The sequence below is a fragment of the Pygocentrus nattereri genome, chromosome 22 (assembly GCF_015220715.1).
Source record: "Pygocentrus nattereri isolate fPygNat1 chromosome 22, fPygNat1.pri, whole genome shotgun sequence".
Classification (NCBI taxonomy): Eukaryota; Metazoa; Chordata; class Actinopteri; order Characiformes; family Serrasalmidae; genus Pygocentrus; species Pygocentrus nattereri.
Genome location: NC_051232.1, coordinates 10002708 through 10146886, shown reverse-complemented (window position 1 = coordinate 10146886; position 144179 = coordinate 10002708). Strand labels below are relative to the sequence as shown.

The 144179-nt window shown below is 40.8% G+C and overlaps 6 protein-coding genes and 1 long non-coding RNA gene across 8 annotated transcripts; 2 read left to right on the top strand and 5 right to left on the bottom strand.

Annotated features, from left to right (window-relative positions):
* Positions 1–13557: 13557 nt before the first annotated feature.
* LOC108415346 (hepatic lectin-like) lies at positions 13558–40760 on the top strand. 2 transcript variants are annotated; one of them, XM_037532908.1, is made up of 8 exons: positions 13558–13635; positions 14163–14344; positions 27831–29943; positions 34251–34451; positions 34561–34739; positions 38138–38293; positions 38412–38518; positions 39969–40760. In XM_037532908.1, the coding sequence occupies exons 4-8, from the start codon at positions 34304–34306 to the stop codon at positions 40114–40116; spliced, it is 738 nt and encodes a 245-aa protein (XP_037388805.1). In that variant the 5' UTR covers positions 13558–13635; positions 14163–14344; positions 27831–29943; positions 34251–34303; the 3' UTR covers positions 40117–40760. The 2 variants fall into 2 exon arrangements, with proteins under 2 accessions (XP_037388805.1, XP_017543853.1); XM_017688364.2 differs by lacking the exons at positions 13558–13635; positions 14163–14344; positions 27831–29943 and having other exon boundaries at positions 33946–34451.
* Positions 22033–27744, bottom strand: LOC119261971 (myosin heavy chain, clone 203-like; the record flags this gene model as incomplete). The annotated part of the gene is given in 4 exon segments (XM_037532564.1): positions 22033–22438; positions 22691–23372; positions 26628–27033; positions 27688–27744. Coding segments are annotated over 4 exon segments (1473 nt in total), but the record flags the coding sequence as incomplete, so codon positions are not given.
* A 24360-nt stretch (positions 40761–65120) lies between the features above and the next one.
* LOC119262045 (C-type lectin domain family 4 member M-like) lies at positions 65121–71276 on the bottom strand. The gene is made up of 5 exons (XM_037532914.1): positions 71110–71276; positions 70865–71067; positions 70054–70196; positions 68437–68552; positions 65121–66954 (listed from the first exon to the last, which is right to left on the bottom strand). Exons 2-5 carry the CDS (start codon positions 70917–70919, stop codon positions 66822–66824), a joined length of 447 nt encoding a protein of 148 aa, XP_037388811.1. The 5' UTR covers positions 70920–71067; positions 71110–71276; the 3' UTR covers positions 65121–66821.
* A 442-nt stretch (positions 71277–71718) lies between these two features.
* LOC119261970 (centrosomal protein of 135 kDa-like) lies at positions 71719–74974 on the bottom strand. Its single transcript, XM_037532563.1, has 3 exons — positions 74755–74974; positions 71976–72658; positions 71719–71757 (listed from the first exon to the last, which is right to left on the bottom strand). Exons 1-3 carry the CDS (start codon positions 74909–74911, stop codon positions 71719–71721), a joined length of 879 nt encoding a protein of 292 aa, XP_037388460.1. The 5' UTR covers positions 74912–74974.
* A 9785-nt stretch (positions 74975–84759) lies between these two features.
* Positions 84760–94737, top strand: LOC119261969 (C-type lectin domain family 4 member K-like). Its single transcript, XM_037532562.1, has 5 exons — positions 84760–85000; positions 90908–91504; positions 94059–94201; positions 94382–94488; positions 94590–94737. The coding sequence occupies exons 1-5, from the start codon at positions 84760–84762 to the stop codon at positions 94735–94737; spliced, it is 1236 nt and encodes a 411-aa protein (XP_037388459.1).
* A 1907-nt stretch (positions 94738–96644) lies between these two features.
* On the bottom strand, positions 96645–105523 carry LOC108412383 (CD209 antigen-like protein D). The gene is made up of 4 exons (XM_017684367.2): positions 105046–105523; positions 99292–99434; positions 98333–98448; positions 96645–97050 (listed from the first exon to the last, which is right to left on the bottom strand). Exons 1-4 carry the CDS (start codon positions 105521–105523, stop codon positions 96918–96920), a joined length of 870 nt encoding a protein of 289 aa, XP_017539856.2. The 3' UTR covers positions 96645–96917.
* A 12352-nt stretch (positions 105524–117875) lies between these two features.
* Positions 117876–119601, bottom strand: LOC108412384. The gene is made up of 2 exons (XR_001856653.2): positions 118962–119601; positions 117876–118662 (listed from the first exon to the last, which is right to left on the bottom strand). It is a non-coding gene; the product is annotated as an uncharacterized LOC108412384 (long non-coding RNA).
* Between the last annotated feature and the right edge of the window lie 24578 nt (positions 119602–144179).

Sequence of the window (144179 nt, the reverse complement as noted above, 5' to 3'; positions counted from 1 at the left end):
GCTTTTCATGTTTCACCTTCACCAGCAATTCCATCGTTTCAATGGCACAATGAATAAAAGTTCACACACACACAAACACACACACACACACACACACACACACGCACACATATCATCCAAGCCGCTTCTCCTTCTGGGTCAAAAGTTCAGTTTAATATTAAATATTCCCAATTTAAATGACTTAATCTAATCTGTTGAGTCTGGCTGCCAATCCGTTTAGGTTTTGGCTTGTGTCTATGTTTTGTGTGAGTTAGGGAGTTGGGTAGGCTGACTGTCTCTTGTTTATTATATTGCTTGGTTGAAGTTAGTTTGTATTTCTCTTGAACTTGGTGTGGGTTTTGTTTGTTGTTTTAGGCAAAAATTTTATCACAAAACTATTTCAACTGGTGTTTGGTATAAAATGAGAAATCAAGGTTCTTTAGAAGATCATGAGCTGATCATTCTTGTGTATTTTGTACTGTTGTTGCTCACTGACTGGTACATTAGCACTGTATAGACTGGAGCTGATATCTGATCCTCAGGCACAGTAGAATATGTACAGTAATAACATAAAATATCAATACAGTTATAAAATAAAAACATCCTAACAAACGTCACCAAAAAACACACAATCATAATTTATTGCTATTTCTCGTAGATAATCTATCAGCTCTATTAAATGTACTGGACAGTAAATATTCTTACACAGCAACAGGCTTAACATTGGAAATGAAATTGTTTAGTGAACATAATGAAAACAATAACATTTAAAAAACAGATGTATGAGACAAACACTCAAATGACAGTCAACTACATGTTATAAACAGATCCTGCACTGACTTCATTCAGCCTCCAGGGGGCAATCAAACCTTCCAATCACACGATCTGATTCTAGGAGTTTGCGGCACTGTTAACCTCTGACTCCCCCATCCTGTTTCTCTCCTACCTTAAAATATAATAAGCAACAAGGTCAAATGTAATTAAAAGAGTGAGTTATGAATTAAATACAAATATGCTGTTATGTTATATATCACTCACATCCTGGTCATCATTCAGATAAATATTCCCTTACAGATCCAAACAAACTGCTGACATTCCTGATATTCATTCTAAAACCCTCTCAGTTAAAAATACTTTTTCTCACAAATCCAAATAAACGGGAAATAACAGGGATAATCAGCCCAGTTCTTCAGAGGATCAGACCCCTCGCCAGTTATGACACAGTCCTCTTCTACTGAGTTACCATTGGGTTAACTGTGTCCCCAGAACCTGAAAGAGAGAATCAGAGAATCCACTGTTTTTATCAGAGCAGTGAGGAGTGACCGTCATTAACTACACCATCAACAGAGTTCAGCTCAGTGGTCTCTTACGTAGTGGTGAGTGCTGAGCCGTCCACCCATTTCCAGACCCCCTCTGTCTCACTGTCAGTCAGACCAATCCAAGCTCTATTTCCTCGTCTCAATACTTCAATAAAATCCTGTTAACAGTGAGATGAACATTCTCAGTAACTGAGAGGAAACTTTAACTTCTAACTGCACACATAATATATGGCCTGACGTGAATAACCATCCCATCTCTCTCTCTCTCTCTCTCTCTCTCTCTCTCTCTCTCTCTCTCTCTTACTCACCTGTTCTTCTCTGTTGTTTATGCTCACCAGGTCTGCTCCTCTCTGTCTGCAATCCTGTCTGGTCTCACTCCAGTTTTTTCCTCCAGTAGAGATGAAGTACATACTGGTCTTGAAAAATGTCCAGCCCTGCTGCATGGCCTTCTCTATGAATTGAACACACAAACAAACACAGACATTTATTCTACACTTTAATGCCACAGTTATTTTCTTCTTTCACACCAGTCAGTCAGATTATTGGATCCTTGATAATTATTCCTCACATTAAAATGGAATTATTGATGATGATGCTCTGATGTTTTTACTCTACATATCTGCTGATGCTGTGCCAACACATGCACATGTATAAACTGTAGAAATCAGGGCCAGAAAATAATTCAGCGATGAACAACAAACAGCACAAACTGCTCTCCGTTATGGATGATGATGGCCACCCGCTGCACACCATCATCACAGACAAGAGGATTCAGGAGATCCTTTGTCCCTCGAGCCATTAGACTCTTCACGTCTTCCCAGTGGGGCCAGAAGACGAGAAGAGGGAAGCGGACAGATGAGGACTGAATACGAATCTCATGCTAAATCATAAGTTTAGTCTGTCCATCTGCACATATGGCCACTTAATATACATACTGCACTTTCTGTAACCCCTACCACACCTAGACACTTTATTTCAGTGCTAATGTCTGCACATATTTATTCAGTATTGTCAAAATGTGCTGTTATTGCACTGCCTTCATAATCTCAGATAATAGATCTTATTGCAGAGCTTTGTATATTTCTATTTGTATATATGCCATATATCTATCTATCTAACAGCTACAAGAACACATGCAGTTTCAGCTTTCTGTCACTTCAGCAACTGAGGCATGTTTTTATTATCTACACTTGTTTCTTCAGAGCACCAGTTAGTTAGAATCTAATCTGGACTGTGGTTTGTGGCACTTTTTGCTAAAACTTCCACATGACCGCATCCGCTGGTGGTTAACTGCTTAGAGGAGCTGAACCCTGAGGTGGGGCAGCTGGTAAACTGGGCTAGCTATAACCATGAATCTGAAGAAGTCTAAAGTAAAGTACCATTTGAGTTTTTTTGATGGACAACCCTTCAATGTATGCAAGAATTCACTCATCAGTCCACAACAAACAGGGCAAACCACATGAAATGTGTAAGTTACAACTAGGGGGACACTCTGCAATTGTCTGTGCAGATTTACTGTACATATAATGCAGGCATTAAGTCTATTTACAAGGCAGGGAATGGACAGACGCCTCATACGCCAGCTTGATCACATCGGCTAGCCACAGATTAGAGTGACTACACATATAAAGTAAGTTTACAAGTTTTTAAGTTTCTTATTTCGAGTGCAGCAAACACTGCCTCGACTCAGCCTTTGCATGAGTCAACTCAACTCATACAGACTCCATCTGCCTCCATCTTGCCCTATCCACTGCCTCCTCTACTTTCACACCAACCATCTCCATGTCCACCTTCACTACATCCATAAACCTTCTCTGAGGTCTACCTCTTCTCCTTCTGCCCGGCAGCTCCATCTCCAACATTCTTTGCCCAATATATCCACTGTACTAATGCTTTTATACAACAGTCAAATAAATAAAGTAAGAAATCAATCAATTTGGCCATGAACATGTCATTTAATATGTTTTAATTAACAAGCAGCTTGTTGATACATCAGAGTAAAGAGCTCCGCCCACTTATTGCATAGCCGGCAGTTCGTTCTCCAGCTGCTTACACTAAATTCCCAAACAGTCATCACTGCTGAGCAGCTTGTTTGTTTTTTATTACGGCGGTTTTATGGCTCAGTCCGATTTGGTCAGACTCTGAAGATCTGATTCTTCGTTGTTTAGCTGTTTGTTTTGTGGCAAAGTAAGAAGTGAAAACTTTCAGATGACTTGAGGGTCTCCTACAGCTGTCAAACTCGTTGCTTAGCAACGGCATCTTAGCAGAGTGAAATATGAGCACGAATAGAACGCTTATCAACCAATCAGCTTGTGAATCAGAATCAGAATCCTTTATTGATCCCAGAGGCAAATTGCAGTTGTTACAGTTGCAACCATTTATGTAAAAGAATAAACATTTTAATAATTAAAAAAAAAAGAGAGAAAGAGAAATTTGCAATATGTGCACGAGATTTAAGGTCTTATGAATACAGTAAAGTGGTGTAGCCAGAACTCACTGTTGTATAAACAGCCTATGTTATTTCAGATGTAGTATTTCGGTGGTAAATGACAGCAGTTAGTATTTAGTTAGTATTTAATAGTTGTTTAGTAATCTCATCTTTGGAGCCAGTGAGGGGTTACTTTTCCACTTTTGATCAAAATAAATCTATAACAGTAATATTTCATGCATAGTTTGCACCTTCAAAAGTTTAGTCGATGGCCTTGATGGGACGCAAACTCACTATATAAGAGCTGCTGAAAGCTCGTTTTACCAGATAATCTGCAGGACAATAGAAGTACCATTAATCATTGTTCATTAACCATTAGTTGTGCTAAGGAAACATACAGAGCTTTCATTATAAGCCACTACTAACATGAAAACAACACACAGACGCAAAAATGCTTGCTATAACAACAACATTGTCTAACTGAGAGAACCGATACATGTGTTATTACCAAACGAACATAAAACTGGTCCAACTCATTACAGTTTCATTGTACGTCTGAAAACGTATAAAAATTCACTAACCCAGTTCAGAAGGCGTCTTCTGGAGTTCGTCTCCCTGTTCCTGTAACCTATCTGTCGCTTTAATTTGGTTGACCAGGTCAGTCACTGAAAGTAAGAGAGCTGTTATTGAATTCATGGGGCTGAAACCTTCATATGTACACTTGCAGTCTATAGATGCTCAGACATTTTTCAGCACACTGACACCAGTATTGTCTAAGAGACCAGATAGACAGGTTACCTTTAACATAATGTACTTCATATTTCACAGTGCGTTGGTCTGGTTCAGTTCAAACCTTCTGAATTGCTGACGTGGTCACCAGGAACTAAGGTTATTATAGAGAATAGAGCCTGAGCAGACCAGAGCAAAGCCAGAGCCAGAGCCGGCGCTGCAGCCCAGGCCGGACCCAGTGCCTGAGCCCAAGTAGAGCCCGAGCAGAACAGAGCAGAGCAGAGTAGAGTAGAGAGTGAGCCCAAGTAGAGCCACAGCAGAACAAAATCTTCATATGTGCACATGCTGTCAAAAAGAAGGTATAAACCAAATAAAGATAAAAGCCACATTTATAACTTATTAGTTACTTGTAAGTAAGTGAAACATATTATTAGTGCCCAGCAGTGACAGTGAGAATGAAAACAAGAATATATCCGTGTATTCCAGTTCATAAAGTGTTCTAAAGTATAAAAGCTGAACTTACAGTACAGTCTCAGGGCAATATTGAGAGTTGCCTGAAGGATACACATCACACCAAGACACAGTACAGCCAGCCTGAACACCCCTAAACAAGAAACACACACAAATACACCTTTAACAGACTAGTGAGGTGAATGAAAGTGCCCATTCTCTTCTGATATGGCTCTTTGTTTGTGGACGTGTGGGTCAGCATGTGAATACTTAACTCTGTGTTCTTTGTCTCCACATGAGTGAGAGGTTTTGGCCACTTTTTCAATGTTCTCGTACTGAGGAATGTCCCTTTCCTTATGCATGACTATAATACACTGGATCACTGCAGCACTTTAACCTAATAGAATCATAAACATGAAGCAGATTCACTGACACTGCAGACAGGATGCGTCTCTGCTGCATGTAGCTTCTCTGTTGGCGAGAGATTGTCTTAGATATGTTGATGTTAAAGATAAAAAAGAGAAATGAGAAAATTCCCTCACATGTAATTATGTGAGAACTTTACGTTAAACTATGTTAACTCACTGAAACACTTAGTAAAAGTAATGATGTCTAGAAATATTAGCAGTTTCCTCAAAATGGGTTTTTTTGATCCTCAACTTACCTGAATTCAAATAAAATATGTATATATTTAAGTGAATATAATAATTCTATACTAAAACTTTGTACTTCTACAATCATAGACCATAGTAGTCCATCTTTTTCTCTGTATACTTTGTAATCCCTCTTTCAGCCTCTTTCACTCTGTTTTTCAATGGCCAAGACCAAAAGCCTTTGTAAGCTGTAGCCTTAAAATGACCCTGGAAAACAGCCCTAGACCATTATCCCACCCCCACCAAATTTTACTGTTTTTACTATGTATTCTATTAGGTAGTGTTCTCCTGGCATCCGCCAAACCCAGATCAGATTGCCAGGTAATGAAGCTTGATTCATTGCTCCAGAGCACACATTTCCACAGCTTCAGAGTCCCATGGCGGCGTGCTTTACACCACTCCATCGGACGCTTGGCATTATGCATTTTGATCTTAGGCTTATGTGCAGCTGCTTGGCCATGGAAACCCATCACATGAAGCACCCAGCGTGCAGTCATCCTATGATAGTGATATATTTAAAGTCACTGAGCTCATCTGTATGACCTGTTCTACTGCTAGTGTTTGTCTATCAAGTCTGCAAGGCTATGTGTTTAATTTTATCCACCTGTGGGTGAAACACCTGAACTAAATCATTATTAAATACCAATACCTTTTGTCATATAATGTATGTTATATACCCTACTCTGCTTTTAAAATGACTTTTAAGCTTAAAATTTGTTGTATTGCTTGAAAGGTTTGACATTAGACTGTGGGATCTGACATGTGATGTCCAAGTCCCTTCGTAAATGTGTGTCACGTCTACAGAGAAAAAGAACTTAACCAGCTCGTTAATCTCGCTATTCAAATGGATCATCTGTTACATCACTGGACCCTAACGAAGAACGAGACCCGGACCCGCACTACTGTTTCTCATGTACACACACTTTCTGAAACATCTGATAAACCTGAGCCTATTCAGTGCTACTCAGTTACTCCCAGCATAGACCATGGCATTGTTCAATAGAATTGATAGAAACCCAGTTTTTCCAAAGGCCCATATGTATCCCTTAACCCAAGCAGAGGAGAAAGCCCTAGACACTTATATTAGTGAATCCCTCGAACAAGGATTTATTCGTCCTTCCACATCTAAAGTAGCCTCCAGCTTCTTTTTTTTTTATCAAAAAGAAAGACGGAGGCCTACGCCCTTGCATTGATTGTTGGGCCCTAAATCCCTAAAAAAAACAACCAAAAATCAGGCCCTAAAGTGTCTAAAAGCTGCCCTTATCCTCTCCTTCTTGTACATGTGGCATTGGAACAGTTGAAAGGGGCCAAATATTTCACGAAACTCGATCTCAGGAGTGCTTATAATTTGATTAGAATGAAAGAAGACGATGAATGGAAGACTGCTTTCGTAACTACCAGGGGGCACTATGAATATCAAGTGATGCCATTCAGGCTCTCTGTCGCCCCCTCTGTCTTTCAGGCTTTTATAAATGATGCACTTGGAGAAGTCATAGGAAAATACGTTATCGTGTATCTCAATGACATATTGGTTTATTCACCTGATAAAGAAACCCATATTAGACACGGGCGTCAAATCCTTAAACGCCTGTTAGATAACAACCTCTACATGAAAGGTGAAAAATGCGAGTTCCACTTGCAGACAGTATCAGTATCCTTCTTAGGATATGTAATAAGTTCCCAAGGAGTCATCATGGATGACAAAAAGGTAGAAGCAGTGGTCCAATGGCCTACTCCAGCCTCCGTGAAAGAACTGCAAAGGTTCTTAGGCTTCGCAAACTTCTACTGCAGGTTTATAAGAAACTTTAGCGCTATTCCGTTGACTTCCTTATTAAAAGGAGGGACCAAAAAGCTCAAATGGACAGAACAGGCAGACAAAGCTTTTAGAGAACTAAAAGAAGTATTCACTACTGCTCCCATATTAAAACACCCAGACCCAGCAGAACCGTTCATAGTAGAGGTTGATGCGCCTGAGACAGGAGTTGGGGTAGTATTGTCCCAGAGGTTAGAAAACCCTGTGAAGTGGTACCCAGTTTCCTTTTATTCGCACAAAATGACCCCAGCTGAAGGTGACAGGGAACTATTGTCAGTCAAACTAGCTCTGGAAGAATGGAGACTGGCTGGAAGGAGCCAATCATCCCTTTGTAGTGATAACAGATCACAAGAATTTAGAGTACCTGCATACAGCTAAGAGATTGAATTCCAAACAGGCTAGATGGTCTTTATTTTTCTCTCGATTTCAGTTTATCATCACCTTTCGTCCAGGTTCCAGAAACACAAAAGCCGATGTATATATTCTAACGATTATTGTACTGAACAAGACGAGACGGATAACGGATACTACCACCTGAGGTTTTTATTTGTAATATTAGATGGCAGTTAGATGAGGATATCTCTAGAGCCCTACATAATGTGGAGATACCATAACAGAGTCCTACAGGAAAATTACACGTTCCAAACCAGTTCCGCCCCTCACTTCTAACTTCAGGCCATCCCAGAGAGACAAGAACTCTCATCTAGTTGCTAACAGATATTGGTGGTAGACTATGCACAAGGACGTTCATGAATATGTGAAATCCTGTTCCACCTGTGCCCAGTGTAAAACCCCTAGAACATTGCCTGCTGGAAAGATAGTCCTGTTGGAGATTCCCAACCGACCCTGGTCCCATATAGACATTGACTTTGTCACGGAATTGCCAGAATCCCAGTCCTACACCACTATACTAATGGTTATTGACCATTTTTTGAGAGGTGTTTGATTCATTCCATTTACCTGTACTCACGTCATTTCAAACAGCTGAAGCACTTTTCCAAAATGTTTCTTTGGTATACCAGAAGACATAGTGTCAGATAGGGGCCTCCAATTCATCTCACAAGTCAGAACAGCTTTTTGTGAAGGTCTAGGGGTTTCAATGAGTCTTTCTTCTGGCTATCATTCTCAATCTAATGATCAGTGTGAAAGGGCTAACCAAGAGCTAGGCAAATTCCTGCAAATGTTTTGTCACAATAACCCCTCAGAGTGGTCCATATTCCTACCTTGCGTGGAAATCGCCCAAAATTCCCTCATTAGTTCAGATAAAATATGATGCCTTTATTGTTATTGTACAGTGTACAATGAAATTGAGCAGCAATCCAATGGCACTTTCTACATACAAAACAATTAAACATAAGGCTAAAATATATAAAGTGCAGATTTAAGGGGAAAATGGTATAAAAAATCTTGAATATAAAGAAAAAGGACTATAAAACTATATATTCTAAACAGACAAGTGAGGTGGCAGTTGGTTATTGCACATTCATTGGATAGCTTAAAGAGTCATATGATATTGCACAGCTTAAGGATTATTACACAGAAAGAATACAGATTATAGATCACACACTCGAGAAGAAATGAATAATAGAACAGAGGTGGAGTGGAACACTGGAACACTGGAAGTGTAAAGTGTCCTATGAAGTCAGTGCCAGTAAAGAGTAGTAGTGATGCTCAGTCACTTCCACTGAGCACAGTGTCCTATAGAAAGTCCTTGTCAGTGTGTGAGATACTGCTAGAACAAAAAGTCACTGCAGACACAGAGAGAAAAAGGAACAGAGTTGAACGCAGAACTCTGTGCCATTCAATGCAATACAAAATACAACACAATACAATACAATAAACTACAATACATAGTGCTATACAATAAAATATATATAAGTGCAGCTTATAATTCAATGCTCATTTAAGTGCTGTGTAAAGAGATGAGTCTTCAGTCTAGACTCTGCTGTTCGGACAGCCAGGGGGAGTTCATTCCACCACTTGGGTGCCAGTACAGAGGACAGTCTCGACGCTTGTCTGCCATGCGCCTTGCAGGATGGCGGGTCAAGCCGAGCTGTATTCGAAGCTACAAGGGCTCATAGTACAGTTTGATATTTCACCATTGCCATCACGTAGGTAGGGGCTGGTCCATTTTTGGCTTTGTAGGCAAGCATTAGGGTTTTAAATCTGATGCATGCAGCTACAGGGAGCCAGTGGAGGGAGCGCAGCAGTGAGGTGGCGTGGCTGAACTTGGGCAGTTTGAAGACGAGCCATGCTGCCGCATTCTGGATGAGTTGCAGAGGCTTGATGGCCTGCATGGGAAGACCAGCCAAGAGTGAGTTGCAGTAGTCAAGCCTTGTGTTACGGCAACAACTTTGGACTGCCCCTTTGGTTTGTTTGCTCCCGCTGTTCTCTTCCTGTGTTTTGACCTCGATGCATGTTAGTGGACTACTATGTTGGATGTGAATGACAACATTAAATCCTATGCTTCTTTTAACATCCGTGTGCGTCTGAATTCTGTGACCGCGTTACAATGTGTAGGCATAGAAATATATACAGTATAAATTTAGAGGGGAAACAAAATACAACAAAAAAAGTGAAATCTTTGTCCTCCTTCTTCAGCAGTTTTGTTTTACACTTAAATGTATCATTACTGAATTTAGTCTGAGTGCAGCTCTTGAGTGTGCTATTAAAAGAGGAATTCTTTAACATTCCTGCAGAATTAAGAGGTCAAAGACAGCCTAAAAGCTAAAATGCTTACTTACATACAGTTATTTCATGAAATGGTTATAGAGCACAGGTCTGAGACATTGTTTCATAATAAGTTTTGAGACAAGCTTTTGTCATGTACCAGAGTGAAAAATGCAGGGCGTTGTAAGACAATGTATTCCCCAAAGATCCCCCCCCCCCCCCTTACTACTACTCAGGACACATGTAGTTTCACTGGTCCTTTTTCCTGTCACCAGCCTGAGTCAGTGTCTCTGCAGTGCACCATTTCACATAAAAACCCTCTGAATGACTGTTTACATCTCCATGACTTTGCAAATAATAAAAAATTGGTGGAATATCCCTTTAAGCAGATGTAGCATGTGAGTGTGTGCTTTGCTGAATTCACATTGCAACCACATGATGTTAATCTGCACATCCAGAAACCACGTGACTTTCAGACACACCACACAGACTCTTCTGTATCTGTCACAATCTCACTTCTTTAGAAGGTCAGATTTTTAAAAACACTCTGAAACCATGGTTTGTGAGACCAGGCCTTCCACCTGTGGTAGTAGTATGAGGGCAGACTAACTAAGGGAAAGAGCTCTGAGAACTCAGGCTGGATGCATTTGAGAAAGAGAACAGAAACAGAGACGAATGAGGATCCGTATGCAAACACAGCAGACAAGAGATCAACTCTTATGAAGAAATCTATGCCACTGAAGCTGTTCTGGACACTCCAGTGACCAGAATCCATAAAGGAACTATGAACCTCAGGTAGTGCTTGTTTGATCATTAATAGTGTTTATTTTCACACTCATAGTATCAATCACCACAATGTATACACTCAAATATTTGTCGGGGGGGCATCACAGGACAGTTTTGGGCAGCCCTGGCCTACATAAATAAATATGTCATTCATGGTCACAGAAACATGTTCAGATTGGAATTCTCCCAGAAGTAACTGTAATATTTGACTGTCAGTTAAACCTGTTGCTGGTATATTACACAGTAAAACGTGTATAACTGATTGTTGTTGAATCTGTTTTTAGATGGTGTTTGGTTTGCCCTCTTGTGAATAATTATGATGCTATACTCAAATTCATCCTGTTCAAAATGAGAAATCAAGGTTCTTTAGAAGACAGACAGACAAAGAACTTTAGTGATCCCAGAGGGAAACTGCAGTGTTTCAGTAGCAAGACATATAATTACACATAAACTATGCAGAAAAATACAAAATAGAAATAAATCTAGACATAAGTTAAAGTACAAGGGAAATAAAATATAAAAATATATCTATTTACATATTCACATGGCATATGAGACAGATTCTCGGTATTTACAGACAGCAGGCACTGAGTGTATGAGGTAGTTTAACAGCACACATTATAGACATGACTAACTTTGAGTTGCATCAATATTGTAGTGTAAAGTGCATAGTGAAAAGTGTCATTACAGTAATTGTTGTGATATATTGCACAGTGTGTATTGATCAGAGAGGAGATACAGTGATGTGGTTCAGCACATTTCAGACAGCAGGAGATCAGTACCTTCCCTGTAGTAAGGACACTCATTGTAGAGCCTTATAGCAGTAGGTAAGAAAGATCTCACACGGCGCTCTTTAACACAGCGCAGCTGTAACAGACGGCCACTGAATGTGCTTCTCTGTTTATTCAGTTTAGCATGCAGAGGGTATGAGGTGTTGTCCAAGATGGCTAACAGCTTATTGAGCATCCTCTGTCCTGCCACAGCCTCCAAAGAGTCCAGCTTGAGTCCTACAGCAGAGCCAACCTTCCTAACTGTTGGTTTTGTTCAGAGCATTTTTGTTAAAGCTGCTGCCCCAGAACACAACAGCATAGAATAGAGCAGTAGCTACAACAGACTGGTAGAACATCCATAGGAGCTTAGTGCACACACCAAAAGAAGAGACAGCTTTGGCCTCTCTTGTACACTGCGAGGGTGTTACAGCTCCAGTCCAGCTTGTTGTCCAAGCGCACACCCAGATATTTGTATGTCCTGAACACTTCCACATCAACACCATCATTCATGGCTGCTGACAAGACAGGTTTGGACTTCTTACAGTCCAGCACCATCTCCTTTGTCTTACTGATGTTTAGCTGCAGCTGATTCAGTTTACACCAATCAACAAAGTCCTTCACCAGTTTTCATTCTGTAGGTGACATGACTCTGTGTTATATCTGAGGTCAGAGGTGTACAGGTTGAACAGGAATGGAGCTAACACAGTCCCCTGTGGTGCCCCAACACCACACACAGCCTTGTCTGAGACACAGCCGTGCAGTCACACATACTGAGGTCGTCCAGTCAGATAGTCCTTTGTCCATGAGATGATGGATTCATCCACCATTGAAAAGTCAATAAAAGTTTCAAAAGTTGCAAAAACGATGTGTAACTGCTTTAGACCCTGCCTAAATATCCAGAAAAGAAAGAAAGTGGGTAAAAAGACACTATTTACAAAAAAATAGAAGACGCAGACACAGAGTTACTGGAACAGGCAGCCACCTCGAGTGGCACCGGAAGTTATTAAAAAAGTTTATGACTTTGAGCTGATCATACTTGTGTATTTAGTACCATTGTTGCTCACTGACTGATACACCACCTGTTCAGGACCAAAACACTCTTCCTAATGATTTGCTCCTGGAAAAAAAGTGCATTGTACTGGATACACAAATGCATGGTGAAAAGGTTCGACCTGTGGCATTTTATTCCTCAAAACTAGATCCTGTGGCAAGAGCTCTTCCACCGTGTGTGCAGGCCGTTATCGCCGCCTCTCTCGCTGTACAGGCATCTGCTTCCGTGGTTCTGTTTCATCATTTGGTTTTCCGTGTTCCACATGACGTCTCAGTTATTTTGCTGCAAAACATCTCCTATCTCTCTCCTTCGAGACATCTGTCATGCATGACCATGTTGCTTTCACAACCCAATTTAACTATAGAGCGCTGTACTGGGCTTAACCCTTCGACACTCATGCCTAATGCTTCTGAGGGGCTTCCCCACAGCTGTTTAGACATCATAGCTGAAAATGTACTCCCTCGTGCTGATCTTAAAGATCAGCCCTTTGACAACCCAGATACAAACCATGTTTGTCAACGGCTCCAGTAGTAAGCATTTCTATAGGAAACCGCTAGGCTGATGAGGAAGCAGAGCGAGCTGCTTTTAGCACAGCTCACATCCTGTCCCTCAGCGCTGACACACACACACACACTTAGAAGAGTACATTCTAGCTGACAGGTGCAGCGCACTTCTCCTGACACTGAAAGAAAGGTCTGGCTCAAACACGGTGCAAAACCTCTTCTAATATTTTCTGCTGACCTGATGGTGAGCCCATCCTTCAAAAAAAATTATTTAAATATGCTGCTCTTTTGAGCCATGGCCCTTGCCATATCTCGACAGGAGGGATGGTGCATATCATCAATCAGAAATTCACAGCTTATGGGGTTTACCAACTACTCGAAAAATGTTTGTCTAACATGTGAAATATGCATGAAAAACAACCCACAGGGGAATCTTAGACCCAAAAGAGGCAAGTTCCCGAATCCACAATGGACTTTCCAACACGTATGTATGGATTTTATAGAATTAAATAAGTGTGCAGGAAAGAAACTGTTTGGTAATTATAGATGACATCACTAAATATGTTGAAATATTTCCTTGTGCTAACCTAGATGCGCTAACGGTAGCGAAGGCATTAGTAAAAGAAATAATTCCCAGACATGGGATACCTCAGAGAATATATAGTGATAATGGCACACATTTTGTAAACAGTCTCATCACACACATAGGAAAAGTGCTAAACATGGAGCTAAAACACCACTGCGCTGATCAGCAGGGTTGGCAGAAAGGCACAACGGTATTATAAAAGCTAAATTGCGGAAAACAATGATAGAAACCGGAAAAATTTGGGTTTACTGCCTTCTGCTATTGACATTAAATATGCACATAATGCCAGGGGAAGAGTGGCCTGACTCCCTTTGAAATGATGTATGGGAGACCATATGTTATTCCCCAGTTCCAAATGCTCTCAAGTGAAGTGAAGAAGCGAATTTAGCAGGCTATATGACTCCATTGTTAATCCTCCCACACAGGGCGAAGGAGATCTGAAACCAGAGGTAGAACTGACACCTGGGGACTGGGTCTTCATAAAGGTCATAAAAAAAAGTCCTGGGCAGATCCACGGTGGGAGGGACCATTCCAAGTGCTGCTGACAACCCCTACTGTGGTAAATATAGCTGATCGCCCCTCCTGGATCCACCTCTCTCTTAAAAAGGTATGTAGTAGTAGTAAAGTAGTAGACCCCAAAACCTAAAATATGAATAATTGAAGCCGAATTGCAACCAACTTCTAACACTGAACTTTCTAACTTTCTGGAAGCTCCTTGAAAAGAATAGAAACTGTACTAGGGGCGAAGAATGGACACAATAACTGCTGAAAAAGTTAATATTTAATTATTGATGTTTGTTTGCTTTGTGTTTTTCCTGAGCCTGAAAATTAAATGAACTTATACTTAATAACATTAAGTGTCCTATGACTTTTGACTCTGAACTGTACTTACAGTACAGTCTCAGGGCAATATTGAGAGCTGCCTGAAGGACACACATCACACCGAGGCACAGTACAGCCAGCCTGAACACCCCTAAACAAGAAACACACACAAATACACCTTTAACAGACTAGTGAGGTGAATGAAAGTGTCCATTCTCTTCTGATATGGCTCTCTGTGTGTGGGTCAGTATGTGAGCACTTACCTCCATGTTCTCTCTCTCCACACGAGTGAGAGGTCTTGTCCACTTTTTCCGTGTTCTGGTAATGAAGAGGTTCATTCTGAATGTCCATTTCCATAAGCATGACTATAATACACTGGTTCACGGCAGCACTTTAACCTAATAGAATCATAAACATGAAGCAGATTTACTCACTGCAGACTGGAAGTGTCTCTGCCGCATGTAGCTTCTCTATTGGCGAGAGATTGTTTTAGATAAAAAGAGAATTGAGATAAGACACTGCTCCAGTGTCCAGGGGTGGCATGCTTTACACTCCAGCCAACCCTTGGCATTGTGACCTTCGAGCTTGTGTGCTGTGGTGTGGACACATTTCAAGAAGATCCCAATGCACAGTTCTTGTGTTGCCTCAAGAGGCACTTTGCAACTCTGTAGTGAGTGACGCAACAAAAGACAGGTGATTTTTAGTCTTCAGACGTTGTGTCACATTTAAAGTCACTGAGCTTTTCAGTATGACCCATTGTACTGTCAGTGTTTCAGATCAGAAGATCAGAAGAAGTTTTATTGCCATTGTCAATGAACAGGATTCACAGACTAGGAATTTGCTTCGGCATGAAGGTGCAACATAAAAAACAAGTAGTAATAGGCATGCAAAATTAAGTCCACATAAATAAATACTCTAAGCAAATATAAAATATAGATAGAATGAATAAAAATAAAAATACAAAAGGCATGTACAACAGTACTATATACAACAGTGCAGGTGGAGTAGTGCAATTCAAGTAAAGTGACCAAGGCAGGGTTATAAAGAGGTAAGTAACGTGATTATATATTGTTCTTGAGTCCAATGGCAGAGGGGAAGAAACTGTTCCTGTGGCGGGAGGTTCTGGTCAAAATAGTCCAAATAGTGGATCAAATAGTCCGCGTGCGGGGTGAGAAGGGTCTGCTATAATCTGATCCGCTCTCCCCACAGTCCTGGAGACGTACGGGTCTTGGAGGGATGGGAGGCTGCAGCCTATCACCTTCTCAGCGGAGCGCACAATGCACTGCAGCCTTTGTCTGTCCCTGGCAGTGGCCCCAGTATACCACACTGTGATGGAGGAGCTGAGGATGGACTCGATGATGGCCGTGTAGAACTGTACCATCAGCTGGGCCGGCAGTTTGGCTTTCCTCAGCTGCCGCAGAAAGTACATCCTCTGCTGGGCCTTCTTGATGAGGGAGCTGATGTTCAGCTCCCACTTGAGGTCCTGGGTGATGGTGGTACCAAGGAACTGGTAACAGTCCACAGTGGTGATGGGGGTGTCGGTAAGGATAAGGGGGGGCAGGGGGCTTGTGGCTTTCCTGAAGTCAAGTCACAGTCATCTCCACTGTCTTCTGGGCATTGAGCACTAAGTTGCTGTTGCTGCACCAGGTCACCAGCCGGTCCACCTCCTTCCTGTAGGCAGACTCATCACCATCTGAAATGAGTCCAATGAGGGTGGTGTCGTCCGCAAACTTAATCAGTTTGACAGAGTCATGGATGGAGGTGCAGCAGTTGGTGTACAGGGAGAAGAGCAGAGGGGAAAGTGCACAGCCCTGAGGAGATCCTGTGCTTAAAGTCCGCGTGTCCGAGACAATCTTCCCCAGCCGTACTCGCTGACTGCGGTCCGTGAGGAAGTCTGTGATCCACCTGCAGGTGGAGTCGGGCACATGGAGCAGAGAGAGCTTGTCCTGGAGCAGAGTGGGAAGGATAGTATTGAATGCAGAGCTGAAGTCCACAAACAGGATCCTAGCGTAGGTTCTTGGGGAGTCCAGATGCTGCAGGATGAAGTGGAGGGCCAGGTTTATGGCATCATCTACGGACCTGTTGACTCTGTAGGCAAAATGCAGGGGGTCCAGAAGGGGGTTGGTGATGGACTTGAGGTGGGATAAAACCAGACGTTCAAAGGTCTTCATGACTACGGATGTCAGGGCCACAGGCCTGTAGTCATTAAGTCCTGTTCGCATGGTTTCTCGGGGACAGGGACGATGATGGAGGACTTGAAACAGGCTGGGACATGGCTTGACTCCAGGGAAGAGTTGAAGATTCCCGTGAAGACTAGGGCCAGCTCATCAGCACAGTGTCTCAAGGTGCCAGAAGACACGGAGTCAGGGCCCGAAGCCTTGTGTGGATTTAGCCTCTTAAACAGCCTGTTCACATCCTCCTCCTGGACTGAGAGGGCAGAGGGGGCAGATGGGCAATCCAAAGTTGTTGAGTGTATTGTGGTGTGGGGGGGTGGAGGATGGGCGGTGTCGAGTCCATGACTTCGAAACGTTAATGTCGTTAGCCAGTTTGAAATCTTCTGAACAATGAGGTGCTCTGGGTCTATAGTTGGTGATCTCTTTCAGCCCCCTCCATACAGTGGCAGAGTTGTTAGCATAGAACCGCTGCTTCAGACAAGCATTGTACTTGGATTTAGCCTTTAACACCTCCCTGCTAAATTCATACTTTGCACCTCTGTAGCTGACTCTGTCTCCCTCTCTGAAAGTTTTGGTGTGAACCAGGGTTTATCATTATTGAAAGTGATTCTGGAGCGTGATGGGATGATGCTGTCTTCACAGAAATGTATATATGACGTCACGGTCTCTGTGTATTCATCTAAGCTGTCTGTAGAAGCCTTGAACATGCCCCAGTCTGTGGTGTCCAAACACGTGCGTAGCTCCTCCACAGCTTCACTGGTCCACTTTTTATATGTCCTCACGACAGGTTTAGAGAGCTTTAGTCTCTGTCTGTACGCAGGCATCAGGTGAACCATGACATGATCTGAGAGTCCTAAAGCCGCACAGGGCACAGCACGGTCTGTATGATGTGATCTGAATGATGTGACATGTCAAAACAGAGGCACTGACGGACAGATCTCACAGTAGTGTTGGTGTGGAGTGACCAGCTGAGGTCATCAGTGAGGTGTACGCAGAGGAACTTCACACTGCTGACTCTCTCCACTTCAGCTCCACTGATGAACAGGGGAGAGTGACCACCCCTCTGCAGCTTCCTGTAGTCCACGATCATCTCCTTTGTTTTGCTGATGTTGAGACAGAGATTATTTTCATGGCACCACTCTGACAGCGTGCTGACCTCGTCTCTGTTTCATCTCCATCAGTGATGAGGCCCAGGATGGTGGTGTGTTTGGCTACACAGGCATCTGTATACAGGGAGTACAGGAGAGGGTTGAACACACATCCCTGGGGAGCGGTTATGAAAACCATCATAAGACTGCATTATTATTGTCATTATTACATTTTAGAGATAACTTAATAAAATAGTTTTGTTCAAGACGGCTTTATTTACAACAGGCTGCTTGACTGAAACGTGCAGTCATGTGATAGTTTAAACCTAATGACACTCACGCCACCAGTACATACTTTTGGTATACATACTACTATTTACTACATACTGAGTCAGTGTCTCTGCAGTGCACCATTTCACATAAAAACCCCTCTGAATGACTGTTTACATCTCCATAACTGAATTTTGCAAATAATACAAATTGGTGGAATATCCCTTTAAGACATATAGTGTGGGAGTGTGTGCTTTGCTGAATTCACATTGCAACCACGTGATCTGCACATACAGAAACCACAAGACTTTCCGACACACCACACAGACTCTTCTGTATGGCACTCTAAAACAGACGAGAGTATGTGCAGTTCTGATTGTTATTTACTTCAGTTTTCCAGGTGATGCTGATTGAACAATGTCTCTCCTTGCTGTCTTTTTACATTCTTCACTCAGAAACATGGTTTGTGAGTCCAGGCCTTCCTGTGGTGGTAGTATGAGGGCAGAATAATAGAAGGAGAGAACTGGAGTTTTGTGCAGATGCTGCTTGGACCTAGAAGACCCTAACACCCCCCCCCCCCCCCCCCCCCCCCCCCCCACCCCAAAAAAAAAGATGACATGTACAACAGTTGAAGCAATAGATGTTACACTATGTTCAACATTTTGGAACAGAGCAGTTACAGAGAGAGAGAGAGAGAGAGAGAGAGAGAGAGAGAGAGAGTCAAACTTCTGAAAGTGTGTCAAGATTAGTTTGAGCTGCCTTCCGCCTCAACTTCCTGTCCTCTTACCAAGTACAAAGATAATAATATCACACACATAGAGTCACTTCGAGAGCTGGAGAGACTGTGGTAGATGCTGCACATCTGCAGTTACAGAAGAAACAATTCAGCTCAAAGCTATTTGTTAAGCATTATGGCCAGAGTGCATTTAAGAAAGAGAACAGAACTGGAGATGAATGAGGATCTGAATGCAAATGCAGCAAAGAGATCAACTGATCCAAACAACAGCAAGAGCTCTTATGAAGAAATCTATGCCAACAAAGCTGTTCTGGACACTCCAGTGACCAGAAGCCATAAAGGAACTGTTTTATGATGTGCAGCCAGTGTGGGCTGACCCACAGTGGGCCTCTCAAGTTATCTGTGGGCTAGCCCAGTAGTGCACTGCCCAAACAGAATCTCTTTAGGGCCCACTGTGGGCTGACTCGCAGTGGGCCAATATAGGGTCATCTGATGGCTAACCCTAGCCCTCAGCCTGTTTGCAGGGAAAAGACCAACACCATCCCTTGTCTGCCAGTTGATTGTAAAACATCACAAAACGAGTAGACAAGGCTTTAGAGGGAGCTATTATCATTCCCTCATGTTAGTTTAATTATCCAGACCTTAGTGACTAAGAATTCTGATGTAACTGGACTTTCTGAAGTTTTATCTGAATGCCTTTATTCACCATCCTATAAGTGTATGCAAAAGTTTTGGCACCCTGGCCAAATGGAAGTTGTGTTGATTTTCTCAGCGAAAATAAGCAGAGATCCTCCGCAGAGAACACACTTCTCCACACTTTAATGCACAATTACTGTTTATTTACTGAATTTAACATATTGGAAAAAGTAAAACATAAAACGTGACCTGTACAAAAGTTTAAAAACTCTTTTTTTCAATGCCAATACTGATTTTGAAACTTAGCAAATGACACTGCACACTAAAATTGGCAGAAAAATGTAACGTAATTGTGTTCTATGTGTTCTTATATTACTGCTAGCATAGGCTCAAGCTCCCCTCATGACCCAGAAGGATAAGCAGCTTTGAAAGTGTGTGTGTGTGTGTGTGTGTGTGTGTGTGTGTGTGTGTGTGTGTGTGTGTGTGTGTGTGTGTGTGTGTGTGTGCTTGTGTGTGTGTGTGTGTTCTTATATAGCATGTTTGCAATGAACATCAGATGAAAACAGTTCAGTAATCTGGTCATGTGGATCTAGGTAATGGTCTGAGTTTGTGATGCCAGTGTCCAGAAGATGGGAGTTGTAGTGAGTGGAGTCGACAGAGGCAGAAGAGGGATCCTAGAAGTGTGACCTCTAATTAAATCCGTATGTCAAACTCCAGTCATGATGACCACATGACTGTCTCACAGGAAACCGAAATGCGCAAAATTGAATCTTAAAACATTTCTGAAGGTAAAGATTTCTTTATCTTTCATTTATCTCTTACTCAGAACATCAGGTTTAGAGTAAAACAGACTTACATCAAAGAGCAGCTTGTCGAGATTTGATGAGCATGTCCGATTTACAAATTTGGCTGTGGTGACTGATGTCTTTTACCTTACATTTTTGTATGTATACATATATATATATATAAATGTTGTAGTCCATTCTCCTGCAGAGCCTCCATGGTGCCAGAACCTGAAAGAGAAGAGCATGCACTGGTGTTTCTAATAGAGCAGTGAGAGTCAGTAACTGCCTCATCACAAGAGTTCAGCTCAGTGATCTCTTACCCAGTGGTCAGTTCCACCGATCTTTAGACCCCCTCTGTGTACTCTGTATACTTGTATTGTTTTTTTTTTGTTTTTTTTTTATCCAGTACTCCTTTCAGAAACCCAATTTCATTTGTCATATTTTTGGGATTTTCTTTTATGTACAACATGATTAGGATCTACACAAAGATTCTCAATGATGTTCAGCTTAGGGCCATTCCAAAAGCATCAGCTTGGTTTTTTGGAAGTAGTTCATGGTGTTTGAGGTATGTTTTGGATCACTGTCTTGTTGTAGAAACAGTTGTCATTTCTAAATGTTTATTGATTTTTAAGCGAGTTTTTAAGGCCCAGCCTTTCTTTCCAAACAAGGCCCCAAGCAGTTTCCTGGTTTCTCTCTCTCATCTGTTTATGGTCAGCAGGTCTGCTCCTCTCACTCCAGTTCTTCCTCTGAGTAGAGATATAGTAAATGTTAGAGTTGAGGCAGGTCCACACCTGGTTTGCTAAGGGAAGACAAATTCCTCAATGTACAGATTCTCTGTTGTTTGTGACATGTGTGGAAGCTCTGCAATATGATGTGTTGCAATTTATACAGTGCATTTTCTCCTGTAAACCCAGAATGTTACATTTAGCTATTCAACTTCTTTGTTTAAAATTACAAATATTCTCTCACCAAGATTCTCACACCTTTGTTTTGACTTCCTCTTTCTGTGCCTATAACTGGTCTCTCAATAGTCAGGTTAGTGTAACTGTCAGTAACTGGTGTCTCTCTATAGTCAGGTTAGTGTAACTGGTCTGTAACCTATTTCTTTCTTTAGTCAGGTTGGTGTAACAGGTCTGTAACCTGTTTCTTTGTTTAGTCATGTTGGTGCAACTGGTCAGTCACTGGTCTCTCTCTAGACTCAGGTTGGTGTAACTGGTTAGTAACCTGTTTCTTTCTTTGGTCAGGTTGGTGCAACTGGTCAGTAACTGGTCTCTCTCTATAATCAGGTTGGTGTAACTTATCTGTAACCTGTATCTTTCTTTAGTCAGGTTGGTGGAACTGATCTGTAACCTGTTTCTTTCTTTAGTTACTTTGGTGCAACTGGTCAGTAACTGGTCTCTCTCTAGACTCAGGTTGGTGTAACTGGTCTTAAACCTGTTTCTTTCTTTAGTCAGGTTTGTGTAACTGGTCAGTAACTGGTCTCTCTCTGTAGTAAGGTTGGTGTAACTTGTCTGTAACCTGTTTCTTTCGTTAGTCCGGTTGGTGTAACTGGTCTGTAACCTGTTTCTTTCTTTAGTCAGGTTGGTGTAACTGGTCTGTTACCTGTTTATTTCTTTAATCAGGTTGGTGAAACTGGTCAGTGACTGGTCTCTCTCTAGACTCAGGTTGGTGTAACTGGTCTGTAACCTGTTTCTTTCATTATTCAGGTTGGTGTAACTGGTCTGTAACCTGTTTCTTTCTTTAGTCAGGTTTGTGTAACTGGTCAGCAACTGGTCTCTCTCTGTAGTAAGGTTGGTGTAACTTGTCTGTAACCTGTTTCTTTCTTTAGTCCGGTTGGTGTAACTTGTCTGTAACCTGTTTCTTTATTTAGTCAGGTTGGTGTAACTGGTCTGTAACCTCTTTCTTTCTTTAGTCTGGTTGGTGCAACTGGTTAGTAACTGGTCTCTCTCTATAGTCAGGTTGGTGTAACTGGTCTGTAACCTGTTTCTTTCTTTAGTCAGGTTGGTGCAACTGGTCAGAAACTGGTCTCTCTCTATAGTCAGGTTAGTGTAACTGGTCTGTAACCTGTTTCTTTCTTTAGTCAGGTTGGTGTAACTGGTCTGTAACCTCTTTCTTTTTTTAGTCATGTTGGTAAAACTGGTCAGTAACTGGTCTCTCTCTAGACTCAGGTTGATGTAACTGCTCTGTAACCTGTTTATTTCTTTAGTCAGGTTGGTGCAACTGGTCAGTCACTGGTCTCTCTCTATAGTCAGATTGGTGTAACTGGTCTGTAACCTGTTTCTGTCTTTAGTCACGTTGGTGCAACTGGTCAATAACTTGTCTCTCTCTATAATCAGGTTGGTGTAACTTATCTGTAACCTGTTTCTTTCTTTAGTCAGGTTGGTGGAACTGGTCTGTAACCTGTTTCTTTCTTTAGTTACTTTGGTGCAACTGGTCAGTAACTGGTCTCTCTCTAGACTCAGGTTGGTGTAACTGGTCTTAAACCTGTTTCTTTCTTTAGTCAGGATTGTGTAACTGGTCAGTAACTGGTCTCTCTCTGTAGTAAGGTTGGTGTAACTTGTCTGTAACCTGTTTCTTTCGTTAGTCCGGTTGGTGTAACTGGTCTGTAACCTGTTTCTTTCTTTAGTCAGGTTGGTGTAACTGGTCTGTAACCTGTTTATTTCTTTAGTCAGGTTGGTGAAACTGGTCTGTAACCTGTTTCTTTCTTTAGTCAGGTTGGTGTAACTGGTCTGTAACCTGTTTCTTTCTTTAGACAGATTGGTGTAACTGGTCTGTAACCTGTTTCTTTCTTTAGTCAGGTTGGTGCAGCTGGTTAGTATCTGGTCTCTCTCTATAGTCAGGTTGGTGAAACTGGTCTGTAACCTGTTTCTTTCATTATTCAGGTTGGTGTAACTGGTCTGTAACCTGTTTCTTTCTTTAGTCAGGTTTGTGTAACTGGTCAGCAACTGGTCTCTCTCTGTAGTAAGGTTGGTGTAACTTGTCTGTAACCTGTTTCTTTCTTTAGTCCGGTTGGTGTAACTTGTCTGTAACCTGTTTCTTTATTTAGTCAGGTTGGTGTAACTGGTCTGTAACCTGTTTCTTTCTTTAGTCTGGTTGGTGCAAATGGTTAGTAACTGGTCTCTCTCTATAGTCAGGTTGGTGTAACTGGTCTGTAACCTGTCTCTTTCTTTAGTCAGGTTGGTGCAACTGGTCAGTAACTGGTCTCTCTCTATAGTCAGGTTAGTGTAACTGGTCTGTAACCTGTTTCTTTCTTTAGTCAGGTTGGTGTAACTGGTCTGTAACCTCTTTCTTTTTTTAGTCATGTTGGTAAAACTGGTCAGTAACTGGTCTCTCTCTAGACTCAGGTTGATGTAACTGCTCTGTAACCTGTTTATTTCTTTAGTCAGGTTGGTGAAACTCGTCTGTAACCTGTTTCTTTCTTTAGTCAGGTTGGTGTAACTGGTCTGTAACCTGTTTATTTCTTTAATCAGGTTGGTGAAACTGGTCAGTAACTGGTCTCTCTCTAGACTCAGGTTGGTGTAACTGGTCTGTAACCTGTTTATTTGTTTAGTCAGGTTGGCGAAACTGGTCTGTAACCTGTTTCTTTCATTACTCAGGTTGGTGTAACTGGTCTGTAACCTGTTTCTTTCTTTAGTCCGGTTGGTGCAACTGGTTAGTAACTGGTCTCTCTCTATAGTCAGGTTGGTGTAACTGGTCTGTAACCTGTTTCTTTCTTTAGTCAGGTTGGTGCAACTGGTCAGAAACTGGTCTCTCTCTATAGTCAGGTTGGTGTAACTTATCTGTAACCTGTTTCTTTCTTTAGTCAGGTTGGTGGAACTGTTCTGTAACCTGTTTCTTTCTTTAGTTACTTTGGTGCAACTGGTCAGTAACTGGTCTCTCTCTAGACTCAGGTTGGTGTAACTGGTCTTAAACCTGTTTCTTTCTTTAGTCAGGTTTGTGTAACTGGTCAGTAACTGGTCTCTCTCTGTAGTAAGGTTGGTGTAACTTGTCTGTAACCTGTTTCTTTCGTTAGTCCGGTTGGTGTAACTGGTCTGTAACATGTTTCTTTCTTTAGTCAGGTTGGTGTAACTGGTCTGTAACCTGTTTATTTCTTTAGTCAGGTTGGTGAAACTGGTCTGTAACCTGTTTCTTTCTTTAGTCAGGTTGGTGTAACTGGTCTGTAACCTGTTTCTTTCTTTAGACAGATTGGTGTAACTTGTCTGTAACCTGTTTCTTTCGTTAGTCCGGTTGGTGTAACTGGTCTGTAACCTGTTTCTTTCTTTAGTCAGGTTGGTGTAACTGGTCTGTAACCTGTTTATTTCTTTAGTCAGGTTGGTGAAACTGGTCTGTAACCTGTTTCTTTCTTTAGTCAGGTTGGTGTAACTGGTCTGTAACCTGTTTCTTTCTTTAGACAGATTGGTGTAACTGGTCTGTAACCTGTTTCTTTCTTTAGTCAGGTTGGTGCAGCTGGTTAGTATCTGGTCTCTCTCTATAGTCAGGTTGGTGAAACTGGTCTGTAACCTGTTTCTTTCATTATTCAGGTTGGTGTAACTGGTCTGTAACCTGTTTCTTTCTTTAGTCAGGTTTGTGTAACTGGTCAGCAACTGGTCTCTCTCTGTAGTAAGGTTGGTGTAACTTGTCTGTAACCTGTTTCTTTCTTTAGTCCGGTTGGTGCAACTTGTCTGTAACCTGTTTCTTTATTTAGTCAGGTTGGTGCAACTGGTTAGTAACTGGTCTCTCTCTATAGTCAGGTTGGTGTAACTGGTCTGTAACCTGTTTCTTTCTTTAGTCAGGTTGGTGCAACTGGTCAGTAACTGGTCTCTCTCTTTAGTCAGGTTGGTGTAACTGGTCTGTAACCTCTTTCTTTTTTTAGTCATGTTGGTAAAACTGGTCAGTAAGTGGTCTCTCTCTAGACTCAGGTTGATGTAACTGCTCTGTAACCTGTTTATTTCTTTAGTCAGGTTGGTGTAACTGGTCTCTAACCTGTTTCTTTCTTTAGTCAGGTTAATGCAGCTGGTTAGTATCTGGTCTCTCTCTATAGTCAGGTTGGTGAAACTGGTCTGTAACCTGTTTCTTTCATTATTCAGGTTGGTGTAACTGATCTGTAACCTCTTTATTTCTTTAGTCAGGTTTGTGTAACTGGTCAGTAACTGGTCTCTCTCTGTAGTAAGGTTGATGTAACTTGTCTGTAACCTGTTTCTTTCGTTAGTCCGGTTGGTGTAACTGGTCTGTAACCTGTTTCTTTCTTTAGTCAGGTTGGTGTAACTGGTCTGTAACCTGTTTATTTCTTTAATCAGGTTGGTGAAACTGGTCAGTAACTGGTCTCTCTCTAGACTCAGGTTGGTGTAATTGGTCTGTAACCTGTTTATTTGTTTAGTCAGGTTGGTGAAACTGGTCTGTAACCTGTTTCTTTCTTTAGTCAGGTTGGTGCAACTGGTTAGTAACTGGTCTCTCTCTATAGTCAGGTTGGTGTAACTGGTCTGTAACCTTTTTCTTTCTTTAGTCAGGTTTGTGTAACTGGTCAGTAACTGGTCTCTCTCTGTAGTAAGGTTGGTGTAACTTGTCTGTAACCTGTTTCTTTCTTTAGTCCAGTTGGTGTAACTGGTCTGTAACCTGTTTCTTTCTTTAGTCAGCTTGGTGTAACTTGTCTGTAACCTGTTTCTTTATTTAGTCAGGTTGGTGTATCTGGTCTGTAACCTGTTTCTTTCTTTAGTCAGGTTGGTGCAACTGGTCAGTAACTGGTCTCTCTCTATAGTCAGATTGGTGTAACTGGTCTGTAACCTGTCTCTTTCTTTAGTCAGGTTGGTGTAACTGGTCTGTAACCTGTTTCTTTATTTAGTCAGATTGGTGTAACTGGTCTGTAACCTGTTTCTTTCTTTAGTCAGGTTGGTGTAACTGCTCTGTAACCTGTTTCTTTCTTTAGTCAGGTTGGTGCAACTGGTTAGTAACTGGTCTCTCTCTAAAGTCAGGTTGGTGTAACTGGTCTGTAACCTGTTTCTTTCTTTAGTCAGGTTTGTGTAACTGGTCAGTAACTGGTCTCTCTCTGTAGTAAGGTTGGTGTAACTGGTCTGTAACCTGTTTCTTTCTTTAGTCCGGTTGGTGTAACTGGTCTGTAACCTCTTTCTTTCTTTAGTCAGGTTGGTGTAACTGGTCTGTAACCTGTTTCTTTCTTTAGTCAGGTTGGTGTAACAGGTCTATAACCTGTTTCTTTCTTTAGTCAGGTTGGTGGAACTGGTCTGTAACATGTTTCTATCTTTAGTTACTTTGGTGCAACTGGTCAGTAACCGGTCTCTCTCTAGACTCAGGTTGGTGTAACTGGTCTTAAACCTGTTTCTTTCTTTAGTCAGGTTGGTGTAACTGGTGTGTAAGCTGTTTCTTTCTTTAGTCAGGTTGGTGTAACTGGTCTGTAACCTGTTTCTATCTTTGGTCAGGTTGGTGCAACTGGTCAGTAACTGGTCTCTCTCTATAGTCAGGTTAGTGTAACTGGTCTGTAACCTGTTTCTTTCTTTAGTCAGGTTGGTGTAACTGGTCGGTAACCTGTTTATTTCTTTAATCAGGTTGGTGAAACTGGTAAGTAACTGGTCTCTCTCTAGACTCAGGTTGGTGTAACTGGTCTGTAACCTGTTTCTTTCATTATTCAGGTTGGTGTAACTGGTCTGTAACTGGTCTCTCTCTGTAGTAAGGTTGGTGTAACTTGTCTGTAACCTGTTTCTTTCTTTAGTCCGGTTGGTGCAACTGGTCAGTAACTGGTCTCTCTCTATAGTCAGGTTAGTGTAACTGGTCTGTAACCTGTTTCTTTCTTTAGTCAGGTTGGTGTAACTGGTCTGTAATCTGTTTCTTTCTTTAGTCAGGTTGGTGTAACTGGTCTTTAATCTTTTTCTTTCTTTAGTCAGGTTGGTGTAACTGGTCTGCAACCTGTTTCTTTCTTTAGTCAGGTTGGTGTAACTGGTCTGCAACCTGTTTCTTTCTTTAGTCAGGTTGGTGTAACTGGTCTGTAAGCTGTTTGTTTCTTTGTTCAGGTTGGTGCAACTGGTCAGCAACTGGTCTCTCTCTAGACTCAGGTTGGTGTAACTGGTCTGTAAACTGTTTCTTTGTTTAGTCAGGTTGGTGTAACTGGTCTGTAATCTGTTTCTTTCTTTAGTCAGGTTGGTGTAACTGGTCTGTAACCTGTTTCTTTCTTTAGTCAGGTTGGTGTAACTGGTCTGTAACCTGTTTCTTTCTTTAGTCAGGTTGGTGTAACTGGTCTGTAACCTGTTTCTTTCTTTAGTCAGGTTGGTGTAACTGGTCTGTAAGCTGTTTGTTTCTTTGTTCAGGTTGGTGCAACTGGTCAGCAACTGGTCTCTCTCTAGACTCAGGTTGGTGTAACTGGTCTGTAAACTGTTTCTTTGTTTAGTCAGGTTGGTGTAACTGGTCTGTAATCTGTTTCTTTCTTTAGTCAGGTTGGTGTAACTGGTCTGTAACCTGTTTCTTTCTTTAGTCAGGTTGGTGTAACTGGTCTGTAACCTGTTTCTTTCTTTAGTCAGGTTGGTGTAACTGGTCTGTAACCTGTTTCTTTCTTTAGTCAGGTTGGTGTAACTGGTCTGTAACCTGTTTCTTTCTTTAGTCAGGTTGGTGTACTGTTCTCATGCAGCACCCGAAGATCACACACGCTGGACCACTGCTACTCTCCTTTCCGTGAGGCGTACAAAGCCCTCCCCCTAAATCCGTTTGGCAAATCGGACCATCTCTCCATTCTGCTCCTGCCCACCACCAGAAAAGCCCCCGCTGGTCGGACCAATCGGATTCAGCGCTTCGGGACTGTTTTGATGACGCAGACTGGGAGATGTTCCGCGACGCGTCACACAATCAATAACTTTGACGAACATGTAGCCTCGGTTAGCGGGTTCATTAGGAAGTGTATAGAGAATGTTGTGCCCACAAAAACAGGTCATGTTTACCCCAATCAGAATCCATGGCTCAACGGTGAGGTCCGTGCTGCGCTGAACGCGCGTACCGCTGCTTTTAAATCAGGAAACACGGATGAGTATAAAAAGCCAGCTATGCCCACCGTAAGACCATAGACGCAGCTAAACGCGAGTTCAGGGCTAAAGTGGAGTCACAGATCAACACCAGCAACACGAGAAGCCTGTGGGAGGGGCTGAACACAATAACGGCCCTTAAGAGGGAAACTCGTTCTGTGAAAAACATCAGCGCTGCGCTTCCAGACGAGCTGAATTCTTTCTACGCCTGTTTTGAGGCAAATCACACCGCGCCAGCGTAAAGAGTCCCGCCCCCGCCTCCGCCCCCACCCCGCCGAGTCAACAACCCCTCCGTCTCCGTGGATGACGTGTGCAGAGCCTTCAAGCCGGACCTGACGGATCCCTGCATGCGCTCTCAAAGCCTGTGCACATCAGCTGGCAGGAGTGTTTACAGACATCTTTAACTTCTTCCTCTCTCTCTCTCTCTCTCTCTCTCTCTCTCTCTCTCTCTCTCTCTCTCTCTCTCTCTCTCCCCCCTCCCCCCTTTCTCTCTCTCCCCCTCTCTCTCTCTCTCGCTCTTAGTTGCTCCCACGTGCTTCAAACTGGTCAGGTTGCTCTTACCTCCATCATAAGCAAGTGCTTTAAGAAGCTGGTCAGATACATCATTTGCTCCTCACTACCTGCCACTCTGGACCCACTGCAGTTTGCTTACAGACAGACCAGATCCACTGATGACGCAATAGTCCTGACTCTACACACTGCCCTCTCCCACCTGGGCAGGAAGAAGACGTATACGAGTGCTGTTTGTGGACTACAGCTCAGCGTTCAACACCGTCGCGCCCTCAAGGCTCGGCATTGAGCTTCGGAATCTGGGTCTGAACAGTTCTCTGTGCAGCTGGATCCTGAACTTCCTGACGGGCCGACGCCAGGTGGTAAAGATGGGCAGCTTCACCTCCTCCTCACTGACCCTTAACACCGGAGTTCCTCAGGGCTGTGTGCTCAGCTCTCTCTTGTACTCCCTGTATACCCACGACTGCTCAGCCAGACACAGCTCCAACGTCATCATCAAATTTGCAGGTGACACCACAATTGTTGGCCTGATCCCCAATAACAATGAGGAGGTCTACGGAGAGGAGTGTGGTGCCAGGAGAACATCCTCTCTCTCGGTGTCAACAAGACGAAGGAGCTCATAGTGGACTTCAGGAAGCAAGAGAGAGCGCACACCCCCATCAGCATCAACAGAGCCGTGGTAGAGAGGGTCAGCAGCTTCAAGTTCCTCGGTGTTCACATTTCCGAGGAACTGACATGGACCGAACACACCACACGGTTCTTAAAGAAGGAGCAACAGTGCACCTCAGGCGGCTGAAGAGGTTTGGCATGAACCCCTGCATCCTCAGAACATTCTACACATGTACTGTGGAGAGCGTTCTAACAGGCTCCATCATCACCTGGTATGGAAACTGTACTGCCATTGAGCGTAAAGCTTTACAGAGGGTGGTGTGCACAGCCCAGCACATCACCAGGGTCCAGCTCCCAAACCTTTTGGACTTATACACTAGCCGCTGACTGAGGAAGACCAGGAGGATTCTGAAGGACTCCACCCACCCAAGCCGTTGCCTGTTCTCGCAGCTGCCAAGTGGGAAGAGGTGCAGAAGCATAAAGTCCAGAACCAGCCGGTTCTGAGACAGTTTCTTCCCCTGGGAACATCAGGCTGCTGAACAGCCAGTAGTGCTGGCCTATCAGCCTCTGTATAGTCAGGTTAGTGTAAGTGGTCTGTAAATGGTCTCTCTCTATAGTCAGGTTGGTGTAATTGGTCTTTATAGTCAGGTTGGTGTAACTGGTCTGTAACTGATCTCTGTCTAGAGTCAACTTGGTGTAACTGGTTTGTAACCGGTCTCTTTCTATACTCAAATTGGTTCAACTGAGGTGTAGCTGGTGTCTCTATGCTCAGGTTGGTTGTAACTGGTCTCTCTAGTTTGTTTGGTCTCTCTGCACAGTCAGGTTGGTGTAAGTGGTCTGTAAATGGTCTCTCTCTATAGTCAGGTTGGTGTAATTGGTCTTTATAGTCAGGTTGGTGCAACTGGTCTGTAACTGATCTCTGTCTAGAGTCAACTTGGTGTAACTGGTTTGTAACCGGTCTCTTTCTATACTCAAATTGGTTCAACTGAGGTGTAGCTGGTGTCTCTATACTCAGGTTGGTTGTAACTGGTCTCTCTAGTTCGTTTGGTCTCTCTGTACAGTCAGGTTGGTGTAAGTGGTCTTTATAGTCAGGTTAGTGTAACTGGTCTTTATAGTCAGGTTGGTGCAACTGGTCTGTAACTGATCTCTTTCTATAGTCAGGTTGGTGTAACTGGTTTGGAACTGTTCTCTATATAGTCAAGTTAGTGTAACCATAACCAGTCACCACAGTGCTGAGCTTTCAGAGTGACTCTGTCTCTGTGGTATTCTGCAATCTACGCCCTGATCTCAGAACAGGAAGCTGAGGTGAGAGCCAGCTTATACAAGCCACACCATTTCTGTTTTTACTCTCTTTGGTGTCCCTGCAGATATAATATGTTGACACTCATGGACGTCTCTATAGATTGATGGAAAGGGAACTAACTAAACCTTGACTAAGGGGTGTGGGGGGCCATGCTTCCCCGGAAGGATGTTTTTAATGGCCCCAAAATGGGTGAACATATAAAGTAGCAATAGGCAGAAAATTGATCAAAGAATTTGATAATTGAGTGATTTTGCATGGAAATAGTGGGATTCTGTTCTGTAGTTGCCCTTACATGTTTAATAGTCAAGATCTCCTGGTCGTAGTGGCATTTGACGACATAAAAAATATGTATTCTCAATTATTTTTTATGTAAGTTTCACAAATGAGGATATATTAAGGAAATTGCATTTCTACTAATTCAGTATTCATTTTATCTGAAAGTTTTAAACACCCACTTTCTTCTTGCTCACTAACCTTTATCAGTCCTGTTTCTTCAGCTCTCAGTCTCTGTGCTTTCAGTGTTTAGTAATGTTAGTTTTGTTAAATTCAGATTTACAGATTTACAACTCATCATTTCATTTCTTAAAAGTCTTCAAATATTTGGATCTTCCCTGACAGCAGGAGGATGTTGGGCCACTGTTGGCTTCCTGGCAAAGCTGGCAGTGCGCTGGTGTTTTTTGCTCAGTGTTTTGTGGGCAGCCCAGGTGTTTAAGCAGAGTATTAGATGAAGCTCCACTTATTCCTCATTTTCAAATGATTGCAATCTAGCATTTTCTATAAAATCGTTTTATATTAGGCCTCATGATTTTTCCTCTCTCAGTTTTTTGTAATATTTGTCTTGAGTTTATTTTCTAAAATAAGAGGCTCTGTGCATTTCAAATCTGTTTGAGGAGATTAAAAACTAGTTAGAGCTTGTATTCAGGACAGTAATCTGGGTGGTCCGATGGTGGACATGAAGTGGCAAACAGTCAGCGGAGTGCCGGCCTTATCAAGCCATCGGACCAACGTATGCTCACTGTCTGCGTTGTAGCAAATGCTCATGCTTTATGGCCTGTTCATGTTGCTTTAGCTCACATGAACTTAAACGTCTTCACTGATTCAGATTGTATGTGGCATATTTTGAGTAAGGCCTAATCTTTCTAGTATGTGTTCAGGTAAAATCCTGTCAGAACTTCAATGGTTGCCAACCAGAGCTCTCCCTGAGGTCTGATATCATTGGCCTACAACCTATGAGGTCTGAAATGATTGGCTGAGTTGGCATTACACTTTTCCTCAATGCTAGACAGCAGGATTGCCGTCTTCTGTTGTTGTGTTTGAAAATTTGTGGTAGCACCGCAGAGGCAGAGGTGGATTAGAAGAGCAGCAGCGCCTCCCCCAGTTCACACCCTGCTATCACAGACCAGTCTGTTCTCATAAGAGCGAGACGCACCACAAAAGAGTATGTGACCTAAACAATCTTCATTATTATTGCCTGTTATCCCCGTCCCAAATGACTGATATGCAATTCAGCAGTAATACTGTGTTTTCTGTTTCTGTAAACATCCCTTCTTAAGTAAAACTTGACAGTGGGCTAATAGTATTCTTAAGGAGAGAGTGAGAGAGTGCTGACCAGTATTTACAGTTACAATCTAAGACCTTCTTCAGCTAATCACTTCTTCAGTAAATGAAATGATCTGTGCTACTGATGGAATTTCAGACACATATACAGTGGCTGTGCAAGCAGGAGTCAGGAACCAAACTTGTGGGTAAACAGCAGTTTGAACAGCCGTTTCATCTTAAGAGCATGATTTTTAAGAGTGATGGGTTAGGTCAGGAGTTCTCAACCTTTTCCCCTTCAAGGGTTGTTTTAGGCCAGAAATCAAGTGGAGTGTTCCTCTGTTTTCAAACCAGTAGCTCGGAGTAGATGAGTGAAAAGTAGATGAAGCTGCATTGTGCACCATAGATCAAGTGTAATATTGTTTACTGTTTGAAACCTATAATTTTTTATTATTGTTATCTTTATGAAGTCTAATTTTTTACTGCTTTTGATGACAAAGTGCCATCACCAGCCAACTAAAGATCACTGGCTCCTCCTCAGTATAGCCCTAAGGACCACTAGATGTTGCTTTCAACTCAGAAAACCTGGTCAAAGAAAACCTGATGTTAGATCAGTGGAAAAATTACAAGGATTGTAGCAGTTTGAAAAGCCTTTATTAGTGGAACGATATATTGCTAATTTATTGCACTAAACAGTGTGTCCTGCACTAAAATCAAAGAATATATATGTATATATATATATATATATTGTGAATATTTTGTTTATCCACTCCAAATGGACTGTGGTTAATTTCGAATGTTCAATTCTATCTTCATGGGCGTAATACACCTGAATATTGGAGCACTTTAACCTTGTATAATCTTGAAGCAGCTCAGCATGAGCTGATCATTTCACTAACCAATCAGCATTCGCAGTAATGCTAGTGTCCTACTGACCAAAACCTTTTTGATGTAATAAAAGCAAAAAAATACTGATAAGTTTTCTTAAACTTTTTTCAATGGAATGCATCTCACAATTTTTTTTATTACGGGAAGATTTTGCACAAAAGGAAATATGTTTCTAGTTTTATTTACCATTATTCATTGAGGATTCGCTCTTGTCATGTTTTCAATGTAATAGGAGAAATAAGAAGTGGCCCCAGGCCCCCTTTAATTGGCTGTGGTAGTGCTGGCTGTTGCAGGCAAAAGTAATGTGGTTTACACGTGCATGACAATGATCCTTCTCAGCACTGCAGGAACACCGACATGGTGGTGTTGTGTTAGTGTGTGTTGTGCTGGTACAAGTGGATCAGACACAGCAGTGCTGCTGGAGTTTTTAAACGTTGTGTCCACTCACTGTCCACTCTATTAGACACCTCCTACCTTGTCGGTCCACCTTTTAGATGTAAAGTCAGAGATGACGGCTCATCTGCTGCTGCACAGTTTTTGTGGCTCGTACTCTAGTCCTTCACCAGTGGTCACAGGGCTCTACCCACAGGACGCTGTTGGCTGGATATTTGTGGTTGGTGGGCTATTCTCAGTCCAGCAGCACTGCTGTGTCTGATCCACTCAGACCAGCTCAACACACACTAACACATCACCACCACATCAGTGTTACTGCAGCACTGAGAATGATCCACCACCAGAATTGTACCTGCCATATAAGGGTCCATGGGGGTCCTGACCACTGAAGAACAGGGTAAAAGGGGACTAACAAAGTATCAGAGAAACAGATGGACTACAGTCTGTAACTGTAGAACTACAAAGTGCAGCTATACAGTAAGTGGAGCTGATAAAATGGACACTGAGCGTAGAAACAAGGAGGTGGTCATGATGTCATGCCTGATCGGAGTAGGCTTTTCAAGAGGAAGAAGTACAGGAGGGACAAGAAAGTTAACCCTATACTTTTGAATAGTGAAAAAAGAGAAATGATGCCATATCCATGCGATGTGTCAATTAGAATGAAAAATTGTCAGGGTTTCCCCGCAGAAGCTCCACAGAACACGTCCCTCTGTGGTTCCTTGTTCAACTTCCTCTCTGTAGTTAATGTATGAAACAATATATACAGAGTTCCACTCACATTTGGAGCTGACCTGGATCGCTGCAGAGAGCAGAGTGGAGATGAGTGAGGATATGTATGAAAATTCAGGATACACTGCAGACAGAAAATCTGAGTCAGATGACGGCAAGAATGTCTATGAAAACATGCATGTGAAAGGACATGCTGGGACCCAAAGAACAGGAAACAGACGGGAATCTCAGAGCTCAGGTGCACATCCCCTCTCTCTTTCAGTTTCTCTCTCCTGCAAATGTAGAAATTCTCTGAAGGTGTACTATGTGAACAATCATCCACACAGTGTGATGCTGTCTTGTTCCAGGATATGACACAGCTGGGAGCAGAAGCTGCAGGTGGGCTGCAGTGTGTCTGGGGCTGCTGTGTGTTCTCCTGCTGGCTGCCACCACAGTGATGTGGATCAAGCTGAACAAGCTGACTACAGAGTGGGATAACTTACAGACCAGTTACACCAACCTGACTCTAGAGAGAGACCAGATAGAGGCAAGTTACAAAAGCCTGACTGTAGAGAAGGATGGTCTTCAGCAGAAACTTTCCTATTTGGGCAAGTAGACTCATTTAAATCTGAGCATAAAGTTACATGAGCATATAGTACAAGATAATAAGCCTTAATTAAGGGGTCTGAGGTCAAACTGCACTAATATTTTTAATATGCCAGTCTGATATGTAAAATTAACAACAATAAGCAGTGATAAATAGGAAAGCATTGTTGAACCCAAAGATGGTATGAAACATATATTTCAGTGTCAGGTTTGTGAACAGGCAGTTTACCAGCTTGGTGCAGATAGGAGCAGGACTTTGTGATGAATTAATAACCAAAAAAATGATAATCATTTAGTAGTTGGCATAGATATATAATATCTAACAGCAAAATAACAAAAATGAATAATCTCATTCTAATTAGAAGTTCTAAATGAATTCTAAGCAGCCAATCACTGAACAACTGCATAAATTGCTTTCTTACAGGCTACAGAAATGGCCCTTAGCCACTCAGAAGGCCACAGCTGTAGAAAGTGCAGTTAACAAAAGTGAATACATGACAATACATTTGAATAAAGGCAAGTCTGAAACGTGGCAGTCATGTTCAGTTGTGACCAATGCAGATGGTAAACATATGTGCACGACTGTGGGCGGGAGCGGGACAAAATATTTAGGTTTCAGACAGGAGGGGGATAAACTACTTAGGTTTTCTGTGGGAGTGGGATGAAATCTTGCAGGTGTGGGACTGGAAAAAAAGGGTCCTGTGCAGACCTCAACATAACATCACTTTTTTAATCCCAATACTGAAACTTTGAGTATCAAATAATACATAATGTCCATAATTTCTTCATCTAAAACTACTAGTACAAATTACTCACTCAACGAACACACTACAACCCCACAGGAAGAAACACACAGCTAACAACATTACATCACAGGGTGACTGTGTGTGCCATTTTGTGATGGGTTTGTTATTATTATTGTTTATTTTCTCTCTACTCTCTGATTCACCATTTTCAACTAATATCAACACAACACCTATACCGATCGATACCGATATGCCATCTGTAGCTAAAACAGCTGGGAAAATTGTACTTGGTGACATGAATAACACAATAGTATACAGAAATGTAGACACCCAAGTTTGGCTTGCCAAAGAATTCAAGAAAAAAAGATGCATAGGAGATCTTACAATAAATAGACTTTAGGGATGTATCATTATTTTGTAATTCACCTTTATAATCTAGAAAAATACTGCGACAAAGGCAGATGTGTCCACTGGTGAACCAAGACCAATAGAACTGGGCCTTTAGTTTGGGATATAAATGATTAAAAACCAGAAGAATAAAACCTCAACGATAATGCTAATGTCAACTAGCACCCCTGGTAGAGTGTAATGTGTGTAATATATATATATATATATATATATATATATATATATATATATATATATATATTCACAGTACTGTGTGAAAGTCTTAGGCACCCAAGGTACATTTTCAAAATCTATTTATTTGTGTAGTTTGTGTTTATTTGCTGAGAAAAGTGTTAATATTTGAATAGACAAAATGTATAGAATATTAATGATGAATGATTTATAGATATATATATATATATATATATCAAGGAAAAATATGGACCCAAGAAATTCTTGTTACTTTTTATTGTTTTTGTGTTTATTTGAATTATTAATATGACTTTATTCTAGTGTATATTGTGATAAACCCACTGCTGAGGTCAATTGTTCAAAAATTTGCTTAGATGCCTAAAACTTTCGCACAGTACTGTACATATATTTCACTCACACGCCTGTGTAAATATACTGTCAGAATAAGTTTGATTTGATTTATGAGACTCTAAAAGTCAGCTAGCAGTAAGATAATGTTGATTCACATGAACATTTTTTGGCCATTCCAGATTAAATATGGGCATTTGAAGCTTGTAAAAGACATTCCATGTTTTCTGTTGAGTGGGAACAGACATTATATACGGAATATTGCAGTTTTACAGTGTCTCCTTCAGTAAAGAGCACTGGCACAGTGCTCCTACCATTGTTTTCTAACAACTGACTGAGACACATCGGTTCATCTACCACTGATACTCATAGTCGTCGTGTCGAGGAACTGTCAGAGAGCTGGTTGATTCCACTATCAGCTATTAATTATGTTATTGGTTAATTTTGAGTTAGGCATTCAGTTCAGCAACTGGCATCGTATCCATTGGCCATTTGGCTGTATCTTCCTAAATACTAAGGAAAATCGACTAAAAATGACAGATGTTTTTTGTTTTTAATTATTTCACTAAAATCTTTAGACCTAGAAGGCCTTGAGGTTTGCCCACTGACTTTACTTATTGGAGGCTTGAATGCCACTTTTGAAAATGACTGCTATTTCTATCTTACAAATTCAGTAAATTGTAAATCTTCAGTAAAACAATGTGGACTAGGCGTAAACATCATTTGCAGGAAATATGTTTAGATGCCGGGAATGTATTTAGCTGTGATGTTAGGTGTAGACTAGTGCCATTTCATTTAATCTGCAGAATTTAAAAACTACTGACAATTTTATCAGTTGTAGTTGTGCTGTTTACATCATACCAGCGTCGGCCTGCATGTTTTACACATCTAGGGAAGTTACAAATACTATAAGTGCATTGCTGAAGGAACAGAGTGGGTTTATTTTCCCAAAATAAATGATTATACTCATTATAGCAGCCACTCATACACCAAGAATAAAAACTCAATCTATAACCAGCTAACTGAGGCATGATGATATTATATGATAGCACACAGTTCGCTGATGGAAAAAGTATTATGCAACATGGAAAAATTATGATGCAGTTTCAGTTCCTCATGTATATCTCTGTTGTCAGAAGTTTTTCACATAATTCAAAACAACCTTTTGTTCTTTACATCGTATGTAAATATCATGATGAATGAACTAAAGGAAACAGCCCAAAATGACTTGGGGAAAATGACTGGTTCCCTTGACTTTCATGAAAAGTAAATGAGGTTTTTTTCCTTCTCCTGTAAAGTTACTATTTTGGAGATACATTTAAGGGTATATTCCTTTAATGACTGACACAATGCTAGACAGTAGTATATGGAAAATAACATTATTTCAACATTCAAAATCAGATATCATGTATGAGGTGCCACTTCTTCACTGTGCCTGTAAAACCACACTCCTCATGAGCGCAAAGTTAGTAGGTGGTCTGTGCAGCACTAAAGAATTGACTGTTAAACTTTACAACCAGCCCAACTCTTTCAAAACTTTTTTTTTTTTTTTCCCCGACAAATATATCCCCAGAGTTATTCTACATCTTTTCACAGAACTCACTATATTCCTGTATTTGAATAGAAAGCCCCCATTTAGTCTGACTAATGTTACCCTATACGTTAGGCTTTATGTATAAATGAAGCCGACCTGCGAGGCTGGATCTACTTCAGCTCCAGTGTCTACTACATCTCTACTGAGAAGAAGAGCTGGAGTGAGAGCAGAAAGGACTGCAGAGCAAGAGGAGCAGACCTGCTGATCATAAACAGCAGAGGAGAACAGGTGAGAGAGTTTTTACTCTTTGTTTGACTCTAAATGGAAACTGGAGTTTAAGAAGGGTTAGAAATAGTTCAAACTCTCATGTGCTTCACATGTGTAACCAGTTATTACAATTCAACAGGACTTCACTGAAATGTTGAGAAGAGGTCAGAAAACTTGGATTGGTCTGTCTGACCAAGACACAGAGAGGGTCTGGAAATGGGTGGACGGCTCAGCGCTGACCACTAGGTAGGAGATCACTGAACTAAACTCTGGTCATGGTGAAGTTACGGAGTCATACTCTGCATCCACGCTGGCAGCGACATGAGGCTTCTGAATAACTTCAGAGTCGGCCACACGACAAAGCTGAGCGAAGTTTAACCTTTCAGTACGTTGAAAGTGAGCCTCATTTACAGTGGAGCCAAGCATTGTACATGAAAAACAACAACAACAAAGGGATGTAAGAGTAAACATGGATTTATGACATTAAAATTATAGCAAAGAAAATAAAGAAAGGCCAAAGTTCTTATTAAAAAACAGTACATTAGACCAATATAAATTCATAGGAAAACAAATATGATCAACAAATCAAAGCAATCTAATATTAACTATTAAGGAAATTAGTGAAAAATAAATAAATAATGCATCTGAGTAGAATAAGAAAAAATAGGGAACAATACTGAAATAATAATAATATTAATAATAATAATAATAAAGTACAATTAAAAAAAATATCAAATAAATGTCATGAATAATAATAATAATTAATAAATCAACCATGAAAACATCTAAAAAGCCTGAAACCAAATCAACTAAAACTGCTGCAGGCTGAGTGGAGCTGGTTAGAGATTAAAAGACTAAAATGGTTGGTGTACTAGTTCCGAAGCAGATGACTAAATAACCCAGTTTAATGAAAGTTCTTACCACCTGAAAGATGATCCAGTCAGTTGAATGAGTTTGATGGTTAGTACTGGGTGGGTCTGTGTGCTCTGTAGCTGGTAAAGTACATTTACATTTACAGCATTTAGCAGACGCTCTTATGCAGAGACCCTTACAAGAAGTGCTTTGTCTGTTTAGAGAAAGTATCTTTGCTAGTTACCAATAGGTTAGAGAAAGCCAGTCCTGAGCTCCGATACTGCTAGAAACAAAAAGTCCCTGTTGATACCCAGAGAGAAGGAACAGAGTTGAACACAGAGCAGTGCAATACAAAAGAATACAATAAAGTACAATACATAAGTGCAGTACATTACATTACAATCAATACTTAACTCAGTGCTCATTTTAAGTGCTGGGTAAAGAGATGTGTCTTCAGTCTGCGTTTGAAGACAGTGAGAGGCTCTGTTGTACGAACAGCCAGTTATCTTCGCATTGAAGGATGGCGAGTGGCAGGTCAAGCCGAGCTGTACTCGAAGCTCGAAGGGCTTGTGGTACAGTTCTAGATTTCACCATTGCCATCAAGTAGGAAGGGCCTGGTCCATTTTTGGCTTTTTAGGCAAGCATTGGGGTTTGAAATCTGATAATTGGTCAGATTTTTTACTTGGTGCCAGTGAAACCAAGCCAACCAACTCAAGTTCTGCTTAAGTTCAGAAACACCCACAGGTATTGAGTGCCCAATTTTTTGGATGAAAAGAGGTGGAAATGCAGGGTGACTCCTCACTGCATTGATAAACACAGTGAATTCTCTGATTCTCTCTTTCAGGTTCTGGGGAAGCGGAGAACCCAACAGTAGAGCAGGAGATGAGGACTGTGTTGTCACTGGCCAAACATCTGATCCTTCACAGAACTGGGCTGATTATCCCTGCAATGCCCACTTTGTTTGGATTTGTGAAAAGAGAATATTTAGCTGAATTGCTTATGTGAGGATCAAGAGTCCAAATATAGGCCATAATTATCCGGGTTTAATTGCATTATTGCACTGACGTCTTGATTTTTCTAACAATAGGAGAAACAGATATGTAGAGATAAAATATAAGATGAACCACAGCTGGTAGCTTGCAAACCACTAAAACTCGCGAAATGGAAGCAATATGACTGCTATTGACTTCTGCAGATGCACAACATTCTAGGATATATTTCAAGTTTCTATGATCATCTTAGTTTCATCTAATTGTTCTGTCCAGAAAAGTATTTTTTTTTACCATCTACACTGTAAAAATCAGTCTTTCTATTTATTTTGAATAGACCTTCTTTAGTTTTTACAGATTTGATCACATTTTCTGTGAATTTACAGATAATGACTGTAAAAAAACATTGCAGTGCCAAATATTCCTACCATTCACTGTAAAAACCTTTAGAATTTTACTTATTAACCTTTCTATTAAATGACTGATTTTCCATGTACTGGACATATTTTCAATAACACATCAAAACATATGACTTTTTTTGCTTCTGAACAGACATTGCTCTGTAATAAAAAATGCATTGATGAGACGTGTTATTCTACACATAAATAACATCTTCACACCACATTAAAGTTGTTTATTACAGAAAAGCTTTTCTTGTATGCGTGAATTCATTTTAAACCTCAGAACTGCACTAATGCACATTTACAACAACATATTCCATTAGAAATAAGTCAGTTTAAAAAAGCTCCACATGTGATGGTGGATATGAATGTACAGCATAATATTAAGATATTTACATTTTTTTGTCCAGAGCAACTTTTGATGTGGCACAAATCTAAGTCACATTCTGTTCTTTCGAAACAGCCAGTCAAACTTAACAACCCCCTAAACAGCAAAGCTGAAGAAATAGAAGCCTGTGCTGTTCAATTACTAAACTTCAGCAAAGAAAATCTGTATAAATGAGTTTGTGGACACAAAAAATCCTTCCCAGGATTTTGTTCCCACAGCCTGGCTTCTTTAGTTAGATCAAACCACCAGCGGAGCTGTCCAGGCAGTTAGAACAAAATCCTGGGAAGGATTTTTACTTTCTGGACCTGAATTTTACACCTCTGACACAGTGTTGTTGCTCACATGAGCTCTGCTTACTTTACTGATCAGTACTCAAGTAAATTCTCCAGTTCAGTGAGGAACTTCAACAACTCGGGCTGTTTCTCATGGTGTTTTTTCGTTTCTCCTTTGATTTGGTCTCTCATCCCAGGTTGATGAATAGGAAAAATCCCCTAAGAGCAAGAGGAAGAAACCATGAGAGATATGAAGACTAAAAAGGGGAACCTTGATCAACAAATACACAATAATGAACATAGAATCACAGAGAAGAAACCATCCTGTCATTGGATAGAAGTATATAGATTAACCAATGAAAATGAGAGTTACCATCAGTGACCAGTTTCAGAGGTGTATCAGTGTGAAAACTGTATGAATATGAAGAACTTAGTATATTGTGAGCGACTGAAGATGTTTATGATTAAATTGGTTCAGTTTGAGGGACCACCAGAGAACCTCCACTGACCAGATATTAAATGGAGGACAGACCATCATCAATAACCCCTATTTTCTGTGCAGAAAAGTGGAATTGCTTCCTCAGACAGTGTGGTGCAATCTGGGAAACCCCAGAGACAATTACAGTAAAAGAATAAAAGTGGTGTTACTGTCAACCTAAAACTGACAGACAGCAAAGGTCGTGTGGTCAGAATATATACTGCCTTTATGGACTATTTGTTGGAAAAAGCCATTTTAATTAGATGAATTTGGACCAAGAAACACAGAAATATGCAGTAAGATGTTTAGATGTTGGTTTGTTCACAGTATGTAAGGCCCTAAACTGGATTTATGGACTAATCATTTGTTGAATTTGAATTCATTCAGTAATATGGACCAAGCTGAGGATTTTGGCTGTCATTTGCTTTTAAAAATGCTACAGTTTATCTTTGGCATGTGTAAAGTATGACTGTCGGTCAAAATCTCTCAGCTCGAGAAATTGTTACATTGTGCTAAATTTGACTTATGATCTCAGCAAAGGCTCTTGCCGCTTAGAATGAAATAGCCACGCATCCAACCTTTACATGTGTCCGTTTAACCGTGTTTGTGATAAAAAACAAATGACTTATGTAAACAGGTCAGCCTGTGCTGCTGGCTGCCAGCAGAGGGCGATGGCAGTGAGGCACTGTTACTCCAGAAGACTCAAAATCCCAGAATACCAAGGGATAATAAGTGCCAGGTGCCAGATAACCAGGTGCACCTGTTGGTACCAGCACTTAAGGCTGAGGCAGACAGCGTTCTCCTTGTCACACCTTTGTAGAGGGGTGACTGGTATGGTGCTTTACCCAGGTGGGTATAAAGAAAACAAGAGTAAAAAGAGAAAACAGAGAGAGGAGAAAACTGCGCACTGCTCTAAGCTAGTTGACGGAAAAGAAAAGAGAAAAAGGAAAGCAGGAGAAACAAATATTCTTTTGATTTAAGACAAGGAAGAAACTTCCCCATCTCTCCATTGATGGGTGATTTGCTTTGATCACTTAGTTGCTTGAAGTCATCCTTTGTATGTGTGATTTTTTTTTTTTTTTTTCCCACCTTACCCCCCCCACCCCCATTCAGAGGGATATAATTCCACTTGTCGCCCCTCCAACAGTACACAACACTCACTGTCCCCACATCATTATTTATTACACCCCATCATGCTATAGAAGTACCAAGAATGTGAATAAATAAATATTTTCACTGATCAGTTAGTTTCACTTCAGTTAGTCTAGTCAAGTCAAAGTTTATTTATATAGCACTTTTAACGACAGGTGTTGTCACAAAACGGCTCTACAGAAAAATCCAAGAACTCCATGAGCGTTGCCAATGGCAAAAGTGGCAAGGAAAACCTCCCTAAGAGCAAAAGGAAGAAACCTTAACAGGAACCAGGACTCAAAAGGGGAACCCATCCTCCTCTGGTCAACACTGGATAGCAAACAGCATCAGTGTAAAATATTAGAATGCAAAACGGGTTGAGCAATGGTTAAATAGTTTGAATTTATACAGCAGCAGCAAGATGGTCAGTTCATGCAGGTCTGGTTTGTACAGCGTGAAGCGTGTGGCCAAAACTGTGCAGATCAGACAACGGAGAACTATGGTGACTAGTAGCTCTGCTGGAGACTCGGGCAAAGGCACAGAGGACAGACAGGTGGATATTACATCTTGTCATTAGCTTTAGTGCATGAAAATCCTGGATAATAATTCCATGATGCTGGTAGCTCCTCAATGTTCCAGGATTATCCATCAGGATCAAGCATGGAGGACTGTCATCAGCTCATAGAGAAGATGGAAGGAGCGAGCGCAAGAAGGAGGCAAACAATTTGTAACTACTACAGGACCAGGCCATTTAACGATTTCTATGTTAAAAGAAGGATCTTGTACTCTAAATGAAATTTAACAGGTAGCCAGTGTAATGACAACAGGATTGGGGATATATGGTGTTGATTTCTACTGGTAAAAATATTGGTTCCTTGAACAGGAATGGAGACTTGTCAAGGTTAAAAAAAGTTTAATACACACATCATCTTACCAAGTAGGTCTAACAAGCTTGCAAAAAGATGGACTTAAATAGTGAACCATGTAAACCACACCTTGTCCCATTGTCTAAAAAACCCAGAAACCCCACCGCCCCACTTGATGGGTGACTGCCTCGACCTTTGTAATTAATATAGAGGTGTTGAGGCCCACCCAGGAATTTACTCTCCCCCATCTAGTAGCTAGGATGTGAATTATAGGCAGTTTAACCTAAAAATAATCATTTGTCACCACAGAAATATCCACAATAACACAATGTGACAAAGCTCAGTAAAATTTCTCGACAGTACAGCCACCAATAACCCAACCAAACACTGAGCTGATCTGTTTTAATCCATGTGGGAAACACGATTATGTAGACCCATTAAGATCTGCATTAGGATCAATAACATCAGAGCAACATTCAGGACCCAGCTATCGCACAAACACCTCCTTGTTGAACCAAAATGTACTCCAATGCAAACTTATTTTGTAAAATCTTGGTTTTATGGGATTGACGGGTGTTAGAAATAATACGTAAAGAGTGAGTAACATTCGCTTCTCAAACTTCTCAATTTCACGAGAATTCCCTGATATGGTCTAAAACAATCATGACTCCATAATTTGGAATGAGTGCACCTAATAACCGAGACTAAAAAGTTTGAGTGCAAATAAAATGTTCAACGCATGGATTTGGATCACTAGCTGTTGACTAAAAGGAAGGTTGAAGAGCATGTAGAGCATGTGTTAATGCCGTTGCATGTGTATGAACTTGACATTTGGTGGGACGTTTACTCTTGAAGTAAAAGGAGAGCAATGTTGCATCGACGTCTTAAAAAGAAAATATTAATGATGACAACTCAAGGGACCTCCATTGTGTCAGTGTGTCAACAATAAAGTAAAAGTCTAGCACTCTTTGTGTCATAAGATAAGCAAGCAAACAAACAATCTGCACCACCTGCAACATGGGGAAACACTAGCATTGCTAGTAAGCTAGTGGCTATTGCTTCCTCTGCCAACAGCGGCGAGGGGACATCTGAAAACTCAGATGAACCAGTTGGTTTCTGAGCTAACTAAACACATCAGTCTCAAAGAAGGCCTCTGTCTCCTGATTCAGGAATCACTTGGCCCTTTACAGACATCGGTGAATGCCTTAAGAGAAGCCCTTGATAGCTTCCAAAGTTGCCTGGCTACAACAATCTCTGGCGGTGAGAACTTTGGAAAAACTCGTAGTAGCTGAAGCAGTCATTGAGGCTCTGCAAAAGAAAAACGCAATTCTCACACCCCAACTCAAAGAGATGGGTCTATGTGAGCAATTTTCCAAATCTGAGCATTGAGAATGATCCCAAGGGTAGCTAAAGTGACCAAGATGCATTTACTTTCATCTCAGACATGCTGATGGAAGTTACCGGCAAAGAACTGTTCGACAAGCCACCCAAGTTGGAAAAAGTACATTGCTCTCTGTCAGACCACACGAAGGACCACCACCTCGACCATTCTTGGCTAGGCTTCCGTTGATTTCAGGAGGAGGAATGCTTGAAATATAAAGGAGCATCTGTGAGGATATACCCTGATCTCAGAAGCGCGCTGCCTTTCATGAGGTCAAGCAGGTACTGCACTACAAAGAATGATTTCGCCCGAGGAAACTAAAGTATTCTTGGACTGCTCAAACCCTAAAACTTTACCCCCCCCCCCTCTAAAATGTCTAAAGCACTATCCAGCTTCATGACAGAGACTGGTTGTCTAGACCCATGGAGATTTTTTTTAATCCATAATTAAAAATTTTTAATCCAAACAATAATAGTTTTTGATCATTTCTTATTGAAGGATTGACTTTTTATTTTCCTAGATAAAACGCTTCTCCTTGCTGGTATTGTGGAACCTGACCATGCCCCTCTTGATTTTATATTTCTCCATTAACTGCTCAGAAAACCCACCTGGAGATTAAATACAAACTTGCTGGCAGATAAAGATTTCTGTGAATTTGTTTCCGAGGCAATTGATCATTTTTTTTTTTTGCTAACTAAACAAACTGAATCTGTCACCATCCACTCTATAGTAAACGCTTAAGGCTGTAATCAGAGGAGAAATTATTTTTTTCTGTACACTCTCAGAAAAAAGATACGACACTATCACTAGGGCAGTACCCTTCCTGTCAATAGGGTGGTACCCTCAGGGGTACACCTCTTGTACCTTTTTAGTCAGGGAACATAAATCGTACCATAATCCACCGAAATTATATTTTCTGAGTTGTACTGACCCAACACCCCCTGTCTCACCTCCAGGCTTTGGTTCTGTTTTTAAAAAATTTGTTTATAAAAAGATACATATCTACTTTTCCACTAGAAAAAACTTAAGGTACACAATTTGACCTTAAAACCACTGCTGCACCATTTTGAGGGAACGTTTACACTGTTTGTACCTTGATGGACGAATCATGTACCTGCATAGTACCTTTTATTTCTAACAGTGTATAGCACATAATAAAGCAAGAAAACAAACAACTTATAGATTCTATAAGGAAGCTAGATCAAGAATACTCTAATCCCGAATTTATTCAAGGAGAGATCAGCTCTTAAAACACTGATTTTAGTATCAAGTGGAAAAACCAGGTACTGTTCAGTTTGGTCGCGAAGACGGTTCCATGAGCATGGAGAAAAAGCAGGACGTCTTTTGGCTTATCAACTAAAAAATAAATCCGCATCTCTGATAATTTCAGGAATTCGTTAAACAGCCCAAGAAGAGAGAGTAGACCCCTATAAAATTAATGATGCTTTAAAAAAAAAATACTACTTCCGAATTCGATGATGATGATGATGATGATGATGATGATTCGGCTTTTTCCAAATTCTAAAAATAAAGAATGGAACAAACTTTTTTGCAATTGCAGGAAATGGAAACCATAGGAACAATGCAAAATAGCAAAACCCCTGGACCAGATGGCTGCCCAATTTAATTTTACTTTAAAAAGTTCCTCTAAACCATCTCCCCTACTTCTTGAAATGTTTAAGGACTCATTTAGTCATGCAACATTACCACAAAGCCTCACAGACGTATGCATCACACTTCTTTATAAGCAGGCCAAAGATGCTGTTGAATGCAGCTCCTACAGGCCAATTTCTCTTTTAAACGTAGATGTTAAAATATTGGCTAAGCTCATTGCTTCCAGAATAGCTAGTATAATGCCCGGTATAATTTCAGAAGATCAAACTTGCTTTATGAAGAAATCACTCTTCCACCAATATTCGTAGACTAGAATGTTATATAATCCCCTGCAGCCAGGGAGATCCCAGAAGTGGTGGTATCCCTGCATCCAGGAAAAGCATTTGACAGAATTGAAAGGAACTACTGATTTTGGTCCAAAAATGATCTCCCGGATTAATTTGCTATATTCTTCACCTAAAGCATCAGTACTAACCAACAAATTATGTTCACAATATTTTCCGCTCTCAAGAGAAATGAGACAAGGGTGCCCTCTTAGTCCTTTTCTTCTTACTCTAGCAATCAAACCCCTGTCCATTGGATATGGTCTCCCTGTATGCTGATGATCTTTATCAGTATTTATCAGTCCCTGTAATGTGTGCCCCTAATATTGTAGAGATCCTCTGAGTTTGGTAAATTTTTCGGGATCTAAAATTAAACCTTTCTAAAAAAAAAAATGAATGTTACCCTGTTAATTGTCCAGCCATGCAAATCAGAAAGAGACGGAGCTGCCTTTTCATGTGTCTAAAACTGGTTTTAAATATTTACGAATTAAGATCACTCAACTATTTGTGGCTTATTCAAGGAAAATTTTAAACCCCTTATTTCAAAACTTACATCAGACATTTAAAGGTGGAATACGCTACACTTGTCTCTAGTAGGCAGAATTTACTCTCTTAAAATTAGTGTATTTTATACCTAATTTCAATGTCTTCCCATCTTTTTGCCAGTCTTTTTTCAGTGAGGAGAAGCTGATAATGGCATTCTTATGGAGAGGTAAATGCCCTAGAATACATAAAGAATTCATAGAAAGAAGGAAACTACAAACAGAAGGAAAGAAAAAAAATTGATATGACTGCACTGGGATTTGTCCTGTTTTTTTTTTGTATTGTTAAAATAAAAAGATTGGTGGGGGGAAAAAATGACAACTGGGGATTTAATGAAATTCTCTGAAATCCTTTATGAGGAGGCAAAATATCTAGAGTACCATTTCTATGTACCCAGACATTGCCCGCTACCAAATATTTAGTATTGGCAAATGCTTCATTGTCTTTGTACCATGTACATATTTGGTCAATGCAATTCACTAATTCAAAAAAGGACAGTTTATCTTTGGCATGTGTAAAGTATGACTGTCAGTCAAAATCTCTCAGACTGCTCGAGAAATTGTTACATTGTGCTAAATTTGACTTATGATCTCAGCAAAGGGCTCTTGCCGCTTAGAATGAAATAGCCACGCAACCAACCTTTACATGTGTCCGTTTAACCGTGTTTGTGATAAAAAACAAATGACTTATGTAAACAGGTCAGCCTGTGCTGCTGGCTGCCAGCAGAGGGCGATGGCAGTGAGGCACTGTTACTCCAGAAGACTCAAAATCCCAGAATACCAAGGGATAATAAGTGCCAGGTGCCAGATAACCAGGTGCACCTGTTGGTACCAGCACTTAAGGCTGAGGCAGACAGCGTTCTCCTTGACTGGTATGGTGCTTTACCCAGGTGGGTATGAAGAAAACAAGAGTAAAAAGAGAAAACAGGCAGAGGAGAAAACAGAGCACTGCTCTAAGCTAGTTAACAGAAAAGAAAATGAGAAAAAGAAAAGCAGGAGAAAGAAATATTGTTTTAAGACAAGGAAGAAACTTCCATCTCTCCATTGATGGGTGATTTGCTTTGATTTAGTTGCTTGCTTGAAGTCATCCTTTGTATGTGGTGTGTTTTTTTTTTTTTTTTTTTTTTTTTTTTTTTTTTTTTTTTCCCCCCATTCAGAGGGGTATAATTCCACTTGTCGCCCCTCCAACAGTACACAACACTCACTGTCCCCACATCATTATTACACCCAATCATGTAATGGTTAAATAGTTTGAATTTATACAGCAGCAGCAAGATGGTCAGTTCATGCAGGTGAGGTTTGTACAATTTGTATAATTCCATGATGCTGGTAGCTCCTCGATGTTCCAGAATTATCCATCAGGATCAGGCATGGAAGGAGAGAGCACAAGAAGGAGGCAAACAACTTGTAACTTAAGTCAGTTTATGGAGAAATGTTAAAGTAAACAACTGATATTGGTAAAATTCTTGTGCAAACAAAAGTTTTCAGTCTGACATTTAAGAGGGTGGGTCAGAGTCCTGACAGAAGTTAGGAGATGATGCCACAATTTGGGGGCCATGTAGGAAAGGCCTTGACCACCTGATGCAGTTTTTCTACTTCTAGGTACTGAAAACAAGCTGCTATTTTGTGAGCAGAGCATACGTGTGGGTTCATATGACTGAATTAATACACTAAGGTACTGCAGGACCAGGCCATTTAACGATTTCTATGTTAAAAGAAGGATCTTATATTCTAAATGAAATGTAACAGGTAGCCAGTGTAATGACAACAGGATTGGGGATATATCAGGGGTCCTCAAACTTTTTACCCAAAGGGCCAGTTCACTGATCTTCAGTCTGTCAGGGGGCCTGGACTGCGGGTGAAAGAGGAAAAATGCAGAAAAAACTATTTACCATGTAAATGGACAACCACCCTATGCTGCCTTGCTACACTTTCCCCTGGCACCACTTTACAATCTCCAGTCTCCTTTAGGTGGCATCTCCTGCTAAGGATATAATTCACCTGTGTGCACCTCCCTCCACTCTTGTATGTCACCCTGTGTTCTTCCCTCTTCTGAAAATACGTGTTCACCACAGCCATTTCCATTCTCTTTGCAAAATCTACAACCATCTGACCTTCCGCATTTCTGTCTTTCACACCATACATACCCAGCACCTCTTCATCCCCTCTGTTCCCTTCACCAACATGTCCATTGAAGTCTGCATCAATCACCAATCTCTCCTCTCTAGGGACACCATGTACCACTTCATCCATCTTACTCCAAAATTCCTCTTTCTCCTCTAAATGACAACCAACCTGTGGTGCATATGAACTGACCACATTCAAAATCACACCATCAACCTCCAACTTCAGGCTCATGATCCTGTCTGACACTCTCTTTACATCCAGAACACTTTTCCCAAGCTGTTCCTTTAGGATTATCCCTACTCCATTTCTCTTCCTCTCTACACCATGATAGAACAGTTTGAATCCACCTCCAATGTTCCTGGCCTTGCTTCCTTTCCATCTGGTCTCCTGGACACACAGAATATCTACCTTCCTCCTCTCCATCATGTCTGCAAGCTCTCTGCCTTTACCAGTCATTGTCCCTATGTTCAGAGTCCCTACGCTAACCTCCACACTCCTGTCTTTCCTTCTTTCTCGCTGCCTTCTAACCCGCCTTCCTCCTCTCCTCTTTGATGGTCTTCGACCTACAGTAGTCCAATTTCCGGATTCAGGAATTTGTTTCCAGCCCAAGAAGAGCGAGTAGACCCCTATAAAATTAATGATGCTTTAAAAAAAAATACTACTTCCAAATTCAATGACGATTCGGCTATTTCCATATTCTAAAAAAGAAGAATGGAACAACGTTTTGCAATTGCAGGAAATGGAAACCATAGAAACAATGCAAAATAGCAAAACCCCTGGACCAGATGGCTGCCCATCACACTTCTTTATAAGCCGGCCCAAGATGCTGTTGACAACATAGCTCCTAGGATCAATCAAGCACGCAAACCCCTCCACCACGATAAGGTGGTGATCCATGGAGAGGCTCTCATTCACATCTATGTGGAAATTGCACTTCTGTTTCATCCATGGCCTCTTACTCCTATTCAGGTCAGAGTCTAAGAGAACACAGTTCACTATTGTTAATTGTTATAGTAAAGACAACTTTAAGCTACAAAGTTATATTTTGTTTGTAAAAATAAGCCAATGGTGTTAAATTCTAGAAAAGTCTAGTGAGGATATTAAGCTAGGTTAACTAGCTAATGGTGTTAAACAACCAGTCAGAAATTACCAGCAACTATGAAAGATGTATGGTTGTTATATTCGTTTATTCCAATAGGTTGTAAGTTCTCTAGTAGTTTGAATGTGCATATGATCATCATTAGTTAAGGAGGTCAGCGCTGTCATTTCCCGCTTTTGCTATACCCATGGAATGTGCATGGCGGATGGATATAGTCCATGAAACCAATTTCTTTCAAGAAATGTTCATTTACTGATGTAGTTACAAACATTAGAGTTACAAAATGTGATGTATTTGAATGGCTTTATTTTGCACATCAGGCTTTTTGTTTTAAAAGGGAAGTGCGGATTATGCAATGTGGAGAACAGTGAAGTAATTGTCTCATGCTAGCTGTAATGGTGTAGGGAAGAAGTTACTTACTGTATTTAAAACCAATTTTGTCAATGGACTGACCAGAGAAGCATGTAAACGAGCCTTGTTTTATGTTATACATCATTATTAATTCAAGATAAAGCCATCTGAGGAAACTGCACTTCCGTTTCATCCGCGGTCTCTTACTCCCCCTAGGGTGGTACACAAGCGGTCAGTTTGGCACCCAGGCTCTTTTAGTATGGATCAGTGCTGTTGTAATAGATGCAGACTGGTTTGTCATTCTCTTGCTGAAATAATCAGTCTTCTCTGAAAAAGACCTGGATGGCAGCATATGTTGCTAAAACATGCATCGTTCAGTAGTAATGGTGCCTTCACAGATGTGCATTTCACTCATGCCATGTGCACTAATGCACCCATATAACATGAATGCTGGCTTTTGAACTGTGCACTGATAACAAGCTAGGTGGTCTTTAGCTTGGAGGATGCAGCATCCATGATCAAAAGTTATGATGTACCATAAATGATTTAAAAGGTTCTTTGCTATTTTACATTCAGAAATGTTATTCTTGAATTCTTTCACTATTTAATTGTGCAGTTTTTCCAGAGTGGTGAGCCCCTCATCTTCTAAAAGACTCTCTAGGATGCTTTTTTATGCCCAATTATGTTACTGACCTGTTGCCAATTAAACACCAGGTGTTTTTAGCTTTAAACAACTTATCACGCCTTTTGTTGCCCCCGTCCAAACCATTTTGGAACGTGCTGTTGGCATCAAATTCAAAATGGGCATGGTTTCAATATTTGATATGCTGTCTTTGTACAATTTTCAATTGAATAATGGGTTTAAATGATCGGCACATCATTGCATTTTGGTTTTTCTTACATTTTGCACAGCGTCCCAACATTTTTGGAAATGGGGTTGTAGATTTTTAGCCTAGACTTAAAAACTTGGGCCATATCTGAGTTCCAAACATTTGGCTGGAAGGTTATTCTAGAGGTAAGAAACTAGTAGGAGCCCAGTTGACTGCCTCAGATGACAAGTGCTGCTTTGAACTTTAACCTGGCTTGTGCTCATTTAAGGTACCATCACTGCTGTTGAGGTGGCTGAAGGGAGAGGTCAGGAAAATCTTCATATGTGATTTTGTGGAGGGGTGTCCAGATGGTACGTAGCTGCTGCCGATACAGGGGCGGTTAACCATGACTCTGAAGATATTTCCATCCTTTTAGTGATGGTCAAACTAGTCTTGCTAGTTCACTGATGAGCTGAATCAGGCATTTATTTTTTGTTGAGGTAGACTGTTAAACTCCAGTGCTGTGGCCCACCAGGGTTAGAGCATAATACATGCTCTCTTATGGAACTTTCATTTGCTATTTTGAACAGTCCGTTTGGTGTCATATCAATGATCCTCTAGAGGGCACCAGTAACCTGCTTAAAAGCTGATTCAACAATAACCATTCTCTCTCTCTCACACACACACACACACACACACACACACACACACACACACACACACACACACACACACACACACACACACGTGTAATTTACAAGGCAGGCCAAACTAAAAGTTTACCCCTGAACCGAATCCTATGAGATTAGGGCTGCAAACCCAACTCTGGAAGTTTGCATAAGACTAACCTAATAAGTGAAGACATTACCAAGAGTTTGAATTAAGTATGGCAAACTAAGACTTTGGCTTCAAGATACTTCTGCAAATATACCATGTGACATCTCAAAAGATCATTTACATCCGTAGCCAGTGTCACTATCTAACACTATCAGGCTATATGCCATTACCATTGAGCACAGATACTCTGCAGTGACTTTTGCCAGCATTTAAGCTGACTCATGCAATCCTTTTAGAGTTTTCATAGAAGAGTCAGAAAAGAAGTAATTCAGACAGCAGTGGACATTCATATAAATACATTTATGCCAATGAGGATGACATGGAAACACATCAGACCAGGAGCAACAAAATATTGGACTTACTTGTGTATTCCATTGTTAAATAATGCTATATGCCCACACTAAAATGTAACATTAACCAGCTTTAATCAGTCACCAATAGATTTTTTTCCCCACATAGTTTATATTATCGAGTGAGCTGAAGCGTGATTTAAAGGATTCACATCTCAACTGGTATCTTATGACATTGTACCTAGCAGGTGTATCTTGGATCCAGTGTAACAGCATAGACCTTCACTCTCACTGGACCACTTAGAAACAAGAATGTAGATGAGTTTGACGCCATAAACCAGACACGTTACTTCACTCAAAAGTGGCTTATGCAATAGCACCTTTCTCAAAAACACAAAGTGGAAACATTAAATGATATAGTGAAGCTCTCTGGCCACAGCAAACACAGCATTACTTTTTAGCCATATAGTCTGAACAACCTAAAGACAAAGTCTTTGTTTTTGCAACTTTAGAGAAGCAACCTTTACAGATTTGGCTATAAATTGGATTCGTTTAAACATGTTCTAATGTGGAGAAGGAAGGAGGGGTTTCAGGCATGTTCCTCCCCCCAAGCTTTAGGTATAAAATGCAGTAACTACATTTAAGGCCTGCTATCGCAAACTCCTGTGACTAGTGTAAGGGCTGGGTGACCGTTTCCCCAATTATTTTACTGTATATCTGCCATCTGAAGCTTCTACACATGTACCATGTGACTCCCACATCTCAAACACCACCAATGTCTCATCTGTGGCCAGCTCCACTATCGAACACAATCTTCAAAACCAGGCTGTTTTAATTTCACAGTTGAGCACAGATACTCTGTCAGGTTAATGCTGCTGCTGGCAGAGGGTCACTGCAGTCACTTTTAGAGTTTTCAGAGTTATTAAAATGATCAGTCAGAGCAGAATGGAAATGATAAATGACATATATGCAAATTCAGGATTTACTGCACACAACCGAAGAAATCCAGATAGTGGTGGACAGTCATATGAAGACATGTATGTCAATGAGGAGGACATAATGTATGAGACCAGGAGCAACAAAAGGAACTCTGGTACAGTCAATTCTGAGAATGCGGACACAACCTCCTCCTCACATACAGCAGATCCTCAGTACAGAGGTAAGTTTGTCTTTACTGGGTTTTGTCACTTACTCATTGTGCTATGCTAAATGATGCTATAAGCTCACACTAAAATGTTGTTAACCGGCTTTAATCGGTAACAATGTTTTTCACACTTTCTTGTATCATAAGCCAGTCTGATCAACATACAGTACAAGATGACAGTAAAACTAGTTACATAACTTGGTTTGTCTTGCATTTTACTGTACACCCCTGAAAAGGAAGTTTATTCAAAAGGTTTTTTACTAAAGAAAATGTGCCTATATAGAACCATGAACACTCAGAGAGCCTTTGCATGATTAAATGGTTCTGTAATGGTTACTTCAGTGGTCAAGCCCCCTCAGGACCACCACAGAGCAGGTGTTACTTGGGTGGTGGATCATTTTCAGCACTGCAGTGACACTGATGTGGTGGTGTACGTGGTGCTGGTACAAGTGGATCAGACACAGCAGATCACTGAATTGGTAAAGAAGAACAAAAATCCGCAGAGAAACAGATGTACTACAATTTGTAATCATTAACTACAAGAAGTGCACCCGTATGGTAAGAAGTTAATAAAATAGACCATTGACTGTGTGGACAAGGCAGTGAAGTGGCCAGGAAGTAAGTGTGTGTGTGTGTGTGTGTGTGTGTAATGCATATAAGCAGCCCCTGTGACTCACCACCTAGGACTCCATTTCCCAGAATCCCTCTGTCAGTCATGGGACTTCAACCAATCAAACCATGCAACAGATCACAGAAACTATATATATATAGTCAGTGAATACCAAGCTGTTTGATTCTCTGACCGCTGTTCCGTGTCTGTCCCCGCCCCAGTTCCTGATTCTCGCTCCTGTCTTGGCTGTTTCATGTATGTGTTGGCTCTGGTTACAACGTTCCATGTTTCGCTCCTCTGAACTGTTACAACCCCAATTCCAAAAAAGTTGATGTGCAAAATGTAAATAAATAAGGTCTGGACTGCAGGCAGGCCAGTTCAGCAGCCGGCCTCATCTTCTGCAAAGCCATGCTGTTGTGCTGGATGCAGAGAGTGGTTTAGCAAGGCCTTCCCTGAGAGAGACGTTGTCTGGATGAGAGCATGTTCTAAAACCTCTATGTACTGTTCAGCATTGATGGTGCCTTTCCAGATGTGCAAGCTGCCCAACCATAGGCACTAATGCAACCCCAAACCACCAGAGGTGCAGGCTTTTTAACGGCACACTAACAAGCTGTTTTTATTCGTTTTTCATGAAATGTTCAAATGTCTCACTTTCAACGTCTGATGTGTGTTCCATGTACTATTGTGAATAATATGCCTGAGATTACATTCCTGCGACCCTGAGGGAGAAACAGCTTGGAATAAGGATGTCTGGACGGACGGATGTCTGAGATTTACAATCATTGCATTCTGTTTTTATTTACATTTTGGAGTGTTTTGGAATTGGGGTTGTGCTGCATTCAGTGAAATGTGCTTGTATCTATTTTCAGAACCGAGCACTGCAGGCAGAAGATGCTTCATACTGACTACAGCGTGTCTGGGGCTGCTGTGTGTTCTCCTGCTGGCTGCCATCACAGTCCTGTGGATCAAGTTTACTTTGGCACAGAGAGACCAATTAGAGACCCATTACACCAACCTGACTAGAGAGAGAGACCAGCTACAGACCAGTTACACCAACCTGACTAAAGAGAGAGACCAGTTAAAGACCAGTAACACCAAGCTGTCTGAAGCAATCAATCACTTGGAGTTAAGCTACATCAGTGTAATGAAGGAAAGGGATGAGCTTCAGAAGAAACTCTCTTCTGCAGGTAAGCAGACACATTTAAAGCTGAATGAATCAGGTAATAAGAGATTACATCACACCACAGGGGTGCATCAGCTTCAGAACGAGAGTCTTCCAAATGTTTTCGTTTCTCCTTACACTTTAGACTTTAAGACTAGAAAGACCCAAAACGCTTTTCCTACTGACATTGGTGAAGTCTGTACATGCGAGTGGAGTGGCTTCTGTATGTGAGGGTGGTGGGTGGGTTGAAGTTCGCATGTGCAAGGTTGGGCGTGGGTTCTGGTGAAGTTTATACATGCGACGTGGGTGGGGAAGTTTATAGGTGTGATGGGGATGTAAGCGGGGTGTGTGTGTGTGTGTGAGCACAGGGGGTGAATGGTTGTTCCATCAGCAGCCAAACGACTCTCCTCTTAAAAGCGCCAACACCCACCCATCTGGGGTGGCCAGTAAGCTTTCAGGAAAGGCCCTGGTCACTCCGGCCACCCCTTTAGAATCGTGCATGCTTTTGGATCCTTTCACTACTAATTTGAACCACCATCTCCACCACACGGCTCCCAGGCCTGGCTCAGACTCTTTGTACCAAGTTCTCTTAGGTTATCAGTTCTTATGTAACTCATTCTGGCAGCACCTTCTGCAGCTCAGGAACATTTTGTTTGTTGTCCAACCTTTAACCATGTACAGGTGGCAGAGGCTATGTTCACATTACCAGGCTGAAGTGGCACAAATCTGATTTTTTATTTATTTATTTTTTTTTGCCCCAGATCTGATGTTTTCAGGGCTGTGTGGACATGCAAATCTGATCTTTTCAAAATTTGACCCGAATCACTTTTATATGTGGTCCTGGATTGGATACATATCCGATTTGTGGCCATGCGTCCTTAATGTGAACGCTCCGATCGGAATTCCTGTGCTTTTCTCAGACTGCGTGTGCACAATCCCTCAATATTACCATGGCAGCAGTGCCCAACAGAAGCTAAAGCCTGTTAACCCTTTCCACCTCGCTCTAATAATGAACAACTGAGAGTTGTTCATAGTTAATTATCGTCGCGAAGCTCGTTCTGCTTGTTAGTTTGTGCTGATGATGCACACAATTAATTCATGTGACGTTACTGGGTAGGATGTGTGTATGCGGGTCATTTCAGGACGCCGGGTCGTTCACATTAATGACCGATTTGAATCGCCTAAGGGAGTGTGAACCATAGTGTCAGAGATCGTATTTCAGCCAAAAAAAAGTCGAAAGTATGTGAACATGTCATGCCGTGTTTGTTCAGGTCCTTTTTAAATTTGACATTAACTCAAATAAATAGAATCTGTGCTCTATTTGCAGAAAAAAGCCATGTTTAGGTTTGTTCCCTGAAGAGCAGTGGTCACTAACCTTCCTCCTGAAGATGTACCTTCCTGCAGGTTTCACCACCAACCCACCTGGAATGCACCTTATTCAGCACATTAAGGGTATCTGAAGGAGAGCCATTAGTTGGATCAGGTGGGGGTCCATTAGTGTTGGAGATAAAGTCTGCAGGAAGGTAGATCTCCAGTTCCAGGGTGGGTGGTCACTGCTGTAGAGACGGTCTTAAATGAGTTTCCTTTAGAAAGTTAACAAAACATGCAATGACCTGTGATAGTTGGACTTTTGCATCTGATTGTATGTATTTGAAATATGTAAATATATATTGGATTTGCCCACCGTTCCTATTGTAAGTAGGTTAAACATCTCATTCTTATTGTTGGAGGTAAATGGTTCTGCTCAAAGCTGTGTGAACAGAGGGTTGAGCTAAAGATCTAAAAAACAAAAAGCTCTGACCTGATTCAGATTCTCTGGCTTTCAGGTTCTGGATGAAGATAGAACCAGTTGACCAGGGGAATGAAATTTGTGGTGAGATTCTGGGTCCTCAATACAAGATGCTCTGCAGCAACAACAACAAAAAAAAGAGTGGATCTGTGAGAAAAGAGTGTTTTAATGATAAATGAATGACTAATAAATTGATGCACCATGCAGGAAGAACATACAAAGCAGTTTAACCACCTCTTTATTGCTTCTATCTTGGGATTTTTTAAGAGTATAAAACTGTTTAACATGAAATTCTGCATGTCATCACTGCTACATGTCTGATGCTTAAAGTGTGATGTGGGAGAGAGCTTTCACAACTTTTAAAGTGTATCATGTGAATATCTTTGGAGGTTTTTTCACAGAGATTAACTGTCAATTCCAAAAGTTTGGTACGTGAATATGCTTCATGTCATGTTTGCTTCATTGCAGTTCACTTCCAAGTGATTGTCATTTTATAGTGTCAGTCAGATTGTTCATCAAATGTCATATTCTCCAATTTTCATGAATATAGCTCAATTGAAGATGTATGGTATGCACTTGCAGAAGCCTGAGATGTGATCAGGGAGATTTGCAAGAGCTTTGACTGGCCTCTTTTGGTGGCTTTGAAACTTTGCAATACCTTTCTGTAATAGAAAGTTCGTATTGCCCTTATTTAACTTTTTTTTTTCTTCTACATCAGTATCTGAAAAATCACCCATTGCACCATTTTACATGTTGCTTTTTCATTTTTGCACTGCAAGTTTATTTTTGACATGTTCTGTCGTGTTTTTCTTGTCTGTGTTCTGCAGTTAGTGAACAGTGAGGGGTGAAACCTGAGGGATGAGAACAATTTACACCTCTTTACAAACATCGTGCCAAGATAAAGAGACCATAACTGCAACTTTATGTAATATAAAAAATGTGCTAAGTGAACTACTTAATGTATGAGTAAAGTAAAGGGATGTAGTGTAGCCATACTGTAATGCATGCTAGGATAACATGTACTCCAGTATTTTTTGTTTGTATGTGTGTTGGTGTGGATATGTAGTGGGCTTTTTTGTTTCTATGTTTGCTTTACTTTGGGGTGGTTGGTTAGTGTAGTGGGTAACATCTCTGCCTTCTATGCTGTAGACTGGGGTTCAATCCCCACCTGGGCAAACACCCTACACTATACCAGTAAGGATCCTTGGGCAAGACTCCTAACACCGCCTTCGCCTCCCTGTGTAACAATCAAATTGTAAGTCGCTCTGGAAAAGAGCGTCTGCCAAATATCATAAATGTACTTTGCTGTGTCAGCTTTCCAACTGAAGGTGGATGGGTGGGGTGGCAGAGGCATTTGGCTGTATCTGTGTTATCATTGTAAATCTTGGTTTCTGTTCAGTTTTAAAAATAAAAAAAGTTGTTCATGTATAAAAATGTGCAACCGTCATAATTTAAAAACAGCATTTCAGGCACAACCAATACACTTTTATAAATGTTGACTTGCCTGCTCACCTACAACGATGAAAACCGTTCATCTCTCATTTAATCATACAAATCTCCATCAAAATATATTACGTCAGTGTTACTGAAAAAGAGGTTCAACTGAGGGGCCCAAAATAGCAATTGCATTTTATGGATACTGTGAAAAAGGCTTAACCAGTTCCAGTTGTCAGGATTCTGAATGGAAAAGTATGAGTACACTGTTACTCAGCATCTTATAACCTTCCACAACAGGGATGACAATCTCAGCTCCCGGTGGGCCGTGACCCTCAACATAGTATTTCCCTCTTCTAATGCTGACATCCAGTCGCAAAGGTCTTGCTAATTCACTGATGTGCTAAACCAGGTATGTAATGAGGTAGAAGGTTAAATTCTTCAGTGCTGCGGCCCACCAGGACCAGAGTGCATCACGCTGGGTCTCGGGAACCTTCACTCAGGATTTACAACAGTCTATGTTTGGTGTCACACCATAATCATCCACAAGAAGGCCGATGGATTCAAGACAATTGTGAATCTACTCCCAAACCATCTTAACCACAGTGGAGTAGAACGTCCCATAATGATTCTGTGAGGAAATGAACAGAAAGGTCGGCACTCTAAAGGAAAACCTGCTGCTGCACTCCAACCATTTGGCTCGCACATCTTAAAGGCCTTCGCAGTCTCACATCTATCGCTGACGTCACTGTCTAACACACTCTCCTTAATTTAGACCAGGGCTTTTATTATCACAGGTCACCATAGACACTCTGCAGTGACTTCCTGCCAGCAGTGGCCTTAACCTGAAAGGCGTTGAATACAAGGCCACATTTAAAGTTTTCAGAGTTATTAAAGTAGTAGAGCAGAATGGATATGAGGGATGATGTATATGAAAATTCAGGATTTACTGCAGACAACAGAAGAAGTTCAGACAGCAGTGGAAAATCATATGAAGACATTTATGCCAATGAGGACGACACAAACTCATAAGACCAGGGGGTACGAAAGGAACTTTGGTACAGTAACTGCAGGGACGTTAAATATATTTATACACGTTAAAAATGATGACCTCTCACTCACATCCAGCAGATCCTCAGTACAGAGGTAAGTTATTATTGGAATTTTTGACTTCTGTATGTATTACTGTGCTAAATATTGTTATAGGCCCACAGTAAAATGTAACACCAGCTTTAATGAGTGACCAAATGAATTCTCTTTTTCCTTTGAAAGTGTCTTATCTTTGAGTGATCTGAAATATGGTTGAGATTGACTGACTAATATTTCATGACGGCTAAGCTAGCAGCTTTATCTTGTATTGTACTGTATCACTCAGGAGTAATCCAGTATAAGGCCTTTCACTCTCTGGACCACTTAAACTTTGTACAAGTAAATATGAGTTTGAGACCCTGAAACAGACGCAATGCAGTCCAATCACAAATAGCCAGTGCCATAAATAAATGTGGTACCATTTAAAGGGGAATTCCACTCATTTTTCCTGCATAATTCAACTGTTGAGGTGTAAAAAAGTCATGTATCCCAAACCTACGTGTCTTTTGAGTGTTTATGTGCAATGTTGACGATAAACTATCTTAAAACAACATCTCAGGCATCAGGCAGCATTAATGTAATCTTTTTTCTGTAGTGTAGCTTTTAGAGACGTGAAGCTCTTCAGACATCTGGTTCCTATAACTACTACTGTCAACATTTCTGACTTGGCAAGTTTCTCTAGAATGGAGCATTTTACACGACACCACTCTGAATGACTTTGTTTACACGGTAATGATTGTTTCATACGGAAATTTGGAAAAATCTGTGGAGTTCCCCTTTAAATATAGAGCAAGGCCCACAGCAAACAAAATCTGCATGAACATGAGCAGCTCTGAGCAACCACAAGAGGGAGCCATTCAGCTGATAACTGATGGCAAATGCCTCTCTGTGTGGCTCACTCACTGTAGCTCCCTGACGCACTGAAGTAGCAGTCTAATGCCGTTTGGGGTCTCTCTGACAGTCAAGAATCACAATAAAAGTTGTATAAATGTCCTTATTGAAGTGATCGTTGCATGTTTAATTAGCAAAGAATAGCTACCATGGTTTGTGATCCGCATGATAATTTTGGCATAAGTTTTACTCCGGATGCCCTTCCTGACGCGACCCTCACCATTTATCCGGGCTTGGGACCAGAAGTACACAAAGTACACCCCTAATGGCTTGCTTTCTTCTGGAGACGTTCCCGTTTCCTGATCGTCTTTATACAGTGTGCAGAATCTACTCTGGTGACGTAAGGAGGCAGTTTTTGCTGACTTATTGCTGTGTAGTACCCCAACACACTCACTTCAAATCAGAGTAAGGAGTCTTGACAAGACCTCCCAGCAATGCAAGCCGCCCAGTTTGATATGGTGTTGATGTTGTGCTGCTCAGACAGCATTTGCACCAGTTTTGAACAGAAGCATCACCATGTGAGGACAGAACTCGTTGATATAGAAATATGTCCTGAAGTTTCTGTTGGCCTAGTGAGCCTTTTGACTACTGTTCCTGTAGCATCAAAACTTACTCTGGAACTTTGAGTCTTGACTAGTGTTTTGTAGACCAATAATATTACTACTAATAAGTATAAATAATAAAACATGAGGAGAAGAATTGAAGTGCTGATAAAAAAGGAAGCTTTAAAGGAGGAAAGTGAGGGACAGTCATGGAGAGATTGCATTAATATATTCCATAGTTTGGAGGCCATGAGGCTGAAAGATCTGCTTCCAACCATGGACAGTCTAAATTTTGGGACAACTACACGACCTGTGTCAGAGGACCTAAGTGTCGGGGCAAGGCAGTAAGGGTGCAGGATCTTGGCTAAGTAAGCTAGACCATGTAGAGATCTGTAAGTTGGCAAGAGAAGTTTAAATGGAATTCGAAGAGGAACAGATAACCAGTGTAACTGGTGTAGAATTGGGGTGATCTGATTTTTTTTTTTTAGAGCGAGAGAGGATTTGAGTTTTAGTAAAAACTGAAAATGGTGAAAAACTAAGGAACACCAATGAAAAGGGAGGTGCAGCAGTCTAAGCAGGATGATAGGAAAACATAGACCAGAGTTTGTGTCTTTCATGGAGAGCAAGGGATGAAGACGAGCAATATTGTGGTCCTAATATAAGATTAGAAAGAAAGGACGGGATCAAAAAGTACACCTAGGTTACGGACTGCAGTTGAAGGTCTAACGGTCACCCCATCCAAAGTCTGAAGTTAGTAGGCCAAGGAGTTGAATTTCAGTTTCATCAGTGTTTAGTTTTAGAAAGTTACTCTGCGTCCACTTTCTGAGGTCATGAATACAAGCTATTAGGGCAGGAAGAGGGCAGGTTAGTGGTGGTGTTGGTGTGGATGTAGATCTGTGTGTCATTGGGATAACAATAAAATGAAGACCATGATGGTGGATGATCTGAACGAGGGGTACGTATAGAGGATAAAGAATAGAGGAACAAGGACCCCTGGGGGACACCTTGTGTAATAGCACTGAGGCTTACCAAGGGCAAAAAAGTGAAGCCCATTAGTGAAGTTTTCTGATGACTCTGCAATAGTTGGATGTATCAGCAAGGGTGATGAGGATGAGTACAGGGCGACGGTGAAGGACTTTGTCGCCATTTGCGAGTGGAACCACCTGCAGCTCAATGTGACAAAGACAAAGGAACTGGTGGTGGACCTGAGGAGGGACAAGGCACTGGTGACCCCTGTGTCCATCAGCGGGGTCAGTGTGGACACTGTGGAGGATTACAAATATCTGGGTGTGTATATTGACAATAAACTGGACTGGGCTAAGAACACTGACGCCCTCTACAGGAAGGGCCAAAGTCGTCTCTATTTTCTGAGGCGCCTGAGGTCCTTCAACATCTGCCGGACTATGCTCAGGATCTTCTATGAGTCTGTGGTGGCGAGTGCTGTCCTCTATGCTGTTGCATGCTGGGGAAGCAGGCTGAGGGTGGCAGACGCCAAGAGACTCAAACTGATCCGCAAGGCCGGCAATGTTGTGGGTATTGAGCTGGACTCGCTGACGGCCGTGTCGGAGAGGAGGACGCTGTCTAAACAGCAGGCCATTATGAACAATGGCTCCCACCCACTCTATGACACAGTGATGAGACACAGGAGCTCATTCAGTGCAAGACTCATTCTACCGAAATGACCACAGAGCACCACAGGAAGTCATTCTTACCTGTGGCCATCAAACTCTATAACTCCTCCCTCAGTGTGTGATTCACAAAGTGTGGTCCATCTGTGCAAAACTCAATACCAAACTGTTCATATGTGTAATAATAATAATAATAATAATTATTATTATTATTATTATTATTATTGTGTGCAAAAACTCAGAGGTACAATCATTTTAACTGCCTTATACTAGATGTTTAATATTTATTATCACAGTCACCACCACTTTACTGTATTCAAAAGAACTCTGTGTACATGTTGCAAATTTCTTTGTTTTTAATTTTTAAAGTGTTCATTCTTTTACATAAATGGTTGCAACTGTAACAAATGCAATTTCCCTCTGGGATCAATAAAGGATTCTGATTCTGATATAGGATCTGAACCAGGTGAGAATAGTGTCAGTAATGCAGTAATACCATGTCATGATTAATGGTGCTGAATGCAGCAGTTAAATCTAAGAGGAGCAGAATATTGGTGGCACCAGAATTAATAGACAGGAGGAGATCATTTAGAACCTGTAAAAGTGCCGTCTCAGTGCTATGCATCGTACGAAAGCCAGATTAGAAATGTTCAAAAAGTAAAAAAATATCAATCATTATTCGTCAAAAAAGACTGCCGTTGAGATGCCACCACCCTTTCCATCAGTTTGACTCAAAAAGGGCAGATTGGAAATCGGGAGATAGTATTCAGAGGAGTGTTCCAGTTGATGAAATGACAGGTGTTAGATACGGTTGTGGTTGGTTAGTGTAGTGGGTAACATCTCTGCCTTCTATGCTGTAGACTGGGGTTCAAGCCCCACCTGGGCAAACACCCTACACTATATCAATAAGGGTCCTTGGGCAAGACTCCTAACACCGCCTTCGCCTACCTGTGTAACAATAATCAAATTGTAAGTCGCTCTGGTTAAGAGCGTCTGCCAAATACCATAAATGAAGGGAGTTAAACAGGATGTTACTATAGAAAGAAGTTGAGGCAGTTAAGGGGAACTGTTGGTATATTTTACTAATTTTGTTTGTGAAGAATCTATGAAAGACTTTACATTAGTCTACAGTGCAGGCAGGGGTAGGAGAGGGAGGGTGAAGAGGTTTATTAATAGTAGAGAAAAGTAGTTTGGGCTTATATCTAGTACCATTAAAACAAAAGAAATATACAGAGAACATTTAAAGCAGCTCTATGTCTAAGCATATGGTCTGAGTATGCTAATGCATGAAACACGTGCCTGTGGGGAGGAGTGACCAGAAGGAGCCAATGTCATCAGGACAAGAGAACTGAGAGATAGAGGAGAGGGGAGAAGACTGAAGAACAAAAGGTGTGAGAATCAATGACCTTGATATTACGAAAAGCGTGAGAAAATTAGATGTTAGCTGTAGCTTCAACAAGCTTATGATCAACACCAACAAGAGAACCAGAAACAGAGGTGACAAGCAGACCAGCAGAGCAGATTAAATCCAGTGTGTGTCCATGTAAATGAATGGCAAAGCTAACATGTATCAAGCTAAAATAATTGAGCAGTCAGCGTTAACACGGTTATTGAAATCCGCAAGCACAATCATAGCTGGACACACCAAGCTGGCTAGCATGAGTAATTCGAGTAACTCTGAGTGAGTAACTCTGACAGAAGGTTTGAGGAAGATTTGAGTGGGCTGTAAATGATCAGAAACAGCACAGGAACAGAACCAAGCAATTTCAGGACCATAAATTCAAAAGAAGTAACTTCACGAAACTGGAAGAGGTTCATTTTGAGTGTACTATTAAAGAGAACAGCCAGACTGCCACCTTTTCCATGGGACCAAGGTAGATAAATGTTGCCATTAGGTAGCAATGTATTCAGATGGAGGTAATCTCCTGGTTTCTGCCATGACTCAGAAAGAAAAAACAAAACTTTGAGTCTGTTGCAAGTTCTGAAGTCAGTTGGGATGGGCAGTGAAGAGGAGCGAGGCAGAGGATGAAGGACATTAAAGTTGATTTGCTGAGTGCTAGAGGGGGCGGTAGTTTGTTGGTCCCGACCATCCAGATGTTTGGGATAACTGAGTCCAATGCATAGTAAACAGTGAGTCCAGATCTTGAGGAGCAGTGGATGTAGCAAGGGCAATGAGTGATGCTGAGTGACTGGCATTACATGGATGTAACAGAGTCAAGGCAATAATAATAGGCAAAACTGCACAGTTGTGCAGTGTAGCAAAAACTCAAAGTCCAGCAGTGATAACCTGGCAAAATAGCTACAGATACACCATAAGCTTTATTCAGTGGCAAAGAACAGAAAGGCAATCCAGTCAGAACATCCAAATGTCAGTATAAAGCTCTGTTGAGAATCATTCAAAGACTCTCATTCATCCAACCTTGTCTTTCATTAGTTGTAAGGAAAGAATATAGTTTTTTGGGTTCTACCTCCTTATCCCTCTTGCTTTTATGCTTTTCTAAATGTAGCCAGGCCTGGTCAGTGGCTGTGCTCTTGATCAACAAGTGCTATCATCTTGTATGCCTCTGCAGTTTTTACCCTCCCAGAGTTCTTCAGAGATGCATGCTTTTCTCTCCAGATACAGTAGCATGTGTTTGGCTTCTGCAGTTTGAAGACTCTCATCAGTTATCAGATACCATCAGTTCTGCATTTTAGCACTGCTGGTGTGCTCACCTCTGGCAGCATCTCACTGGAAATGCACAGTTTTGCATTACACTCAGTACAATGACCAGTGCTTTTAATGCACTTAGATGCACTGTGTGGCTACACCTTTGCCCATCTTGAAACTAAGTGTACAAACTAGTTAGGTCATGTTCCACATCTTTTAGGACATAAGATCATGAGCCACGCTTCAAGACGTTTTCTCTCATTTGATGGTGCTGCACTCTTCTTGTAGACATCTTCTGTACATCAGAATCAGGGCTGTCCTTATCTACCTCTATACCTAGGGCTTGCCAAATGTTGTGTCGCTTCATCTTGACTACTGCTGCTTCACTAATCATCTACCGAGGACCACTCAGAATAAAGCGGTACCGAAATGGCCATGTAATGCTGGTACCATGTAACTCTGTAACTCAGATGCTGAACCAAGTTACTTGATTTGACACAAATTACAACCGACAAAGAGCCAACATGTTAAGACACCATTGTGAAATAGCAAATACCTCTAACCACAGATAGTCATGATTAATACGGGGTACAGTGTGATGAAAAAAAAATGATTCATTTTTAAGGAAGCTTTAATAAAGTCATTAATCACTTAACAAAAAACAAAGCAAAATATTGTTGCACTTGCAATGCAGTGCAGGCATACTGCCAGTAGATGGCAGAACCTGATACTCTAAGACAAATTACCCAAATACGTAACTTTGGGCAGGACAACAGGGATATTTATATGAAGTTGAGCATGTGGGAAAAAAATGAAATTTTATGAAATTCTATGATAAAATGTGTTAAGCATGTATTACAGTCTCAATCCGCACTTTTCTCACAGACAAACCAACGTTTTAGAGAGCAGCGCAGATCGTTCCACATCTTTTTGTCTGGATAAAACTCTACACAGTCTTCATCGCCCGTATTACTTGGTTCTCCACTGTGCCAGTACCTGAAACCCAAACACAATCAGGTGCTGGTCAGCAAGTTAGCCTTAAAATGTTTAAATTGAGAAATAAGAATCAAAGACCACTAAAGAACTTTGCTTATTTACTCATTTTCAGTCCTATGAAGTCCAAATATCTAAGGTCGCTTCACTTTACATTACATTAATGCATTTGGCAGATTATTTTATCAGAATAACTTACAACTAACAGAAGTGTTACAGAGGTACACCCATGTAGCGTTAGGAGTCTTGCCCAAGGCCTCTTGGTATTGGCAAAGAATCTTTTATTTTCACTATGTGATATGGCCAAAAACTGCCTCCCTAGTCGGGCTGTGTGACTGACATGCAAAAGGACCACTCCTGAAAGCCAGATGCTTTGGTGTGGCATGTCAACTCTGTGTATACGCAGCAAAAGATATGAAGACTGAGATTAAGTTGGTGACGCTACACCAGCCGCTACAAAACAAAGTTGATTTTTTTTTTTTTTTGTGCAAAAGTGATCAGAACTAATAAGAAAATGAAAGCAAAGCCACCACTATTAGTCAAGGGACACTGTACTGTGTGAACTGTGATTCCAGGCAATTAATAACACAGAATCCAGAAGATCTACAACAGGACAGGTGTTCAAAAGGTCGCATTTCTGTGTGCATCATATAACCCAGAAAGGGTTTTTTTTTTCCCCAGGAATTCTGTGGGGCTGCTAGTTTAAAATTCAAACTACAACTTATACAAAATGTAGACCAGAGACCAGAACCAGGTTTCTTCTGCACTATAAACTGTGATATTTAATAGCAAAATTGCTACTTGTGATTTTGTATACTTTGTCATGTTATATGTAGTCTCAACCTTAGATGCTCCACCCAGATGTAGACTGAGAGTCCAATGTCTACTGTAATCTAAGCTTCATAGGGAGTCTCCTCTGTTGGCAGTTATCACAGGATGGTGCATGACATCACACAGTCACTGCATTTCAGTGTGTTAGGCATGGTGGGCCACTTGTCTGCCAATGCCAGTGCTCAAAACATCTGAAAATGGGTCTGCTGGTGTATCAGTCAACCGGTTCCACACAGAACTCTCTCTCTATAAATACTTATTTGCAGCAGTAACACACAAATAAATTATTTAAAAAATCATACATTGTGTTTTTTTAGATTTTTTTAGATTGTCTCTCACAGTGGACATGCACCTAAGATGAAAATTTTAGACCCCTCCATGATTTCTAAGTGGGAGAACTTGCAAAGTCGCAGGGTGTTCAAATACTTATTTTCCTCACTGTATGTTTTTGTTCTCATCACTTATTGCTCTTTTAAGGCTCCCTGAAGCCAAAAAAGACCTGTTCATTAGGAGAAGAGCTAAGGAACATATTGGTCAATCTTCAGCTTTTGGTTCTGCTTTGGGAAAGATTCCCCAAATTTGAAAGTTTGAGTTGAAATATTTTCTTCACCGGATGTGAGCAACACTCGTTTGCATGAATATTCTCAGCCTTACTTAGTGGTCAGTGCTGAGCCGTCCACCCATTTCCATGAGCCCTCTTGGTCACTGTCAGTCAGACCAATCCAAAACATATTTCCCTCATTTGTGCCTAAAAAACTGGAGAGGAAATCCTGTGATAGGGGAAGCACAACATTGCAGGTGAGTTTCCGAAAAAAAAAAAAAAAAAAAAAAAAAACTTGGTGTGAACTGGTTCATTATACAGAAACTCACCAACTCAAATTTCTTTACCGTGGTGGTGATGGGAACCAGGGATCATAAGCAAGTTTCACCAACAGTTCTGTTATTTATCAAATTCATCTTTGGCATATCCGTATGATCAGAATCGAATTGAGTAGAAGTGCCAGTTAATTTGGCTCATAATAGTTTAACAGCCTCAAAAAAAATTTTGTGCATTTAAGCAACCAAAACTGTTGTCAATACCCTGTGTGATACCAATAAAATTACTCAAAATAAAAAACAGCAATAATGCTAATGATTTGCACATAGCCATTCAGTACAAAAGTGCAAGTGGACCCGGCCTACAAGCACAGCCAGAACCGCTAAATGCAGTCTTTTTATTGGCTCCCTACTGAAATGGCTGCAAGAATTAGCGTGTGGTACATGTAAATGAGGTGCTGGTAGGTTGGCGCTTGATTTCACGCACTGAAGAGGATTCACATTTGCGCTCAGATCTCCACTTTTTTCCACGTCAGACAAAGGTTTTATAAATCAGGTGGAGAGTAGTTTTTACTTCATTAAAAACAACACTTTCCAATCATTTAAATGCACCAGGAGTGATTAATAAAATGACTTAATCTGCAAAACATAATAATACCCTGGAATCTTGTTTTTCAGTTTCATTTACAGATGTGAAAATGACATTTTTACTACTAAAAATTCATTTCTAACTAGTCAGAACTTACCTTTAACTAATTGAAATGTAATACTTCTACTGGATTTTTTATTCATTTTTTTAACATGCAAACTGAATTCCTGATATAAACAATTACATTTACTAGTTGAAAATGTAATTTTCACATGTGTAAATGTACTTTTTTGACCAAGGAAAATATGTATAAAAAGCTAAAACTGTGTACCATAGTAATTAGAATTTGAATTGTATGGGTAAAAAAAATTCTTAAAACTTAAATGAATGTCTACATGAATTGAAAAAGGCTGATGGGGCCTGTTCTCATTTACATGTTGATTTATGATTGGCTCAATAATGCAGCATTAAAAAGTGCATTAATGACCGCCACAGTGGCTTCATGTGCAGGTCTTGTTCGCAGTGCTGCATAATACTACCAAGTTTTATGAGTCTGGCCTATTGTCTTAATTGTCTCAGATATATAGACATGTACAAGCAATTTGAGTAATTATATTTCTGTGAGGGACCTATAGAGATATTAGGCTCTTCAGACATCTGGTTCCAATCCTAACAATTCTGACTTCTTTCTTCTCTAGAAAAGAGCATTTCACTTCACATCACTCGGAATGCCTTACATACATATACATACATACATACATACATACATACATACATACATACATATATATGTGTGTGTGTATGTGTGTGTGTGTGTATATATATATATATATATAAGCATCTCTCTCTCTCTCTCTCTCTCTCACCTGTTCCAGTCTGCTGTTTATGATCAACAGGTCAGCACCTTTCTGTCTGCAGTACCGTCTGCTATCATACCAGTTCTTATTAGCAAGTGCGATGTAATAAAGACTGGACCTGAAGTACAACCATCCCATCTCATTTTGTGCACCTGTTGAGACAAAGAATTAAGAGACATTTCCAACTTTGCTTCATGTGTGTGTCTGTGCAGAAAATTTGCAATACCCTTTTATTTCACGGACATATAACCATCATGTAATTATGAGCATGTGCCCACTGCACATTTCATTATTCCATATTAATTCATATTGTGTAGCTTAACGTAGATTTTTGCTCGTGCCCTTCAGAGATGTTATATCTTGTCTGCACCAAGCTAATGGTCCTATATTTCAAATTTATAACATTGTCACTTGGATTTCCCTTTTATTTACTGATAATTACTTATTTACTAATGTAGCAGTATTATATCAAGGGTAAATATTGGCAAATGCATTAAACTGCAAACTGCAAATTATTTTAAAAACTGATAACAAAAAACAACAAAAATTGAGATACAAGATTTTCTTCCAACAAAAATAAGAGCCCTGGGTAGGACTGCGAGCGTTTAGGCTGCAGGGCTGAAACCCAGAGCCACCATTTACTCCCAAAAGCGCAGCTAGTATCACGCAGGTCCTGTGTGTTTCCAGAAAAAACAAGGCAGGAAGTCATGATGTTAAAATGGATGGAACAAGGGCTGCTGGTTTCCTCAAAGGCATGACCTGATCAAGAAACATCACTGGAGTGATACCATCACTTAAGAGCTTTAAGATATTTACTCACGTATGTCATTCAGCTTCTGCTGAACTCGGTTTTTCTCCTTCTGCAAAAGGTCCATCTGGTTTCTCACAGTGTTGTAGCTGCTTTGTAGTTCTTCCTTTTTGTTTGCTATTTGCAAAATTTTAATCTGTAGCTGTTGTTTTTCTATAGTCAGGTTGGTGTAACTGGTCTGTAACTGGTCTCTCTCAGTGATTAGGTTGGTGTAACTGGTCTGTAACTGGTCTCTCTCAACAGTCAGTTTGGTGTACCTGGTCTGTAACTGGTCTCTCTCAGTGATTAGGTTGGTGTACCTGGTCTGTAACTGGTCTCTCTCAGTGATTAGGTTGGTGTAACTGGTCTGTAACTGGTCTCTCTCAACAGTCAGGGTGTTGTAACTGGTCTGTAACTGGTCTCTCTCAGTGATTAGGTTGGTGTAACTGGTCTGTAACTGGTCTCTCTCAGTGATTAGGTTGGTGTAACTGGTCTGTAACTGGTCTCTCTCAACAGTCAGGTTGGTGTACCTGGTCTGTAACTGGTCTCTCTCAGTGATTAGGTTGGTGTAACTGGTCTGTAACTGGTCTCTCTCAACAGTCAGTTTGGTGTACCTGGTCTGTAACTGGTCTCTCTCAGTGATTAGGTTGGTGTACCTGGTCTGTAACTGGTCTCTCTCAACAGTCAGGTTGGTGGACCTGGTCTGTAACTGGTCTCTCTCAGTGATTAGGTTGGTGTAACTGGTCTGTAACTGGTCTCTCTCAACAGTCAGTTTGGTGTACCTGGTCTGTAACTGGTCTCTCTCAGTGATTAGGTTGGTGTACCTGGTCTGTAACTGGTCTCTCTCAGTGATTAGGTTGGTGTAACTGGTCTGTAACTGGTCTCTCTCAACAGTCAGACTGTTGTAACTGGTCTGTAACTGGTCTCTCTCAACAGTCAGGGTGTTGTAACTGGTCTGTAACTGGTCTCTCTCAGTGATTAGGTTGGTGTAACTGGTCTGTAACTGGTCTCTCTCAACAGTCAGGTTGGTGTACCTGGTCTGTAACTGGTCTCTCTCAGTGATTAGGTTGGTGTACCTGGTCTGTAACTGGTCTCTCTCAATAGTCAGGTTGGTGTAACTGGTCTGTAACTGGTCTCTCTCAACAGTCAGGGTGTTGTAACTGGTCTGTAACTGGTCTCTCTCAGTGAGTAGGTTGGTGTAACTGGTCTGTAACTGGTCTCTCTCAACAGTCAGTTTGGTGTACCTGGTCTGTAACTGGTCTCTCTCAGTGATTAGGTTGGTGTACCTGGTCTGTAACTGGTCTCTCTCAGTGATTAGGTTGGTGTACCTGGTCTGTAACTGGTCTCTCTCAGTGATTAGGTTGGTGTAACTGGTCTGTAACTGGTCTCTCTCAACAGTCAGTTTGGTGTACCTGGTCTGTAACTGGTCTCTCTCAGTGATTAGGTTGGTGTACCTGGTCTGTAACTGGTCTCTCTCAATAGTCAGGTTGGTGTAACTGGTCTGTAACTGGTCTCTCTCAACAGTCAGGGTGTTGTAACTGGTCTGTAACTGGTCTCTCTCAGTGATTAGGTTGGTGTAACTGGTCTGTAATTGGTCTCTCTCAATAGTCAGGTTGGTGTAACTGGTCTGTAACTGGTCTCTCTCTGTGATTAGTTTGTTGTTGCTGGTCTTTAACTGGTCTCTTTCTGTAATTAAGTTGGTGTTACTGGTCTGTAATTGCTCTCGCTCTATAGTCAGAAATATGATGGCAACCAGAAGGACAATGCAGAGCAGCCCAAGCCACACTGTAGCCAGTCTGTTGCATCCACTCCTTTCAGTGTTATTCCCTGAAAATAGAAAGAAATTCTGATCATTATTTAACTTTTCAAATGTAGCAGCTGTTGAGACAACAACATGGATTTCATATCACAACCTCAGTGTCTGTCTGTGTGAGTTGTAAAACAGAAAGAAATGCAATCTCAGACATTTCACTATTCATAAAAGTCCAGAGCACAAAGTAACAGGGTAAAATGTAACATTTTTCTATGTAGTTATACCGGATAAAGTAAAAACCACATGTGATCATTTTGTTAGCAATGTCACATGCAGGTTGTTCATATTAAAAGTATTAATTTTGCTAAAATTATTCCACAAAACTCAAAATGCGTTTGCTTGTGCCCCCTGCTCCTCTATACAGTACAATAAGATAATTTAAGATGCTGAAGTCATTATTTGGTTCCTCATAGAGAACAGTTAGATGTGGGCAATAAGGTAAAAATATAATACACACACACAGCCACTTCTCCCTCAGGGTCATGGGGGAGTCCCAGCGGTCATCTGGTTGACGGCAGGATACACCCTGGACAGGTCGCCAGTCCATCGCAGGGCAAAATAGTGCCACATTAAAAAAAATACTCTCAAAAATGTGAAATATAGGGATCTGTATTCAACATTTCACACATTGAGCAGCACTAAATACAATTAAACAGTACTAATTACTGTATGCTCTCTTTGAAGTCAAACATGCAGTTGGGAAGTGCCGCCGCGTATCACCACCTTTAACGTTTCACCTGAATATTCCGATCATAAAGAAGTTTTTTGTAAGAGTAAGAGCTACTACGCTGCCCCTTCACAGACCATATGACTGTCCTATAGAGCTGATTGAGAATCTTGTTTTGCCCAAGGCAATAGTCTATCCCCTGACCCAAGAGGAGGAGAAAGCCCTAGACACATATATTCAACTGTGAATACTTGGTTATGCTTTCGGCCTCTCTATCGCCACCTCTGTTTTTCAGGCATTCATTGATGAGGTCCTTAGAGAAGCGGTGTTGGGTGTCATAACGAATTACTGTCAAGCATCCCTCAGGCTCTGACACTCACTCGGACTCCATCACCCAGAATCCTCAGGGAAATATCCTGACTCCTGAGACCTATGAACTGCCTTCACACTGCACTCACGTGTTACGACAGCATCTTCACATCTGTGAAGGCACCATTAATGCTGAAAGGTATATACAGGTTTTGGAGCAACATATGCTGCCATCCAAGCAACGTCTTTTTCAGGGACGTCCTGCTTATTTCAGCAAGACAATGCCAAGCCACATTCTGCACGTGTTACAACAGCGTGGCTTCGTAGTAAAAGAGTGCGGGTACTAGACTGGCCTGCCTGCAGTCCAAACCTGTCTCCCATTGAAAATGTGTGGCGCATTATGAAGCACAATATACGACAACGGAGACCCTGGACTGTTGAGCAACTGAAGTTGTACATCAAGCAAGAATGGGAAAAAATTCCACCTTCAAAGCTTCAACAATTTGTGTCCTCAGTTCCCAAACGCTAATTGAGTGTTGTTAAAAGGAAAGGTGATGTAACACAGTGGTAAACATGCCCCTGTCCCAACTCAAATTCAAAATGAGTGAATATTTGCAAAAAACAAAGTTTATCTGTTTGAACATTAAATATCTTGTCTTTGTAGTGTATTCAATTGAATATAGGTTGAAAAGGATTTGCAAATCATCGTATTCTGTTTTTATTTATGCTTTACACAACGTCCCAACTTCATTGGAATTGGGGTTGTATAAAGATCATGAACTAAGAACTGAAAATGTACAGATATTTATTTTTATCCATTCTGATCAAATAAACACTTAATTTATACATTACATGTTTTGCTGTTACTCTTAAATAATTTAATTTGCTATAAGTACTGACTGAACCAAATTCAATCCAACAATATCAAAAGGTCATGCACATCTTGAATACAATGATAGGAAACTTAATATTTTAAATAATCTGTAAATAATATTTTGACCCTAAGAAATTTTTACTAAAAAATCTTTACTAAATCTTTACTAAAAGTTTGGACACCCCTGTTCTATGGCATCACTCAAAAGACCCTTTCTAGAATCTTTACTTTAAGAGTGTATGCATATGAATATACTGCACCTGAGTTCTCAGGTTCTTTGGTGCTTCTGTTCATGTGAGTCTTCATCTTCTCCTCATTTGCAAGAATTTCTTCACACAAACTGCCACAGTCATCTGAACGAGGTCTGCTGACTGCAATAATCTTTGTATTTATACATATATTCTCCCTCATCTCCATTCTGCTCTCTTCAGCCTGGTCTTATAGACGTGTATGAATCAGTTCAGATGGATTCTGAACAGGATTTTAACAACAGCTGAAATGTGTCTTTAACAGTGCTCCTTTTTTTCTGAACGCCTACATCCTTCCTCCTTCTAATTCTGCTTACTGGTGTCCCAATAGGCTACAAGATGTCAGTTGTCAGGCTGTGGACGTGACAAACTGCCCTTTTATAAACTGAGAATTCAAGACCAGAAGGTTTTCTGAGTACGTAGCCTGTGCTGTGTCCACAAAAGACCCAGATTATTATCTTTGAAATCAGGGATGGATAATGTTCTTGCGAGGCCTCCCAAGCTTCAGTAATAACACTAAATAAGTACAGCCCATTTCCAAAAAAAAATAAAGCCCATTTCCAAAAAAGCTGGGACACTGCAGGATGTAAATAAAAATACAATGCAATGATATGCAAATGATTTAAACCATATTTTATGTTTTTTATATATATATATATATATATATATATATATATATATATATATATATATAATGTTGAACCTGATCAAATTTATGGTTTTTGCAAAAATATATATGTACATTTTGAACACATTCCAAAAAAGTTGGGATGGGGGCATGTCAATCAAGGCCTTTCCTGAAAAAGACGTCATCTGGATGGCAGCATATGTTGCTAAAATATGTATATATAATTCAGCATCAATGGTGCCTTCACAGATGTGCACGTCACTCATGCTATGTGCACTAATGCATCCTTATTCCATCTTGAATTCTGGCTGTTGAACTGTGCACTGATAACAAGCTGCTTGGTTTTTAGCCCGGAGGACACAGTGTCCATGATTTTCAAATGTGCACTTGTCAGACCACAGGACACTTTTCCACTTCCCCTCAATCCATTTTAAATGCTCAGGCCCAGAGAATGCAGCAGTGTTTCTGGATCCTATTTATATACAATTGCTTCTTTGCATTTTATAGTTTTGACAAACCTTTTTCACAGACCATGTTTTTCAGAAGTGCTGTTGAGCCCTTGCAATGATTTCCACTACAGATCCATGCTGTTCCACCTGAGGGCCCAAAGATCTTTTAATATTATTATGTATCATAGATGATGAAAAGCAAAAAGTTCTCCCTCTTCTTTACCTCTCCTTTACCTCTCTGGGATGCTTTTTTAAATACCCAATCATGTTACTGACCTGTTGTCAATCAACCACGAGATTTTTTTTTTTTTTTTTTTTTTTTTTTTAAGTATTACACAACTTTACTAGCCTTTTGTTGCCCCTGTCCCAACTTTTTTGAATTGTTGGCATCAAATTCAAAATGGGCATGTTTTTTGAAAAATCAATAAAATTTCTCAGTTTCAACCTTTGATATGTTGTCTATGTACTATTATCAATTAAATATAGGGTTTAAATAATTTGCATATCATTACATTTTGTTTTTATTTAACTCTTGCACAGCATCCCAACTCTTTGACCATGAGATGAGTGTTGTATACAGTGAAAAGGGGAGTGATGCTGCTTTCAAGAGAAGGTTGGGTGGTTTGATGTGCAGTTTAATGTGGTTCATGCTGCAGGATGTGAAATGGTTGTTGAAGTTTATTAACTATGACTGGTGAAGTAGATCTAAAAGAGCATTAATTTAATATTTTTAAAATTTACATTATCATTATCATATTAGGGCGGCTCGGTCGCTCACAGTGAGGAGGACCTGGGTTTGATTCCCCGGCCGGGTGACTGGCGTCCTCTCTGGGTGGAGTTTGCATGTTCTCCCCGTGTCTGCGTGGGTTTCCTCCGGGTTCTCCGGTTTCCTCCCGCAGTCCAAAGACATGCAGTCAGGCCGATTGGACTTGCTAAATTGCCCCTGGGTGTGAGTGTGTCTGTCTGTCTGACCCTGCGATGGACTGGCGACCTGTCCAGGGTGCATCCTGCCTTCCGCCCAATGACTGCTGGGATAGGCTCCAGCACTCCCCAACCCCCCCCCGACCCTGATGCAGAAAATGGATGGATGGATGGACGTTCATATTACCATTTATTATATTTGTATGGTGTTATTTATGTTGACAGACTGTCCACTACTTTCCACTACCATGATGAAAACCTGTTGGTGTTACATTTTATAAAACCAAGACAACTTGCAAACTGAAGCATGTTTGGCCAATAGGAAAGGTGTCTTCAGAAGACAGTGGCATTATCAACTGTGAGACCATCCTTGCACTGTTATAGGAAGACTCCTCTTCATTGCTCACTTATGCACAATCGGGTGGCCTGAGCAGTCTGTATCAACATGTCACTGTTTACTGACATAACCAATGCAACATGTTCAAATATTGTGTTTAAAAAGTTACATTAAAACTTCACTGCAATCATTTGTGTTGCAGCATTTGCCTCTTGTGAATGTCTCCACAGTTTTCAAACCATTTGAGCTTTGCACGTTGGAAGGATTCACTAGATGCATCCGTTGTTTCTCACAAAAGGACGCATCTCTCGACAAAATTCAAAGGATCCTTTAAAACGGAACTGCCTTCAGTAACGTAACAAGTGAGAAATGCAGCCGTCCTTGGCTACAACCTCAACTCTGAGACATGAGTAACGGCACTGAGGACAGATGAAAGACACCTGGGGACAATAATGACTAGGTGGGATTACAAATTGAGAAACAGAGGTGAAAAACTACAACCCCAATTCCAATGAAGTTGGGACATTGTGTAAAACATAAATAAAAACAGAGTACGATGATTTGCAAATCCTTTTCAACCTATATTCAATTGAATACACTACAAAGACAAGATACTTAATATTCAAACAGATAAACTTTATTTTTTTTTGCAAATATTCACTCATTTTGAATTTGATGCCTGCAACACATTCCAAAGAAGTTGGGACAGGGGCGTGTTTACCACGGTGTTAAATCGCCTTTCCTTTTAACAACACTCAGTAAGCGTTTGGGAACTGAGGACACTAATTGTTGAAGCTTTGAAGGTGGAATTCTTTCCCATTCTTGCTTGATGTACAACTTCAGTGGCTCAATAGTCCAGGGTCTCCGTTGTCGTATATTGTGCTTCATAATGCGCCACATATTTTCAATGGGAGACAGGTCTGGACTGCAGGCAGGCCAGTCTAGTACCCGCACTCTTTTACTACGAAGCCACGCTGTTGTAACACGTGCAGAATGTGGCTTGGCATTGTCTTGCTGAAATAAGCAGGACGTCCCTGAAAAAGACGTTGCTTGGATGGCAGCATATGTTGCTCCAAAACCTGTATGTACCTTTCAGCATTAATGGTGCCTTCACAGATGTGCAGGTTACCCAGGCCATGGGCAATAACACACTCCCATACCATCAGAGATGCTGGCTTTTGAACTTTGTGCTGATAATAATCCAGACAGTCCTTTTCCTCTTTGGCCCGGAGGACACGGCATCCATGATTTCCAAAAACAATTTGAAATGTGGACTCGTCAGACCACAGGACACTTTTCCCCTTTGCGTCAGTCCATCTCAGATGAGCTCGGGCCCAGAGAAGCCGGCGGTGTTTCTGGGTGGTGTTGATATATGGATTTCGCTTTGCATGGTAGAGTTTTAACGTGCACTTGTAGATGGAGCGACGAACTGTGTTCCTGAGCCCATGTGGTAATATCCATTACAGAATGATGTCGGTTTTTAATGCAGTGCCACCTGAGGGACTGAAGGTCACGGGCATTCAATGTTGGTTTTCTGTCTTGCAGCTTACTTGCAGAAATTGGACTGTAGATGATGAAATCCCTAAATTCCTTGCAATTGTACATTTGAGAAACATTGTTCTTAAACTGTTCACAAAGTGGTGAACCTCGCCCCATCCTTGCTTGTGAACGACTGAGCCTTTCGGGGATGCTCCCTTTATACCCAGTCATGACACTGACCTGTTTCCAATTAACCTGTTCACCTGTGGAATGTTCCAAACAGGTGTTTTTTGAGCATTCCTCAACTTTCCCAGTCTTTTGTTGCCCCTGTCCCAACTTCTTTGGAACGTGTTTCAGGCATCAAATTCAAAATGATTGAATATTTGCAAAAAACAAAGTTTATCCGTTTGAACATTAAATATCTTGTCTTTGTAGTGTGTTCAATTGAATAAAGATTGAAAAGGATTTGCAAATCATCGTATTCTGTTTTTACACAACATCCCAACATTGGAATTGTAGGAGAAAACAATATGCAAAAGAAAACAGGGCATTTACCCCCTTACTTACAAAAAGAGAGGTTTTCAAGTCTTTAGACAAACTCATACAACATGCTAACACAACCAATCAGAGCCTTCCAGACATTAATCCTACAGGAAAAAGTGATGAACAAGAAAGAGAGAGCACCAAACAAACACCACATACCCCCAGGATTGTGAGTGTGTGTGTGTGTGTGCTCAATTTTTCATGTAAGAATCAAATTACTAGCCCCTTGCAAATCTAGAAAAAAAATGCCAAAAACTATAGAAATAATAAACAAAACTCACTCACTGTTTTAATCTGAAAAATTAACAAGTAGGAACAAAAAGAACACACTGGTGTTAAAACTTTACCATTAAATTCAATACATTAAACCTACTAATATGATATACTATTGAAAAGGCCCCACAAATCATTAAATCTGCATCTGCTGATAGTAAGTCACAAAATATTTATACTCTAAATATAGAAAGCATAGAAAATGTTCTGCTCTGTACAGTATTACTGTTTTGCTGTACATTATTGATAATATGCAATTATTTTGTGTGAGGTGGGATTTACTGCCGTCTCAATTCTCTATGCTGCTGCAGTGAAATTCAGCTGAACCCTAAACTTACCAAGACAACTTAATAAGAAGTGAAACTTCTGTAAGAAGTGATTTTTTATTTTTTTTTTGATGAGAACTAAAACTGCTGGTGTTTTTTTGCCTTTTTTTGATGACTGCTTCTCTAAATTCTTAATGTGCTGCTATGCAAAACCTGGATAATTCTTTTTTTTTTTGGGGGGGGGGGTGTTTTACCCAATTTTCTTCCCAATTTAGTCATTTCCAGTTCCACCTGCTAGTTAGGACTGCCCCAATCACACGAAGCTATCAATGCTAGGAGGGTAAAGGGTAGCACAGTCTTCCCCCGAGACCTGTGAAACCAGCCACTACTTCTTTTAGAACTGCCGCTTGAGCAGAGTCATTGGACAGCCGGACGTGCTCGAAGGAAAGCGCCAACCGGCAGTATTTGATGAAAAGAACACTGTGCCAACTGTTAAGCATGAGGATGGATTTGGGTTGTTTAGGTGTTACTGGCTTCAATGGACATGTTGGTGAAGGGAACAGAGGGGATGAAGAGGTGCTGGGTATGTATGGTGTGAAAGACAGAAATGCGGAAGGTCAGATGGTTGTAGATTTTGCAAAGAGAATGGAAATGGCTGTGGTGAACACGTATTTTCAGAAGAGGGAAGAACACAGGGTGACATACAAGAGTGGAGGGAGGTGCACACAGGTGGATTCTATCCTTAGCAGGAGATGCCACCTGAAGGAGATTGGAGATTGTAAAGTGGTGCCAGGGGAAAGTGTAGCAAGGCAGCATAGGGTGATTGTCTGTAGAATGAGATTAGAAACAAAGAAGAGGAAGAGAGTGAAGACAGAGCCAAAGATTAGATGGTGGAAGCTGAAGGAGGAGGATGGTTGCAGGCAGTTCAGGGAAAAATTACAACAGGCCCTTGGGGGCAGTGAGGAGCTACCTGAGGACTGGAAAACTACAGCTAAGGTGGTGAGAGAAACTGGCAAAAATGTGTTGGGTGTTTCGTCTGGTCAGAGGAAAGAAGACAAGGAAAGTTGGTGGTGGAATGAGGAAGTCCAGGAGAGTATTCAGAAGAAGAAGGCAGGTAAGAAAAAGTGGGATAACCAGAGAGATGAAGGAAGTAGGCAGGAGTACTGTGAGGCTAGTCGCATAGCGAAAAGAATGGTGGCAAAGGCAAAGGCTCAGGCCTATGATGAGCTGTATGAGAGGCTGGACAGTAAAGAAGGTGTAAAGGACTTGTATCGTTTGGCTAAACAGAGAGATAGAGCTGGAAAGGATGTACAGCAGGTTAGGCTGATAAAGGATAAAGAGGGAAATGTACTAGTGAGTGAACAGAGAGTGATGAGTAGATGGAAGGAGTACTTTGAAGAACTAATGAATGAGGAAAACGAGAGAGAGAGAGGAGGACAACGGGGGGAGAGATAGTGGATCAGGAAGTGCAGAGAATTAGGAAGAAGGTGGAAGTGAGGGCAGCTTTAAAAAGGATGAAGAATGGAAAGGCAGTTGGTCCAGTTGGTAGAGAAGTACAGAGAAGGTCAGAAGGAGCTACATTGTGTCTTTGTGGATCTAGAGAAGGCATATGATAGGGTGCCAAGACAGGAACTGTGGTACTGTATGAGGAAGTCAGGTGTAGCTGAAAAGTATGTTAGGGTGGTGCAGGACATGTATGAGGATAGTGAGACAGTGGTGAGGTGTGCAGTTGGAGTGACAAATAGTTTCAAGGTGAAGGTAGGGTTACATCAGGGATCAGCTTTAAGCCCCTTCTTGTTTGCAATGGTGATGGACAGGTTGACAGATGAGGTCAGGCAGGAGGCTCCATGGACCATGATGTTTGCAGATGACATTGTAATCTGTGGTGATAGTAGAGAGCAGGTGAAAGAGAATCTGGAGAGGTGGAGGTTTGCACTGGAGAGGAGAGGAATGAAGGTCAGTAGAGACAAGATGGAATACATGTGTGTGAATGAGAGGGAGGCAGGTGGAAAGGTGAAGATGCAATGAGTAGAGGTTGTAAAGGTGGATGACTTCAAATATCTTGGGTCAACCATCCAGAGCAACGGACAGTGTAGAAAAGAGGTGAAGAAGAGGGTGCAGGCAGGATGGAGTGGGTGGAGACATCCGTCCGGATGTCAGGGCTGATGTGTGACAGAAGGATAGCAGCAAGAGTGAAAGGGAAGGTTTACAAGACAGTAGTGCGTCCTGTTATGATGTATGGTTTGGAGACTGTGGCTCTGTCTAAAAGACAGGAGGCTGAGCTGGAGGTGGCGGAGATGAAGATGCTGAGATTTCCGTTGGGAGTGACAAGGCTGGACAAGATTAGAAATGAGCAGATCAGAGGGACAGTGAAGGTGGAGCAGTTTGGAGATAAAGCCAGAGAGGCCAGGTTGAGATGGTTTGGACATGTGTTGAGGAGGAATAGTGGATATATTGGGCAAAGATTGTTGGAGATGGAGCTGCCGGGTAGAAGGAGAAGAGGTAGACCTCACAGAAGCTTTATGGATTTGGTGAAGGTGGACATGGAGATGGTTGGTGTGAAAGTAGAGGAGGTAGTGGATAGGGCAAGATGGAGGCAGATGATCCGCTGTGGCGACCCCTAAAGGGAGCAGCCAAAAGAAGAAGATGATGTTCTGTGCAGATGTTGATGCATTTGATTTCCGTTGTCACCTGTGCTGCGCTTAATACAACAAAACCTCCATGTGTATGTTTGATGTCGCACAATAATGACGCACACACAAACACACACAAACACAGAAGGGAGGCTGTGCAGAATGTAAATTAAAACAAAATGTGTTGATGTGTGAAAGTAATACAAAGATAACATATCAAATTTTAAACTTAGAAATTGTATTGATTTTTGAAAAAAAATTTGTCCATTTAAAAATTTGATGCCAAAAACATGTTGCAAAATAGTTGGGACACCTGGTGGCTGATTGACCACTGTGTGAAAGACTGTTCAGGCAAATACTACAAGCAAAGAACTTTTGACAATATATAAGATCCAGAAATGCTGCCACCTTCTCTGGGCCTGAGCTCATTTAAAATAGACTGAGGGGAAGCAGAAAAATGTTCTGTGGTCCGATGAGTCAACATTTTTTGAAATCATGGACACTGTGTCCTCCGGTCTTTAGCCCGGAGGACATGGCATGGGTGATATGCACATTTGTAAAGGCACCATTAATGCTAAATGATATATACATGTTTTAGGTAACATATGCTGCCACCCAGACTGTGTCTTTTTCAGGAATGCCTTGATTATTTCAGCAAGACAGTGTCAAACCACATTCTGCATCTATTACAACAGCATTGCTCCATATTAAGAGTCCAGGTGCTAAACTGGCCTGCAGTCCAGACCTGTCACTACTGATCACATCATTACAAGTGCATTACAAAATGAAAAATGTGACAAATGAGCTCATGAAATGTTGAGTGCCTGAAATCCTGTATGAAAGATTTTAGTTTCAAAATTACAGCAATGTCTCCTCAGTTCCCAAATCCCTCAGAGTGATGTTAAAAGAAGAGGTGATGTAACACAGTGGTAAACATGCCCCCGTCCCAACTTTTTTGAAACGTGTTGTTGCCATCAAATTCAAAATGGGCATGTGTGTGTGTGTGTGTGTGTGTGTGTGTGTGTGTGTGTGTGTGTGTGTGTGTGTGTATGTGTGTATATATATATATATATATATATATATATATATATATATATATATATATATATATATATATATATATATATATATGGCTTGTTGTATGGATCAAACACTTAATGTGATGCTGTGAACCTGCTCTTTTCATACAAATTATCATCAAAATATATTCAAAATAAGGCCGCAGTTCAACTGAAGTCCAAAATAGGCAGAAATTGTGTTTTATGGCTGCTGTGGAAAAGGTTTAACCAGTTTGCAGCATACTAAGTGGACCATAACTAAGTGGACATTTGTATGATCATGAGCTCATAGCTGCTCAGCATCTCATAACCTAAGACGGGGTGATGATCTCAGCTCCTGGTGGGCCATGGCTCTGAAGACATTTCCCTTTTCTAATGCTAATTCACTAATGAGTTGAATCAGGTATGTAATGAGCAAGACTAGAGTGCAACACACCTGGTCTCTGCAACCTTCATTCAGCATTTTAACAGCCTATGTTTGGTGTCACATCATAATGATCCACTAGAGGGCACCAGTGAGCTGGTTTAAAGCTGTTCCAGCACTGATTACTGATATAAGATAAGAGAATCCTTTATTAGTCCCACAGCGGGGAAATTCACAGTATTACAGCAGCAGAGTAATAGAAGTAAGGCACATTACTGTTTAATTTACCAGGCAGACCAAACTAAAAAGCTAATTATTTTTATTTATTTATTTTGGTATTTTTTTGGTCCCAGAACTGAATCCAGTATGAACAGCTGTGCAAACTCAATTCTGAACATCTGCATAAGAATATCCTGATAAGAGGATAATGAGACCCACATAAATATAGGTATGTATATCCACATTGACCCATCTACTACCAAATCATCTTAACCACAGTGGAGCAGAACACCCCATAATGACTCTGTGAGGACATTAACAAAAGGAACAAACTATAGGAAAACCTGCTTGTGGGGGCATAACACCAAATTTTGGACCCCAGGCACAGAAATTATTTTGTTTTCATTTTTAACCAGATCAGAACTGGCAGACAGCCAGTAAGTGCTCTCAATAGCCAACAGAGTACAGGGTACATGAATGAAGGAAACAGCAGGCAGACAGGCAGAGATCATAATGGAAGATGCAGCCTCATATCATTTATTTCTATAATAACAGATAGTATCAAACTCAGAAACCAAAACTAGTTACTTTCCAAGGCTTTTTGGAGGGCCTAGTCAGGTCCATCATTACATGTGGCCAGATACTGACTGCTGTGTGTGACACTTAAGTTATCACAGTCTCGCATCACAGCCAGCATCACTATCTAACACAATCTGCTTAATGTAGACCAGGCGATTTACTGGCACAGAAACTCTGCTGTGACTTCCTGCAGCAGCTGACAAGCAGCACATACAGAGTCATATACAGAGTTTTCAGAGTTAATAAAGTTAATATCAGTCCGAGCAGAATGGAAATGATGGAGGATATTTATGCAAATTCAGGAATAACTGCAGACAACAGAAGAAACTCAGACAGCAGTGGACACTCATATGAAGACATTTATGCCAACGAGGACGACATAGAAACTCATCAAATCAAGAAGTACAGAAGGAACTCTGGCACGGTAACTGCAGAGAACACAAACATTAAAAATGCTGAGAAAGACGGCAAAACCTCTGACTCACATACAGCAGATCCTCAGCACAGAGGTAGGTTTAAGTCTTTATTGGGGTTTGTCACTTATCCATGTATTAAACAATCCTATAGGCCCACCTTTAAATGTAATGTAAACCAGCTTTAATCAGTAACCAAAAGAATGTTTCATTCTTTGAAGGTTTCTTAAATCATTGATTGAAATGAAATATGGTTGAGATTGATTGATTAATATTATCTTAATGATTGTTCTACATGGAAATGTTGAGAAGAAAAAAACAACTTTGTGGAGTTCCTATATGTGGAGCACTATACAGCCAAAAGTATTCGCTCGTCTGCCTTCACACACATATGAACTTGAGTGAAATCCCATTCTTAATCCATAGGGTTTAATATGATGTTGGCCCACCCTTTGCAGCTAAAACAGCTTCAACTCTTCTGGGAAGGCTTTCCACAAGGTTTAGGAGTGTGTTAATGGGAATTTTTGACCGTTCTTCCAGAAGCACATTTGTGAGGTCAGACACTGGTGTTGGATGAGAAGGCCTGGCTCACAGTCTCTACTCTAATTCATCCCAAAGGTGTTCTGTCAGGTGGCTTTACACCACTGGTTTCAACGCTTTGCATTGCGCTTGGTGATGTAAGGCTTGGATGCAGCTGCTCGGCCATGGAAACCCATTCCGTGAAGCTCTCTACGCTGTTCTTGAGCTACCATATATAGTCATGGTATGATGGTGCAAGCGCAGACACACACACAGCATATGAAATCTGCACAAATGGAAGTAGCTGTCAGCAAACACAAGAGGGAGCCATTCAGCTGGTAACCGATTGCAATCTGAGGCTTTTGAAAACAGAAGTGTATGGCATGAAAATGGGAGCCTCTCTCAGTGTGGCTCACTCACTGTAGCTCTCTGACACACTGAAGTATCAATCTAATGTAATTTAAAGAATCTCTGACAATCAAATATCACTATAAAAAGTCACTATGGTTGTATTATATTATTATTATTAACTTTAACCCATGCATGTCCAAACACTAGACTAAGTATTATAAGGTAAAATGCCACAGAATGTGTGCTGATTGGTGTAAAGTGGTAAAATTTTGTATAGTTGTAGTAGGGTCAACATTTAACTAGATATTTAAATTACATGCAGTTTTCATACTATTTTTTTTTTTACTACATCAACATCTATTTTTTTTTATTAAAAACAAGACATAACAGGTGGCCAAAAGATGGAATTTAATAGGATAAATAATGAAAACTCACTTTTTATCTGTATGCTTTGATAAATGTAAAGACAATTTCTTTAGGTTTGTGCCTAAAAAAAGAAGTTTATAATTTCATATATGTATATTAGTATATTAATTTAAACAAAACATGCACTATGTTTCCAAAAGTTTTCACTCACCCATCCAAATCATTGAATTCAGGTATTCCAATCACTTCCATGGCCACAGGTGTATAAAGCCGAGCCCCTAGGCCTGCAGATTGCTTCTACAGACATTAGTGAAAGAATGGGTCGCTCTCAGGAGCTCAGTGCATTCCAGCATGGTACTGTGATAGGATGCCACCTGTGCAACAAGTCCAGTCGTGAAATTTCCTCGCTACTAAATATTCCACAGTCATCTGTCAGTGGGATTATAACAAAGTGGAAGCAAATGGGAACGACAGCAACTCAGCCACGAAGTGCTCAGCCATGTAAAATGACGGAGTGGGGTCAGCAGATGCTGAGGGGCATAGTGCACAGAGGTCACCAAATTTCTGCACCGTCAATCACTACAGACCTCCAAACTTCATGTGACCTTCAGATTAGCTCAAAAACAGCATAGAGCGCTTCATGGAATAGATTTTCATGACCGAGCAGCTGCATCCAAGCCTTACATCGCCAAGCACAAAGCGTCAAATGCTGTGGTATAAAGCGCCGCTACTGAACTCTAGAGCAGTGGAGACGTGTTCTCTGGAGTGACGAATCACGCTTCTCCATTTGGCAATCCGATGGACAAGTCTGGGTTTGGCAGGTGCCAGGAGAATGATACTTGTCTGTCTGCATTGTGCCAAGTGTAAAGTTTGGTGGAGGGGGGATTATGGTTTAGTGTTATTTTTCAGGAGCTGGGCTCAGCCCCTTAGCTCCAGTGAAAGGAACTCTTAATGCTTCAGCAGACCAAGAGATTTTGGTCTATTTCATGCTCTCAACTTTATGGGAACAGTTTGGGGACGGCCTCGTCCTGTTCCAACATGACTGCACACCAGTGCACCAAGCAAGGTCCATGTAGACATGGATAAAGAACTTGATTGGCCTGCACAGGGTCCTCAAACCAATAGAACACCTTTGGGAGAATTAGAGCAGAGACAGCAAGCCAGGCCTTCTCGTCTAACATCAGTGTCTGACCTCACAAATGTGCTTCTGGAAGAAGTGTATCAAGAGCCAATGGCTGTGCTCACAGGTGAAGTTTGAGGTGCAACAGTGAGTGCACTCAACTTCCCCTTACTGACCAAACTTCATACTGTTAAGTGTACTGTATACAGTATACTGTGATTGTGAACACCTAAAGTGAGCACACTTGCCCGGAGCAGTGGGCAGCCCAATCCACAGCCCCTGGGGAGCAGTTGGGGTTTAGGTGTCTTGCTCAAGGACACCTCAGTCATGTGCTGTCAGCTCTGGGGATCGAACCGGTGACCTTCCAGTCACAAGGCTGGTTCCCTAATCTCCAGCCCATGCCCCATAAATCCCACAGTTCCCACATGGTGGTGGAAGCATAATGCTGTGGGGCATGTTTTGCACAGCGAACCTTGTTCAGGTGTCTGGGGTCATGAAGAAAGAAGATTTTGCTGACATTTTAAGGATAATGTGAAGAAATCTGCTGACTGTCTGGCTTTAGGTCACTGTAGGTTGGAAAACAATGACCCAAAGCACACATCCAAGTTGGTCCAAAACGTTTTGAAGGGCACCATGGTCAATGTCCTGGAGATGCCTTCTTAAAGCCCAGATCTCCTATAGATCCTATTGAGAATTGGGCGTTCAAAGTTATAGTCCACGCTCCAAGACCATGTAATTTGGATAAGCTAGAACCATTTACAACGATTTTGACTATAAATTGCCAGATGGCTACTAATTTTGGCCTTGTCATTTTTTTTCTTGTTTCAATTCAGTGCATTATTTGTCTTCATCAAACACAGAGATTTTATCTCTCTCTTTTTGGAAGTAAATATACTATAAACAATTTTACTATTGATCACTTCCTTGGAAAAGCGAAGTGTTTTTGTTTGACTTCATAAAGGGACCTAATAATAATTTTAACCATAATTATAAATGTTTTTTTTCATTAAAGTAAACAGCCTTGCATAAATATGGTATTTATTCTACGGTTTTGCTAAATGTTCTGAAATTCATACATTTACACCAGCTAGCTAGTTAGCAGTGTTTGTAGGTCAATATTGTTTGCTAATCAGAGTTAAATTGGTTAGTGATGTTAGTTAAGAAGACTGGTTTACAGTAATTTGAGAAGCATGTTACCAAATCTGATTTGATGGCACTGGAACTAGAAAGTGTTGTTTTCTGTAAAACTGTATCGCACACTGTTAAATTGTACTCTCTTAAGATCATGCAAATCTAGCTCTTCTAACCAGATGTAAGCGTTCCTAGTATATATGAACTTAAGAGAGATCCTTTAAAGTGTGTTAACAGCTCATGGCAGTCACTGTTCAATTTCTTAATTCATTTCTAACAGTTAATAACCACCAGCACACATGAATTCATCAGATCTGGTTAATATGAGTTTTCTCTCACAGATCCACACCAAATGTTCTTGAGCGCTAAGAACTTCTCTTACAGAGAAGACGTACGAGTTACAGCCTATTTGTTTCTCTCTAGACAGTCAAGTAATTTTGGCTGAGGTTCAATACCCACCTGGGTAAACACCCTACACTATACCAATAAGAGTTCATGGGCAAGACTCCTAACACTACCTTGGCCTACCTGTGTAAACTGATCAAATTATAAGTCGCTCTGAATAAGAGCGTCTGCCAAATTAAATGTAACTGTAAAGTAATTTACTTGGTCATTTTAAGTAATACCTTTTTGTCAGTTTAGTCACCAAAATATTTAGAAATGAGTATCAAACTAAATTAGCAAATCTGTTCCATCAGTAATGCCACCCATCTGACATCAGGAACCATTGCTTTCCTTTTACCTTCTTGGATCAACTGCCTCTTTTTTAACAGCAGCAAAACATAGAGGTCTCCTGTTGAGCTCCTTATGATTGCATGTATTCCATTGTTTTATTTAGCTAGGTACAGTCATGTGAAGAACTAAGTAAACCCCATATTTGCACATCTCTATATCCAGTCTTCATTTAAGCAGTCGATAGATGAAGGTGATATGATTTAGCAAATGACTTAAGATGAACATTTTTGTCATCCTTTATGTAGTTGAAATAAACAGAAATGCAGTTGTTGCTTTGCTGCCTCAGAGCCTGGCCAACCTCTCCGTCATACCAGAGAGTGCTTGAGGAGAATGTTAGACCATCTGTCAAAGAACTTATAGCTGAGAAGTGGACCTCCCAACAGGATAATGAACACAAACATATAAGTAAATTCACCAAGGAGCGGCTCAAAAGGAAGAAATAGAGGGTTACAGAGTGGTTAAGTCAAACTGAAACCTATTGAAATGGTCTCAGTGGACTTGAAACAGGCTGTACATGCAAAGAATGCAATGACAAAGAATTACTGCAAAATTTAAATTCCCCTGTATTTTAGCCAAATACATAATGCTTTGTATATACATACTATTTAACCAAAGATAAAAATCTAATCAAATAACACATTATGCAGACAGAAGTCCTGGGACACAGCACCTTAATTCAGGTGTTCCAGGCACACCAAGTGCTAAAAGGTGGAGAAAATTAAGCACATAGGCTTGCAGTCTCAATAGACAAATACTGGCAGTATAATGAATTATACTGATAAGCTCAGTGACGTTAAGCATGGCATTGTCATAGGATGTCACCTTTGCCACATATCAGTAAAGTTTCTGTCCTGCTAGATCTGCCCCTGCCAACTGTGCTATTACTATGAACTGAAAGCACCAAGGAGCAAAAACAGCTCAGCCACGAAGCAGTAAATGAAGCGCACAGTGCCTGTCCTCTGTTGGATTATTCACAAGAGTTCCAACCTGCCTCTGGAAGCAAAATCAGCAAAAGAAATGTGCAAGATCAAAATGCACAGTGCCCAGTGTTGGGGGCTGTGGTGTAAAGCATGCTGCCACTGGACTCTGGAGCAGGATAAACCTGTTCTGTGGAGTGGTGAATCACACTTTTCTGTCTGGCAGTCTGATGTCTGAAGTCTGGGTTTGGCGAATGCCAGGGCAGCATTAACTGCTTGTCTGTATTGTGCCAACTGTAAAGTTTGGTGGAGGAGGGATAATGGAGTTGTTTTTCAGTGGGTGGACAAGGCCCATAGTTCCAGTGAAAGGAATTTTTAATGCTTCAGCATACCAAGACATTTTGGGGAATATTTACTGGTTAATATTTGCTTTTCTGGATGACTGGGCAAAAACGTCTACCGTCACTCTCCAAAAGAGTGGAGAACTCTTCTTGGAAGAGTGGAAGCTGTTATAGCTGCAAAGGGGGGAGCAAATCCATTTTAATCCCTGTGGATTTAGAATGTCAAAAGCTCCTGAAGGTGTCCCCATACTTTTGTCCACATTCTGCATACACTCACTGAGCACTTCATTAGGTACACCTACCTTGTATCTACACTTATTGTCCATGTTGTGCACTCCACTTACCACTTACTTTGTAGTGCTACAATTACAGACTGCAGTCCATCTGTTCCTCTCCATGCTTTATCTTAGCAATAATGGAACTCAGAAAGTTCCAAAAGACGGTATACATGTATTTTTAGGTAGAACATCACAAGACATTATGGATGTACACTGTTTCTGCTCACTGTAACTGCTGTTCTCAGGATTATACAGACGTGTCGCAGTGTGTCTGGGGCTGCTGTGTGTTCTCCTGCTGGTCATCATCACAGTGATGTGGATCAAGTTCAATGCAGAGAGGAACCAGCTACTGACCAGTAACACCAAGCTGACTGCAGAGAGAGACCAGTTACAGAGCAGTAATACCAAACTAACTACAGAGAGAGACCAGCTACAGACCAGAAATACCAAACTAACTGCAGCGAGAGACCAGTTGCAGACCAGTAACACCAAACTGACTGCAGAGAGAGACCAGCTACAGACCAGTAATACCAAACTAACTGCAGAGAGAGACCAGCTACAGACCAGTAATACCAAACTAACCACAGAGAGAGACCAGCTACAGACCAGTAATACCAAACTAACTGCAGAGAGAGACCAGCTACAGACCAGTAACACCAAACTAACTGCAGAGAGAGACCAGCTACAGACCAGTAACACCAAGCTGACTGCAGCGAGAGACCAGCTACAGACCAGTAACACCAAATTAACTGCAGAGAGAGACCAGCTCCAGACCAGTTATGATGATGTGAAGCGCCAGCTTCAGAATCAGAAGGACTGTCTTCAGAAGTTCTCTAATTTGGGTGAGCGAATCATCTCTAAGGTTTAAGACAGTTAATTATTTTATAGTAAATAAGTCAAATTGAAATTTGTAAGCAAACAATACATATTATTACCACGTTTAAATCATTATGTGATTTATATGTCTATACAGTACTGTGCAAAAGTCAGAAAACACCCTTTCATTTATTTAAGTTATAGTGAAAATGGCCATTAAGAACAAGTGTATTGTAAGTAAGGTAAAAGTGTTTGCATCACTTTTGTGCTGTCTCATCCTGAATCATTTCAAAATTGGGAAAAAATAATAAAAACTAGGACAGAGATGATTAGATAACTGTAATCAGCTTCCTCTGTTGATGTCTTTTCATTTGCTGGTATCGGGTATAGTTTAGTTTCATTCAGAAATATGTTTCTCTCTGATGTTCAAATAGCATAACCCAGAGGTGTGGACTCGAGTCATATGACTTGGACTTGAGTACGACTCGACTCACAGATTTGATGACTTGAGACTCGACTCAAGAACATCGAGAAAGACTTGCAATTCGACTTTGACTTTAACACCAATGACTTGGACTTCAGGGTTAAGACTCGGTAAGACTCAAGAAATTGGAAGAAACGTGGAGAGTCTGACTGCAGACTGGTGGTTACTTCATCTCCATAAGCTGGAAACCAGCGATGCATCAACAGCATCAACAAGCTGTCAGCACTTAAACTCCAATCTTACTGGAGAAACTGACCAGGCAAACTGACCATTTTCCTCATGATAGCAAAACAAGCGAACAAAAGAGACACAGCTCTCTCTATCTGACCGATTTTAACAGCGTCTGCAGGTAAAACAGGCCTAACATTCACCACGAGGCTGAAGCTCACTTCTTCTCCATCAGCTTCATATTGGAATTCATCATAATTTATTTTAGTCGGCTAGTTTTTATTTTAATTCTGTGCATCCAGTGTTCTCAAAAATAATCAGAAATTCAAAATGCACCTTCAAATATAAAGTTTTTAAATTAAGTTCAATATTACTTTTAATTCTTTTCCATGTGCAGTCCACTACTCTTTGTGTATACCAGTATGTCTTTCACGCACTCTTAAAAAAAGATGGTTGTTCAGAGGTTCTTCGGTAAAGAAAACAGTTCTAAAAAGAACCATGAACCTCAAAGAACACTTTGCATTATTACAAGGTTTTATTGCATCCTGAAATCCTTCTTTAGATTGATGGAGAATGTTCTGTAGATGATTTGATATAGAACATTTTTGAAACAGGTTCTCCTATTGCTTGACATGATAACAATAGAAGAACCATTTAGGTGCTATATACTGTAGAACCATTCCCCGGCCTAGTGACCGGGGTCCTCTCTGTGTGGAGTTTGCATGTTCTCCCCGTGTCTGCGTGGGTTTCCTCCAGGTTCTCTGGTTCCCTCCCACAGTCCAAAGACATACATTCAGGCCAATTGGACATGCTAAAATTGCCCCTGGGTGTGAGTGTGTGAGTGACTGTCTGTGTCTGTCTGTCTGCCCTGCGATGGACTGGCGACCTGTCCGGGGTGTATCCTGCCTTCCGCCCAATGACTGCTGGGATAGGCTCCAGCACCCCCTGCGACCCTGACGGAGAGGCGGCTTGGAAAATGGATGGATGGATGGATACTGTAGAACCCTTTTCAAAAATGTTCCCTATAGAACCATTTACAGAACATTTTAAAGAATCCTTTCATGATGCAAAGAGCACTTTAACCATGCAAAGGATTCTTTGAGTGTTATTAGAACTGTTTTCTTTACCCATCCTTTTTAAGAGTGCAATTGTCTGTGTACCATGGACTTTGTTGGAAGGGTAAAAATAATGAAAAATGAATATACAGCTACACACTGCTAACATGCTGTCATTAAAAGGCTGTAGTACTGTTACCTTTATTCCATGTTATGGCTTTAAATTAGCGACTTGTGTAGAGACTCACCTGTACTGACTCGGGACTTGAACTGAGACTCAGCTATCTTCACTGGGGACTTGACTCTGGACTTGTGGCTTACTTGTTACTTGCAACTCAGTGACTTGTTCCCACCTCTGGTATAACCCATTTTTGTTCTTCACATCTTTCTCTCGCTCTCACTCTCTGTCTCTCTGTTCAGTGGTCAATAAATGAATGAAAGGGTGGTCTTGACTTTTCCATATTACAGTCCATGGATATTTCATGGAGTTATGTTCATCACTCTCAGTAGTGGTGGGTTATCGCACTGTACAATTGGTTGCTTCAGTCCAGTTGATGTCTTTTACCTTTGTGAAGGTGTGTTTGTACCTGCTGGCCATCACTGAAGTGTTTCCTGCTCCTGATTTCTTCATTTTATAAATATGTCTGTATTGGCACAGAATCAGCAGATACATTAAAAATTGCGCAAGATGCAAAACAAATGCCAGTACAGTAATACCCTTTTAATGTGGGGAATAATTACCAAGGATCCAAGAAAACTAATTGACTGGGGTCACGTCTTGACTTGACTTGACTGTGTGGTATGAGAAGAAAATAGCTGTGATTTTAAAGTGTAAAATGAATCTGTGTTTGTTTGTATATGTTCAATTAATAGTGCAGGCAAAGCAGCAGGGTTGGACATTTTTTGACACCAGTCTGTACTACATCTCTACTGGACAGAAGATCTGGAGTGAGAGCAGACAGGACTGCAGAAACAGAGGAGCAGACCTGGTGACCATAAACAGCAGAGAAGAAAAAGTGTGTGTGTGTGTGTGTGTGTGTGTGTGTGTGTGTGTGTGTGTGTGTGTGTGTGTGTGTGAGGGAGAGAAGAAATGGGGTGGTTATTTATATATCAGGCCATACAAGCACAATTATGTGTGCAGTTAGAAGTTAATGTTTCCTCTCAGTTACTTAGAATGTTCCTCTGATTGTTAACAGAGCTTTGTTGAAATATTGAGACGAGGACAGAGAGCTTGGATTGGTCTGACTGACAGTGAGAAAGAGGGGGTCTGGAAATGGGTGGACGGCTCAGCACTGACCACCACGTAAGAGACCACTGAGCTGAACTCTGTTGATGGTGTAGTTAACAACGGTCACTCCTCACTGCTCTGATAAAAACAGTGGATTCTCTGATTCTCTCTTTCAGGTTCTGGGGACATAGTGAACCCAACAGTAATGCAGGAGATGAGGACTGTGTCATAACTGGCGAAGGGTCGGACCCTGTAAAGAACTGGGCTGACTATCCCTGTATTGACCGGTTTGGTTGGATTTGTAAGAAAAGTATTTTTAACTGAGAGCATTTTGGAACGAATGGCAGCAAATTCCAGGAATATCAGCAGTTTGTTTGGATCTGTAAGGGAATATTTAGCTGAATGGGCACCAGTATGTCAGTGAACAACAGCATATTTGTATTTATAAAAATCACTCTTTCTATTACATTTGACCTGTGTGCTTATTAGTTTTTCATGGTAGAAGAGAAACAGGGTAGGAAATTTCCCCTAGAAAAAATAGAGATTAACAGTGTTGGAAACTCCTAGAATCAAAAATTTTAAAATTTAAATTTTATAATGGTGTTAGTTTAAAGATGATATAAGTATCCAGATTTTAGGTATCTGCAAGGATGATGCTATGATCTATTTAAACTTAAGGCAGTAACTGAAACAGCAATAAGCGAAATATATACAAAATCATCGGTAACACTTCGGTAATCAGGGTACATGACCTGACAGTAATCAAGGCATTTACTAAGGCTAAACTCATCAGAAAGTAATGAACCATTAAGCAGGAAGAAATCAATAAGACATGCATTAATAACGGTGAGGTTAAGTTATTCAACATGCACTAATGTGTCAAGATGAAGGTAATTTAGGCTTTCTTCAATGTATGAATACATCAGGAATGAATGTCTTATTACCTGTCATTTGATTTCACGTTGAAGTGGTAATTCCCATCGCTTGGCAACTCTAACAAACTGTAATACTTGGCAGTACAATTGAAATGCGCTTAATAAAATCATCTTTAACATTACTGTATATTTTCATTCTGTATGGATCTTTTTTTTCCATTAAAACAGGCCACAATTTCAGGCTGTGTGTTTCACTGATTTTAACACAAAGGGTTATTGTAGCAGGACACATGGTACACAGCTTTATTTCAATAACCTACTTTCATAAGAGGGCATATATATCTTAACTTTGCCAGTGTTTTTGTAGAAGTTAAAAACCGATCCAAACATGGGTCACGGGTAAACTTTTAATGCATCAGGTATTAAGCACTGATTACTCATTATTCATGATGACTGTATAGTGTTTGTGGCCCCTGAAGTAAAGTGAAGAACAATTCACATATTGAGGTCCTTCATCAAAGAGCTCCACAAACTCAAAAGCAATATGTTTATCCAACAGCTGATCATAAGTTGGTGGAGTTGGTGGCTTATTGAACTGATTTTGAGGCTTTTTTTCCATGTGGTGGAACTAATTGGATTAATGGTGAAATTCACTGGTTTTATTCAAAATAAATAATAAAAATGTACATGAAAACAATAGAAACATTATAAAAACAATGGTCTTTACACCCTTTCTATACTGTGATTACCTGTCTTTTATTTAAATTATTCTTGGTGCAATAAACATTCAATTTTTGATTAACAATGTTAAGAATTACTGTTTGCCTCATGTATTACTTATTATCATTATTATTATTATTATTTTTTTTTTTTTTTTTTTTTTTTTTAGGGAACCTGCTCCATGGCTTATATATTAAGGAGCTTCCTCTTCAAACATTCCAATGCAGTCTTTCAATTCACAGCTTTATGGCAGCGTTAAAGCTATAAAGAGATCGACAGGCCTGTGACTCTCCACAGAGGCTGCTGTAAATATTGTTGGCTTTAGTTTTAGGTTTTTGATATGCTGCGAAAAAAGGAAGTTGGACTTATTCATCTTGCCTTTCAAGGCTTACAGATTTCCTCACACATGACTTTGCTAACTTTGCAGCACAACTCAAACAGTGCCCTTTCACTTTAAGCAAATTCCACATAGATTTGGCCCCAAGGACAAAAAACGGCTTGTTCTGGAGGCGAATGGCAAACTGCAAAATGACCAATTGACTATGCATCCTCGGAGGTTTTGCTGCAGCAGACAGAAGCATGAAATGGCCATTTAATGTCACTTTGTAACTTCATAATTCAAACACTTAACTTCAGTTTGTCACAGATCATAGTTTATTATTTAGATTATTTGTCAACAGAAAGCCAACACGTTACATCACTACATAAACATATCTAAGGCAGCTCTAATCACAAACATGCCATGACTTAAACAAGGTACAGTGTATTGAAAAAAAGCATAATTCAATTTTGTTCTAATAACTTGTGAAAAATAAAGCTAATCATTGTGTGGTATAGCGAAATGGCAAAGAGGATTTTTAGATGACTTTATCGCTGGCCAAGATGTGAAGATAAGCATGTATTACACGATCACGCTGCAGATTTCTCACAGATCCATTGATCAGTAGCAGAGCATTGCCTGTCATTCCACTTCTTATTAACTGGATAAAACTCTACACAGTCTTCCTCACCCGTATCATTTGGTTCTCCATCACCCCAGTACCTGAAACCCAAACACAATCAGTTAAATTGAGAAATGAGAATTAAAGACATCTGAAGAACTTTTACAGATTTACTCCTAATCAGTCTTATAAGTCCCGGTCCACAAGGGCTCTGTGCGTTCCATTATATTTCCATATTTGGCAGACACTTTTCTTACCAACGTAACACACACTAGCACACCGCCACCCCATCAGTGTCACTGCAGTGCTGAGAATGATCCACCACTCAAACAACACTGTCACGGTTGGCTCCTCCCAGTCCTGTCCATGTGCTCGTGTTTTGGTTTTGTAACTCCGCCCCTGATTGTTTTCACCTGTCCCTCATTGTTCTGTGTATTTAAGCCCTGTGTTTGCCCCTTGTGTTGGCCAGTCTTTGTGTCTTTGTTTGATGTGGATTCTGTTTTTTTTGTCATGTCTGTCCCCCAATCTGTCCATATCGGCTACATGAACCTGGACTGTTATGACCACGACCCTGGATTTGCCCATAATAAATCTCACTTATCTCAGCGTGTGCGTCCGCCTCCTCGCTCCCCCTTACAAACACCTGCTCTCTGGTTGTTCTATGGGGTCCTAACCATTGAAGAACAGGGTAAAAGGGGGCTAACAGAGTATCAGAGAAACAGATGGACTACAGTCTGTAACTGTAGAACTACAAAGTGCTTCTATATGGTAGGTGGAGCTGGACAGTGAGCATAGAAACAAGGAGGTGGTCTTAATGTTTTGGCTGAGCGATGCATAGTTGTGGATAATACAAAGTGTAGGCTTGAGACAGGAACTGTGTTGCTGTTTGTAAATGTTTGTATTTCTCTTTGTTTACACAGCCACGTTACGTGCAGCTCAGATACGCCACCCACAGTGATGAGCCAAATCATTGTAACCACTCACATGTGAAGCAAATAACGTTTATTATCTTGCACATTGAGGTTTGGGATATTGTAAGCAAACAACAGCTTCTCATAGTTTTGCCTGACAACAATGAAAGCTATATTGAGTGGATATGAGTGGATAAGGCCGAGATGTTAGTTTGTCTATATATTTGAAGTGATTGTGCGTTGACACCTGGGGAGTACTTCACAAAGCAGGTTTTCTGGTCAGCTTGTCCAATAGGAGAAGAGCAAGTAAAAGAAGCTACTGCTTTGTGAAATAGCCCAGGATGCTTGGATTGTGTTCACAGCAATGTTACTCCATTTTGGCCACTATTAATCCCCTAACCTAAACTTTACAAAACTGTGTCTTTCACCAGATGTAAGTAACTCTCATTTACTCATATGATCTCAGTCTTACCCTGTGATCAGTGCTGAGCCGTCCACCCATTTCCACCGGCCCTCTGTGTGTCTGTCAGTCAGACCAATCCAAGCTATAATGCCTTTAATACTGCCTACAACATTAGCAAGGAATTCCTGTGAAAGTGGGAGCACAACATTTAAAGGTGAACTTTCTGCATTATGCAGTCACTGAGATGTCAACAAACTCATTCAGAGTGGTTTGGTGTGCAGTGGTTCATTATAGAGAAGATTACCCACTCTGATATCTTTTTACAGTGGTGGTGATAGAAACTAGGGGTCACAATGTGACTGCCCAAAAAAGTAAGCAATACCCACCACAGCTAGTGTGGAAGGCTTTCACACACTGCAGCAATGCAGCATTAAAATATGCTATTTCACATTATATCACATCACTCTACCTTCCTAAAACATTAAGCTGTTCTGTTTATTTCACACTTTATTCGTTCTAGTCATCGTAACTTAACACTATAACGTTTGTCAGTGGAGGGAGCAGCGCAGTCATTGGCTCAGGAGCCACTGAATGTTGTAATATCACTGGCTCCCAACTGAAACATATGCATGAATTAGGGTGTGCTTCAGGTAAATGATATGTAAATGAGGTACTGGTAGGCTGGCACTTGATTTCATGCACTTATTTTATGCACTTCATGCACATCATTTGCCGTCAAATCTCTGCTCGTTTCCATACCTGAAAATTTATTCGCACCCACTTTTGTAATAACTTTCTGGAAGGGAACTTTTGAAGACATTTAACTCTTCAGACATCTGGTTCCTATCACCACCACTGTGAACAGTACTGACCTGTAAGTTTCTCTAGAATGGAGCATTTTTCACGTCAAAGCACTTACATCTTAACTATTAATAACAGAATTAAATGAAAAATCAATTTTCCCTTTAAAATATCCAGATGAACAATAGTTCTCTCTCTCTCTCTCTCTCTCTCTCTCTCTCTCTCACCTGTTCTTCTCTGCTGTTTATGATCACCAGGTCTGCTCCTCTCTCTCTGCAGTACTGTCTGCTATCATCCCAGTTCTTCTTCTCAGCAGAGATGTAATAAAAACTAGACCTGAAGTACAACCATCCCCTCGCATTGTTTGTATCTATTAAAAAAGAAAACTAAGTGACACCTTATATTTCACAGACTTACAATCATCAGACAAGTGTAAGCATTTTAAATAAAAACTAATGGTGGTTTGCTTTCATTTGCACACATTAGTGGTAGCTTAAATACAGACGTTTGAAGGGCAATAATTCATTGGGACCACAGAGAATAAAACCAGTAAAATTGCTCTTTGCCAAAAGTTTTTTTAGGTTGAACCCATTTTTAAGTATGAATCTTCAGAAGTGAGGACAGGAGACGCTCAAGCCCCGAGTCAAGTCTCAAGTCAATGAGTCCTGAACAGGCCAGTCAAAGCATTGTCATGGTAATATGGCCTTTTTAATGAAAGCCTCTTAATAGTTTATTGTTGTACAAACACAATTCCAAAAAAGCTAGGAGAGTAGGAAAAAGGTTAGCAGTGACTTGCTAATCTTTTTTCATCTTTATTCAATTGAGAACAGTACAAATACATATGAATTGTTATGAGATATTAAATGTCTCAACAATTTATTTATTTTTTTGTATGCTTATTCTAAATTTGATGCCTGCAACCTGTTGGTATAGGGACCTGTTTACCACTGTGTTCCTGCACGTTTTCTTCAAGTAAATATAGTGATGGGTTGAGTTCTCTTTGGCTCAGAGAACATGACATGCATTATTTCCATAAACAATCTGTGTAATTAGTGAACTCGTCAGACCATAGCATGTTTCCGTTTTAAGTCAGTCCTTCTAGAGAATCCAACATTTCTGGATTTTGGTTATATATGGCTTTTAGTTTGAGTAGAAGTAAATTCATTTGCATTCATTGTATAGTTTATACTGACAAGGCTTTTCCAAAGTATCCTTGATTCCATGTGGTTATATTTATAATGGAAGCATGGCTTTAATGTAGTACTGCCAGGTCAGTCTTTCAATGTTGGTTTCAGCCTTGCCCTTTATGCACACATAACATCAGCCATCAGATTTGAAATTAGCCAAAAACCAATCATGTTGCTAAAGGTAAAATGTTAAATATATTCTTTGTGCTGTTTTGAATTAGTAACCCCATTTCCAGGAAAGTTGGGACATTTTGTAAAATGTAATAAAAATAATAGGTAGGTCAATTGAACAATTAACTGACAAAATGACGAAGAATTACAATTACACTGTAAATATAAACAAAATTTGATGTCTGCAACACACTTGGAAAAAAGTAGGGATTTGGGACAAAATAAGAGTGAAAAGTTTATAGAATTTTCAATTTACACCATTTAAAAACATTTCACACTAAGCAGGTGCATTGGTAACAGACATTCTTACCAAAGTCATAAAAAGGAGAATCCGCTAAAGGCTCAGTGTAGTGGATACCACTTGGGTTCGGCTTACATAACACTTTGTTTACAAGATATCATCATAACCCCAAAGCTAATAGCTTGGCAGAGTCTGAATTGCAGCCATAATATTGTTTTCAGACCCTCACAAATTCTACGGTTTACAGCTCTTGCCACAAATTAGGCCCTGAACCAGTAACCCTTCAATCAGAGTTCAGAGAATGGAATGTAACAAATTTGCAGTTGACAAATGCATAATAAAAAGGTACAATAATTCGTGATAAAAAGCATAAATAGTAAAATGGGATAATAGTGATAATCCTAGTGAATCAATTCATGAATGATGGGTTGTTATTGTTAAAAACACGATTTGAATGTACAAAGTATTTAATATAGCAGTACTTTTACTGTGACAGTTACGATCTGGTTCTTTTATTTTGACATGCTGTTTTGCAAGCATTCGGCTTCCCATGGAGCCGGTCAGTCTGTTGAGCTGATGAGGGCCAGATAGTTGGAGGCTCCATGTCTTCAGAGCCAGAAACAATTGAAAGAAACTAATTCTAAGTTGTTTATGAAGTTTAAGTTTCCTTTCGGAGTGCTGAGCGACCAGCTCTGTAAATGCTGTATGTTTGAAGACCAGAAGCTTTGGTTCGTCGAGTATTTCTTTTGTTTGAATCGTCTCGGTCAAGTTTTTGAGCTGGATCTGGATCCCGCTGAGGATTTGTGGACTACATTAGATGGCGAGCCACCCACCACAGTTTACGAACTGAACCAAGGAATAACGCCTTGAACTGAACTACTTGAAAGGAACTCTCTAACTTTTCTCTTTTGAGGATTTAAAGGACTATTTCCCAAGTTTTGAAGGACAATTCATTTTTATTTTATTTTAAAGGGTCCGATCTTTTATTTTGGGTAACTGTAAATATTTCAACTTTTCAATTTCTTACTAAAAGAAAGAAAAACTTATATCCTGGTGTGGCGTCTTTTAATTGCAGTCTTTTCCACTCTCTCCCCAGAACCTAGTGTCTCTTATTCTTTAGCCTATTGAACCTGGCCTACCATCGACGTGTACATACTCAGTAGTGGGTTACAGGAACAATGAAAGACTTTCTTGAGGGTCATTTGTATGAAATTTGTCGAAAACCAAGTTTCTAAAACTGATATCATCTCCAAATGTTAATCCCTCATCCTCATTTGTCACAAGAAGACTGGACAGACCAACAACAAGGTTGTTTTGACATATCACAAAGCTACGTTTTAGAATTGATTGATATTTTCAACATGGACCCATAACCTCATCAAGACCTGCTATTGCTACCCTTGCACAAGCCATTCTCTCAAGGAGTGAAAGAGCTCAATCATGTCTGCATGATGTTTAAAACTTCATATTGTTATGAGTTATTATTTTGTTTTGTTCATTTCCTATATATCTCTTTCTGTCAGTAGATGCTAAGAATACAGAATGTTATTACCTTGTTAATCTTAGCCTTAATGTAATAATTCTCCTGTAGAAAACCTTTTTTTATCGTGGTTGAGTTACTCGTACCAAATAGTATCTAGATACTATATAAAATGCCTACTGTGTCTCTTTAAATATATTTGTTGGTTCAAGATAACATGGTGTTCAATCTGTCTATAAGAAAACATATGATTCAGACTGTCATGGTATTTGAGACATATTTGTCCCTGATACCTTTCATTTGTTCTGTTATTGTGGATCAGATAGTAGTTGTGCTCATAGACTGTGTACCACGAATCAGAGCTGGAGACGGTGAATAGCTAATCACCATTATGTGAGAAGGACCCGTGAGTGCTCTGGCTGCACCCCAAAACGGGATGGCCTAAGGCCAGAGAAAATCCGAGCGCAGCAGATTTTTAGGGAATCAGAGAAGAAAAGCAGAGACTATAAGCTACTGTGCAGAACTTTCACTATCAGATCTGAGAATCATGTCTTTTGTTCGTCTATGTTTGTTTTCATTTGTTTGGGTATGCTTTAAGCCCATTCAAGCCACACTGAGAAAGAAAGTTGAAGAGGTCTGTTATACAAGCAAAGCTGTAGCCAGGCTCGTCCCCGGGAAAGTGTTGAAGCCTTCCTAATGTAGCTACAGTGGAGTACGGCAAGCCTGCTCTTTGACTGAGGCTGCTATGAACATCTGGCTGCCCTGCTGCTGCAGTGAAACTGTTTCAGACCACATCCACAGAGTCATCTGCCAGGGTTGTGACTCACCAGTTTGTGAAAGAACTGAAGAGTTTCTTAATGCAAGATTTCAAAGAATTTCACAATTTATGATGCAGAATATTATGAACAGACTGAGGGAATCCAGAGAAAATCTGTCCATTTCGGGCAAGTCCAGAAACCACTGTTGAATGGGTGTGACTTTTGAGCCCTCAGACGGCAATGCATGAGAAATCATTAAGACGGTCCACTGCTGCATCACAAAAAGCAGCTTGTACCTTTATAATGTAAGGACAAATCTATAAATTTTTTTGCAGAAATGCCATCGAGTTTTCTGGGTCTGAGCTCATCCATTCAGATGGTCCAAAAGACGTGGAAAAGCGTAACGTGGTCAGATGAATCCACATTTCAATTTGGTTTTGGTAAAAGGACATCGAGTTCTCTGCACCAAAGGCGAAAGTCAGCATAAAAACTTTGATCAGCGAAAGGTGCAACAGCCAACATCTGTGATGGTATAGGGGTGCATCAGTGCCCATGGCATGGGTGACTTACATACATGTATGTACCACTGACATGGTACAGCAGCATCAGAATAAAAATTAAAACGTGTAAATAAAAGGAACGATGATGTAACACAGAGGTAAACATGCCTCGGTCCCAACTTCTTTTGAGTGTGTTGCAGGCATCAAATCTAAATTTGTGTATATTAGCAAAATGCAATCAAGTTGGTGTCATGATTGGCCCCTCCCAGTCCTCTCCATGTGCTCGTGTTGTGTTTTCTTCCAATCCCGTCCACGTGCTTCTTTGTTTTGAGTCCTTTGTTTAAGTCCAGCCCCCTTGTTGTCTAACTCTGAATCATTGCCACCTGTTTTCCGCTTGTCCCTCATTATCCTTGTTTTGTATTTAAGCCCTGTGTTTGCCCCTTGTGTTTGTTGGTCTTTGTTGGAGTTGTTTTGATTGTTTTGACATGCTTGTTTGAGTTTTCCGTTTGCTATTTGTTCTCTGTGTTTAGCCTGTGTTCTGTCCGTCATGTCTGTCCCACAATCACTCCATGTTTGCTGTATGAACCTGAACTGTTAGACGACAACGACCCTGGATTTGCCCAAAATAAATCTCGCTTTACTCTGCACATGCATCCGCCTCATCGCTCCACGTTACTGTAGGTCAGTTAGAAACTTTTGTGTCAGTTAAATAAAGGTTCAAGATAACTAACAAATCGCAGATTCTCATTTTTGTTTAGTTTTACAAAATGTCACAACTTTTCCAGAAATGGGGGGTTGTAAAAGCATCTAAAACAACTGGTTTTGTTTATTAAGCCTTGCTCTATTTCTTTTGTTTTACTACCATCAGGAAAATGGTAAGCTAGCATGGTAAGTTTCTCAAGTAAGCCTGGAGTTTACATGATGAGCATCAGTTTAATGATGCAATTAATGCTTTTCTTGATTCTAGATAATGGAGGAAAATTTGATGTCTCATGCTCCAATTGTTCTGAAATAAAATAAACCAAGCATAAGCATCATGACAGATATTCGATAATGTTGCTGTATATCCTATTTACTTTTGATACCATTCTGGTAGGCCTATGTCAGAAAACGAATCCATTCACATAAAAAATACCCATCTGCATGTAGACTCTCCATCTGTCCTCTACTTTGGGTCTTTTATTTTCGGGTTATAAGACTCAAGTCTAAGTGAATGTCAGAGTCCTTGCTGTTCAAGTCAAAGGAAAGTCTTTTTTGATCTTGTTGAGTCTCGAAGCATCAAATCATTCATATGGCTCAAGTCTATACCTCTGTAGACATTTGTGGGCCACCTCCTGCTAGGGAGATTATCATTATTTATTTTTTAACACCTAATTCTCATCTAAGGCCCTCTACAACTGTCTAAATTAAGACGTAAACATAGATGTCTTACTGAACTAATATCCCTACAGTGCTTGTGCTCATCTTTCTCATATTTCAGCACAAGTGAAGACTCAGCACCCAAAGAGGCTTTAGAGGCATTTAAACTTAAAGAATGCGTTAATGGATGATTACCATCCTCTCTACTCTCAGACTCAAAGCTTTTCCTAGGATAGCTGTGTATTTCTTTTTCTGTCTTAAATGAGTTTTGAATTATTTACTCACATATGTCATTCAGCTTCTGTTGAAGTCCGTTTCTCTCTCTCTGCAAAAGGTCCATCTGGTTTCTCATGGTGTTGTATCTGCTCTGTAATTCTTCCTTTGCTGTTTGTTGAATTTTAAACTGTAGTTGTTTTTCTGTAGTTAGGTTGGTGTATTTGGTCCGTAACTGGTCTCTCTCTTTAATTAGGTTGGTGTAACTGGTCTGTAACTGGTCTCTCTCTGTGACTATGCTGTTGTAACTGGTCTGTAACTGGTCTCTCTCTGTGATTATGCTGTTGTAACTGGTCTGTAACTGGTCTCTCTCTGTGATTATGCTGTTGTAACTGGTCTGTAATTGGTCTCTCTCTGTGATTATGCTGTTGTAATTGGTCTGTAACTGGTCTCTCTCTGTGATTATGCTGTTGTAACTGGTCTGTAACTGGTCTCTCTCTTTAATTAGGTTGGTGTAACTGGGCTGTAACTGGTCTCTCTCCGTGATCATGCTGGTGTAACTGGGCTGTAACTGGTCTCTCTCTTTAGTCAGAAGTATGATGGCAACCAGAAGGACAACGCACAGCAGCCCAAGACACACAGTAGCCACTCTGTAGCATTTGTTCCTTTCAGTGTAATTTCCTGAAGATAGAAAGAAATTGATATAATTATTACACCTTTTAAAAGCAGCTGTTCAGACAACATGGATTTCACATCACAAGTGCCTGTTGGTGTGATATTTACAGTAGTGTGTATAGTACAGTATAGTGGTTAACACCTCTGCCTTCTATGCTGTAGTCTGGGGTTCAATCCCTGCCTGGCAAAGCACCCTACACTACACCAAGAGTCCTTGGGTAAGACTCCTAACACTTGGGTAAGACTCCTAACACTGCCTTTGCCTACCTTTGTAAAATGATCAAATTGTAAGTTGCTCTGGATAAGAGTGTCAGCCGAATGTTGTAAATAAGAGTTCAGGAGTCCAAACAACCCTAGAGCTCAGACACCGCCAGAATCAAAAAAACAGTGATGATACCTTGAAAGAAAGATACAAATTAAACACAACTACAGTGTTTGAGCTGTAGCTCTTGATATGACACTACTTTGATACAAAAGGAAACAAATACAGTCTTTGGTGCTTCCTCTAAAACTTTTCACTATTCACAAGAGAGGCTCAGGGCACAAACTAACAGCATAAAATGTAACATATTTTTCCATGTAATTAAACAGGTTTAAGTACTAATGCACGTCTGGTCACTCTCTTGTTAGCAATGTCCTTCACGAATTCTCAAAAGCAATCACGCAGATATTTCTTGAGATTCACACTGAAGATGTTTATCATTAACATTTTCTGCATTAATAAGTCATTTCAGTTACCTTATTGTATGTATGTATGTATGTATGCATTAGTCACATCATTCACACCTGTTCTATTTTATTCCCCCTCTTGTTGGCTGTAATGAAGCATATACACAGCTGACAGTGAGAGCTAGCCAGACTAAAGTACAACTTCCACACTGTCGGGTTAGTTTTAATATGATGATACAACTAAGCCCCCCAAAGTAATCAGTGCGAGAATGCCAACCCCCTTCCCCGTACAAATCCCAAATCATTTACAAGTTTATCCAAAATTACACTGTGGATGTAATAAGAATACAATATATTTCAAATGAGTTGTGTCGAAATGTGTTGTTATTCTTTATGATTATCATTTTTTTTTAACTCGTTTGATTCAATTAATAAAGGTATTTGTTTAATCAATTGTGTTTGCCCAAATTTAACAGACTCTTCTTGGAAATAAAACCAACACTTGAGTCTGTGATAATTAACCCCACCTTTGGGGTAAGATATAACACCTGCGTTTGCGCTGTTATTGGCTAAATTGTTTGCACATAATAGCTGCTTTTTATTTACAACAGACATGTGCAGTGCAGTTTGTATTAAAAACATTACTACAACCCCATTTCCAAAAAAGCTGTGACACTGTGCAAAATGTAAATAAAAACAAAATGCAACGACATGCAAATTATTTCAAACCTATATTTCATTGAAAATGCTTCAAAGACAACATATCAAATGTTGAAACTGAAAATTTTATTTTGTTTTTATGAAAAATATATGCCCATTTTCAATTTAATGCCAACATGTCCCAAAATAGTTGTTTAACGCTAAACCTGGTGGTTGATTGACAACAGGTCAGTAACATGATTAGGTATAAAAAGAGCATCTCAGAGAGGCTGAGTCTTTCAGAAGTAAAGATGAAGAGGGATTTATCACTCTGTGAAAGACTGTGTGATCAAATAGTACCACAATTCAAGAATGTTTCTCGACATAAAACAGCAAAGAACCTTTTCTTTTCATCATCTATGGTACATAATATCATTAAAAGATTCAGTGAATATGAAGAAATCTCTGTATGCAAGGGACGAGGCCAAAAACCAGTATAAAAAACAAGTTGGCCATGATCTTTGGGCCCTCACGAGGCACTGCATTAAAAACAGACACTATTCTATAGTGGACATCACTTCATGGGCTCAGAGACACTTTTGGAAACCACTATCTATAAACACAATTTTTCGCTGCAACCATAAATGCAAGTTAAAACTCAAAAATCAAAGAAGAAACCAAATATAAACAGGTCTCAGAAATGCCAGCGCCTTCTCTGGGCCTGAGCTGATTTAAAATGGACTGAGGGGAAGTGGAAAAGTGTCCTGTGGTCAGACAAATCAACATATGAAACTCATGGATGCCGTGTCCTCCAGGACAAAGACCAATCAGCTTGTAATTGTTGCACAGTTCAACAGCCAGTATTCATGATGCTTTAGGGTGCATTAGCACACATGGCATGGGTGACATGCACATCTGTGAAAGCATCATTAATGCTGAATGATATAAACAGGTTTTGACAACATATGCTGCCATCCAGATGACGTCTTCTTCAGGGAAGGCCTTGATTATTTCAGCAAGACAATGTCAAACCACATTCTGCATGTATTACAACTGCTCTGTATTAAAATAGTCTGACCTGCCAGCAGTCCAGACCTGTCACTCACTGATAACATTTGGATTGTTATGAAATGAAAAATACAATAAATGAGCCCCAGAGCTGTTGTCAAGCTGAAATCCTATATCAAATAAGAATGTGAAAACATTTAACTTTCAAAACCACAGCAACTTGGTCTCCTCAGTCCCCAAATGCTTACAGAATATTGTTAAATGAAGAAGTGATACAGCACAGAGGTCCCAACTTTTTTGGAACGTGTTGTTGGTATCAAATTCAAAATGGGCATAGACATTCTGCACCGCGTCCCAACTTTTTTGGAAATGAGGTTGTACATGATACAATAAGATCTTAAATGATCATTTAATCATTAATACAATATTAAGGCACTTCACAAACTATTCATGATAAATATTATCTCACAATATTAGTTTTTTCTGACATTTGATAAGTTGGAACAGACAATGTAGTGCCACATTAAAAAAACTACAACAAAAACAAAAACATGGATATAGTGATTTATGTCAGGGTTCAGAGTTGTGGAAAAATATTCCCGATTTCTTTAAAAAAAGTGAAAGCAAAGCTGAATCTTGAATGGCTCATTGATTTTTGACTGTATAAGTCATAAAACTATGACTCTACACCCAAATTATGCATGAAATGTTAGCAGGAGAGCCATACAGTTTATAAGATGGCTTTCTGTTTGATACATAATGCATGATTTGAATGTAAAAGCCTTTATTCCATGACCTACAGAAGGCACTGCACATGGAATAGGAAGCCATTTGGGATTCAGCCAAAGTCTTCCAAAAATAAAAGCTGTAACAAAGCAAAGGCGTGGACACAATTAATACTGGACTGTTGATGATGCTTAAAAAAAAATAACTTGTACTTAATGATGTTATGACTGGACACGTAATGAAGGATGGTCTCTTGCAGTTGATGTACGGTTGTGGGTTGACTAGATTTAGAATATGGCAAGGCGACAGAGATGATAGCCTTCACAGCATGGATATTTTCACACAATTTTAAATTAAGTTCTAGAAAAAAAAGGGAAAAAATCTGAGTTAAATGGAAATTCTCTGTGTATCATTGGTTCATTCATGTATGCACTTAATTGGAAACAAACACACATTACTATCACAATCACCGCCACCTTACTATATTCCTAAGTACTTAAATCTGGTGTACATACTGTAAATTTCTCTATATTGTCTTAAATTATTAGTAAAGTGTTTATTTTTACATAAATGGCTGCAACTGTAACAACTGCAATTTCCGCCTGGGATCAATAAAGGAATCTGAATCTGAATGATTGTTGTTATTTTTCCTATTTCTGTGAGAAAAAAAAGAACAGAAAACAAGTTGTTTATCATGGTTTTTATATTCAAATTGATTATTCGACTAAAGAGAAAATTCTGTGTTGGTCTGGGTGCTGTCTGTACTTTTGGTCACTGGATTTTCATTTGAAAATCTATTATTGAAAAACTAGAAAATGGCATGATTTTCATTTTTGGTTGTTATTGTGAGTAGAAAAAACGAGGCATAGCTTTATTTCATACAGTGTATCACCAATGTGAGTACACCCCTCACATTTCTGCAAATATTTAAGTATATATCTTTTCATGGGACAACACTGACAAAATGACACTGACACAATGAAAAGAAGTGCAGTGTGCAGCTTATATAACAGTGTAAATTTATTCTTCTCTCAAAATAACTCAATATACAGCCATTGATGTCTAAACCACCGGCAACAAAAGTGAGTACACCCCTAAGAGACAGACTACACCCCTAAATGTCCAAATTGAGCACTGCTTGTCATTTTCCCTCCAAAATGTCATGTGACTCGTTAGTGTTACTAGGTCTCAGGTGTGCATAGGGAGCAGGTGTGTTCAAATTTGTAGTACAGCTCTCACACTCTCTCATACTGGTCACTGAAAGTTCCAACACGGCACCTCATGGCAAAGAACTCTCTGAGGACGAATTGTTGCACTACATGAAGATGCCCAAGGCTACAAGATTGCCAACACCCTGAAAATGAGCTGCAGCACAGTGGCCAAGATCATCCAGCATTTTAAAAGAGCAGGGTCCACTCAGAACAGACCTTGTGTTGGTTGTCCAAAGAAGCTGAGTGCACATGCTCAGCGTCACAGCCACATGCTGTCTTTGAAAGATAGGCGCAGGAGTGCTGTCAGCATTGCTGCAGAGATTGAAGAGGTGGGGGGTCAGCCTGTCAGTGCTCAGACCATACGCTGCACACTACATCAAATTGGTCTGCATGGCTGTCACCCCAGAAAGAAGCCTCTTCTGAAGTCTGTACACAAGAAAGCCCACAAACAGTTTGCTGACGACATGTCAACAAAGGATGTGGATTACTGGAACCATGTCCTATGGTCTGATGAGACCAAGATTCATTTGTTTGGTTCAGATGGTCTCAAGCAGGTGGTTGGTTAGTGTAGTGGTTAACACCTCTGCCTTCTACACTGTAGACTGGGGTTCAATCCCCACCTGGGCGAACACCCTACACTATACCAATAAGAGTCCTTGGGCAAGACTCCTAACACCGCCTTGGCCTACCTATGTAAAATGATCAAATTGTAAGTCGCTCTGGACAAGAGCATCAGCCAAATGCCATAAATGTAAATGTAAGCAGGTGTGGCGGCAATCACGTGGGGGGGGGGGAAAAACGGCTCCTTGTCTGTCTTCTAAAATACCATGCAGAACTGATCATATTGGAGTGAGTACTAGGACAAACAATAGCAATGCATTTTAATTTGGCCTGCCTGGTCCATTACACAGCAGTGTGTGTATAACTGAATAGTGTTGGATTAGTTTTTAAGTTGGCCAATGTGGATCAATGTGGTACTACACTAAATATACACTGTTTAAAATGCTGAATGAAGGATCTTGAGGTGCCCCCTAGGGGATCAATGTGGTATAACACATTGGGGGCTCTACCTACATTTACGCAGCTCTCTTTATTCCTTCATCAGGATACGGTCATGTAGACTGTTATGCCTAATTCACCTGTGCTGCCTTTGTGTGATGGGAGCAATGCAGCAGCATGAGTGCTACAGCTCACACACCCTGGACTTTAAAGCATACAGTGTTTAGTACATAATGCATAATGCCTAATGCATAAAGGAGCATGGTATAGTCGTTCAGCCTCAACAGTATCCTGACTTGTGGGGTGATAGTCTCAAGCCTGGTAGACCACCTGGGCAATGTGTGTGCAGCACAAATATTTAACTAGTATTTGATTTGATAATGTCCATGAATCAGATTAAAGAACTTTTTAGCAAGTTTTTAATTTAATTTGCATCGTGTTTTATGGCTTATTTCTGTGTCTTTTGGTGCACAATGTGCACAGCGCGTGGGAAAAAACGGCTCCTTGTCTATCTTCTAAAATACCATGCAGAACTGAGCATATTACACAGCAGTGTGTGAATAACTGAAGTGTTGGATTAGTTTTTAAGTTGGCCATTGGTGCTCCCCTAGGGGCTCAATGTGGTACTACACTAAATATACACTGTTTAAAATGCTGAAAGAAGGATCTTGAGGCTTTGTTTGTTGCACTCTGGTCCTGGTGGGAGTTTAGCCTTCTACCTCATTAAATACCTGATTCGACTCTAACAGTGAATTAGCCAGACATTTGTGGGTTGAATTCAGCATTAGAAGAGGGAAATATGTCTTATCTTCAGAACCAGCCGACCAGAAGCTGAGATTGTAACCCCTGTCTCAGTAGGTTATGAGATGCTAAGCCACGTACTAATGACCATACTCATGTTTGGTTATTTGGCTACAATGAGTGAGCCACACTGAGAGAGTCTCTGACTTGCAAGTCAAATGCAGTATTTGTGTTTCAAAGCCTCAGATTGCCATCAGTCATCAGCTGAATGGCTCCCTCTTGTGGTTGTTGGCAGTAATTCACATTCATGCACATTGCCTTTGCTATGTTATCTGCACATGTGGCTTGTTGAGTGTGTAGCTCTCTTCCTGTTTTGTTTATTTTTGCTTGCTGTGGGCCGCGCTATATATATTTAAAGGGAAACACCACTAGATTTCTGTATAAAGCAATGATTAAGATGTAAGCAAAGCCATCCAGAGTGGTTTGATGTGGAATGCCGAAGAGTTTAATGTCTCTAAAGGTCAAAATCACAAAAACTATTATGTTAATTGGTTACAAACATGCTGCCTTGATGCCTGAGACATTGTTTTAAGATTTTTTTAAAGCCATTCATGGTGGAGAGTACTTGCAAGGGGGATTGTGAGGCAACCCCCCGCCCCCAACAACTTTTTTTCAGATTTCCCACTATTCTACCTTCTCTAGTAAAACTCAGAAGACCCCTGTAGGTTCACTAGTGGTTTTGGATAGTAAATGAAATGGCCGTATTTGTATTATAGACATTTGTGATTGCGTGATCTGACTTGCGTCTGTCTCAGGGCCTCAAACTCATATTTGCTTTCTCGTACAAAGTTTCTACGTGGGCTTGAGAGCAAACAATCTTATGCTGGATTGCTCCTGACTGATACAGTGCAATGCAAGATATACCTGCTAGCTACAATGTCAGGAGATGTTGGCTGAGATATTAATCACGACTGAATGACTACCGCCCGGTAGCCCTCACCCCCATCATCACAAAGTGCTTTGGGCGGCTGGTCCTAGCACAGCTCAAATCCTGTCCCCCCCCCCACCCTGGACGCCCACCAATTTGCATACCGCCAGAATAGGAGCACAGAGGATGCAGTCTCCATAGCACTGCACTCTGTCCTCTCACACCTAGACAATAAAAATACCTCCATCAGGATGCTGTTCCTAGACTTCAGTTCAGCATTCAACACAGTCATCCCCTCAAAACTCATCACAAAACTCACAGACTTGGGCATTATTTCCCTCATGTGCAACTGGTTACTGGACTTCCTGACCAACCGACCCCAACATATCCAGTGGGACAACCACTGCTCATCCACCATCACCATAAACACCGGTGTACCACAAGGCTGTGTGATGAGTCCCTTCCTCTACTCCCTCTTCACCCATGACTGCAAGCCTGTCGATGGTTCCAATACCATCATTAAGTTTGCAGATGACATCACGGTGATTGGCCTCATCAAAAACAATGATGAGACAGCCTATAGGGAGGAGGTGGATCATCTGGCTGAGTGGTGCGACACTAACAACCTTCTGCTCAACGCTGAGAAAACTAAGGAGCTCATTGTGGACTTCAGAAGGAATGCTGACCCACATCCACCCATCCACATCAAGGGGACGGCAGTGGAGCGTGTGAACAGCTTCAAGTTCCTTGGTGTCCACATCTCCGAGGATCTCATCTGGATGACCAGCTGCTCCAAGCTGGTAAAGAAGGCTCACCAGCGCCTCTTCTTTCTGAAGAGGCTGAGGATGAACCACCTGTCCTCAGACATCCTGGTGAACTTCTATCGCTGCACCATTGAGAGCAGCCTGACCAACTGCATCACAGTATGTTACGTATGTAATGTTATGTTATGTTAAGGTCATGTGGGCCTACATCACTATTTAATATAAAAATACACTGGTTAAAAATTCCAAAAAGGACTTAAACTTACCTCTGTGCTGCGGATCTGCTGTATGTGAGTGAGAGGCTTTGTCGTCTTCCTCAGCATTTTTAACGTGTATATTCCCTGCAGTTGCTGTACCGGAGTTCCTTTTGTTGCCCCTGATGTTGATGTTGTCCTCATAGGCGTTAATGTCCTCATATGAGTGTCCACTGCTGTCTGAAGTTCTTCTCGTGTCTGCAGTAAATCCTGAATTTGCATAAATATCCTCCATTTCCATTCTGCTCGGACTGACGTTAACTTTAATAACTCTGAAAACTCCAAAAATGGCTCTGTATGCACTGTATGTCAGCTTAATGCTGCTGCTGCTGGTAGGAAGTCACAGCAGAGTCACAGCTCAATTGTGACTGTAAATAGCCTGGCATAAATGAAGGAGGTTGTGACTTTAAGATGTGTGAATCACATGGTTCTTCTGCACAAGCAAGTTTTTCTTATAGTTTGTGAACCTTAATGTCCTCACAGAGTCATTTAGGGATGTTCTACCCCACTGTGGCTAAGATGGTTTGGGATGATGTTGATCTACCTACATTTATGCAGCTCTCTTTATTCCTTCATCAGGATACGGTCATGTAGACTGTTATGCCTAATTCTCCTGTGCTGCCTTTGTGTGATGGGAGCAATGCAGCAGCATGAGTGCTACAGCTCACACACCCTGGACTTTAAAGCATACAGTGTTTAGTACATAATGCATAATGCCTAATGCATAAAGAAGCATGGTATAGTCGTTCAGCCTCAACAGTATCCTGACTTGTGGGGTGATAGTCTCAAGCCTGGTAGACCAACTGGGAAATGTGTGTGCAGCACAAATATTTAACTAGTATTTCATTTCAAATACCATGCAGAACTGATCATATTACACAGCAGCGTGTGTATAACTGAATAGTGTTGGATTAGTTTTTAAGTTGGCCGTTGGTGGTACTACACTAAATATACACTGTCTAAAATATTGGAAGGAAGAATCTTGAGGTGCCCCCTTTTTTTTAGCCATAAAATGCAGTTTCTGCCTATTTGGGGTTCATCAATATCTAAAGAATGCTAAAGTTATTTTCTCCATTTTATCTTCACATTTGCTCATTGAATTGTTTTCATTACTGAGGGTTGTCGTCCTTCCCCTTATACCCTCACTGCTGTGGTGAACGCAGTCATCTGGTTAAACTAAAGTCACTCATGTTTATAAGAATGCTCCACATTACCCAAAACCTAAAAGCTTTGGCTGCACAAAGTCTAAGCTAAGAGCCACAAAAAGCATGGACACCATGAAGGTCATCAATGTTTTTGCCAAAGGTTACACAATGCAGCTATAAAACCCTGTCCAGATGTGCAAGATGGGCAATGAGTATGCATTGGACATTGGTTTAATTAAATGAATGTAAACATTCATATGTCCCTTTTCATTGAAATTCATTAAATGTCTCTTTCCTACTAGAAGAGCAGCAGCTCCTGAGAGCTTCTTCATATGGCCATTTATTAATGGTCTTCAAATAAATCCTCGTCCTGCAAAACTTCCCAAGGAACCAGGCAAACTGTGGGGTAATATACACAACTCACCAAAAGTTAGGGATATTTGGCTTTTGGGTGAAATTTATGGAAAATGTAAAAAGTTCACGCTACTGTGATGTTATATCATGAAAGTAGATCATTTAAGTAGAAGCGTGCAGTGGTGATTTCCGCATCTCAAACAATTTACTGAAACAAAAGCCAACAACACTGGTGGGTGTAACGTTACCCCAACAGTGTCTCAATAACTTGTCATGTGTCCTTGAGCATCAATTACAGCTTGACAACGACGTCTCACGCTGTTCACAATTGACTCATTGTCTGCTGAGGCATGGCATCCCACTCTTCTTGAAGGGCCGGCCCTCAGGTCATTGAGGTTCAGAGTTATGAGCCTTTACACAGCGACTCAGCTGATCCCATAGGTTTTTATGGGATACAGGTCTGGAGAAAGTGCACTGTAAACAATGTCTGTAGATTTTACAGTGAAAAACTGTGAAAGCATGACAGTAAAAGACTGTAAACTCTAAAAAGGTTCAATACAGTTTCTGTAACAGTAAAATACTGTAAATATGTATAACGTCTAAAACACTTTCTTACATCTCTTCTCTGGAAAAAATACGTTATTCCAATGTGAAATACTCTTGCACTGTGTTTTTAACCGTAATATTCCGTAAAATTTAAATAACAGCACGAACTGTAATTTTTCAGTTTATTTTTTGTGAAAAACACATTTTGTTACTGTTGAATCTAATAGCTTTTGGGCAAGTAAGAGAAAATGTACATTTTGTATTGCTTTTCTCAGTTAAATACACAAACCATTACGTGCCGTACAAGTGCAAAATCATATTCTGATTCTGAGCAAAGTAATAAAACAGTATATCTGGGCTTTTTTCAGAATTCCAATAATTTAGGTAACTCCTGACACATCTTGAAAGAGTATCTATAAAATCTGTGGACAAATCTCTTGCACTGCATTTTGGACATAATGGACAAAATAATCTTTAAAAATTGGAATTTTTTAAGATTATTGCCTCTAATAATTGGAGACAGAGTGCAGGATCCACAAGATGATGTGTGGCAATTAACTCTACAACTGAAAGACATAGTTGACTTGGTTTGTGCTCAGAAAATTTCCAAGCCGGGGGTTGCTTACTTAGATGCTCTCATTCAAGAATATTTGGATTCCAGGAAGGCACTGTTTCCAGATAACAACTTGAGACCAAAGCATCATTATTTACGGCACTACGCAGGATTTATCCTAAAATTTGGCCCACTGATCCGGTTATGGACTATGCGCTTTGCATACATGCAACATGGATAGATCGGGGAGCAGACATGACAGACAAACCAGAACAGAACAGAACATCCAACACAGCAGATGACAGTTCAGACAGACAGAGACCAGCACTAGACTAATGAAAACACAGGGTTTAAATGCAAGAGGGCTAACAAGGGTTCACAGACACAGATGGGAACACAGGTAAGAATAATCAGGGGAGGAGTCACCAAAAAAAGGGGCCATACTAGGAAACCAAAACAACTGCACATGGAAGATCAAAACACAACATGAACACATGGACAGGACTGGGAGGGGCCATTTGTGGCATCAGTGTAAAGAGAGACCAGTTACACCGGCCTGACTATAGAGAGAGACCAGTTACAGACCAGTTACACCAGCCTGACTATAGAGAGAGACCAGTTAGAGACCAGCTACACCAGCCTGACTATAGAGAGAGACCAGCTACAGACCAGTTACACCAACCTGACTATAGAGAGAGACCAGTTAGAGACCAGTTACACCAGCCTGACTTTTAATCAACACTGATATTGTTTGATATTGTAATTTTTAGTCGATAACCTAAAACGAACTTCAAATTTCGTTACATAAATGAAGGAAACGACAAGCAGATAAGCAGGTTATTATGGAAGATGCAGACTCATATCATTTATTTTTTATTATAATAGAGAGTATCAGACTTTCAAGGCTTTTGGAGGGCCTAGCTAGGTCCATCGTTATTTGTGGCCCAACACCCCTGCATATGACTCGCGCATCTTAAACGTCATAACAGTTTCACATATGTGACAAGTGTCACTATCTAACACAGTCATTATCACTGAGCACAAAAGCTCTGCAGTCACTTCCTGCCTCCAGCAGTTTTAAGCTGACAGGCAGTGCATACAGGGTCACTTTTAGAGTTAGGTATTAAAGTTAACATCAGTCAGAGCAGATATGATGGAGGATATATATGAAAATTCAGGAATTACTGCAGACAACAGAAGAAATTCAGACAGCAGTGGACATTCATATGAAGACATTAATGCCTATGAGGACTCCAATGCAGTAACTGCAGATAATATGTATATTAAAAATCCGGTGAAAGACGACAAAACCTCTCACTCACATACAGCAGATCCTCAGCACAGAGGTAAGTTTAAGTACTTATTGAGATTCTTCACTCACCCATGTATTCCTACATTAAATAGTCATATAGGCCCCACACTAAAATGTATCGTCAACCAGCTTCAAATTGTAATCAAAAGAAATATTGTAAATTATTGTATTGACATTGTAAATAGCCGGTGTAGCTTGTGTTGTGCTATAACATACCATTTGCCTGCTGGACCATTTAGAAATATGAAAGTAAATTGGAGTTTGAAGCCCTGAAACAGACACAAAGCAGTTCAATCAGTGCAATAAACAGATGTGGATTTCAAGTCAAGTGTCTTTGTAAGAAAAATTCTCTGTTTATAAACAGCCTGGAATCACTGGTTGTATTTGAAGTCTTTTATTCTTGCAGCAAGGGAGCAGTTACACTCAGAACATAGTCTGGATGTAAATTCTCAAAAAATAGACATACGAACGTGATACTTATAGCAGAGCAGGCAGTGTCCTTCTTCCTTCAGTGTTGACCGCACCAGTTCTCGGCAGTTAATTTGAGAAGTGAGGAATCCGGTTTACTGAGAACTGGTGTAGCTCCTTTTTAGCTTCGTGCGCACAACCCCTACGAGTATTTTAATGCTTATACATATTTTTATCCTTACACGATTAATGCTAACACATCTCTTTTTCTTATGTGACCTTGCAATGCTCACATCACAGCCTAGAATGTAATAGTCTTCAGTTACGGCACAGAGTATAAAGTTTAGTTTTTCTAGCATTTCCCTCCTGTTTATACTATATGTGAGGGGTTTTAAGCAAGGTCAGTTAAATCATTAATGCAACTGACCCAACAAGTGATTAATGCAATCAAATTGATATATGATTAATGCAATTGAACTGACAGTGTACATCTGGATTACTTTCTACAGTTTACTCTTCGTTAGATTTTCATAAATTGCTTCATAAATCATTCACTTGTGTGTTCACTGTCCGTTTGGTTACAGTCGAGAATCTCGAGAGTCTTGTTCAGTCAGCATGGCTGTGTAGCCTGAATAGTCTGGGTTGAGTGCCTCGGTCATCATGACTTTGGTGACTGCAGAGTCGATGAGGCACAGGGCGAGTCCTCTTGCACATGGGATGAAGCAACATCCACAAATGGTGATGAGAGCGGCTGCAACTGCAACAGAAATCAAAACAGAAGAGGCAAGAGCACTAAACTTCCCAAACCAGGATTCCAGTAGTGTAGTGTCAACTCCAGCATTATTGTGCATTTCTTTAGATAGAGCTTCTAGGCCATGAAGAGCCCTGGTGAAGCTGCCATCTGGGGAGGTGTTATTGCATATGAATGTACAACATAAATCCACAAACATGTTGCATGCACCACCCCTTTCGGCCAGCAGCATGTCTAAAGCAATCCAGGTGGCATGGTGGGCTTTGCAGCGGGAATCAGGTAGGATTGGAAACCCAGTTTCTTACCTTCAAATTTCCAGTGTCCCAGCATCTATGGGTGATCCCGTCACTCCTCCACTGCCCAGAGAATCCTGGCCTCTTTTTAAAGCACAACTGCTCTCTTCAGAGCGTGCCAAAGGTCTTTTTGTAAAGGAGTCTCAGACTCCCCCACGCAGTTCAAGTCAGATGTTGGGATCCGGCTCAAAGGCCCAAGTTGTAAGAAAGATTCTCTGTTTAAAAACAGCCTGGGATCACTGGTTGTCTTTGAAGTCTTTTATTCTTGCAGTAAGGGAGCAGTTACACACAGAACATAGTCTTGATTCAAATGCTCAAAGAATAGACATATGAACGTGATACTTATAGCTGAGCAGGCAGTGTCCTGCTTCCTTCAGTGTTTATCAGTCTTTTTTTTATCAAAACCTTTAAAACAAGTGAAACAGAACCATTAAAGGGGAATATTTCACTGGTCCAAACTGCTTATTCCAAAACTATTGTAAAACTCTCAGGCATCAGGCAACATATTTATTATCAATTTAATGTAATCTTTTTCTGTAGTGTAGCTTTTAGAGACATTAAACTCTTCAGACGTCTGGTTCCTGTAACTACTACTACGAACAATTCTGACTCAGTAAGTTTCTCTAGAACAGAGCACTTAACACCAAACCAGTCTGAATGACTCTGTTTACATTTTAATGATCACTTTACACAAACCCTGAGGTCACCAAACCGGACACCCTCCATCCCCTGACTGCACCTAGAAATTCTATCCATAAAAATTCTGAATAGAATCGGTGACAAAGGGCAGCCCTGACGGAGTCCAACTCTCACTGGGAACGAGTCTGACTTTCTGCCGGCTATGCGAACCAAACTCCAGCTTTGTTTGTACAGGGCCTGAATGGCTCGTAGCAAAGAGCCATGTACCCCGTACTCCCGAAGCACCTCCCACAGAATACCCCGGGGAACATAGTCGAATGCCTTCTCCAGATCCACAAAGCACATGTGGACTGGTTGGGCAAACTCCCATGAACCCTCCAGAATCCTGGAGAGGGTGAAGAGTTGGTCCAGTGTTCCACGACCAGGGCGGAACCCGCACTGCTCCTCCTGGATCCGAGGTTCGACTATAAGCTGGACTCTCTTCTCCAATACCCCTGCATAGACCTTACCAGGGAGGCTGAGGAGTGTGATTCCCCCCTGTAGTTGGACCACACCCTCCGGTCCCCTTTTTTAAAAAGAGGCACCACCACCCCAGTCTGCCAATCCAGTGGCACCGCCCTCGATGTCAATGCAATGTTGAAAAGGCGTGTCAACCAAGACAGCCCCACAACATCCAGAGCCTTGAGGAACTCAGGGCGGATCTCATCCACCCCTGGAACCTTGCCACCAAGGAGCTTCTAACTACCTTAGCGACTTCGGCCTCTGTAATGGACAAGCTTATTCCCATGTTCCCAGACTCTGCCTCCTCACTGGAGAACGTGTCGGTGGGATTGAGAAGGTCCTCAAAGTATTCCTTCCACCACCCTATAACGTCTTTAGTCGAAGTCAGCAGCACACCCATCTCCACTAAAACAGAACAATTTAATAAAAAGCCTGGCAGTGAGGTGTGTTGTGTGGAGTCAGTACATAGTAGAAAATATAATTTCAGTGGATCATGGTTCAGTTATGTACCCCTGAGGGTACCACTACAGTGAAAACAAGGGTACTGCCCCAATGACAGTGTCCTACCTTTTTTCTGAGAGTGTAGTTATAGTCTGGATCAGCTTTTAACCAGATATTTGAATTTCATACAGTTTCCATACAAATCAAATTTGGATTTTCTTTTGTTTTGTTAAAAATAAGTCATAGCAGGTGGCTAAAAGACTGAATTTAATATGATAAATGACAAAATTTATCTTTATTTTTTTGGTTTGATCAATGCAAAGACATTTTCTTTAGCTTTGTTATTAAGCGAGCTCAGAGAACAACATTTTTAAATTTCATTTATGAATATTAATAAATTAATTTAAACAAATCATATATTCATATATACCTTCTCACTTGCATACTTCATTCCAAATATACTGGACCTGTGGTGTAGACGGCCGGGCGACCGGGGTCCTCTCTGTATGGAGTTTGCATGTTCTCCCCATGTCTGCATGGGTTTTCTCTGGTCCAGACAGCTATACTGCCATTTCCAAGCATTTCAAGGTGTCCAAAACATTACATCATCGCAAAGTACAAGGAGACACATCCTGTTAGAAACAAATCTGGGAGAGGAAATAATCAAAAATATCAAGAAGAACCCCTGGAAGTCTCTGTGAAGATGACTGGAGCTGAACTGGCCTCTTCTGAACTTTAAGTTTCAAGGAAGACTTTTTGTGAGAGCATCAAAGCAAGACTGACGTTTATCTGTGAAACATAGGGATGAGTTTTGGACTTCTGTCTTTTGGTTTGAAAAACCAAAACTTTGGCGGAAAAGAACACCAAAATCAATGTCCTGGAGTGGCCTGCTCGAAGCTCAGAACTCAATTCTACAGAGAATCTAAAGTGGGAGCTCAAGATTATGGTCTATGCTCCAAGACCATGTCATTTGCATGAGCTGCAACAATTTGCCATGGAGGAATTACTGTTAATTGTCAGAGGACTACCAATTTTGGCCTTTTTTGGTCATTTTTGTTTTTTTCTTGACTCAACTCAGGGCATCAATAAAATATCCTCATCAAACTTTGTGGAGATTTTGTTTTTGTTCTATTGGAAGGATTTATACTATAAACAATTTAGTACTGGTGTACTACGAGTTTAGCTTGATTTCATAAAGGAGGCTTTACTGTAAGCAGTTTTTTTATTAAATTAAACAGCCTTGCATAACTATGCTGTTTAGGCTACTGTTTTGCTGACTGGTGTTAATATTCTAAAATTCACACATTTGCAGCAGCTAGCTAGTTAGCAGTGTTTGTAGTTTAATATTGTTTGCTAATCAGAGTTAAATTGGTTAGTGATGTTGGGTTATAAGGCTAGTTTACAGTGGTTTGAGCATTTTAATTAGCATCTAAATTAAGCAAGTTACCTAAATCTGCTTGCATGGCATTGGACCTGGCAGTAAAGAGTTTTACTATTTTCAGTATAAACTGTATTGTACTGTATTAGATTGTATTCTCTTAAGCCTCCTGTTATCCTCAAATGTACCAAGCTCTTTTATCCTTGGGCTCAATTTGCCCCCCGAAATTTAAAACCCCCAGGTAAAATTGAAGTTCTTGTGGGTGATATGCTTTCCCCTGCCTCACGTTTTACAAACCCTCAGTGGTTCTCTACTATAGGTATCGTTAGGTTAACTTAAGGCAGAGGGAGGTTTTTGAATATTATACAATTGCATGCTATAGTGACCTCATTATCATCCAAAACAATCAAAACAAATGTGTATAAAATGTTGACATTTTGTTTTATACAGCCTGGGGTTGAAAACATTAATGTCATGTTACCTAGTTATCAGCATTAAATAAGGGAAAGTTAATAAATATTAAACAAGAAGTCAATCATTTATTTACAGACATTAAACACTGAATGTGTAAAGGTCCAGCCTGCACTGCTGGCTGCCAGTAGAGGGCGAAGGCGGCAAGGTGCCCAGCCTGCGCTGTCAGCTGCCAGCAGAAGACAGCGGCCACAAAGTGTTATAACTTCAGGGAACTCCAATTCCCAGAAGCCATAGGGTTGATTAGGCCCAACCTGACACACCTGTGGACTCCTCTACTTAAGGCTGTGGCAAACAGCACTCCTTTGTCACACCTTTGTAGAAGAGTGACTGGTATGGTATGCAGCCCACGTGGGTATTTAAACGAAAATAAAAGAAAAACCCAGGAGAGTATTTGCCCAGAATTACTCGAAAAAAAAAGACACAAGAAGGCTTGAGCTAGAAACTTTCAAGCCACACAAAAGGTGTTTGCTCCACTAAGAGCAAACAAGTGAAACAAAGTCTGCTTTCGCTTCCTAATTACAGTGGAAGTGTTTTCTTTAGCTTTTATTTCATGTTTCTAGTTCGAAAGCAGCTCAAACTGAAGCTGGTGTTTCCTTTGTTTTCCATTTTCCTGCCTTTTTATTTCCATGGACAAGCCTGGCTCTGGGTCACCTCAACTCCTGAGGTGTTTAAAAACTCCTGCTCTGTCTGATCTATTCAAACCAGCACAACACACTCTAACACATCACCACTAGCAAGCAAGCAAAACTTATTTATATAGCGCTTTTTACAACAGGTGTTGTCACAAAGCAGCTTTACAGAACAATCAGTATTACAGAGAGAAGAGAAAAGAAGAAAGAAAATCCGGGTCCGAGCCCCCATGAGCAAGCCAGCGGCGAGGGTGGCAAGGAAAAACTCCCTAAAAGAGGAAGAAACCTTGAGAGGAAGACTCAGAAGGGGAACCCATCCTCCTAAGGTCGACACCGGATAGCAAACATTATTAGTATGAAGTATTATAGTAAAGTGGGAAAAGAAAGATCTGAGGGTGAGGACTGCACAGCGCTGTAAAGCAAGAAGCTCAGTGGTGGTCAAACCGGTCCAGAAGGCTGGTGAGCAGCGGCACCAATCAAGGCAGTAGAGGCAACAGCATCAGGCGCACAGGATGGGCAGCTGATCAGCTCGGCAGAGAAAGGAAAGAAAAACAGAGTTAGTACTGTAAAGAGTGGCTGACCACAGATTACAGTAAAACAGAGCAGCAGAGACTCCAGCAGGTCTAGACCTGACAGGGAAGACAAGTCACCAAATGCTTGACTGTACAAATAAGTTTTTAGCCTAGACTTAAAGACTGGGGCTGTGTCTGATTCCCGAACATTAACAGGAAGATTATTCCAGAGCTGGGGGGCTTTGTATGAGAAGCTCCGCCCCCTGATGTAGCTTTATTTATTCTAGGTACCAGTAGTGAGCAGCACCTTGTGATCTAAGTAGGCGTGATGGTTCATAGTGGGAGAGGAGCTCACTCAGGTACTGAGGGGCGAGTCCGTTTAGAGCTTTATAGGTCAGTAATAGGATTTTATAATCAATGCGAAATTTAACTGGTAACCAGTGCAGGGCTGATAAAACTGGACTAATATGGTCAAACTTCCTAGTTCTTGTGAGGACTCTGGCTGCAGCGTTCTGGACTAGCTGAAGCTTGTTAAGGCTTTTGCTGTGACATCCAGACAGCAGGGTATTACAATAATCTAGCCTTGAAGTGATAAATGCATGAACTAGCTTTTCTGCATCCTGTAGAGATAATGAATTTCTTAATTTAGCAATATTGCGGAGATGCAGGAAGGCTGTTCTAGTAATATTAGTTATATGTGTGTCGAAGGAGAGATCAGCGTCTATCATGACCCCTAGATTTTTAACAGATAGGCTTGATGAAACTGAGAGATTGTTAAGTTTTAGTGTTGAGTTAGACAGTCTGTTTCTGGCTAATTTTGGACCAAGAAGCAGGACCTCTGTTTTATCTGAGTTAAGTAACAGAAAATTATTTGACATCCAATCTTTTATGTCTTTTATACAGTCCTCAATCTTGCCAAGTTTAATTTTATCATCCGGTTTACTTGATATATATAACTGGGTGTCATCTGCATAACAGTGGAAATTTATGCCGTGTTTACTGATAATGGTGCCTAGTGGTAGCATATATATTGTAAATAATATAGGTCCTAAAACAGAGCCTTGTGGAACACCATAAATTACTTTTGCACGAGCAGATGATTCACCCTTTACATTAACAAACTGATATCGATCGGTGAGGTAGGACCTGAATCAGGAAAGAGCTGTTCCTGTTACCCCTACAAGGTTTTCTAGTCTATCTAGTAGGATAGCGTGGTCTATTGTGTCGAATGCTGCACTAAGGTCAAGGAGGACTAACAACGACACATTTCCTTGGTCCGTGAATAATAGAAGATCATTTATAATTTTTACTAATGCTGTTTCTGTACTATGATGTGGCCTAAAACCAGACTGAAATTTTTCGTGTAGATTATTCCTATGCAAATAAGGGCTTAATTGTTTTGCTACCACTTTTTCCAGGATCTTAGATATGAAGGGGAGATTTGAGATGGGTCTATAATTTGATAGTTCACAGGGATCGAGGTTAGCTTTCTTAATCAGCGGTCTAATTACTGCAAGTTTAAAAGTTTTTGGGATATATCCGAGGCTAAGAGAGGAGTTTATTATTGACAGAATAGGCTTAGTTATTTCTGGTAAGATTTCCTTGAGTAGACCTGTAGGGATCGGGTCCAGAATACAGGTCGATGGTTTTGCAGAAGAGACTATTTTGATTAGTTCATTTTCTTGGAGTAATGTAAACAATTCCAGCCTATCTGGAGTGACTCTAATATTCTCAGGGTCTAGACTGGAATTATAAGCCACCAGGTTTGTGGAATTTAACTGTGTGTTCAGAATTTTCTGTCTAATTTTTTCAATTTTATCACCTAAAGAAATTCAGAAAATCATTGCTGCTATAGGCTGATGGCATCTGGGGTTCAGTGACTCTCTTGTTCTCTGTTAGTTTAGAAATTGTGCTAAATAGTAGTCTGGGATTGTTCTTATTGTTTTCTATGAGAGAGGAGAGATAGGCTGAACGTGCTGCAGTAAGGGCTCTTCTATAGTCTATAAGGCTCTCCTTCCAGGCGGACTGGAACACTTCTAATTTAGTCAGACGCCATTTTCGCTCTAGTTGCCTGGCAGTCTGTTTTCTATCAATCAATCAACCTTTATTTTGACTCGGAAGTACATTGAGGGCAACCCTCATTTTCAATGTAGCCGAGCATTTACAAAAACAGGGATTGACATGACAAAGAAAATAATAACTACATTTAATCATTTTAAATTAAAAGAAAATTTAAAATAACAGTGAATAAAAGATAAAAGTAGATAAAAATAGAACTTGAGATTTTAAATGGTAAGAAATTAAGATCGAAATAGATAAGAAATTAGTAAAGTAATAGTACAATATCACAAATAAAAAAAAGTAATCATAAAAACTTAAAATAAAATGAGGAAATAAATAAATAAATAAATAAAAAGAGATAAAAAAACTAGGAGAACTAATACAAAAATAAGTTATATATAGTGTAAATATAATTAAGTAAAACAGGTACAGGCTGTCTGTAGGTGGTTTGATATTAAAAGTTTAAAATGACTGAGTGACACCAGTTACCTGAGTTTTAGTGTTTCCTGTAGTGAATTCCAGCTCACTGGTGCACTGTAACTAAAAGCAGATTTTCCCAGTTCTGTAAAAACTCTTGGTACCTGGCAGCTGATCCAATTACTAGAGCGAGTCTGATAATTACTGTTATTTGTAATCATCAATGAGGTGATGTATTCTGGCAAATGACCGGAAAGTGTCTTATAAATAAAAATCAACCAGTGTGTTTCCCTTCGTACCGTTAAAGAGGGCCACCCAACTTTTGCATACAGCTCATAGTGGTGAGTTCTGTACGGATCTCCAGTGATGAACCTCAGGGCAGAGTGATACACTGGGTCCAGTAATTTGAGAGAGCTGGAGGGAGCATATTTATAGATAACGTTTTAAAGTTCGAGTGTGATCATTATACCACGGGGCGAGTTTTTTCTGCCGTACTATTTTGCTTTTTAATGGAGCTACACTGTCTAACGTAGATCGAAGAGTATCCTCTAGGAATTTGGTCATAGTATCTAATTCAGTAGGATCAGATGGACAGCTGACTGAAGTTGATAACTGCGGGAGGTTTCTGATAAAGCTGCCAGCTGTGGAGGAAGTTATAGTCCTCTTAACCTGGTAGCATGGTGATGAGCGCATATTACCACTAAACTGGATTTTGTATGAGATTAAGTAATGGTCTGAGACGGCTGAGCTCTGGGGGAGAATGGCTAAGTTATCTATGTCTACACCAAAGGTCAGTATTAAGTCTAGAGTGTGGTTGAGGTAGTGTGTGGGCCCTTTTATAATTTGGGTGAATCCCATGGAGTCTATGATAGATATGAATGCCTTACTTAGTGTGTCGTGAGGGTTGTCGATTGTGGATATTAAAATCTCCGACAATTAATATTTTATTTGAAAACGTTATTAGGCTTGATAGAAACTCAGAGAATTCTTGTAAGAACTGAGAATACGGACCGGGTGGCCTGTAAATTGTGATTAATAGAAATGAATGTTTATTTGTTCCTTGCTCAAGTATATTAAGTACAAGAACTTCAAAAGAAGAAAATGTAGGTCCTGCTTTCTGGTTCATGCCTAAAGCTCTAGCATGGATGGTTGCTATACCTCCACCCCGACCGCTTAAAGGAGGGCTGTGTGCATAGCTGTAGCCTGCGGGAGTGGCTTCATTTAGACTAAGGTACTCATCGGGTCTAATCCACGTTTCTGTGAGGCACAGAGCATCAAAACCATGATCTGTAATGATTTCATTTACAATAATGGCTTTAGATGCCAGGGATCTAATGTTAAGCAGGCCTAGTTTTAGACCAAAGGTGTGGTCGTTGTAAACCAGTGTAACTGGTCTGATATGAATGAGGTTACTAAGGCAAACGTTTCGAGGCTTTTTGATGTGTTGTTTTATTCGGGGAACAGACACGGTCTCAATTGTATTTATACAATAAGCATTTGTAGAAGTGCTAGCAATTGGCTTATTTCTAGCAGTAACACTAGCATGGTGAGCAGTAACATTTCTATTTTTGCCGCTACTTACGTGGCCGCTTTGAAGTCAGCGGATGGCCCTCTCGATGTTCCCTGAGAGGACGACGGACCCCAGAGGACTAGGGTGAAGCCCATCCCTCCGGTAGAGCGCTGGCTGCTCCCAAAACGAAGACCAGTTGTCCACGTAGCCCAAACCGTTGCAGGCGCACCAGCCGCGGAGCCAGGACTGCAGCGCGAAGAGCCTGCTGAACCGCTCGGATCCCCGCCGGTAGGTGGGAAGAGGGCCGGAGATGACGATCCTGGCGTCCGTCTTCTTCCTGGCGGTGTCCAGTAGCGTCTGGTAGTGCTCCTTCAGGACACTACATTATGGGAGGCAAATTCTGCCAAAAAGGACATGAAAACAATAAAATGTAAACCTCTCTTTTCTTTCTTTCTGCGCAAATATCCTGCCAAAAATGAAATGAAATGCCTTCCTTTGCAATTTCATTTTGCACAAGCCGTTTGTGATCAAAATAAATTGAAAACGCAGATTTGTCATTTCTTTTTAGTTGTTATTCTGTTTTTTTCACGGCCAAATCTAAATTGAAAAAGCGAACAGACAAAAGAAAACACAAACTTCACTTTGGCTTTTCTTCATGAAATGCAGAATACGTGTCAAAACTAAAATCAAAAGGCAAAGTTTACTTTATTTCTCTTTCATAGCGATCGGCAGCAAATCTGACAATTAAAATGAAAATGCAAAATTAATAAATCAACAGCAGAGTGACCGTCTGTGATTCCGTTTTCTTCGTGGACGCGCTTTAACTGTCAGAATGAAAAGGCAAATGAAAACGAACATCAGCGCCACCTGCTGGAGGTTCACTTCATTTTCCATTTTTTGACTTTTTCTAACTGACCAACATGCAAATATATGTTAATTAGCACTAGGCGGGCTACAGGGTACATGTTAAGGCATCCTCAGCCGTCTGCGTCAGAATCGCCATCATTCCCCAACATAAAAGAGTCAGATCTGGTGAAACTGAACATCAGACCAAACGGCCTCAAAGAAAAAGTATCGGAACAACACAAGCCTGGTCGAGCACAGACTGGTTCATGTGATTTAGAAAACTATGATGTATCTCGATAAAAATGCCAGTGTAACATTTTTCAGTTTTCCTGAGGCTGTTTGGTCTGATACCTTTTTTCTCTGGGGTGTTTTTTCCTTGGATGGCTGAGAATGTCCTAAAATGTACCCCGTAGCCCCGCCTAGTGCTAATTGTCGAATCTGGCTCCGCATTCCTTGGCATGGATTTATTGATGTGCTTACTTTCACATTGAAAGCCAATGTGTTCTACAACCTTTGCCTTCCCTCAGAGGCCCATCCTGTTAGGCAGCTCTTCACATCATCTCCGTCAGGTATTCTGGGCTGTACAAAAAGCTTCATCCATAAAGTAAAGCTCTCAGACACTGCTGCCCCTGTGCGTCAAAAACTGCCCTGCTTACCTCTGTCTGTGTGAAATGCTGTATCTGCCAAGCAGGTGTGCCTACTTAGAGAGGGCATAATTGAAAATTCATGCATTTCCCTGGGTTGCACGGATCTTCATCACTCAGAAAAAATCGGGTGGCATGCGAATGTTTTGTCGATCTCAGAGAGCCCAATAAGGCCATTCTTGTGGACAGCTGTCCACATGCCACACAAGTTGCTTTCACTATGGTGAGGGGCCACAGTATTTTCAACAATCGACCTGCAGAGTGCATATCAGGTTCTGCTCCATCTAGATACAAAAGGGCTCTTCAGGTTCTATATGGGTTCTCCTTTGGCACTGGCTGCCTTTTTGGAAAATTTTGGCTTGGATCCTGCAGGGCTTACCAAATGTGGCCAATTACTTGGATGACCTATATGGCGGGGACACGTCTGACAAACCCAAGCACTCTCTACAAACTGTGCTGCAGCGCTTCAAGAATGCTGGTTTGCAGTTGAATTAATCAATATGCCGCTTCAATCAGTCTAGGTTGTGCTTACTGGGTCACATCCTCACAACACAAGGCATTCAGCCAGAGGAAGAACACCTTACTGCAGGGGTGTCAAACTGGATCCAGAAAGGGCCGGTGTGGGTGCAGGTTTTCATTCCAAACAAAACAGAAGCCACAACTGATTTCACGTGGTTAATTAGTTGATCCTGGCTTTAAAAAGACAATCAGGTACTACCTTACAGCAGTCTTCAGTTGACATGGAAATCCAGAACATATCGTCACTGATAACAGACCATAGTTTACTACCGCTGAATTCTCAGCTTTCCTGAAAGTAACACCAGTTTAGCACCTAGCCACCAATGAACACTTTCATTGAGTCCTCAAAAGTTGCATCCAGTCTGCCATTCCGCAATCAAAACCATGAAAAAATACAGCATTCTAACTACTTCACGGTAGGAAAATGTGCACTTGTCTGGATGTCCTGACTCCTTTTACCTGCCAACCAAGGCAGCAACAAATGGGTGTCTGCTCGGCAAGCAACGATGAAAAGGTATTGTCACATTAGATGTGGAGCCCGCACGGCTGCTCTCCAAAAGGGGGACAAAGTCCACGTTAAATTTCCATGCCACGTCCCTTAAAGACAGAAAATTTTCAGAGCCAGAGGAAATTGGACAGAAAGTAGGACAGAATATGTACATTCTCACCGATGGTAAGAAATAGCATGCATCACACCTGACGCTCCATAACGGTACAACCCCGGGAAGACGCACACCGGCCGAGTCACTCGCGCGATTGCCATGAGCGCTGATACCTTACACTTCACCCGACCTGAACAGGACTAACTCCCTCCATTCTTGTTGAAGGATTATATCCGGTGTTAAGGAATAGTTTTGTCAGAATGCATGTAGTTAACTATAAACTGGAAGTGTGGAAGCCACTCTGAAATCTTGTATAATGGATCTCTGTGTATGTTTTCAATTCACAGAGAAGGCAACACAGCAGGGTTTAACATTTTTTGCCACAAGTATGTACTTCATCTCTACTGAAAGGAAGAGCTGGAGTGAGAGCAGACAGGACTGCAGAGAGAGAGGAGAGAGCAACAGGTGAGAGAGAGAGAGAGAGAGAGAGGGATATTTGAGGAAAGGATGGTCATTCGCATTGGATGACAGAACAAATCTGTATGCGGTAAGTTACTTTTTCTCTCTGGTGCTGAGACTGTACATCTGGTTGTTAACAGAACTTTACTGAAATACTAAGACAAGGTAGGACAACTTGGATTGGTCTGACTGACAGTGAGACAGAGGGGGTCTGGAAATGGGTGGACGGTTCAGCACTGACCACTGGGTAAGAGATCAATGAGCTGAATTCTGATGATGGTCCAGTTATAAGGAAAGGTAATGTAATACAGTGATACCCAATCAGTCATTACATGACAACGAGCTGACAGGAGCAGTGGTGCTGTGTTCTGCTCTGCAGCACTGCTTTGACCAGTGTATTGCAGTGCATGCTGGGAACTGTAGTGCAGCTCATGGTAAAATGGGCTAACAATAATAGAAAATTAAAATCATTTTGTGGGCTGAATAAGAATGTTCCACAGGACTGACCTGACCCATGGGCCTTAGACAAATATGATCTAAATTGAGTCAGTCATCACAAAAGTCCATGTCTAAAGTACATTAAACAACATCTAGATAATCCAGACTCATTTTGCAAGCACGTGTTGTGGATTAAATAAGTAAAATTGGAAATTATGTTCATTTTTATGAATCTCATTTGCTGAGATGAATGACTATTAGTACCACAGGCTAATGTCTCTGTCTAGACAGCCAGCAGTGTGTGGTCCTGTTACTTTCTAGAAAAAAAAATCGGCATGGCATCACTGACAGTTTAATTTGAAGCAGTTAATAGCAAGTAAACAAGATGTCTTGTGTGCTCACAGACAGGTCCAGCAGTGTGCTTTAATAACCTACTCCTACACGTTATTAAAACAGCATGTTATGCTATATTCATACTTATCTCATAATACGTTTTTTTACATTTTTTAAAATGTATTTTTAATTATTAGGGTTTTTTTTCCCCACGCAACCATTCCACTCCCAGTACAGTCTGTGAGCATGCACTGTATAATGTTTGAGGAATGCATTTCCTCTCTTTCTGCATGGCTGTTATCCCTGGCAGTAATTCACAGCAAGTATTAAAGTGTTTTTTGTGGTCATGTTTTAGAGAATACAAACCGTCAGTTCATAACAAAAGCTAGACACAGATGGATGGCTAGACACAGATGGATGGCTCCCTCTTGTGGTTGCTGAGAGCTACATTCATGCAGATTTCCATTGCTGTACATTAGTCTGCACTCAAACCATGATCAAACTCAAAGATCAAACCATGACTCTATATGGTGATGAGTTTTCAGCCCTTGTTTCCTTTGGTTTATTTTTGCTTTCTGTGGGCCTCATTAAATATTTTAAAGGGGAACTCCGCTGCTTTTTTCCCCAATCTCTGCATAAAACAATTATTAATATGTAAACAGAGTGATTCAGAGTGGTTTGTTGTGAAATGTTCCATTCTGGAGAAACTTACTGAGTCAGAATTGTTCACAGCAGTGGTGATGGGAACCAGATGTCTGAAGAATTGAATGTCTCTAAAAGCTACATCACAGAAAACTTACAGTAAATGGTTATGAATCATGTCTGATGCCTCTTGTTTTAAGTTTTGATATAAGCTTGTTAGCCTAATATATATTTTTGAAAATACATTCATGGTGGAGGGGACATGCAGGGCATTGTGGGGCAAAACAGTCCCCAAAGAAACTTTTGTTTCAGATTTCAGAAGTTACCATAAATATTGTGTGTAAAAACTCCATAGACACCTGTAGGTTCACTGGTGGGTTTGGACTAAATAAACTGGCTATATTTATGTTGAAGACATTGTGACTCCTGGTTCCCGTCACCACCACTGTAAAGAAATGAGTCAGCAAGTTTCTCTACAATTCACCATCTCGCATCAAACCTGTCTGCCTAATCTTTGAACAGCTGAATTATGCAGGAGAAATTAGTGGGACTCCCTTTAAATGGTTCCATTTGACTTGTTTCAGTGTTTTTTGACAAAAAGCTGCTGTTAATTTAGTAACTTCACCTCTTTCATTGTTTTTGTCTTTTTTGACTTGAAATCCACATTTCTTTATTGCACTGGCTACTTCTCACTGTGTACACTGACTTGCCTCTAATTCATATTTACCTTCATGTATAAAGTTTCTAAGTGGGATACAGAGCAAAGTGCTTTACACTGGATCAACTCTGTGTGATACAGTAAAGTGCAAGGTACACCTGATAGTTACTGGGCCACAGCACCGCAGTTTAAAACTCTACCTCATTAAATACCTGACTCAACTCATCAGAGAACTAGTAAGACATTTGTGGGTTGACTTCAGCATTAGAAGAGAGAAATATGTTGAGAGCCATGACCCACCAGGAGCTGGGATTGTCACCCCTGTCTTAGAAGGTTAAGAGATGCTGAGTAATTTTGTAGTCATGTATTCTGTAATGTCATTGTCCCGTTTAGAACTCTGAAAACTGGATTTTCTGCCTATTCTGTGTCTCTCAGCTGAACTGTGCCTATTTTTCTTCATTAATGTTTGGGGGTAGTCATGGGCAGGAGGTTGGGGAACTGGCCTTGTGACCTGAGGTTCGCCAGTTTGACTCCCTGTGCTGACAGGACATGACTGAACTGCCCTTGAGCAAAGCACTTTACCCCCGACTGCTTCCCGGGCGTTGCAGATAGGGCTGCCCACCGCTCTGGGTCAAGTGTGCTCACTGTCCCCTAGTGTGTGTGTGTTCACTAGTGTCTATGTGGTGATTCACTGCACAGATGGGTTGAATGCAGAGGTGAATTTCCCCGTTGTGAGACTAAAAAAGGGTAACTAAAAATATTTCAATAGAAATGTGTTTGATTTACAAATTTGTGAGGAAGAAGGTCAACATTTGTACAATTTATTTTATTTATAAACAGCACAATCAGCTTAACTGAGAAATATCTGTGAAAATTAGACAATATCATACTGCTTGATGATAACTATCTAACAAACAGAAGAAAAATCATCTGCAACAAAAAAACACGAGATAAAATATATTCACACACAGTCTGCTCAAGTTTTCCACATTTTACGTTCCAGACTCTTAAAAAAAAGTCTTAAAGATTCAACTCATTTTTTTTCATCATTTGTGACACGATGCTCCACAATGACACAGCAAAAACAAGTTTCTAGATTGTTTTGTAGATTAATTTAAAAGTAAAAGACAAACATGCCAACATTATATTTAATTATTCAGTATTCAGACCCTTTGTTAGGGCACTCACCAATGAGCTCTATGGCAGCCTACTTCTATCATGCTTCTATAACTTCAACGGGGTCCACCGGTGAATTAGGAAAGGCACAGATCTGTCTATATAAGCTCTGATAAGCAGGCTGTGAAGAGCCTATCCCAGCAGTCTTCGGGCGTGCACTGAACTAACAACTTGAAATAAAAAGGTTAATCTCTGCAAAAATGCTCCAAAGATATAATACACATAACATAATACACTTAAAGTTGTGAAAGCTCATCTCTGCCACCAGTCAAAAATTAGTCATCAACATCTTATCTGGAGGACCCAAAATCTCAGCCCAGTCTTCATTCCTTTGGTTATTTGGTTCTCCATTCATCCAGAACCTGAAAGCCAGAGAATCTGAATCAGTCTCAGATCAATGTTCATTTAGCCTTCAGTTCACATCTTTATCTCAGCCCTCCGTTCAGCTTACAACTGAATCATTTACCTCTAACAATAAATGTTTGATTTTTCAACCATAGCTTTAATGGGAATTGTGGGCAGTTTAGACATTGTGCACTAAAATTAGCATAAAAATACAGTATTTAAGTTGGTTCCTGTGGAGAATGTTTTAACTAATTTTCCCCTACAAAATCAGTAACATTTGACACCTGATATTCAAATTTCTGCATATGATTGTGTGCACTCGAAAAATGATTGTTTAGGCAGCACATTAAAGCCAGCAGTGCACCTCAAAGGAAAAGGACATTATGATGCAAAATGATGTGTTTTTGACCACAGTGATGATTTGAGTTTGTACAGTGTGGTGAACTAATCAAGCATAATCACATGCTGTTGTAAAATTTTATATATATATAAATAATATACCTTAATGATGTTTAAGATCCATGCTAGTGGGGAACGCATTCAGTGAAAATGATCAGTGTTAATTTAGCTCAACACTGCATAAGTTACTTTGCTGAGCAAACAGCCATTGGGAAAATATTCAAATAGGCTTGGACAGCATGAAGACAAATTAGTGTAGTTGTTTTTAATTTAATTTTAAACTGATATGAATTTTGTATTTTTAAATTAAATGTTTAGTAACTTGATTGATTGGCATAAAACTGTCATGGTGGGTCTATCAGATCTTTGAAGATCTAATAAGAAAATGTAAGAAGAAACAGAAAAGCTCCTAAGACGCTTATTCTGAAGCTGATACACCACAGTGGTGTGATGTCACTAATCCATATTCATTACCTGATCTATTCAGCTTTAAATGTGTCTGCTTACCTGCAGAAGAGAGTTTCTTCTTAAGCTCATCCCTTTCCTTCATTACATTGATGTAGCTTGACTCCATGTGATCTTTTGCGTCAGACAGTTTGTTGTAACTGGCCTGTAACTGGTCTCTCTCTATAGTCAGGTTGGTGTTACTGGTCTGTAACTGGTCTCTCTCTGCAGTGAGCCTGATCCACAGCACAGTAATGGCGACTAGCAGGAGAACACACAGCAGCCCCAGACACACTGTGGTCAGTCTGTAGCATCTTCTGCCTGCAATGCTCGGTCCTGAAAACAGAAACATACACAAACAGTTCAGAGAAGTGAGACATCAGTAACCTGAGTTAAACATGAGGTACAATGTCAGAGTTTATTCGTTTTACACTCAGTGTTAATAAAGCCTGGTGCTCAGGGTGTATAAATACTGCACTTTTTGTTCAACATTTATGGCTGTTTCTGGGGGCGGAGCTTCATAATCTTCTTGTTTTCTTACTTTCTGTTAATTAGCTTTTTTATGTTTTCCACCTACAGTTCATTTTGTGATTTTTTTTTTTTTTTTTTTTTTTCTTTTCAATGTTAATCTTACTTTAAAACTGCATTTAAACAGACGCTACACACATTTCGTCGTTGCAGCAATGATGGAGTCAACTAGTCAATTGTTTAGTGCCATCTTTGCAGCCTTTTAGAAAACCGTCATACATGAACAGTCAGGGGAAACAAGTATTAACACTTTTGTGTTTTGTTATTTATATCTTTCAGGTTAGTAGTGGGTGGTGTAGTCAAAAATGTATAATCAAGGTGTCTGTCACGCGTTCTGTCTGTCTTCAGACAGACAAGAACTGCATTCCCCAGAATCCACTGGGGAATCAAGAGGTGGGGCTAGTTCCCTCGCTCTTACAATCAGACTCTAACTCCATTACCCAGACTCCTCAGCAAAGTCACATGACTCCAGAATGGTCCTTGTTCTACTATCATCGTTCAAGTTCAGTACTAAATATCTCCAGCTGTGTATTTGTCATATGACTTGTTAGATTAGTAATAAACTGGTGTTCAGCATGTTTTTGACCACCTGCCTGTTTTTTCATTGACGTTTTTGGGTTTGCCCTTTTGTACTTCTGCCTGGTTTGTTGGATTTATGGTTTTGACCCATCGCTTGTTTGTGGATTTGCCCTAATCACAAGTGTTGTTAAAGTTGACAGTTTCAGTAAAGTTCTGTTCAGTTCAGTCTGGTGAGTAAAGCTAAAGTCATTGGACAGGAACTAGTATAGCATAAATCTGACCTAAAACTTCAAAGACTGGGAAAGTTTTGAGCATTCCTCAAAACACCTGTTAGAAACATTACACAGGTGAACAGGTTAATTGGAAACAGGTGAGTGTCATGATTGGGTATAAAGGGAGCGTCCCTGAAAGGCTCAGTTGTTCATAAGCAAGGACGGGGCGAGGTTCACCACTTTGTGAACAACTGCGTGAGCAAATAGTCCAACAGTTTAAGAACAACGTTTCTCAACATGCAATCACAAGGAATTTAGGGATTTCATCATCTACAGTCCATAATATCATCAAAAGATTCAGAGAATCTGGAGAAATCTCTGCAAGTAAGCGGCAAGGCAGAAAACCAACATTGAATTCCTGTGACCTTCGACCCCTCAGGCGGCTCTGCATTAAAAACCCACATCATTCTGTAACGGATATTACCACATGGGCTCAGGAACACTTCAGAAAACCACTGTCAGTGAACTCAGTTTGTCGCTCCATCTACGCTCTAGTTCAAGTTAAAACTCTGCCATGCAAAGCGAAAGCCACATATCAACACCACCCAGAAACACCGCCGGCTTCTCTGGGCCCGAGCTCATCTGAGATGGACTGACGCAAAGTGGAAAAGTGTCATGTGATCTGACGAGTCCACATTTCAAATAGTTTTTGGAAATCATGGACGTCGTGTCCTCCTGGCCAAAGAGGACTGTTCGGATTGTTATCAGCGTAAAGTTCAAAAGCCAGCATTTCTGACATGTGGGGGTGTGTTAGTGCCCATGGCATGGGTAACCTGCACATCTGTGAAGGCACCATTAATGCTGAAAGGTACATACAGGTTTTGGAGCAACATATGCTGCCATCCAAGCAACGTCTTTTTCAGGGACGTCCTGCTTATTTCATGCCAAGCCACATTCTGCACGTGTTAAAACAGTGTGGCTTCATAGTAAAAGAGTGCGGGTACTAGACTGGCCTGCCTGCAGTCCAGACCTGTCTCCCATTGAAAATATGTGGCGCATTATGAAGCACAAAAATGACAGTGGAGACCCCGGACTGTTGAGCAACTGAAGTTGTACATCAAGCAAGAATGGGAAAGAATTCCACCTACAAAGCTTCAACAATTTGTGTCCTCAGTTCCCAAATGCTTATTGAGTGCTGTTAAAAGGAAAGGTGATGTAACACAGTGGTAAACACGCCCCTGTCCCAACTTCTTTGGAATGTGAGACTCCCCTTTGCATGTCATACTTCTGTTTTTTTAAAGGCTTAGACTGCCATCAGTTATCAGCTGAATGGCTCCCTCTTGTGGTTGTTCAGAGCTACTTACATTCATGCAGATTTCCTCTTTTTGTGTGCGTCTGCACAAGTGTGCATGTATACCATGACTATATATAGTAATGATTACTCAGCCCTCTTTCTGTTTGGTCTTTTTTTTTTCTTAGCTATGAGAACTGCTGCATATTTAAAGGCGAACTCCACCCGTTTTCCGTGTAAATCAATCATTGAGATGTAAACAGAGTCATTCAGAGAGGTTTGGTTTGAAATGCTCCATTCTACAGAAACCTACCAACTAAGAATTGTTCACAGTGGTGGTGATAGGAACCAGGTGTCTGAAGACTCTGAATCTCTTTCAGAGCTTCACCACAAAAACTATTGCATTAAATGGTTATGAATATGCTGACCGATTCCTGAGACACTGTTTTAAGACAGTTCTGAAATAAGCTTTTGGCCTAAAATGTATTTTTTAAAAGCCATGAATGGTCGAGAGGTACAGACAGGGCGTTGTGAGGCCAAACAGTCCTCAAAGAAATCATCGTTCTCACTATTTTATCGTGATCAACGTTACATATAAAAACATGGAACACATTTCAGATCACCTTCAAAGAAAAAAGAGAATTCCTTTTGGTCACTGATTAAAGCTGGTTGACGATACATTTTAGTGTGGGTCTAGCAAAGTAATACATAGTTGAGTAAAAAAATTCCAGTAAAAGCTTAGACTTACCTCTGTACTGAGGACTTGCTGTATGTGTGAGAGAGGTTTTATCCACTTTATCAGCATTTTTAATCTGTGTGTTCTCTGCAGTTACTGTGCCAGAGTTCCTTTCGCCCTTCCTGGTCTGAGGAGTTTCTATGTCTTCATATGAATATCCACTGCTGTCTGAATTTCTTCTGTTGTCTGCAGTAAATCCGGAATTTGCATAAATTTCATCCCTCATAGCTCCTCTTCTTTGACTGATGTTAACTTTCTTAACTCTAAAAGTGACTCTGTAGATCAGGTTAAGGCCACGGCTGGGAGGAAGTCACTGCAGAGCGTCTGTGCTGACCTGTGATAATAAATAATGGTCTACATTAAGAAGATTGTGTTAGATAGTGATGTCAGCAATAGATGTGCGACTGAAGTGTGAGTCACATGGTTGGTGTGCAGCCTCAGGTTTTCCTGTAGTGTAAGAACCTTGATTAACCCTTTTGTTAATGTCCTCACAGAGTCCTTATGGGATGTTCTACTCCACTGTGGCTAAGATGGGTTGGGAGTAGATGGTTCAGTGTGGTTGTTGAGCTACCTACATTTGGGAACGTCTCTTTATGCTCTCGATTGAATTTTCATTTTCGTTTTTTGACACTGTGCCACTTCTAGGCCTACACAAAATAAGGGTGGAACTCCTATTGCAAACTTCACGGGTATACAGCTCTAACTCAACAACGCTTTGGTCACCTGTTACAAAGCTTCACAGACTTCACAGGCAATCTTCACATTTTGGTACAACTGCATCACTAGGTGGCACTATAGAAACTAAAAAAGTCTCTGATTGACATTTGATACATATGGACTCTCTAACAGCCATTGATGTTTGACAGATTTCAGCCACTGGGGACTCACATTACACTAAAACGAGTAAATGTCTTATACTGCTAATATTATATTGTAGCAACCTGCAATGGCCTTTAGTAGCAGGAGGATCATGGGAAGCATGAACCCACCAGAGGAGGCACTTATGTTGTTTATGTTGCTGTTCATCAGTTAAATGTATGCGGTCTGTGTTTGTCACTGTGTATTGGGGTGTAGTTTTAGTTGTGTAGGCCGGGGGGGGGGGTGTCATGGTGAAGTGTGTGGCTAATGGTGAGTCAGTTTACTCATAATGTAAGTATCAAACTTTTAACACAGCTAAATCACAAGCCAACCAGTTGTCTAGTGCTGTGACTATAACCCTTGAATACTAGTTGAGAAAAATAAAACTCCATGAAATGTCAACGTTTCTTGGGAAAAAATAAAGTAAGTCCTTCCATTGTCCGGCGTAAGCAAAGAAGACATGGGAACCATTGTATTTTAAAGGCAAATGCTCTTTTATTGAACAGCCAGCAAGGGAAAACCTCCGATCAGTGCTAGCTGACCCGGCCAGGAAGCAGGCAGGTTACTTCTAACCATATACTTTCACTTCACATAGGGACTAACACTGAACTGCTGCCCCACAGCACAGTACAGCATAGGACTAACAACACATGAGACAACAACAATTGGTTTACAATAAATATCGGTCCTACCATGAGTGTGGCTCCCAAGAGCCTTTGTGCATTGCTGCTCCGAAAGGCCACACCTCCTGTCCTCTCACGGCGGTGCAAGTCAGTAAATCACATGATTTAAATGTGCCAATTATATATAATTACTTACAATTTCAAATAACTTGTCTCTTTCTAGCCCTGTGATGGACTGGCGACCTGTCCAGGGTGTATCCTGCCTTCCACCCATGACAGCTGGGATAGGCTACAGTAACTCTCCCGCGACCCTGAGGGAGAAGCGGCTAAGAAAATTGTGTGTGTGTGTGTGTGTGTGTGTGATCTCTCTCTATAGTCAGGTTGGTGTGGCTGGTCTGTAACTGGTCGCTCTCTATAGTCAGGTTGGTGTAACTGGTCTTTCTCTTTATAGCCAGGTTGGTGTAACTGGCCTGTAACTGGTCTCTCTATAGCCAGGTTGGTGTAACTGGCCTGTAACTGGTCTCTCTCTTTATATAGTCAGGTTGGTGTAACTGGTCTCTCTCTCTATAGCCAGGTTGGTGTAACTGGCCTGTAACTGGTCTCTCTCTATAGCCAGGTTGGTGTAGCTGGCCTGTAACTGGTCTCTCTCTATAGCCAGGTTGGTGTAACTTGCACTTACAGAGAAGAATGTGCCATTTCAATGGACTTCTCAATGTCAAGATGCATTTACCTACCTGAAACATGTCCTGTCAAATCCTCCAGTGGTTGCCTTCCCAGATTTCTCATTGCTGTTCTTCCTTTATACTGATGCTTCTTGCTTTGCTATTGGGGCTGTACTGGCTCAGAAACATAGAAATCATGAGACTGTGGTTGCATATGCTAGTCATGTTCTCACAAAAGCTGAAAGTAAATGGTCAACCTATGATAGGGAACTCTGGGCCATTGTCTGGGCATTAAGGCATTTCCATCATTGTCTTTACAAGCAACCATTTGTGATAGTCACTGACCACAAACCACTTGTGGGCCTTCGGCAAATCCCTATTGACAATGACAGAACTGGGCGACGTGCTCGCTGGGCTCTGGAACTTGATTCCTTTGAGTGGACTGTTCTTTATAGAGAAGGACCAAGCCACAGTAATGCTGATGCTCTATCACGCCGCCAAGATGTGAGCAGACTCACAGATCATATCACCTCCACGCAGGCAGTTAGTTCAAAAATGACTGTAGGAGAGTCTGACCCTGTTACTCAGTCAAGTCCTGCCCGTACGCCACAACATAATTGTCACAGTACCGAGTCCAAGCAAGTTGACGGCGCCATCGCTCTGAACACACCACAACTGCTTAGGCCCGCCTCACAGTGTTCCTCTGAGGTTAGCTCATCTACATTTGTACTTCAGCACACAGAAGATGAGTTAAAAGAAAAACAACAACAGGTCCCTTTCCTATCAGAGGTCATGAGCTGGAAAGCTAGAGGTCAAAGGCCACTTTAATGGCGTATGAAAAAACGCTCACCTGTAGAGAGAGCATTTTGGCAAGAATATCACAGGCTGACTTTTAACAATGGTGTACTCTGCCGCAGTCTACAGCCCATCCTCTGGGTCAGTGCAGTTTCAAAGGTCTTGAAGCATGCACAACAGATTTGCTACTGGCCATTTATGTCACGTGACATCCGCGAATGGCGTAAGAGGTGTGCTCCGTGTGATGCTAGACACTGTCCTACACCTCATCAGAGGGCACCTATGAGAACGATTGTTGCTACTGCACCATTTCAAAAGGTTGCTGCTGACATACTTAAGTCCCTACCTCAAGCCGTGATAACAGATTCGTACTTGTTCAAGATTATTTTTCCAAGTTTGTAAATCTTTTATGCAATTCCAGATCAGCGCTTTTTGAAAACTACATCCGGGAACATGGCATTCCAGAGACGTTACACACTGATCAAGGCCGTCAATTCGAGTCTGACCTCATCAGTCATCTGTATAAATTGCTTGGTGTTCAGAAAACCTGAACAAGCCCATATCATCCTCAATGTGATGGCATGGTCGAGCGTTTCAATAGAACTCTTATTGATCAGCTGGCCAAGTCACTTCTCCAACAGCCTGGTGAGTGGGATGATTGTCTCAACCAAGTTGCTTTGGCCTATAACACCTGCCCTCATGCAACAACAGGCTTCAGCCCCTTCTTCCTCACTCTTGGACGGGAAGCGAGAAAAACTGCTGACCTGCTGTTACCTAACAATATACCATCTGCTTCTACACCAGGATCCCCTGCAGATTATGCAGCCCAGTTGACCAGCAAAGTCCAGTTAGCCTTCCAGTCGGCTGCACAAAACTATGCACACAGCCAGCAAAAACAATACTACGACAAACTTGTTAAACACATTCCTTATAATCCAGGAGACCTTGTATGGTTAAATGACTCCACCACAATTAAACATAAGCTTGCTCCTCACTGGAAAGGTCCCTTTGAAATACTGGAGTGCCTTGGATCTGATGATGACAATCCTGGGGCGACTTACAGGATACGTTATCTGCTAAACCAGCCTGATAAATCCCAAATTGTCCATTACAATCGACTGAAGCCTTACCTCTCCCCTGTACCTGCTGAGGGATGTGACACGGCTGCATTTGACTTGAATAAGCAACCTCAACTCCCACGCTTGACTGCTCTGTCAGGTGCCCTGCCCTTCACTCATTCAAAGTCTCAGAGCACCAGGAACCTCAATGTACCTGCTGACAGCCAAATTTCTTTGTCTTTGCGCACTTGCCCACCTCAAGTTCAAATGCCTCGGCTCCAAACTTCAGTTGTTGACCCCCAGGAATATCTGTTGACTGATCAGTCACCTACCCCCACCCCCTGCTGCTATGGGCCACAGTTCTGATTTTTCAGTGTGCCCAGGCCGACGTCAAGTTAAGTTGCCCGGTTACTTGATGGACTATGTTCTGACATGAGACTGTTCCTACTCACACACGCACACACAGACCACAGGACTTTGTTTTTGTTTTTTTTTCTTTCCCTCTTTTGCTGTTTATCTTGTACTGCGATTTTATATGTAGAGAAACGAGGACGTTTTTCTAATGTGAGACGGGGAAGAAATTTAAGAGTTGAATTTGGGCTGATGGATTGAGTTGTAGTCTTGGATGTTTTCTGTTGGCATGTTTGAACGTTTAAATTCTAGCAGTGTAAGAGTGTAAAACACTTTAGAAAATTATTCTTCGTTTATTGTCACAAATATCTGTTCTGTCTTGTGATTGGTTTGGGGAAATCACATGATGTGGGGGAAAAAGAGGAAGTTGTGTAAAAAAAAAAAAAAAAAAAAAAGAAGGGTGAACAACGAGACCGTGAGGCTTGAGTAATAAAAATGGATGCTGCTAGAGAGAAATCCGTCTCCATCCTCCTTCCTTTTTAAACTAAAAGCGATCCAACCACCTTATATCGGACCCTCACGCTTACACATGTATGGCTCACTGAGGAGTGTGAGGCACATCAGATGGTAGTGATTGTTGAAATGAATGTAGTTCCAGGAACAGCAAAAGAATATTGATCCAGTTACATGTCTGGACTGAGAGCAGAGAATGAGAAGCAGACCTGCTGATTATAAGCAGCAAAGAAGAGCAGGTGAGTGTCCTGTGGTGTTCAGCTGGCATTGTAATTGACATTGGTAATAAAGAGTTTAACAAATATTACAAGGCTTAATCTTATTAAAGAGCTCATATTCCACATTTTCTTTACAATTTTTCTCAAAAAGGTCCTTTTTTGATGTTTATGTGGGTTTATATACCAAAAACAGTCATACTTCATTTTTACAGGTGGGCGGGTGATGTCGCCGACATGTCAGTCAAGCGAGCCGAAACTAAATACCGGACGTTTGTGATATTCCGCCCAAACATTTTTTTTAAGTCTCCAAAATAATATACGTTAATTAAATTAATTATTTTCAAAAGCTGAGCCGCATCAGAGGGATCAAAGAGCCGCATGCGGGTTGCCGACCCCTGGCCTCGTGATCTGACCATAGGATCTGACACTTCTCTTGATCTGACATGCGCTGAAATGTGCAGGTTTCACTGTAACCAACACCAAGGCCGAGCCTACTAGCCATTAAGCCAGTCAGACACAGGGCGGGCGGGACTTGCTTTAACCAAACAAATTGATAGATTCAGTAGGAAATCCCGGGAAATACACGTGCAATTTTTTTTCCACTGTCAATGCGAAACGTATAAACTCAGCCATGGAACACAACTATATTAAGCCTATATTAAGGGGAAAATGGAACTGAATAGTAATTTTAGGGCTGTAGTATTATTTATGAGTTTGTTGCACTGTAACTGTTTCAAAATATTTAAAATAAATGGTGCATAGTTTGCTATTATATTTTTAAAAGAAATGAAGGTGTCCT

Bases quoted from the DNA above. Each gene is read 5' to 3' on its own strand.
- LOC119261970 (XM_037532563.1), bottom strand. From the start codon at position 74,911: ATGGAGATGAGGGAGAATATATGTATAAATACAAAGATTATTGCAGTC. The intron at 72,659-74,754 runs GTGCAGTATATT...TTCTATTTTCAG, and splicing joins CAAAGAACCTGAGAACTCAG to GGAATAACACTGAAAGGAGT. The intron at 71,758-71,975 runs GTTGAGAGAGAC...GACTGTTGAGAG, and splicing joins CCAGTTACAACACCCTGACT to AGACCAGTTACAGACCAGTT.
- LOC108415346 (XM_017688364.2), top strand. From the start codon at position 34,229: ATGTATGAAACAATATATACAGAGTTCCACTCACATTTGGAGCTGACC. The intron at 38,294-38,411 runs GTGAGAGAGTTT...ACAATTCAACAG, and splicing joins TAAACAGCAGAGGAGAACAG to GACTTCACTGAAATGTTGAG. The intron at 38,519-39,968 runs GTAGGAGATCAC...TCTCTCTTTCAG, and splicing joins GGCTCAGCGCTGACCACTAG to GTTCTGGGGAAGCGGAGAAC.
- LOC108412383 (XM_017684367.2), bottom strand. From the start codon at position 105,523: ATGATCACGGAGAGAGACCAGTTACAGCCCAGTTACACCAACCTAATT. The intron at 99,435-105,045 runs GTGAGTAAATAA...CTTTTTTAATAG, and splicing joins ACAGAAGCTGAATGACATAT to ATACAAACAATGCGAGGGGA. The intron at 97,051-98,332 runs GTAAGACTGAGA...TTTGGGTTTCAG, and splicing joins GGCTCAGCACTGATCACAGG to GTACTGGGGTGATGGAGAAC.
- LOC119262045 (XM_037532914.1), bottom strand. From the start codon at position 70,919: ATGGACCTTTTGCAGAAGGAGAAAAACCGAGTTCAGCAGAAGCTGAAT. The intron at 68,553-70,053 runs GTGAGAGAGAGA...CCCCTATCACAG, and splicing joins TAAACAGCAGACTGGAACAG to GATTTCCTCTCCAGTTTTTT. The intron at 66,955-68,436 runs GTAAGGCTGAGA...TTTGGGTTTCAG, and splicing joins GGCTCAGCACTGACCACTAA to GTACTGGCACAGTGGAGAAC.
- LOC119261969 (XM_037532562.1), top strand. From the start codon at position 84,760: ATGGAAATGATGGAGGATATTTATGCAAATTCAGGAATAACTGCAGAC. The intron at 94,202-94,381 runs GTGTGTGTGTGT...GATTGTTAACAG, and splicing joins TAAACAGCAGAGAAGAAAAA to AGCTTTGTTGAAATATTGAG. The intron at 94,489-94,589 runs GTAAGAGACCAC...TCTCTCTTTCAG, and splicing joins GGCTCAGCACTGACCACCAC to GTTCTGGGGACATAGTGAAC.